The sequence below is a fragment of the Scardinius erythrophthalmus genome (genome assembly GCF_964197995.2).
Source record: "Scardinius erythrophthalmus genome assembly, chromosome: 25".
NCBI lineage: Eukaryota > Metazoa > Chordata > Actinopteri > Cypriniformes > Leuciscidae > Scardinius > Scardinius erythrophthalmus.
Window position 1 is genome coordinate 29,331,120 of NC_138245.1, and position 102,150 is coordinate 29,433,269.

At 37.3% G+C, this 102,150-nt stretch overlaps 3 protein-coding genes across 6 annotated transcripts; 1 reads left to right on the forward strand and 2 right to left on the reverse strand.

Moving 5' to 3' along the window:
- Positions 1–15,688: 15,688 nt before the first annotated feature.
- On the reverse strand, positions 15,689–26,087 carry odad1 (outer dynein arm docking complex subunit 1; the record flags this gene model as incomplete). Its single annotated transcript, XM_081357699.1, has 14 exons — positions 15,689–15,793; positions 15,889–15,982; positions 16,111–16,214; positions 18,372–18,535; positions 18,687–18,855; positions 19,477–19,559; positions 19,640–19,768; positions 22,831–23,018; positions 23,483–23,550; positions 23,634–23,747; positions 25,164–25,289; positions 25,367–25,543; positions 25,841–25,944; positions 26,021–26,087. 14 exons carry the CDS (start codon positions 26,085–26,087, stop codon positions 15,689–15,691), a joined length of 1,692 nt encoding a protein of 563 aa, XP_081213825.1.
- A 10,391-nt stretch (positions 26,088–36,478) lies between these two features.
- On the forward strand, positions 36,479–99,224 carry errfi1a (ERBB receptor feedback inhibitor 1a). Of its 4 annotated transcripts, none has more exons than XM_081357507.1 (5): positions 36,479–36,514; positions 82,350–82,521; positions 95,180–95,378; positions 95,560–95,642; positions 96,342–99,224. In XM_081357507.1, exons 3-5 carry the CDS (start codon positions 95,230–95,232, stop codon positions 97,463–97,465), a joined length of 1,356 nt encoding a protein of 451 aa, XP_081213633.1. In that variant the 5' UTR covers positions 36,479–36,514; positions 82,350–82,521; positions 95,180–95,229; the 3' UTR covers positions 97,466–99,224. The 4 variants fall into 4 exon arrangements, with proteins under 4 accessions (XP_081213633.1, XP_081213635.1, XP_081213634.1 ...); XM_081357509.1 differs by having other exon boundaries at positions 36,482–36,514; positions 95,587–95,642; XM_081357508.1 differs by lacking the exons at positions 36,479–36,514; positions 82,350–82,521 and adding an exon at positions 90,883–91,039 and having other exon boundaries at positions 95,587–95,642.
- tas1r3 (taste receptor, type 1, member 3) lies at positions 40,981–48,011 on the reverse strand (the record flags this gene model as incomplete). The annotated part of the gene is made up of 8 exons (XM_081357700.1): positions 40,981–41,547; positions 41,772–42,142; positions 43,813–43,933; positions 44,238–44,441; positions 44,538–44,954; positions 46,452–46,808; positions 47,400–47,700; positions 47,788–48,011. Coding segments are annotated over 8 exons (2,562 nt in total), but the record flags the coding sequence as incomplete, so codon positions are not given.
- Positions 99,225–102,150: the final 2,926 nt, after the last annotated feature.

Genomic DNA, 102,150 nt, shown 5'->3' on the forward strand with positions numbered 1-102,150 from the left:
GAATTCAAGCTTCTTTGGGGGCTTTGTTTACAGCCACAGTTTCATTAGCATGTTGTATTCAAAGGCCATTGTGTCCCAGATGGAGACGCACCAGGCAGCTGTTTCATTCATAATGAGAAGTCACACTAAGATGCTAACATGACTATTCCACATCATCAAACATCTGATAACCAACTGATATTGCTTAACAGATAAGCCACACAGTCATCTTGCTTCTCCGTTACAGGAAAAGTACCTGTTGCACAAGGAACAGATTTCGGTTGTGGTTAATAACGTTCCCCTTTCAAGGGGTCAGACGAGTCAAACCCTGCCTCACATCTGTAATTCCTCAAAAGGAGTAAGTGTACTGAACTAGAAATCATATTTTTCTCTTTCTTCAGACAGTTTAAAGTTGAAAATGTCCATAGAGGCAGAACTTTTATCAGGGTTTTCTTTTGAACACAGAGATAAAGACCCCCTCCCCATTTGAATCTCATCAGATCTGCCGTACCGTAGTAACAAAGCCCACTTGGTGGTTACAGATGGTGTGGGCCTATGGTGTGCTGTGTGAGGGGTCAGCATGTAGTCTTTGTTTTATCAGATGGAGACCACTGATTTAAACCTCAGCTTTGGCTCCAATGTAAATGAGAAGCTGAAAACAGTCATTTAATCGGAGACTGCTTCATTCAGAGTAGGTTTCCATAAGGAGTTGAGGTTTTGCAGAAAGTAAACTTTGTGATTTTACTATATCAAAACATGTCATTTTTAATTTTATTTTTACACACAAAAATTACACAAAGTATACTGCTTTTCTTCAGTGAAAACTAACCTATAATATTTTGCTGATATAACTTTTTCAAAATACTTCTCATTGATTTTGACCTTTGTTGAATACTTATTTTCATGTTGTGTGGAAATCTTCTAAAAAAGAAAAACTCTAAAATAACAGTCTGTAGTGATGGGGACGAGACCGCCTATGCCGAGTCCGAGTCAAGACCGAGTCTTTGAAGGGTCGAGTCCGAGTCGAGACCGAGTCTTTGAAGGGTCGAGTCCGAGTCAAGACCGAGTCTTTGAAGGGTCGAGTCCGAGTCGAGACCGAGTCTTTGAAGGGTCGAGTCCGAGTCGAGAACGAGTCTTTGAAGGGTCGAGTCCGAGTCGAGACCGAGTCTTTGAAGGGTCGAGTCCGAGTCGAGACCGAGTCTTTGAAGGGTCGAGTCCGAGTCGAGACCGAGTCTTTGAAGGGTCGAGTCCGAGTCGAGACAGAGTCTTTGAAGGGTCGAGTCCGAGTCAAGACCGAGTCTTTGAAGGGTCGAGTCCGAGTCGAGACCGAGTCTTTGAAGGGTCGAGTCCGAGTCGAGACAGAGTCTTTGAAGGGTCGAGTCCGAGTCAAGACCGAGTCTTTGAAGGGTCGAGTCCGAGTCGAGAACGAGTCTTTGAAGGGTCGAGTCCGAGTCGAGACAGAGTCTTTGAAGGGTCGAGTCCGAGTCGAGACAGAGTCTTTGAAGGGTCGAGTCCGAGTCGAGACCGAGTCTTTGAAGGGTCGAGTCCGAGTCGAGACAGAGTCTTTGAAGGGTCGAGTCCGAGTCAAGACCGAGTCTTTGAAGGGTCGAGTCCGAGTCGAGAACGAGTCTTTGAAGGGTCGAGTCCGAGTCGAGACAGAGTCTTTGAAGGGTCGAGTCCGAGTCGAGACAGAGTCTTTGAAGGGTCGAGTCCGAGTCGAGAACGAGTCTTTGAAGGGTCGAGTCCGAGTCGAGACAGAGTCTTTGAAGGGTCGAGTCCGAGTCGAGACAGAGTCTTTGAAGGGTAGAGTCCGAGTCGAGACCGAGTCTTTGAAGGGTCGAGTCCGAGTCGAGACAGAGTCTTTGAAGGGTCGAGTCCGAGTCGAGACCGAGTCTTTGAAGGGTCGAGTCCGAGTCGAGACAGAGTCTTTGAAGGGTCGAGTCCGAGTCGAGACCGAGTCTTTGAAGGGTCGAGTCCGAGTCGAGACAGAGTCTTTGAAGGGTCGAGTCCGAGTCGAGACAGAGTCTTTGAAGGGTCGAGTCCGAGTCGAGACCGATTCTTTGAAGGGTCGAGTCCGAGTCGAGACAGAGTCTTTGAAGGGTCGAGTCCGAGTCGAGACCGAGTCTTTGAAGGGTCGAGTCCGAGTCGAGACCGAGTCTTTGAAGGGTCGAGTCCGAGTCGAGACAGAGTCTTTGAAGGGTCGAGTCCGAGTCGAGACAGAGTCTTTGAAGGGTCGAGTCCGAGTCAAGACCGAGTCTTTGAAGGGTCGAGTCCGAGTCGAGACAGAGTCTTTGAAGGGTCGAGTCCGAGTCGAGACAGAGTCTTTGAAGGGTAGAGTCCGAGTCGAGACCGAGTCTTTGAAGGGTCGAGTCCGAGTCGAGACAGAGTCTTTGAAGGGTCGAGTCCGAGTCGAGACCGAGTCTTTGAAGGGTCGAGTCCGAGTCGAGACAGAGTCTTTGAAGGGTCGAGTCCGAGTCGAGACAGAGTCTTTGAAGGGTCGAGTCCGAGTCGAGACCGAGTCTTTGAAGGGTCGAGTCCGAGTCGAGACAGAGTCTTTGAAGGGTCGAGTCCGAGTCGAGACCGAGTCTTTGAAGGGTCGAGTCCGAGTCGAGACAGAGTCTTTGAAGGGTCGAGTCCGAGTCGAGACAGAGTCTTTGAAGGGTCGAGTCCGAGTCGAGACCGAGTCTTTGAAGGGTCGTGTCCGAGTCGAGACAGAGTCTTTGAAGGGTCGAGTCCGAGTCAAGACCGAGTCTTTGAAGGGTCGAGTCCGAGTCGAGACAGAGTCTTTGAAGGGTCGAGTCCGAGTCGAGACAGAGTCTTTGAAGGGTCGAGTCCGAGTCGAGACCGAGTCTTTGAAGGGTCGAGTCCGAGTCAAGACCGAGTCTTTGAAGGGTCGAGTCCGAGTCGAGACAGAGTCTTTGAAGGGTCGAGTCCGAGTCGAGACAGAGTCTTTGAAGGGTCGAGTCCGAGTCGAGACAGAGTCTTTGAAGGGTCGAGTCCGAGTCGAGACAGAGTCTTTGAAGGGTCGAGTCCGAGTCGAGACCGAGTCTTTGAAGGGTCGAGTCCGAGTCGAGACAGAGTCTTTGAAGGGTCGAGTCCGAGTCAAGACCGAGTCTTTGAAGGGTCGAGTCCGAGTCGAGACCGAGTTCGTTGGTTTTCAAATTCAGTCGAGTCCGAGTCAAGACCGAGTCTTTGAGGAAGCAAGTCCGATTCGAGACCGAGTCTTTACGAGTCAAGACCGAGACCATAAAAACATGTCAGTTTTCATATTCATGATTTAATATCACCCCAGTTAATAATCAACAGTTAGGCCTACAGACTAAGCTAAATTGGGAATTGTTTAGAGGAGCAGTCTTAACGTCTTAATATGGACTATGCTTTTACTATCATTAAAAAAATCCCTACCACATGCATCATCTTCTGCCTATTTTTCTAAACTGCTTCAACAGTGCTGCTCTGTCATCAACATGTTAAGCCCACCCTGACTTTTGTTTATCATTGTTAGGACATGCAGAGCATATTCAAATTTTCTAGTGGTATGTATTCTAGTGGACTAGTGATGGGGACGAGACCGCCTATGCCGAGTCAGAGTCAAGACCGAGTCTTTGAAGGGTCGAGTCCGAGTCTTTAAAGGAACAGGTCCGAGTCGAGTCTGAGAAAGCAGAAATCGGTCTCGAGACTGGACTCGACATCACTAACAGTCTGTAACTGTTATCCTATCCAAAGTAAATTGAAAATATCAATAATTTCATTTGATGCACCGCTCTCCATGCCATTGGTCAGAAATAATGATAGTACTGCCACAAACTCACAAGCCATTGGTTGAGCAGATCTTGGTGCAAGCAAAGCAAAGTTCAGTAAGACATGATCCTGAATCACCAAATTAGTCCCTTTCCTTTCCCCTAAATCTAACCCTATAACTTATCTCTAAAATCAGAGAGAAATGATGGTGAATAACACTGATGTAGAAGCACAAAACCCTGTTGTATAAGCCTAAAATTGACATAAACTTGTCCCTCAAATCTGATTGGTTGATTGGAATGTTGTTCCGGGATCAACAATTATGTTGATCCATGTTGCACTCAACAAGTTGAAAAAATAATATGAAATAAATGTCCATCTGCATCCAAGCACTAATCCCAGATCATAATCCCATCTGCATGCATTTATGAAATAAACATTTTTATAATAACGGCAATGCCTCTCAGAACATTAATCCTGTCAAAATAGAGCTGTAAAGTCTTGACATTGAGAGGTAGATGTAATTAGCCCCAGAGATGAAAGTGTTACATGCATTTTTAATCTGAGGAGGTTTTAAGGGCTTGTGTTTGGATTGATTTGGATTTTGGCAGTTTGTCAGAGTGGGTGGAGACTCTTAAGATGGACAGAAAATTAATTCAATCTCATAAAGGCCTCGTTTGCGCTTGGACGTAAACTCAGTGGAACACATGCACAGAGAGGCTCTTTCATTGGGGAAATGAAGACCATATGTATAGCACACACCGAAACAGCCGTCTGCTGCTGGAAGCCCACGGTGTGTCTGCCGTACAAATCCAGACAAGTAACAGACGATTTTCCTCTTTTTTTTTTTTAAGAAAACACTTCTTGTCCAAGCATTACTCATTCCCTAACTGGAAAATGGGAGCAATCGGAGAGGAGAGAGTCTTTGTTAGGTCATTTCCTGTAGTTTTTTTCCCTCCTTCTAGAATACCCACAGCCTGCCCACGAGCTAGATTTGTTTCCATGGATACTGGAACAATTCCAATGATTGCCTGCTGGTTTTTAGTGCGCGCTTTGATGAAGGAAAGCCTCGGAATAACCAGAGATGGGAAGAAGAAGAAAAGAGCCAACATGTTCCTCTAATCCTCAAATTTTCTTTCATGCAGTGTGAATGGTTACTTTGGTAACTTTCTTATTTTCTTTCTTTCTTTCTTTCTTTCTTTCTTTCTTTCTTTCTTTCTTTCTTTCTTTCTTTCTTTCTTTCTTTCTTTCTTTCTTTCTTTCTTTCTTTCTTTCTTTCTTTCTTATGTAGTTCTTTCTTGGTTTTTAGTCAAATCCATGTTGAAATCAAAATCAGGATCTGTTTAGTATCTTAAAGGAGAACTCCGGTCAATTTTAACATTGAGCTCATTTTTTTGTACATTTGGAGTGCTGTCAATACAGAGAACAACGACAAAAATTGGTGTTGCCTACACTGAGTTATTCTATTTTTAAAATTTGCACCCTGTTGACTTCAATGGGGCAAGTTTTAAACCTGCTTTTAGCCTCTTAACATCCTTGATGTGTCATTACAAGTGCACAGAAAATGTGAGTGATTCCTTCAGAGTGAACACGAGTGGATCTGACTGCAGTAGATGTGAAAGATATGTATACAAATGATGTTATTTCAGCCAGCGCAAATACCTGTGTTTACATCCTGTTTTCGGTGGAAGTCCAAAGTAGTCGATTGCCCAGTTCACGCGCATAGGTTTAGTTACCTATGATCATGCGCGTGAACTCGGCAATCGACTACTTTGGACTTCAACCGAAAACAGGATGTAAACACAGGTCAACACCGATTTTTGTAGTTGTTCTCTGTATTGACAGCACTCCAAATGTACAAAAAAATGAGCTCAATGTTAAAATTGACCGGAGTTCTCCTTTAAAGCATGTTTTTGATCTTATTGCACATTTACTCAGTGCATGTCATTTAAAAATAAATAAATAAATGCTCCGCCTCTGAAACGACTTTCCTTTAGATGACATCACAAACCTCTCTTACGTCTCAACCGCTCTTAAACCTTCAGGCATTGCCCACTTTTCACAATACAATTGATTCCAGATGAATAAAATCAAGTCCTGCCTCCATTTTATTTATTTGAATATCCATTTTCACTATGTTATATAATGGGTTGCGAATGGCATTTTATTATCTGATGCACTACTATTACTAAGTGATCCTTTTGGGTATAGGGCCGTGTTTGTTTTGATGATTTTAAATATTCGCAGAAATCGCTTACTGCACTTTTAAGTACTGTTTTTAAAGCGATTAGTTGCAAATTATCCGGTTTTATTGAGTCAGAAATGCCAGTTGCACATGATCAAACTCCAGGTTCCACAGTAACCTCAGAAAACCCCATTTGTCTTTGGTTCCTGTCTCTAAACGCTGAGTTCATGACTTCCCCTTTAGGTCAGTGAGGGAAGTAATTTGCAGATGCACCTGAATTTTCGAGACAAAAGGCTGCAACCTGACCCTTGGAATTTCAGGGCTTTGGGGATGTTTGAGGAGGGGTTTGTCAAAGATCAGGGGTCAGGATTAGGGAAGAAAAGGTCACCGTAATTGGAAGAATCCAAGGGAGGGCTCGGCGCTCCAACTGTGCGCTTTTGTCTTGAACAGCGGTAACCCTTTACACTCTGAAATGCTTTCTCATGCCTGTGCGAGTACCTGGTGAAAATCAGCAAACCCCAAAGGACCAAAAGAGCATTATGGTCAGTTTTGCATCTGCACGTGAACAATACAAACCAATGCATTTTTTCAGTATGCAGATATTTGAACATTGACAAGTTTGTTGGAAACGAAACGTTGTGAATTTCAGCACACACTATTAATGAATCAAATAATCTGAATAAATCAATTACAATAACTTTTGTCCAGCAAATGTTATTTGCGTGTCTCGCTCAGCCTCTGTGTGCACACAGTAAAACTCCAGGGTCAGTCCTTTGTGTCCTCTATCCAGGCACAGGCTTTAATAGGGCATGATGCTGTGGAATGTGGCCAATTTGCCCCCCGTCCTGAATAGTGACACTCAATGAGGCATGCTGGGTACTTCAGTAAGTGTGTCCACTGGTCTGGCAGTTAACATAACAAAGACTACAAGATGTAGATGAATGAATTACAGAGCAAGGGCAGTTAAGGTAATGTTTTTGTGTGTGTGTGTGTTTTATATATTTTAATAGCACACCTTTCTACAAGAACCTACATGGAATCATTTATGCAGTGCACAATATGAGTTGCATGATAAATGGGTTCGCTGCTGTTCAAATTACTTAACCGTTGGATTAATAAAGATTTTTTTTTTAATGTGTATGAAATTAGTCTCGTCTGCTCACCAAGGCTGAAAAATGTTTGAAACAGTAGCAGTAATACTATGAAATATAATTAGAATTTAATATAACTGTTTTCTATGTGAATCTATTTTAAAATGTAATTTATTCCTGTGATCAAAGCTGAATTTTCAGCATCATTACTCCAGTCTTCAGTGTCACATGATCCTTCAGAAAACATTGCTGATTTATTAAATTATTTATTAATATAATCAAAGTTGAAGTTTTTTCTGCTTAATATTTGTGTGTGAACTGTGATAAACTACAAGTTAGAACGGGAGTAAGAAAGATTATTTAACAAGATTATTTTTACTTTTATTCATCAAGGATGCATTGAATTGATCAAAAGTGAAAATACAGACACAAAAACATGAAACAGCAAAACTCTTTTCAACATTGATAATAACAATCAAAAATATTTCTTGAGCAGCAAATTAGCATATCAGAATGATTTCTGAAGGATCATATTGATGCTGAAAATTCAGCTTTGATCACAGGAATAAATTACATTTTAAAATATATTCAGACAGAAAAAAAAATTAAACAAAAAATATATATTTCAAAATATTACTACTTTTACTGTATTTTCAATTAAACTAATTCAGACTTGGTGAGGAGAAGATACTTTTTTCAAAAACATAAAAAAAATCCAAACTTTTGACCAATAGCTTTTAAGTAATTGATTTCAGTCTGAATGAAAGATGCCGTTTTACCAGTTCTGCTGCATAATAACCTGCGGTCAAGACTTGATTACTTGCTCTAGTGGAAATTTCCATTCTTTCAGCACAGGGAGGGTCTTCTAAGCAAATCCCTCCCATCTAATTCCTCCTTACCTGTGATGATCACTTAGATGAGGCTGAGCTTCACCCAGATTCAGGAGGATGATCTCATCAGCGAAGCCACTCCTCGGTGGACAGTTTCCAGCGATCTGCAGGTCTTAGCAGGTCGTCGTCAAAATGAAGGCGGTCTGGAACCAAGTCGTCATGTTCCTACATGATGTGGATGCCTAATGTATGTTAAACGCTTATTAGTGTGGTAACAGTTATCCAGTTTCTGCATCCTTCAATGTCATTATTCGAGAAGTAACCAGTGAGGTTTCATCCTTGCAGATCTGCTTCTTTTGCAGCAGATGATCTTGCACAAGGGAATTAAACAAATGGCCAATAATCCAGATGGCAAATTAGCATTTCCTTCTTCAAGCTGCAGCTGACATTTTTCCCATTGGATTTGATTTGGGACGGATGCAAGTTCAAACACACAAAGAGACAACCGTACTTTACCAATTAAATTATCTGCAAACTGCAGGATTTGCTCACTGAAACATGTAGTTTTCCAGAGAAACACTGGCAGACGCAGTGTTGAGCTAATCCTAAATGCAACCCACAAGAGCTGCCATATACACATTCGTTTTTTGAGGACAAAGAAGTCTTTATACACAGTCAGAGCCGCTCAGAAGTTATTGCCTAGTGTGCAAACATCACATACTGTACATACAATATCAAATAATTTCATCTATCCATTCTACAGCACCCTTTGCTACAACGGATAAACTAGATGTTTACATTTTCTGAAGAAATATGTAAATGGTGTTTGTTTGCCTGTGCTAACCTCACTAGTCAGTTGTCCCTATTTTTGCATGGTAAAATGTTCACAGAAAATCCTCTTATTCATCCAGAAGTTTTTTTTTTTTTTTTTTTTTACCTTCCAGCAAACACTGTGTTTTTAAGAAAGCATATCAAGATATAAATAGCCCATCTTAAAAAAAAGCCCATCTCCATGACAATCTATCAATCTGAGTTTGACCGCAAGAAAAGTTTCAAGTCTTATATAAACAATATCTTTAAAATATCAGTTTCAATATCTTATACATAGTCTCTAAATGTATCTGATTGGGGTCAGATGAACATGCAACTATTTATGAAACAGGTCTTTTAACCTGACATATGAAATAATTTTTAAGCTTAAGAAAAAAATATTTTAAAAAGCTTGCCTGTGTTTTTTGCTAATCATATTTTTATGAATCAGGCTTTATTGCTCATATTCTATGATATAGGAGAATATGGAGCTCATACTCGAGGAGGAAAACACTCAAACTGAGCAAAAATATGGCAAAAGTAAGATGAAATTGAAAGCTTGTAATGTAAATCTTTATAACAGGCTAGATATTCACATAAAATTCATATAAATATTATTATATATTAGTCTTAGTAAGATGATATTTAAATGCTTAGTTTCATAATCAAAGCTTTTTATTGTGGGAGGCAAAACATAATGCAGTGAATACAATGCCTGATACATTAACAGGTTTTTTTTTTTTTTTTTTTTAAGTAGAAAAATAGCTTTATTGCATGATTTTTCTAAGTAGCTTCAGTCCGGTAAGTGTTCATCTTGAAATATTACTAATAAGATTAAAGCTATTCTAACGTTTACTAAAAATCAAAAAAGATTTCACAGCAAAAAGGCACGTGAACCACAAACTGAAGGTGGACGTTTTTACAGTTATACCAAAAGGCCTTTTACTTACTATAAACTATCAATCAGACGACAGTAGATTGTGTTCAACAGTTCTGATTCAGCAAAGTTTTTATCATGTTGATCCTTTTAGAGGCTTAAAGACTGATTATTCGACAAGCCTTCAATGTCAGTCCGGGCATTTTGAAAAGTAATAGCACATCTCCCCTTAACAAGACACATGTTTTGAGCACAAGCGCTGCAGAACGAGTTACACGTCAAAGTTTAGTTAGGGTCAAGAGTTTGCTTAAACCTTGAGTGATGCTAGCTTTAGCAAACATCAAAGTATCAATGGCAAATGCGAGCAGAGAGCCATGGAGCAGCTAAAGCTGATGTGATGGGGTTTATGCGTGTGTTTTAGGCCACACTGACCTCAGCCCCTTTGTGAGGCTTCAACAAAGAACCATCTGCATGAGACAAGAGACAGAAACATGGCGGACTGACTGGGGGAGGGACAGCAGATCGACAGAGATGTAGAAACAGGGACAGAGGAGAGAACAAAGACAGACGAGAAGGAACAGGATCTAAATATGCACTGAGGTGTTTCATGGTTTCGCAGAACGAAACCCTTCACATGCACGGTCAAGAAGGGCTCCTGTAATCTTTCGCAAACACACTTCCTTACAGGACTGGATGAGAGTAATTAGAGCTCTCGGGGGCTGGGTTCTGGTTAACCATTTCATGGGCAGTTTTAACATGGGATCCTCCACATCTGAGAAGCTTGTTACTGTACCTATAAAACATTTAACAACTGCAGAAGCAGAAGTGAAGATCGAGAAGTCAAGAGATGCATGGCACGGTTTTCTGTTTTAAAGGTCTAATCTACAAGAAGTTTTGAGAACATAAAGAGGTCAGAACTTGAGGCTGATGAGAATCTCAACTCAAGCTTTATATAAAGCAAATGAAGCCGATTTTTAGGACCATTAACATTTGAATGATATTTGCATGATAATTAATTTTCATTACTGTGTGCATTCCCATTATTTTCAATGGTGATTCTTACCATTACTCTTTTAAATCTGGATAAATGAATACTAAGTAAATACTGTACAGTTTAAACGGTATATAATTAGTAGAATATAATGAGAGAATGTCACAAAAATACCACAATGCTAAAAATCCAAAGAATGAAAAAGATCATAAAATAACCTTTATTTTTAATCTTTAACTTCATTATAAAAAAAAAATAAAAAAAAATAAAAAAAATTTATTCACTTGTTTCAACCCATATTTGGGCCAAATACGGACTAACCCAAACGTTGGTTTCAATTTTTTAATTACATTTTTAAACCAACAATTGGATTTGTTCATATTTGACCCAAACATGGGTTGAAACAAACATTATTTTAGAGTGCTTTAATAGTTTTCTTAATTTTGAGGTGCAATTATGATTCACACGTCCTTGTACTCGGGTTTACCTTATTCCTGATATATTTTCCAAACATATATTTTTATATTCCAAAAATATACTGCTCTACCATACCTCTATATTCAGTGGTATAAACTAGCAAATAAGCTCTTTCAGTACAAATATTACTGTAGAATAAAAGTGGTCATTTACTAGATTAACGCACACAAGCATTAGTGATGAACAGCCATGTAACATGACGAACAGATGCAGATGGATCACCTAGCAACAGCAGCTTTCGTTCTCGCCACACTCTTCGCCCATGACTGTTATTATCACCATCTAGTGGCATATGATTGATAGGAAACTGATGGCATATTCAAAATTAAACAAATGTAACCTGTTCGTTGAGAACTTATTAAACCGGCATCAATGCTTTTTTCTCCTCATAGGACCTTAAAACCAACATGATATCCCACATATGAATGAAATGGGATCATGCAAATAAAGCAAGCAACAGAGCTTTCATGTATGGTGACAGCTGGAACCCATTAAAATTAGGCTTTGTTCAAATCTTCATGTTTTCAAACCTGTGCATGAATGTAAAACGTCACATCCATGATTAGCGCATGTGTACTTTGGTCAGAGTGGGAAAAATCTGATTACTCCGTATCTTTGTGTGTAAAATGCGCACTCCACTGTGATTATGTTTACTCTAATTATGAGCATTACCACATTAACATAATCACAGTAGTTCTGCCTTAATCACGTTGTAAGAGGGCATTTAATGTTTCATCACAGTCCTAAAGGTTCTAAAAATAGGTGCAAAAGCAAACGTTTTTTAGAACTAGAATAAAATTTTTTGAAAAAACTCACATTTAAAAACAAACAAAGCTCCTGATTGGTCAGGTCAGCGCAAGATCTCAGGTTGCCTAACAACACAATCAGAATCGGGGGAGGGCCTCTGGGAATGCAATTTGTGGATTGAGAGAAGGAAGAAAATACTTGGAATTCTGCCAAGGAAAATAAACAGAGAGAGAGAGGGGGAGAGAGAGAGAGAGAGAGAGAGAGAGGAGGGAGGAGGGGGGGTGGTGGTGGTGGTGGTGGTGGAAACCTTATAAAGGTGTAAAGAGAGTACAGTACAATATCAGTCATAAGATCTGGCGGCAAAGAACGCAGCCTTCAGGAACATACTACAAGGAAGTAACCTATAATTGCACCCTCATAAAGTTTATAACTTTAGTGTATTCAGTAAATATGGTTTTAGTTTTAGAACTCAGTCAAAAACCTGGAGTCTCTCTGGTTCAAATCTTTTAAAATGTTAAACTTTGTTTATCCATCTTTTTGTACGTCCATAAAAGTGAACATAGTTTTGGAAACTTGCAGATTGATTTTTTCCCCTCTTTGGCTAGTAAGTCACTTTGCCTCTGCAAAACAACGCCTTAGCAACCACTCAAAACCCCCTAGCAACAGTATAGCAATGCACTAAAAAACAATTAGAAGAGCAACATCCTAGCAACCCCCTAGATTGGACCCAGACAGCAACATAGTGTCGGCCCAGATCCGGCCCACATCTGGTATGTGTGGGATCCATGTGTGCCAGATGTGTGCCGGATCTGGGCCGACACTATGTTGCTGTCTGGGGAAACTCCAAGCAACGGCATAGCAATCCAATAAAAACACTCAGAGTATCCTAACATATGCATAGCAACACCTTAGTAATGTCAGAGTAACAAACTAAAAACACCCAGAAGAGATTAGCATCAGCATAGAGACAACCTATAACAACCCAGAACCCCCTAGCAATGGCTTAGAACTAAAAACCACTCAGAAGAACATAGATTCTGCTTAGCAATATACTAGTAACCACTTAGAAACCAATGACATAGCAACGACTAAAAAACACCCAGAAGAGCTTAACATCTGCATAGAAACCACTTAGAACCCACTAGCAACGGAATAGCAACACACTAAAAACCATTTAGAAGAGCCTGGCATCTGCATAGCAACACCCTAGCAACGGCACAGCAATGCAAAGCAAAGCAACTAGTGACCACCATTTGAAAAAATGCAAAAATTCAGTTGTTTGGTAGATGTCACTTTAGAATAACACATGTGATATATCAAAAACCAGATGTAGCCAGACAAGAATGAAAAACCTTTTGATAAAAAGGAGTGTTTGAATGACTAACAGGATGTGTTTACGAGGGCTGGAGAGTCAAGATAGACAGAGAAAAATGAACAGGATATGGGCCAGTTTGGGTGGTGGAGATAACGGTGAATGAACGCGTCTGGTGTGTTTGAGTGCACCTTTTTGTATGTCCATAAAAGTGGACATAGTTTGAAAGCAATAAGCCAATAAGACAATTAATACATTCACTGTCAGCAAGAAATCACATATAAACATTAAAAACAAACAACATTTAGACTATGCTGCCATCTCCTAGTCTGATTACTTTGAAAACATTTCCTCAAAAAGCTTCACAATTTGAGAATTTATGTCTGTAAAACAAGCAGTGCAGGACAAGTTATGTACCAAAGTTTAATTGCATTTGCAAACACTACAAATGCATTAATACGTAAGATAGACAGGAAGGAACATAAATACATCCTGGGAAGAAAAAAGAGCAGAGGAAGGATGAGATAAGAAGTGATAGTAAATGGCTAAGATGTAGTAGTCAGGGTTGCCAGGTCTGCGTTACAAAAATATCCCAATTACCAAATTCCAAAATGATTAAAAAAAAATCTAATTATGCCATTCCCATAAATGAAATACTTATTTTACAGTCAATGTTATATAAAATGAAAACCACTATAGTAGTGGTCATAGACACAGCTCAAAGGCTATATCTACCAGTGGCCAAACTTCACAAAACTTAATATCTTACAGATTTATCATTGGTTAAATATAAAATATTTCAATACAAGCATTTTAGTCAAATATAATGTATGCAATATGTTAAAATTAACCCTGGGGGACAACAGTTTACAGAAGTGTCTCAATTTCGCGGGAAAACAGCGGACTTGGCAACCCTGGTAGTAGTCAGTGTTTCTCTTTGTGTCAGCGTGTACTCTGATTGGCTGCTTGTTTTGCAGTGTGGGCGAGAGAGAGCCGTTGCTAGCATAGATGGTTGCTAGTATGAGGAAGTGATGGGGAGGGGGTTACATGATTGCCATGGTTACATGGTGGGCCGTGTGCACAAAACATTTTGCAGCAAATGGAGGGGGTTAAAAAGGGGTCGAATTTCAAAGCATCTAAACTTCCATCTTGAGTTGCGTCTGATGCATTATCTGTGCGAGTTTGTTTTCACAGAATGAAGAAGAGAGCGTATTTAAAGCCACACTGGCATCAAAAGAGACACAAATACTTAAAGGGTCAAGATTTCTTTTTCTCCCCCATCGAATTAATAGTAAACAGAATATTTAGTAGAGAATAAGCACAAAAATATGTATAATAAAATAGTATGTGTGTGTGTGGTGGTGGCTGATGACATCTTCATACTCCCTGCTTCTAAAATTAACGATTAAAATGTGAAGTAAAAATTAAATAATTATAATATATAAATGTTAATTAAAGACTACAAATCACATATTTCCAGTCTTTGATGCCGATTGGCTTTCAAAGTACTTGAATGGCACTTATATGTAATTATGGTTTAAGGGTTAAAAACTCCTGGTTGTTGTGTCCAAAAATACCCTTTGACTATATTCATAATATAACATGACCTCAAGTTCCTTGTTGCTGAAATAATGCCCAATCTGTCACAATATAGTAATTGAGATAAAAAGTCTCAGAAATAGATTTGCTAAAATGATCTGATGTCTGATAAAAGTTTAAAACACAATACCTGGAAATTGCTGTTTTGCCAAACTTTTATTGCCGTCACTCTTAAATAGAAACATGGGAAGCACCAAAACATGTGACCACTTGATGCATTATTGAACAAAACAAAGAACTGAGTACAGGGGGAAAACATTTAATTATATTTATTCAAATATACTTTAAACATGACAGACATAAGGGCATTGTGGGAGTTCTATGATCTAACTGACTCACTAACTTTGGCTAAATTCTGCCCTCTTCTGTTTGTTGTTAGGAACTGTTCATCAAATGACAATTCTGTCATTATTTACTCACCCTCATGTTATTCCAAACTCTTAACATTTATTCCATAGAACAGCATACGGGTTAATGAGAAAATAATGACAGAAAAAACGATCTAGGTATAATCTAGCTAGATAGATAAGCATGTTTGAATGGAGCTGAAAAAGAATTACAGCCTATAGATCATTTTCAACTTTTTTATTAGAAGACCAGAGTGTGTCTTAAAGCTACACTGTGTAGGATTTTCTCCCATCTAGCGGTGAAATTGTTTATGACTATCAACTGAATATTACTTTCCAGCCCCTCCCAGTCCAAGGGCGTTTTAACTCCTACGGTGGCCGTATTATTTCAAATCTGCCGGCAGTCGTGAGTAATCTCCCCCTCGCATTCGTCACGGTGCCACTGAGTGACAAAACGCGAAAGGCGAAACTTGAATTTACAGGTATGTCCCTCTTTGGCTAATGTATTTTCAAGATGGAGGCGCAACATGGCTGCCGCCGTTCGAGCGACTCGCTCGTATGTATTTCTAAATGGCCGATTCTACGCTTACGAGAATACTTGATTAGTTGGTATAAGTAATTACACATTAATGAGCACATATAATTTTGAAAGAACAAAGTGTTTTTTGCTAAGAATAAACTTAAAAATGACACAGTGTAGCTTTAAGGCTCCAGCGAACGCTGTCTGCTGCTAGACATGGTGCTGCTCTTAGGGGTTTTCACATCTTTGCCTCTTACTGCACGCAGAGACTCGTCTTTACGCACGACCTACGACAGAAAACCCACAAACACCATGTAACTGTAATGCAAACCGTAGTTAATGAATACATCAGAATGGGAAAGAGCTATTCTGTGTGCCTTACACTGCTCATCATAACATGCTGATGGAGTTCTTTGTGGGTCAAAGGTCGATCCTCCTCATCTGTGAGAGAAGAGTCCTCGGCCTCATAATCATGCCTGAATCGTGCACAATAAGACCAGGAGCATATATTAACAACATTAAGTCCACATATTTTGTGTGCTTTTGTTTTATCTCCATAGACTGTGTCTATAGCTCAACATACCGTATGAGAAGCTTCTCTCACCTGGTAATGGGCGGCTGAACGATCTCTGCGTGTCTCAGCACATCTGGTTTCTGACCCAGCAGGAACTGAGCGACCTCTTTCAGGTCGTAACTCTTCTCCAGGTCCTATTTATTTACATCACAGTTACACCACTGGTCAGCAGCTCAGAATAAGTACGATTTTTTAACGAATAAGTCTCGTATACTTATCAAGGATGCATTTATTTGATTAAAAATACAGTAAAAACAGTGAAATATTATTACAATTTAAAAACACTGTTTTCTATTTTAATACATTTTTAAAATGTAATTTATTCCTGTGATCAAAGCTGAATTTTCAGCATCATTACTCCAGTCTTCAGTGTCACATGATCCTGCTCAAGAAACATTTCTGATTGTTCTCAATGTTGAAAACATTGCATAATATTATTGTAGAAACCGTGATACTACCATTCAAAAGTTTGGTCCTAAGTAAGATTAAAAAAAGAAGAAATTAATACTTTTATTGAGCAAGGATGCATTACATTTCTTTTTCAAATTAATGCTGTTCATTGATCCTTCTATTCATCAAAGAATCCTGAAAACAATGTATCATGGCTTCAGCAAAAATATTAATGCTGAAAAACAATTATTGATTTTTATAAAAAGAACCATTATTAATAATTAAGCACCAATCATAACTGATAATAATACTCTGACGTAAATACAAGTTAAGAGTACAATGGATGCCCTTTAGACAATTTTAAGAGTATTCTTTTTAAAAACTGAGGTACAAATCGAAATTATTTTCGGTGGTAATCTTAATCTAATTGTATTTTACCAGAAATGCGTTTTTTTTTTTTGTACCATCATAAAACCAATCTAGTGCATGGCTTTGTATTAATGTTGTTAAAGCAGCACAAAATTGCTTTAACGCTATGGCTGTGTCTAAAATCGCCCTCTATACCTTCATTCACTTCATCACTCCACTAATATAGTCTAGTTGAAGGAGTGAATGAACACGAGTGAGTGAATTCGGACACTGAGAGCGCCGGAGGGGCTGCCGTTTTGCATCGTTCGTGCTTGATGTTTAATAGTCATTTAAAACTTAGCAAACTGGCAGCTCTAGTAATAAGCAGGCTTGTGCAAAATTCAGAATTTCAGAATTGGCCTCCATTCAATTCATGAATTGGAATTTGAATCGAATTGACTCCGCCCCACAGGACGTTGAATTGAATTTGAATTGGAATGACAGGAAGTGGAATTAAATTCATGGCAATTCAAAGAAATTCCACACAGTCACACAACAGAAAGAATGTGTTGAGTCTTGCATGCATTCAGTGTTAGGAAGGTTACTTTGGAAATGTTATTGCTTACTGTTATTAGTTACCCATTATAAAGGTGGTTTGGATTACTTTATTTGGATAACTTTATCAATGCAAAGCAATTTTGTTTTAAGTTGATTAGTAACTAATTGAATTAAACATTTTACCTCAGTAATACAATTAAATACAATTACATTAATTTTATAATTTTATAACAGAAATTTCATTTCATGTAACTATTTACTCAACCCTGCATACATTTTGTTCTAAAATAGATATTGATCAAATTCTTGAAATAAATTACCCCCTCAATGTTGTTTAATTAGTTTTGTTTTTAACATTCATTGCTGGGGGAAAACATATCCTTTTAATGTAATCTGTACAAGTAGTTCAAACTAATACCATTTATAATGCAATCATATCTGACATATACTGTAAAGCTTCATTGTTAAACACTTCACTTAAAATATGTATATGAATTTCTTTGAATTTTTATTGAATTGCAATTCTGCTTCCTTTAATTCAAATTCGATCCTGTTTTTGACATCAATGCAAATTCAATTCAAATTCAAGAATTGAATTGGAATTAAGGAGTCATTCTCAATTCAATTCTGAATTGTGCACAAGCCTGGTAATAAGATGAAAAGATTTGTCATGTATAAACCTTTAATTTAATAATCATTTAAAAAGAAGAATTTAAACCTGTATGATATTACTCTGTATCCACATTGGACCAGCACTTTGGAAAATAGATTGATGGATGATTTAGTTGCTGCGCCATCTTCTGGTCAGACACGGGTATTCTGTTCTCTAGCCATGAGCATACATCTGCTGTACACTCGTTATCACAGTGCATTGTGGGATTGAATGAGTGCACTCTAAATGTCCACTCAAATAGTGCCCTATTTAAGGCTATAGGGGGTGATTTCGGACACTGCCAATGAAATAACCTGTTGGTGCATTCTGGTCTTTTCTGTACCTTAGAATTAATGAAGGCTTGAATGGTGAGCAGTTCACTGGTCCTCTGCTCCACCAGGCTGAGGTACGTCATGATGTTACTGTCTCTGATCCCAGAGGAAGAGCCCAGCATGTCAGCCACCAGTGTTCGGTCGCAGTCAATCTTATTGAACACACTGTCTGTCCCTAGAATGACATCAATATAAGCTTTTGTGAATAAAAACGTAAGTATCATTCTTCTTCTAAGATGATAACATGACAATGTTATCATTTTTGATTCTTCTAGGGTTTATCCACGCGGTTTTGTTAACGCATCTTTGGGTGATTTTACTAGTACCTGTTTTGATCTGATGAAGGATCTTGCTGATGTCATCGGCCTGGGCTTCATACTGTTGAGCTTGTGTCTCACACTCTTGCTTTAGACCCATCAACTCTTTTAACGCCACCTGATTTTCCTGTTCCTTTTGGACACCTTTCATGTGCAAGTGCTTCATCTCTTCTCCAATCTGGAACAGAATCAACACAAAAAATGGATTCTTACTGTTGTGTCTGTATTAAAATGTGAATTTGGCCCAGGTTGGCACAGGCGTTTGTTTGGTCTTTAAGTGTTTTCAGTGTTGTTCTTATTAACTAAAACTAAAACTATTAAAATTGTTTTCATTAAATAAAATAAAGTTTAAAATGAATTAATTAAAATAAATATTAGACGAAAAACTAAACCTTAAAAAACTTCAATGTTGCTTTGACAATTGTGCTAAATGAACAATGAAGTGGCTAAAATTACTATAACTAAGACTGAAATAAAAAGAAAATAAAGCTAAACAGAAAAAAACTAAATATAATAAGAAACTTCACTAAAACGTACAATATTAAAGTATAAATACCATACTATAATACAATAATAGCACATAAATAATACTAAAATGACAAAAGTAATTTTACAAAACTACTTTTTTTGCCTTAGCGAAACAAACCTAATGAAACTTAAATCATTATCTCACAAAAAGTGGAGGGGACTAAACTGTCCTTCCTCAATCATGTATTTATTTTAAATGATCAGTTCATCTTGCAAGCAATATGTATGTTTTGGGTCTTAATTTGACTAGTTCTGTGATTCACACACTGACCTGATGGATTTGCTCTCTCAGTCTCTCAGCTTCTATGTTCTGTTCATTCACAAAGTTGAAAAGAGCAAAGTTTTTGTCCTCAACTGTTAAAAAAAACATGAAGAGTTGTAGCATAACACATTGCAATCATTTGTTGGCACAAAACAGAAAACATAAAGCTCACCCTGAATGAAATTTGTAACCAACATCTTCAAATTATCTTCCCCAGTCAATCTCTTGATCCGCTGGAAAACCTCCTCCAGAGTGTCAAATGTCTCCTCTCCAGCGTCTGCCCTCCTCTGCTCCTTCATCTCTTCACATCAGCACACATGGGTTACTTTTTAGCCAATAAAATTGCTAGGTTTATAATCAGTTAATTATGGAAGCTTGTTTCCGCCACTGAATAATAAATAAATAATAATAATTGTGACTTTTTATCTCACAATTCTGACTTTTTTTTCTCACAATTCCAAAATATGAAGTCAGAATTGTGAGAAATAAAGTCGCAATTCTGAGAAATAAAGTCGCAATTGCGAGATATAAAGTCGCAATTCTGAGAAATAAAGTCGCAATTGCATGTTATAAAGTCAGAATTGTGAGATATAAACTATATAAACTAAAAGTCTGTCTTTTTTTTCCTTAGAATTGGACTTTATATCTCACAATTGTGAGTTTATATCTCACAATTTTGAGAAAAGATGTAAACTCGCAATTGTGTTATAAAGTCAGAATTGCGTGATATAAAGTCGCAATTGCGAGAAAAAAAGTCAGAATTCTGACTTTATAACACGCAATTGCGACTTTATTTCACGCAATTCTGACTTTATATCTCGCAATTGTGAGATAAAAAGTCGCAATTATCTTTTAAAATGTTTTATTTTGTGGCGGAAACGAGCTTCCATAGTTAATCAATCAGTCTGTTATAGAGTATACAAAAGTTTGGGATCAGCAAGATTTTTTAAAAAGTAAATTATAATTTTAATCAGCAAAGATGCATTAAATTAAAATATCTCATAACAAATATCAGAGTGTTTGGCATGGAAATGGATATGGATATGACAATGTTGTTATGTTTGGTCTTGGCAGAATAGATCTGCTACACTGCTGCTGCTGCAGAGCAAGTGCAGGACTTGCTACTGCCAATCCATACTTTAATTAGCCGTAGCTGATGTGTACAGGTGGAGCTGGGGAAGGTGGAGGGTTGAAAGCACGCTGCAACTGCTACAGCTGACCAAGTATTTGAAGGCTGAGCAGCGAGCTCATTGGCTACAGATACAGCAGGAACCAATCAGCTGTGCCCAATAGATAATGATGTGATTGCGAACAGTTAAAGGGATACTTCACCTCTGGAAAGATGAATGTGTATTTAAAATGGGTCATTTATGTAGAAGAAATGTGAAATTATTTTTGAATATGGAGCTTTCTAGACTGAGTCTAAAAAGACAACAACTCCGAGAATGCACTTGCTTCGCTGCCCTAGGAGGCCACTCCCAAGCCACGCATACTGGTAAGAGAGCGCAGTAGTTAAACAACAAGGTTAGGCTACTAGTGAGTCTCCGTGATGAGTTTGCCCGGGATTTCGAGATCGCACAAAATGTCCAGGATTCGGCTTTTGCGTTCTACAGTCACCACCATTCATTATGTTTACAGGACGAGGCTGACGGCCGCGGGAGAACGGCGCGAGGCCGGTCTGAGGCCTGAGACGCACCGGTCTCGTATCTCTCACGGAGGAGCGGGAGTTTTCTTAGCAATGTTAAAACGCACATCAACCGATCACTTGTTTAGCGTTCATGTAAACACTACATTCAGATTCACCAATCGGAATGATTTCAGTTAGATTGAAACAAAAAGTGTGCATGTAAACAATGAATGGCGACTGCAGAAAGCAAAAGCTGAATCCCGGACATTTTGGATGATCTCGACGGCCGGACATGTCCGGGAAAAAGAGGATGGTAACCCCTACTACTCAGCTTTCTCCACAGACCAAGAGCCTGCTAGCTTAGCTTCCAAAAAAAGATGGCTGACACTGTGTGTGCATTATGTGAATGAGATCCCACCCTCTATGGGCGGGTTGAACACATGCGGGACAGCCCCTACTACTGGCTGTAGTCTTTAGCCTCTGGCCAAAAAATCCTCTGATGACGCAAAATGACGATTTTTGCATCATCGGAGGATTTTTTCCAGAAAAAAATACATAAATCAATCCTCTCAGGGGGACATGAGGGAGGGAAGCACGGTAATTTGAAAATACTAAAGGTTTTCTACTAATACAAAGCTTAATGCTAAATCCTTAAGTATCCCTTTAAGGACCTATCAGCCGGTGCCATCTAGAGTTTCATGACAGAACTTTGTATTTATTTTTGATCTTACTGATCCCAAACTTCTGGGCCCGTATTCATAAAGATTCTAAGAATCCTCTCAGAAAACTCTTAATTTAGCTTAAAAACTTTTATGTAGGAGTCTTAGCTTAAGAGCAATTCGGGACTGATCTGAGAGCAACTCTGAGTAAGGAAAAGACAAAAACTTTTATCTTAGTAAGAAGGCGGGGTTGACCCCGTTGCTATGTATGACACAATCTTTTGAAGACTGTGATTGGTTGGTTGTCCAAGAAGGGGAAAAAAGTGATTTTAAGTATAGGGTCTATTCTAAGCCTTCACTTTGAAATTACATGCGTAATATTTCCTATTTGACCGTTCTCACACACACACATTATATATATAAATCCTTATTTTATTAACCATGCTGTTGATTTCCTATAAGGTATTTGCTTGGCTTAGAATGATAAAAATTGTTCCACTCTTTCTAATTACACTGATTGTTGGCATGTCTATTTAAATGGTGGTTTGAATGTTGGTTTTAATGTATCAAACATGGAATTTTCCCAGTTGCCAAATATCGTAATGTAGTGATTACTTTCATTTCGGGCGCTATGGCATTTCTGCGCTGTGTTGGAGATATTAGCGTGTCTCTAAAAAGATCTGTCACAAACATGATCCCTGCATGATCTAATTTAAAGCGTCTTATTAACTCACTGTCATCCATTGTCTGCAACACATTTCTTCTCCTTCTTCGTCTTTCTGCCATTTTCTCCTCTGCTAAAGAAACTCTTAAGCCTCTTAAAAGTCCTCGTCCGTGCTCCTAACAATTTTGACCTTAAGACCTCTTTTAAGGGTTAAGATGCTTTCTGAATTACTTTTTTCTTTACTAGGATTTTTTCTTTAAATTTAAGAGTAAACGCCCACATTTCTAAGAATTTTCTTAGAATTTTGTCACTAGGAGCTACTCTTTGCATTAAGATTCTTTATGAATACGGGCCCTGAACGGTAGTGCACACAATTTAACCAACAACAATGGTTACAAATATTGCTCTCTGACCTTGTCTGCGTCTCATTTCCTGTCCATCATCCATGGCGGTTCTCTCGTTACTCTTGGTGGTCATGAACTCTTTGAGTCGCCGTTCATGAGCGATGACTCTCTCCAGCTCCTTCATCTCAGCTGAATACTGCGCAAAATCCTTTATCGCCTTCTCCTTCATCATGGTAATTTTGGTCTGTGCCTCCTCTCTTAAATGCACACATATAAATAGAACCGGTTACAAATGTCCAAAACACGTATTGAGGGTGGAGCATTGTGTAATCCCATACAAAATAATCTTTATTACAATTGAGGTGTGCAAATTTTTTTAATTTGCAACATTTTGCAATTTTGCAAATTAAAAGTGGTTGGGAAACCTTTTTTCATGAAAAAGAGGGTAAGATTAATATTAACCGATAATATTTCATTTATGACTTATGTTTATATTGGAGGCAGGGTTATTATCGCTGATTAAAATCTAAAACAAAAACTATTAAAACAATTTTTAAAAGCTGAAATAATTAGAAATGTTGCATTATAAATTGAAATGGAAGCACAAAAATAACTGGATATAAATGAAAAACTAAAAAAATTTTTTTTTTAAGTTTTTCATGATTTTGGGAACTTTGTATGTAAGCGAAGCAACTTAAAAATCTCAAAGTATCTCTCTTACCTCACATCATAAGCTGTGGTTGACATGTCGATAACTTCACCAATATCCTTACGAACATCTTGCAATACCTGAAAGAAAGACAACAGCACTTGTTTGAACTGTGTTCAATCACTGCATCCCTCATACTCATTAAACACCCAGAATGCCTAACCTTCTCCAGTCTGCGATGCAGCTGCTGGAATTGGACGCGTCCCATGCGGAGTGTCTCGAGCTCTTCTCTGAGCTGGCTGTTCTTCGTCAGCTGTTCGTTAAAGCGAATAAGAGCCTGCGGAGACAACAAGGAAAACATTTTTTAGGAGAAGTTCATGCACACACTAGGGTCCAGATTTACTAACAGCTTTCGCCAGCACAAACCCTCTTTTGGCGTTAAGAAACTACTGTTAGGATATACTAAAGACACGCAGTGAAAAATTATCGCTGAAAAGGCGTGGACAGGGTTATATTTGCATATCCATTTATAGGAGTTAGCCTTTCAGACGCAGTATTTATGGGAGGAGAGTATTTAAATGAATCATGCAAGGTGATTTAATAAGGTTTGTGCATAAATTTACTGATATTTGAGCCATTATTTACCACCCAAAAAAAGCATGTCTTGAACCAGACGGTAATTTGCGCTGCCTCATTTTCATCCGTGTTAAATTCAATATGGTGTCCACCTGAGTAAGGTCTATGACTATGTTTATATATGTACCAATAATGTGATTATTTCCAATCATTAGAGTAAGGACTTAATTGCAGTAAGATTTTTACATGACACAAGCAAACCTCTTCCCTTTTCATTTGCAATTTTCATTATTCTGATTATTTGCTAAGAATTGTGGTTATTTTTACCGCCATTATTCACATACACCAATGCACAGCACAAATGATGAACTCACATATAGTAGGTGTATTTCTGGCCACTGTTTCAATCTACTTACTTCAAATGCAAAACATATTACTATGGACGTATTACTAAGGATTTATTTCCTAAAATTTCTTCATTTCTATGTTTTTGACTACCAATATTCTGCATTATATTCATGTTGTCAACATGAAAGATGCACCCCAAAAATTTGATCGTATTATTTCAGGTCTTTACCACCCCTTCCGATCCAATCGAAATTTTAAATGGATCGATTGAGGTGATTAAATTAAGGCTTTTCAGTCCGATCGAGTCATCAATCCTGTTACAGAGGCATTATTTGGATTCTTATAAACGTAGCTACTCACACCAGGTCAGCATTATCTAGGAACAAATTAACAGTTTTGTATGGCCAAATGTTTTGCCACAGTCCAGTCTGCACTTTATTTTGGCCGAAAAAACAGCCACTTAAAGGAACACTCCACCGTTTTTTGAAATAGGGCTTATTCACCGTCTTTCCTACATTTAGATAGGTGGGCAAACGCATTTTTGTCTCAGTTTAGAAGCGCCACCGCTAGCTTAGCTTAGCATAATGAATGGAATCCTTTGTTGCCAGCTAGCATGTCACGAGTAACGCTGCCAAACTAAAACAATGCATGCACTGAGACAAAAATGCGTTTGCCCACCTATCTAAATGTAGGAAAGACGGCTAATAAGCCCTATTTAAAAAAACGGCGGAGTGTTCCTTTAAATCTACACTGATTTACATGTGAAGTGCCCACAATTATGTGTGGTCAGTGAAACTGCATGCTGTGAAATGTTTGATTCTCTGTTTACCCGGTCCAGTTTGTTTTCCAGGGTGCGTGTGGCCTTCTGAGTCTGGCGGGCCTGAGACGTGTGACTCTGGGACGCCGTGACCTCTCCTCTTCTCACTTTCACCAGCCTTTTCTCCATATTCATGATCTGTAAACAGAATGCATGCAAATAAACATCTGTAGCACCAACAGTGAGCTATGTGACTAAGTTTAATAACTAGGCACCTCCTGTTCCATCTGTGTTTGGGTCTGTCTCTCATTCTCTAGTTGATCCTCCAGCGTGTTTCGTTGCTCCAGCAGAGTTTGGATACTCTCAGTGTCCCGATTGTCGTTCTTTCTATGCGATTGGCACTCGAGCACACGAAGCAACTCCTCCTGTTCCTCCCGCAGCTTAGAAATCTCCTGGCTGCGGACAAACACACACACAACAACAAACTAAATATGCTCAAACACACACATTCCATACAAGACACAATGCAATACATGTACATAATGCAACATTGCTGGGTAAAACATCATGAGCACATTAGATAGGCTTCTACTGACAAATCCTAACCCTACTCCTAAAAGAAAAACAATGCAGTTTTTTTTTTCGCACAATTTTTAGAATAAATATAATATTCACTTTATGTATGATAAGTTTTGTCATTGTCAGTTAACCGACTTAATAAACCAAAACCTGAAAGTGTTTTATGGCACTGACCGCTGTTTGCGAATTTTTTCCTGTGACTGGATGCTGTAGGCCTGCCGATCCCCCTCCGTTATACGAAACTGTCTCTGCAGTTTTTCAATCTCTGTCTCAGCTGGACACAAACAGCTGGTTGCATATTTATCTTAATGATTATCTTAATTATAAATAACAATGTTTCATGTGCATACCAATTCCATCAAATTCCAAGTCACTGCTGTCAGAGAGGGCACTGGTTGCTGATCTTCCACGAGGCATGATGATGATGATGATGATGATGATGATGACTATAGTCACAAAACACTGGGCTAACAACAGTGCATAACAAAACAATGCTTTAAATTATAAATAATAAAGACAAAACTTAAGTAACATTAAAACTCCAAGGTCACCAATTCCTTATATGATTTGTAAAAAAATATTATTATTATTATTTTTTGCCAGCAACTACCTCTCCAAAACCCTTTAAAATACTGGGTGTATATACCATTGTTTACATAGAAAATTATATGATGTGTATTATTATTTATTATACAGAGGATATAAAATAATATGGTGCATATTACGTTAAAAGTACATGTAAAACAATTATCATCATGTTTGAAACATTAAAGATTTGATTAACTGACATTGTAAAATGATTTAATTTGCACAAAAACGTGATAGCAACTGGTCATAATCCGGACATGCGCACAGCCTCTTTGACGCGAGTAGCAATCGATTCGTCAAATCCAGAGGCTTTTCAAGAAATTAAATATGGAAATATATATGTTTAAAAAACGAATGAAGAGTTTATGAATGAATACCTGAACTAAGATGACGAAGAGGACAACGAAAAAGACGAATATTCAACGATGAACGCGATTGACGTTTGATTTTCCCTCAATACTTACGTGAGTGATGCATCGTTTCGTTTCTAACACAACACAGTATAAATAGTGTATAAAAAGTATACACTATTTATACTGCTGTGCTGTTCACTAACTGAAATTACCCGTATCATTATGCTTTTGGGCTTGTAGTTTGGTAATACCTTTTTGGAGTAGCAGGTAAATACCATATCATATGAATAGAATAATCATTCAGTTCCAGAATGTATAACGTATTCATGTTCCATGTTATCTAAATTTACGTTCCATAGTAACGTTAGTAACTAGTAGTTAGTAACTATTTGTTAACTATAAATATTTATACACAGACAACCATAAACTGCCCCCCCCCCCATTAACATTTATATTTATGTATTAATTAAAATTATATTAATCTGACACAATGATGATGCTATGTAACGTTAATCAAGAAGAGAACGTAGTCAAGCTTTGATCAAAAATATATTATACATTTAAATAATGCTACTTACCCAGCTAACAATTTAAGGTTATAAGAACGTTTCCATAACGTTCCCATTAAGTTATAAAAACGTTATTTCTGAATGTTCTAGGAACGTTCAAAACGTCCAGTTTTTTAGACGTTGTATTAACGTTGTTTCTTGGTTATAGGAACGTTATTAGAACGTTCGATTCTCCCGTTATAAACGTTCTATTAATGTTTTTCTAAGATTGTGAAAAACGTTCTTAAACATTCCATTCACTTGTTTAAACATTTAAACATTCTCACTGTTTTGCATATAATGTATATAGGTTTGACATACAGCTTTATATTATTAGTGATCACTGCCTCTGATAACAGTAAAATATGTTGAGGCAAATAAAGGCTTATTTTACCTTGTGCTGTTATCACTCTTCAGGTGGATTTATTTGACACGTCTTCCTCCTTTTTGGATAAAGTTGTTAGCAACTGTCTCTAAGGAAAACGATCTACAGGGGGCGCTGTTTCTCACAAACAGGAGACCAATGAAAGGAAGAGACTTTTTTTGTTTTGGATTTATTTATTTATTTTTTGTTTTTAATTCAAAAGAAGCATTTGGAAGGACCAATAGTCATACAAGAAATAACAAATAATCTGAACTATTTGACTATAATTATTTTCCATTTATTTTATTAAAAGTCATTGTATTGCAAAATTTAATGTCCAGTATTATATATAATACTGGACATTAAATAGTCCTCATCCTCGTCCACCTTCAAACACCCAAAGCCCATTATATGAGCATCTTTCCCAACCTTTCCCTCCTGCTGTGGACTACTGGCCCTTTGGAGGGTTAAAGGTTTGCAGGAGCCCGGAAAGCAGGCATAAAATACCGTCAGGTCTCGCTGTAATTTATTATTCCTACATGAGCCTCACGTCCAGTAAAACATCCTTCCTCAGTGACAGCACACCTTTACGACACCATTATCTCTGCTTAGCAGCTAAACATACATTATCGCAATCAGCGTTGCTTAGCTAGTGCATTAAACAATTAAATTCAAATGACTTACTAGTCAGGCCTTGTTTGATAAGAGTACCAGATCACAAACTTTTTTTCTTTCTTTTTTTTTGAAAGAAAATATGAGTGGTGCTTGCAGTGGCAAAACTCGGCACTCGGTTGCTAGGGTGTTTCTAGTGGGTTGCTAAGGTGTTCTGGGTGGTTGCTAGGGTATTCTGGGTGGTTGGTATGGTGTTGCTAGGTGGTTGCTTGGGTATCTTGGGTGGTTGCTATGGTGTTCTGGGTGGTTGGTATGGTGTTGCTAGGTGGTTGCCTTGGTATCCTGGGTGGTTGCTATGGTGTTCTGGGTGGCTGGTAAGGTGTTTTGGGTGGTTGCTATGGTGTTGCTATAGGTTATACGTATAGTTTGTTTTTTTTCACATCAAAGCTGAAAAAGAATTGCCTAATCTGCATGGTTTGAGAGGCACACACGGTAATTTACCTTTATATATTTCATAATGTTTATAATGTTGTTTTATATTACTTTACGTGCACAATGTGATGTGCTATCCATGATGTTGATTGGATTTGTCGTATTTCTGTTGCAACATTCACTTGCATATCATCGGACATTGGCACGAGAGACTTGTAACTGAGAAATGCATAATTTGAATATATGTTTTTTATTTCTTGTAGTTTTCACGGTGTCTACTGAAAAGAGAGAGAGAGAGAGATACAAAAATAAACAACAAAAGACATCTGTATGAAGCATGGCCTTTATTTCGTCAGACCAGTGGAGCTATAACCAGGTCGCGCTTTATTTCCCGAAGGAAATCCAGGCGGTCGCGGCCCTCCCGACATAAACTGTTCCCACCCAGGTGGATGATCAGGAATCAAGAGATTGTTGCTAGACACGAATAACTTGAATTCTTGAAGTCATGGGTGTCTATACCAACAATTTTCAGAATATCTCCATCCGTGTTCAGCAGAACAAACAGTTCATACAGCTCAACAGGACAAACAGAACAAAGAGACTCATACACTTTGAAACAACTTGAGGGTGAGTAATGACTTTTAATGAGTTTGTTAATGAGTAATGAGTTTTATTTTTGGGTGAACCATCCCTAAAAAATGTTTTTTACTTGAATAATAAATTAAATGTTAACTGAAACAAAATACAATTTAAAAAAACTAACTTATTTAATTAAATTTTTATTTAGTTTATTTTGTATTACTAAGCAAAAATATATAAAAACTATATATATATATTTAATTTAAGTTGTGTATATCTATATATTCTAAATTAATAAAAAATGACAACACAACAAAATTACTAAAACGTTAATTCAATTTAAAATGAAAAATATAAATATAAATAAAACTATAACAGGATCTTAATGATACTAAAATAACACTAGCATCACGCAAACTGTCCATATTGACATCTGTCTAATCTGATGAGCTTCTACCATATGGCAGATGAATTTGCAGCAGGAAATCTCTATCCTCACTTTAATTAAAGGTGCATGTTTTGCCATACTATTCTCGCTTGATCGACAGGTTATTACTGTAATGTTCAGTTAAAATGAAGCGATTATCACACTTAATCTCCAGATTCACCAGCAAGAAGCACAAAACCAAAGAGATCACGAGTACAAGAGAAGAAATGTACAATCAAGGACCGACAATCGGGACAATAAATGAGCAGGATCCATCACAGACCAGGATGGGTCAGCCTTTGCCAGGCATGTCTATGTATCCACAAGGTCCAGTTCACACCGGGGTCACGGTTCAGCCCACTGTGACCTCCACACCAGCGCCTGTTAATTTGCCGGATTACTTGTGCTACTCCATCTTTACTATGCTGTGTTGTTGTTTCCCACTGGGAATCGCTGCCGTCATCTTCTCTATCTCTGTAAGTTTTCGCTCTCATTTCATATATAACTTGAGATATGACTGCAAAAATGTACCATAGAATTTACAGGAATTTACTAGCAAAAAAGTTGTTTTTTACTTTTTTTAACAGTAAACTGTAATATACCGGTAATGACTTAAATGATTAGGATGAACACTATCTGAATATATTTACAAATGAATAAAAACCATGTCAAGGGTGTTGCAAGTAAAAGGGATAGTTCACCCAAAAATTCTGCTATCATTTACTTACTCTCATGTTGTTCCAAACCTGTATAATTTCTTCAGTTGAACACAAAAGAAGATATTTTAATGTTGGGAATCATACAGTTGATGGACCCCATTGACTTCCATAGTATGGAAAAAAAAAACATTCTTTAAAATATCATATTTTGTGTTCAGCAGAAGAAAGAAACTCATACAGGTTTGGAACAACTTGAGTGAGTAAATGAAGACAGAATTTACTTTTTTGAGTGAACTAATCATTTAAAGACTTTCTTTGTCTGGTAGAATGTATAAAACATAAATATAGCTGGAGATAATGCACTTTTACACAATTTAACACTTTATAGAATGTGATGATAAAATGTTTTATTGAGTTGATCTTCTTTGTGAACATGTTGTGATGCAGTGATATTTGCATAAACTCTAAATAAATTTTTTGACTACCTACTAACCGAATGCCGGGAAACTAGTCATATTGCAGCTGAAGCTCAACTTTTCCTGCAATGATGTCATTAGGGATGGGTAACTAAACCCGGTCCCAGGGCTAAATTATGAAAGCATGCTGTAACGATAACGGCAGGTTTATATTTAGCTTTTCACTTCTCCCATAGTGTATGATTGCAGAAAAAATATATGTTTGTACTGAACATTGATGGAGCAACAGATTTTGTGTGAAAATAAATCACAAAAGTGAGCCCGATCTCACGGGAAAACGTACAAATTCTACGAGGTGGCTTATTCGTACGAATTCATACGACCTGGCTCGTACGAATTAGTACGATTTTTGCAAAATCGTACATATTTTACGAATTGGCCAATTCGTGTGAATTCATACGAATGACTTACCCCTGACCCCGACCCTAAACCTACCCATCACGTGGGTTTAGACAAATCGTACAAATTCGTACGAGCTAGGTCGTACGAATTAGTACGAATTAGCCAACTTTTTATCATTCGTACGAATTCGTACGAATTGGTCGTACACAAACGACAAAAAATACTTCAGCTAATATAATATGTTTTTAATAATGTCTAAATTAATACTTGTTCAAAATAATCACTTTAGCAAAGTTTGCACAATTTTCTGTTTATTTTGATTAATAAAATAATTATTTTTTGTTCACTAAATATACTATCATTAAAATATGGTAATATAAAAATATACTTTAAAAATACATAAACAAAATAATTTTAAAAAGTAAGGATTCTGTAAGCATTAAATGAGATCCCATAATAATTCAATATAGATTTACAGTTGTAACATGAAAATATGATGGTTTCATTATGAATATGGAGATTATCTCTAAGGTGGACACCCTACTTAATATTGCTATGATAATTCCCATCTGAATCTAACCATATCATGTCAATAAATGGAAAACTTAGTCAGCTGTTAAATATCTATCTATAAATTACAAAAATGTTTTGCTGTCTGTGTGTCTGTCTGTATGTCAGTTATTCGCATATCTCTTAAACCGTTTGTCCGATGGATTTCAAACTTAACAGGTGTCTTGCTACTGGCACGAGTAAGTGCAGTGCCAAGTTTGACGTTGTTTGGATTAGAAATGCAAAAGATATCATTAAATATATTGGTATAAGAAGCACACACTGGCTTTTGCCGCTCTAGCCGCTGGCCACTCCCCACTCATAGGCGTAATTTGCGGGTGGGACATGTTCCCACCACTTTTTGCTAAGGTCGATATTGTCCCCACCCAGTGGCGTAACTTTGTTTTAAAAAGTGGGTGGGACAGGTGGGGGGGGGGGGGGTAACTCAATGCTAAATCATAAAACAGATGTATGTACAGTAACATTACGATGTCCAGCAATCGATTTAAATAGTAGGCCTACAGGGATTGGGTTTAATTAGTCGTTTAATGAGGCCTATTATATGTTGATCCGACTATTTTAAGAGTGTATTTAAATGGTCCAGGGGCAGAACTTTCGCCCAGCGCGGGAGAGGTTTTCGGTTCTTGGTTCCAATCCGCACTCATGTAGGTTTTTTTTTTTTCTCTCGATTATGTTTTTCAGTGGTTGTATATCAGGCATGGACACGTTTGTGTGCATTTTGTTTTGTAATTTAACCGGAACGAATAGAAAGTCTCTCTCCACAACGGATTGAAGCGCGCGTCCGAGTGAAGACTGTGCGCGAGCCACAAACAGACACAGTATCCGACCGCGCGCCACTGATCGCAGCGGCAACGAGCACTTTGATCACTTGATTTCAAAAACAACACATTTCAGCGCTAGATCGCCTCTTATTTGACAAACGAACGAAATTAATGCTCTGGTAGTTAATTGGAGATGTTTTGTTTATTTGTATTGGTACATTCGTGCCGCGAGATGTTTCAAAAGTGGTGGGGACAATATCGACCTTAGCAAAAAGTGGTGGGGACATGTCCCACCCGTCCCACCCGCAAATTACGCCTATGTCCCCACCACTTTTGTAACATCTCACGGCACGAATGTACCAATACAAATAAATAAAACATCTCCAGTTAAATAGCAGAGCATTAATTTCGTTCGTTTGTTAAATAAGAGACGATCTAGCGCTGAAATGTGTTGCTTTTTAAATCAAGTGATCAAAGTGCTCGTTGCCGCTGCGATCAGTGGCGCGGATACTGTGTTCTCTTGTTGCTCACGCAGTCTTCACTCGGACGCGTACTTCAATTCGTTATGGAGACTCTCTATTCGTTCCGGTGAAATTACAAATCAAAATGCACACAAACGTGTCCCTGCCTGATATACAACCACTGATAAACATAATCGGTTTTGATATAATAATAATACAAAAAAAAAAAAAAAAAAAAACTATTCGAGTGCAGATTAGAACCCAGAACCTCTGACACGCTTGCCAAAAGTTCTGCCACTGGACCACTTAAATACACGCTTAAGGCGAGACACGGCAGGCAAAAACATAGTTTTTTTTTTACTGGTCAATTTTGAGATTTTTGGATATTTGTCTTCAATAACATGTCGTCTTTCAGACTGTGGTGAAAAAAAGTCCGAAATACACATTTAGGTCTTTATTTTATTACACTTTGTCTGTTTGCGTCTGTAGATTTCACGTAAATTCAACAAAAGTTGTTGTTGTAAATCCTCCCGCCGATCCGCGATCTCTGTCTGCTCTCTGTCTTCACAGGCACGGCTGGAAAGCTCTCTCTTCACTGTACAATGCTGTTGGATCCAAATATGGTCATTTCCTTTTTATCAGCAACCAATCGCGAAAGTAAAAGGGCTGAATGCGCAATCTCATTGGCTGATGATAAATCTTTAAAGCCCGTTTTCTCAAAATGACCTTTCTCTCATACTCCAAGTCTGAAATCTCCACTTCAGTAGCACCTATGTACACCAAACTTTCCAGTCTTGTACCTAGTTATATTATGAAGACATTTACAGAGGGATTTGTAAATATATTATTCCTAGCCTGATTTATATAACATTTTATTCCAAAAAACATGCCGAAAATAATTTTTTTAAGGCTATTGACAGTATATTCTGATTTACAGGATAACAGAAGTAGATATGCATAAATCCCTCTGTAATTTTTTTCCCATCTAATATGTGAACACAATGAAAAAAATATTTTTAACCTGGCTTTATCCAATTCTCAGATTTCATTTTTTAAAATATATGCAAAATAGCGCATATTTAATTAAAAATTGCCTAATTTGCATATTTAAACATTAAATTACAGAAAACTTGTAATACATTTTTTTCTCATCTTAATGTAGGTAATCAACTGGGAAAGTTTCATGGTGATATCTGCTAGTTAAAAATTTTACCCTATTCACCTGTAGTGTCTCGCCTTAAAATATGTGACAATTCTTGCCACTAACAACATATATTAGACCTCATTAAACGACAAATTAAACCCAATATACTATTTAAATCGATTGCTGGACATCGTAATGTTATTACATCTGATTTATGATTTAGCATTGTGTTAGCAATGTCACACCCACGTTTTAAAACAAAGTTACGCCACTACTCACACTGCACACTGAGTGAGCACAGCGCAGGACCAGAGGCCACTCCGTTTGCAGTGCGCATCTGATCAGCTGCTGCCCTACCACAGACACTACATTTATTCATTTTTGTCATTATCTCTAGATGTCATAGTCATCTCATTAGACAGCTGGATTCTCCTTTTACACCAGAGATTACAGGATTATTAGGGTTACAGCTCTGGATAACTTTGGATTTGCATTTGGAGGCATCAAAAGCAATGATCTATGAAATTACATGAGATTTTTAGTATGAAATAAAACATGCATTGACAGTTTGATTGTTTTTTGTAGACTCGAAATGCTAACATGGCTGGACAGCGAGATTTAGCGACCAGGTCCTCCAGAACGACATTGATCCTGAACCATGTCTCTCTCGGCATCGGCCTCGCTGCCCTCGCAATCTACATACTGATCATCCTCCTCTCACTGCATCAGTTACACTATTTTTAATGCTGTATTCTGCTTCAAATGCAGCTACTCATGATTTTGCAAAAGAAATGACAAATTACAAGTGGTGTAGGCCTATGTGAAATTATTTGCCTTCAAATATATTCAATGTATTCTTTTGATTGGTGTCTTTTATTGATTTAATTAATTAATTATTTAATAATTATTAATATCTTCTTTATGAATTCTCTAGTCATTGATAGTATTAATGTAATCATCATTCTTTATTTTGCATTATTCTTTTACATGTTATTGATTTTTTTAATAATTTATATATTTTCTACTATATGGTCTGATATGTTTGATTACGTGATGTACCTTTGTATCAAAATATTAGGTGTTGGAATCTTTCGGATTCGATTCAAATCAAATCTTGAGGTAAAAAATCCCACTGAATGAAATGTGAACCTTGAAATTTATTTAGTTTTTCTTTTAATTTTAGTCAACCTGTTATTATTATTAATCTGACTGCAATCATTGCACACATGACTGGCAGTCTTCTGAAGTAAAGCAAGGCAGGCAATTTTATTTAATTTTTATAATAAAAATTGGAACAAAAAAACAAATTAAAAACCAATAGGACAAATACAACAGAAAAAAATATATACAAATGAAGTCAACTTTAAGTTTTTCAGGTACAGTAGCCTAGGTTTATTTAACATGTACTAAGAAATACTAAATTGAATAATCAAATGTAAAACTGTATAATCTACACTGTATGATTTAAATATAAATTGATTCATATTAAAGATAAAAGCGATTCAGTCAAAAGCAGTGAGTGTTTTTTTTATTAACATTATATTACATGTTGTTACACATCCGATTTTCTCCTAACTGTTACGTTTTCGTAGGACATAACAACTGTGTTTGCATGAATACTCCACACAATGTGCATTTTGACATAGGCCTACGTAATTGTGTGTGTATTTGAGCTGTGAATGAGTCCTTTTTCACGGCTTAGCCGGCACATAACCGACCTTCAACGTTGAAATATGGTTGAAATAATGTCAGTTGTTGTTTCAATATTGAAACAACGTTGATATAACGTTTAATGCTAAATGGTTGAAAAAGGTTAACAAAAAAACTTCTAAATCAACGTTGAAATTTTTACAAGATCTGTACGTTGAAACAACGTAATATTTTCAACAACATACAACAGAAATATTTGCCTTTTAAAGTATTATGATCATTAATTAGCATTTAATGATATTTTGATCATAACAGCTCTTCAATGTATGGTAAAATATAATTATTATCATTATTAACAATTATAGTTTCACCCTCAAGAAAGTAGTGCAGCAGAAACTTTTTATTTATTTATTTATTTACAATTTTGTCTGCTTGCCTAATAGTTTACCATGCATCAATATATTTTTATTCATACACTGTCATGTCATTTGAACAATTAATTTAATAATACAGACTTCAAATAAAACTTAATACACTGTGCACATTTCGCTATGTTAACTCGCTGAAACTATTGTTATTGGTTATTTCGCCGTTTTACTTTGAGCATGATTGGTTAATCTGTCTGTCTTTCAGGAAACGTCCAATGACAATGTGCGCGGCTCTGCGCGCCTTTAATTTTGAAAATACATCCGTTACTGTCGGTCGTGTGTGAGCAGCTGCTGCTTGCATTGATTAATCGATCAGACCTGGATTATTTTATATCTGCTTGTTAAATTCTTATTTTGAGCGAATTTGAGTTGATGTCAATTAAGAATAAAAGCTGGAATGTGACAGAGGAAGGGGACGTACGTGATCTGTAAAAATACTGGTGATAACAGGTAAGAAAAAAATTTTCAGTCCTTTTAACAGTTTAACGTTTAAGGACCCGGGTAACGGTCATAGGCCTACTGCAACCTCATAAGATAAATAAGTTACTTATGTGTGTGTTTTTGTACTGCTTCACCATTAACGTAGCACGCTAGCGATATTCGCACCCAACAGAGAGAGACAAATCTACAATAAAGTTTTTTATTAGTCAATTTTACCCATTGTTTTGAAAACCTACACTGGGATTAATATTAAGTATGATTTAAATCTTCAAAGTAAGACATTTACTGCTAGAAAGTCTGAGTATCTTTCTGTCTTTTGTCTTTCTTCCGCTGAGGTGGCGCACTGAAAGGGGATTCATGTCACCTTCATCAGTCCTTTCTTTAATTCACTGGAAAACATTAAGTTACTCTTTATTTAATGTGTTTTATTAAGCCATTGCTGCCAGTCATTTGACAGTTAACAATTTTTAGTGTACATAGTTAATCACAAATTAAGTCAGCATTGTCATGACTCATGTTCCAACTGCAAACTAGGTTGTAATTGAATGTACAATTGTATTCTCCCATGATGAAAGGTAAGACAGTGAAACAACGTCACGATATCAACGTTGATTCAATTTGCAAAACCGAAGCATAATTCAACATTGGTTCAACGTCGACATAAAACCTTTATTCACCCATATTGATAGAAGAGACGGTGAAACAACGTCACGACATCAACAGTGAAACAACGTCACGATATCAACGTTGATTCGTTGAGCAAAATCAACATAATTCAACGTTGATTCAACCTTGTTCCCATCGTTTCTAACACAACACAGCAGTATAAATAGTGTATAAAAGTAGCCTATACACTATTTATACCTCTGTGTTGTTCACTAACTGAAATTACCAATATCACTACGCTTTTTCAGCTTGTAGTTTGGTAATACCATACTTTTTGGAGGACCTTGGAGTAGCAGGTAAATACCATATCATATGAATAGAATAATCATTCAGTTCCAGAATGTATAACGTATTCATGTTCGATGTTATCTCAATTTACGTTCTGTAACGTTAGTAACTTACCGCAGTATTTGTTAACAATAAATATTTCTACACAGACAACCATAAACTGCCCCCCCTTAACACCGTTTTAACATTTATATTTATGTATTAGCCTGACACAATGATGATGCCATGTAACGCTAATCAAGAAGAGAACGTTGCCTACAACTAGTCAAGCTTTGATCAAAAATATATTCTACAATTAAATAATGCTACTTACCCAGCTAACAATTTTAGGTAATAAGAACGTTTCCATAACGTTCCCATTAAGTTATAAAAACGTTATTTCTGAATGTTCTAGGAACGTTCAAAACGTCCAGTTTTTTAGACGTTGTATTAACGTTGTTTCTTGGTTATAGGAACGTTATTAGAACGTTCGATTCTCCCGTTATATAAACGTTCTATTAATGTTTTTCTAAGATTTTGAAAAACGTTCTTAAAACATTCCATTCACTTGTTTAAACATTTAAACATTCTCACTGTTTTGCATATAATGTATATAGGTTTGACATACAGCTTTATTTTAGGTGTGGACTCGAGTCAGACTCGAGTCATGAATTTGATGACTTCAGACTCGACTCGACAAAATGTACAAAGACTTGCAACTCGACTTGGACTTTAACATCAATGACTCGTGACTTCACTTGGACTTGCGCCTTTTGACTCGAGAAGACTTGCTACTTCTCATGAAAACTGGGGAAAAAACGTTCACACGCCGCTCTGTTTATTATGTGCACCACCTGTATGGATGCAGAGAGCACGCGCTGCCTGCACGACATCCAATCACTGTAGTCCCACGTTGTTTTGATTCGACAGCATCTAAGCAGGCACGAATGATAAGCACCTTATTGGATGTAGCCACACATACATTTTCTCACGCACAGAAAAATCGCGAAGCAAAGAGGACACGGAGATCGACAGACTAGACAGAGCAGGTTAGTTATGATATAAAAAAATCTCTGCTCTCAGATTCTGTCACTTTTATTACGAAATTCAGACAATAAATACCGTTTTGGCGCTTGTAAATGTGACACGACAGATCCCTAGCGGCACGTGAACCGATCATCTCTCTAGCTGATAGTAAATAACGTTAAACACGAATGAACACTGTTGAAAGATACAGTACAACTTACCGAAATGTATATTCCTCATACATAATATCGACCCATCAATCAAAGGGGTCAATAAAACAGTTGGAGAACAATTATGTCACATAACATTTACCTCAGGAAAGCCATTTAATGACCATAATATAGTTAGTTGGCTAGAAAAAAGAGCTATAGAGAGTATTTTGCTACATATGTGTACTATTGCATGTTTGTTATATTTTTACTTATATCATTAAATAAAGTTGTTGTTATTATAATAAAAAAACGCATTATATTTAATTTGTGTTATTTTTAACCTAATACTGCCAGCTGATAGGGCTCTCTGTATGTTTACAGCATTAGGTGAGTTGTTTTTTTCTTGAGAAAAATTAATGCCTATCTTGTGTAGCCTACCTAATATTTATCCAAATGAGTCAATATTAAATCAAATCATAATAATTGAATTTTTTTTACTGTATTTGATTAATGTCATTGTATAAAAAGAGGTTTAAATAAATACAAATCTTACAGACATACAGTACCAGTCAAAAGTTTGGAAACATTACTATTTTTAATGTTTTTGAAAGAAGTCTCTTATGCTCATCAAGCCTGCAGTTAAAAAAAAAAAAAAACAGTAATATTATGAAATATTATTACAATTTAAAATAATGGTTCTCTTTTTTAATATATTTTAAAATGTAATTTATTTTTGTGATGCAAAGCTGAATTTTCATCAGCGAGTACTCCAGTCTTTGGTGTCTTATGATCCTTCAGAAATCATTCTAATATGATGATTTGATACTCAGTTATTATCAATGATGGAAACAGTTGTGCTGTTTAATATATTTTTTGGAATACTTTTTTCAGGATTCATTGAGTAAAACGTTAACAGCATTTATTCATAAAAACAGCATTTATTCAAAATAAAAAAATTTCTAACAATATAAATCGTTACCATCACCTTTTATAAATTTAACGCATTCTTGTTGAATTAAAGTACGAATTTCTTAAAAAAAAAAAAATAGTTATTGTTCCCAAACTTTTGAACGGTAGTGTATATTGTTACAAAAGATTTCTATTCTAAATAAATAGTTATTTTCAACTTTTTATTCATCAAATAATCCTGAAAAAAGTATCTCAGGTTATAAAAAAATATTAAGCAGCACAACTGTTTCCAACATTGATCATAAATCATCATATTAGAATGATTTCTGAAGGATCATAAGACACCAAAGACTGGAGTACTTGCTGATGAAAATTCAGCTTTGCATCACAAAAATAAATTACATTTTAAAGTATATTAAAAAAGAGAACCATTATTTTAAATTGTAATAATATTTCATAATATTACGTTTTTTTGTTGTTGTTTTTTGTTGTTGTTGTTTTTTAACTGCAGGCTTGATGAGCATAAGAGACTTCTTTCAAAAACATTAAAAATAGTAATGTTTCCAAACTTTTGACTGGTACTGTACATGATTTGTATACATTTTATTTCTGTGGTAAGAGGACTTGAAATGACTCGAAACTAAAATGGTAGGACTTTGGACTCGACTTGAGACTTGTTGGCTTTGACTTTTGACTCGACTCAGGACTTGCCTCATCTTTGACTCGACTTGACTTGGGACTCGAGGGCAAAGACTTGAGACTTACTTGTGACTTGCATAACAATGACTTTGTCCCACCTCTGGTGATCACTGCCTCTGATAACAGTAAAATATGTTGAGGCAAATAAAGGCTTATTTTACCTTGTGCTGTTATCACTCTTCAGGTGGATTTATTTGACACGTCTTCCTCCTTTTTGGATAAAGTTGTTAGCAACTGTCTCTAAGGAAAAACGATCTACAGGGGGCGCTGTTTCTCACAAACAGGAGACCAATGAAAGGAAGAGACTTTTGTTTTGGATTTATTTATTTTTTGTTTTTAATTCAAAAGAAGCATTTGGAAGGATCAATAGTCATACAAGAAATAACAAATAATCTGAACTATTTGACAACAAATATTTTCCATTTATTTTATTAAAAGTTATTGTATTGCAAAATTTAATGTCCAATATATATATATATATATATATATATATATATATATATATACACACACACACACACACACACACACACAGGCATATATAAAAAAAAACATAATGCTATTATTATAGCAGATGACTGTGTACTGCTTACCAGATCAATTTAAATATTGATTGACGTATAAATTTCTTAAGTGAGAACTAAGAAAGGATCATTAAACAAAAATATTTGACCACAAACTACAGCGATTGACCAATCGTAATCAGGTATACCATAGAGCCCAATAATAATAATATTAATAATTTAGCAATTGTTTTTAGCTTTCTTCAGGTGGTGTTGGTGGGACCCCTTCTAAAAATGTACGAAAGTGATCATCTGTGTTGAGTTCTGGGTGTTTGACCAACAGGTGGCATTTAGGGAAGAAATAGGCCGCTACCAGCCCAATGATACTAAGTAAACTTACTCCTACTTGAGCAATAGACTTCTCTTTATCATTTAGACTTGTGTAGATGGGGATGAACATCACCCACATTACACAGTAAATCAAGGCGGAGATGGTGATATCTCTGGCCAGGTTATACTGTCCTGGCGGCTTTAGAGCCATGAAGGTGGACATAAATGACATCAGTGCCAGAAGAACATTGAAACCGAGCATCAATCCGAAGTTTAACATGGGCTCCACTGGACAACGCAGAAAAGTTTGCACGTAGTTCACCTCTAAACTGGCCATGTATTCGGTCAGGGAGGGACCTTCTCGGGCGTACCAACCGCACAGTCCCGCTTGGAGCCCGCAGCATCCCAGAATCACAAACCAGCTTACTTGTCCTCGTAGGTTCTCGAGGTGATCGGAAGATTTTTCAGGGAACTCTGTGACGCACACAATCTGGTAAGTAAAAGATGGCAGTAGATTGTTTTATTTATTTTTTTGTTGCATTTCTTGATTGTTTTATTTATTTTTTGTTGCATTTCTTGTTTTAATACAGTGGTTCTATTTGGTTTTATTTCAGGACTACATTTAAATTATATCAGTATTGCAATTACATAATTTTTTAATTTTTTATTTAATTGTAGTAAATGAAAATGGCTTTTAATTTTTTTAAAGATCACCTGAAGGGAAATGGTCAGAATGACAGAGAGGGCCACAGTGGGAAAAAAGGCGTTTAGTGGCTGCTGCAGACGGCACATGACGTCTCCCGGCTGACCCAGGAACAGCACCAGGCTTATACATTCTCCCACTAGGCTCAACAGAGCAAGGCCACTCAACGGTCCACCTGCAATTTTCACCAGTGGAGTTCCTCTGTGCTTGAAAAATACAGCCCCTACCAATACATGTATTGCCAGCACCAAAATTCCTCCCAGAATGAGTCCGATTGACTCATGGTTGCTCCAGTCCAGGTAAGTATAAATGGGATAGACACAGCTTGTGCTTCGTAGGGTGGACCACTGGCCATTGGGACATGATTTACACTGGATGTCATCTTCCAATCAAAAGAGAAGGCAGATTAAGGTCAGTCAGCATTTAATGACAAAGAGCTCATAAATGCATGCTTTTTCTATTTGCTACAGGCATGTTAGATAAAGCAAGTTAAGAGCAAATATTAACAGCCCTTTTCGGATTGTTTAGAATGACTTGAAAACTGGGTCTGAAATGAATGGGCTAGGGGCAAAAATGCATTTAGGGAATTTCATTTTGTATAATTTAAGTTGGATATTTAAAAATGCTCTAATTTCATAACATTATGTATGGAAGCTTGTTTCCGCCACTGAATAATAAATAAATAATAATAATTTCGACTTTTTATCTCACAATTCTGACTTTTTTTTCTCACAATTGCGATATATCAAGTCAGAATTGTGACTTTTTCTCAGAATTGCGAGATATGAAGTCAGAATTGTGAGAAATAAAGTCGCAATTCTGAGAAATAAAGTCGCAATTGGGAGATATAAAGTCAGAATTGCATGTTATAAAGTCAGAATTGTGAGATATAAACTATTCTGAGGTAAAAAAAAAGTCTGTCTTTTTTCCCTTAGAATTGGACTTTATATCTCACAATTCTGAGAAAAGATGTCAGAACGGCGAGATATAAACTCGCAATTATGTGTTATAAAGTCAGAATTGCTTGATATAAAGTCGCAATTGCGAGAAAAAAAGTCAGAATTCTGACTTTATAACACGCAATTGCGACTTTAGTACACGCAATTCTGACTTTATATCTCGCAATTCTGAGAAATAAAGTCAGTATTGCGAGATGTAAACTCGCAATTGTGAGATAAAAAGTCGCAATTATCTTTTAAAATGTTTTATTTTGTGGCGGAAACGAGCTTCCATAATTATGGGATTATTCCACATTTGAACAGAATAAAGCATTGTTAAACATACTTAAAAATGTTCTTGGAAATAAATTCCTGTGGACAAATATTGGCCCTTAAAGGAACACTCCACCGTTTTTTGAAATAGGACTTATTCACCTTCTTTCCTACTTTTAGAAAGGTGGGCAAATAGTTTGACAGGGTCGGCGCTAGCTTAGCTTAGCATAATGAATGGAATCCTTTGTTGCCAGTTAGCATGTCCTGAGTAAAAGTGATATATATATATAAAAAAAAAAAAAAACACCTAATTACTTCTTGTGGCCTGCGTATTCACAACAAGTACAAATAGTGATGCAGATTAACACTAGGCGATTTCCTAGGCAGATATTGACTTGGGACTATATTAGGGGGAAGCACAGGCGAAGCACTGCTACTTGGGCACAGAGATATCACGCCCAAGTAGCAGTGCTTTGCCTGTGCTTCCCCCTAATATAGTCCTTAATATATAAGTCAATATCTGCCTAGGAAATGGCTTAGTGTTAATCTGCATCACTATTTGTACTTGTTGTGAATATGCAGGCCAGCATAAGTAATTAGGTGTTTTTTTTTTATATCACTTTTACTCAGGACATGCTAGCTGGCAACAAAGGATTCCATTCATTATGCTAAGCTAAACTAGCGCCGACCCTGTCAAACTAAAACAATGCATGCACTGAGACAAAAATGCATTTGCCCACCTATCTAATTGTAGGAAAGAAGGTGAATAAGCCCTATTTACAAAAACGGTGGAGTGTTCCTTTAATGGAAAAGTTCATTTCAGACCCTAGTAGCCGCGCACCTGTGTTGTTTAGGAACGTTCCCTCCTTGCAGTCAATGCAGTCGAAACAGCAGGAGTGGAAGCCTTTAACTCTGCGCACTTGTCCTATCCCACAGTCTGAGGAGCAAGTGGACATTGGCACCTGTAACAGAGACCATTTGTCAAGAGGTGCAGGCTCTGTGATGTACACCAGAACCAGTCACAAGTTTGGACACACCTACTCATTCTCTATTATTACAATTTTACACATTTTAGAATAATAGTTCAAATAACAGTAAAATGTTTCAAAAACATTTGAAAGAAATTCATATATAAGCATTATATATTATTAGTCTATACAACTAATTGTAAGCATTTAAGATCATGAGAAAGTGTGTCAAAACTATTGACTGCATGGTAGTAAAACAAGTTATATGAAGCAATACAAATATTTGTCCCATCCGTACCTTTCTGTTTTGCGTGTGCCATTTTATGTCTTCTTCATCAATTGTGAGGTTCTGATAAAAGTATCCAATTACATCAAAGCGCACAGTGGTGTCATTAAAGATCCATTGCATAACATCGTAGCCAAAATTTGGATTACCCTCTTTATCAAACTCAAAATGGACTCCCTCTAGATCTACAGAAACTTTTTGTAGTTTCTTTAACAGCTGTAGGAAAGATCATGTATTGTTCTATTAGTATACTCTTAATCTTGTAGACTGAAACAAGCTGATTTACAGAAAGAGATGCTTGCGTGTGATTACCTGCCATGGATAGACTTTGTCAGTCTTGGGATCTAGAGCACAGCGGGTGGCATTACATCCAAGCAAGTCATGCAGTGCGTATGCAACACAGTAGATGGCAGTATACACACTGAAAGCTGACCGCTGCACAAGTTTTACCTCTACCATGCTCACGTTGGCTTGGCTTAGGGAGCTGCAGCCTGGGCAAGGGTTGTCCAGAGGGGAGATTTCTGTATCAGGCTCCTGGGGGATTTGTGTCTCCTCCATTTTTTTGAAGAGCTCACGGATATAGGGAGTGAATAGGTCAAGAGGTCTGGTGAGGTCTGCAAACGCCAGGACTGTGCCTATTCTGTTGATGCCGGGCAGGTTGGATACACCATCGTTCAGAGACCATCCAGTGCTTGCCACCCAAACGGCTGTTATGTTTCGTTTGATTACCTGGTCATGTAGTGACGACAAGAACATTTAGAATCACCAAAACCTGTATGCTTATTCAGAATATAACGACGTGAATAAAAAAGAGAACAAGAATATTACAGTAATATTTTTCCCTGAAGCCCACTTATAATATGTCCGGCACCTATATAGTTTTATAATTTAGTAAAGATGTGGAAAAGTCGATCAAAAGTGTGGCTACATTTCTCCAGGCTCGATGCCAACAGCGCGCGATGCAGTATGTGCGGTAAAATAATTGCTGCAAAGACCGGTACCACGACAGATATGATGAAGACCTTGACAGTGCACGAACATAATAGCAGAAAGTTGCTCCGTCTTCGACTGGTAAATGAAGAGATACCTTGTTGATCACTCTGATAGTGTTTATATTGCAATAATGACCAACTGAATGTACACTGCCGTTAAAAAATGTGTTGGTTAGTCAGATTTTTTTTTTCAGTAAGGATGCATTAAAGTGATCAAAAGTGACCTTAAAACATGTCACATGTGTAATGTTACAAAATATTTCGTTTTTAAATAAAACTAAATTACGCGGCTGAAAATAACCGTGCTTTCTGTTACTGAGCCTGTGTCTGTCACTCGTCCTCTTAAAAGTGGAAGCTTGTGCGTAGCTTTGTTGCATTATATTGAAACTTTGTTGATGTTGTTATTGTGTTCTGGTTATTTGTGCATGATTAAACATGAGTCTTTATATGGCGATAAAACAAAGCTTTGTTGCGTTATTTTTTTGAAGTGGGGATTGGGGGTGCGCCAACCCGGTTGGGACATAGTAGGGGGTCCGCAGGAAAAAAAGTTTGGGAACCACTGCCCTAGATGGATGTCCCGCGTCTCGTGACACAGCGTTCTAAAAACGGCAGTGCTCAATTTACTGTAGTTTAAACATGCCTCAAGAAAGACCTTGCATTTATTTTCCCATTCCACTGTCCTGCATCTTACACTCTTAAACAGAAAACATGTTGTTTGAACAACCCCTAAATGTTTGTGAACATCCTCTTAGCAGGCCCCACACTTTAATTTACATTTATTAATTTAGCAGATATTTTTATCCGAAAGGACTTAAAAATCACAAGCAATTTGATATAACAGTGAACAAAATTTGTTGTGCACAATGCGAGTTTTTATGGTTGTAGATTTGGTAAGCAGTGTTTTAGCTGTTTCTTGAAAGTTGTGATGTGAGGTTGGCAGCTTGTTTCACTAAAGAGGAAGAACAGCTTTGTGCTTCTTTTTAAAGGGATAGCATTAACAAAGCTTCTATTAAATTAGTTGTGCTTGGTGTAATGTTAATGTATTTGGGTATTTTAGGCTATTTTGCAACTTCTAATTGAACGGTCTTTTTTGGTTTGGCCAGAAAGTTTACAGTTCTGAATCTACAGTATAATTTTATAGCATTGCAAACTCCTGTACTTCAAAAGATCAATCATTTTTTGCACAACATGGCCCTTTTAAAGTTGCAAACAATTATTATTTTATTTTTTTTACCTCTATGAAGAAGTCTCTGGCTGGCTTGGGGAGAGAGAAAACAACCACCACCCCCACTTTGGCGTCCACAATACGATCGAGAATCTCTTTTATCATTGGCTCTGGATTAGTGTATATAGGAATCAAACCCTGATATGCCACACAGATGGACTCCTCATTGGCCATGCTGGAAAACTGCTGTTGACCCTGCTGTCCGTATTCATCGTCACTACCTACTACTGACACCCAGTTCCACCCAAACTGCTTCAGAAGCTGCACCATGGCCACAACCTGCCAGCGATCACTGGGAACTGTGCGCATGAAGGACGGGAAGGTCTCTTTGTCACTGAACATGTCGCTGGTGGCACCAAAGCTAATCTAAGATCAGGCAAATTAAAACAGGAATTAAAATAAAGAAAAAACAGAGAGAGCATCCCAGATTGAGTATGAAATTGCTAGTTAAGATTTTTGCTTACAAAAACAATTCCAACAAAATATCAGATAAAAGTACATGCATTATATTTGCTACAAATATATATATTTCCCCCCAAAAATTTATTATTTTTACCGTAACACCTTACAATAGCATAAACTAACAATGAGCAATATATTTTTAAAGCATTTATTCATCTTTGTTAATGTTAGTAAAAATATAATTGTTCATAGTTAGTTCACAGTGCATCAACAAATGTTAACAAATACAACTTTGGATTTTAAAAATGTATTAGTAAATATTGAAATTACAATTGACTTAAATGTGGTAAAAGTATTGCTTATTTTTATTTCATTTTAACAAATATATTTAACTAATGTTAACAAATGAAACCTTTTTGTAAAGTGTTACACTTTTTACAGTATTTTTGTTTTTTTATTGTATATGGTAAGGTCATTTTAGAACTAAAAAGTTAGAACCAAATTTTTTAATGAAATTTTATGTTTCATCCTCTAACGCTTTTCATGGCAACTCACCAATGGCATCAGAAAAAACCCAATCAGCTTGCCAATGACCGGCACCAACTCAGAGTTGCTTGGGCCTATGATAGCTATAACACGAGTCTTGTAGTCAGTGTAGTTACAGGAGATGTCCAGCTCCTCTGTTGATTCCTTTGTGAGAAGCTGGAGGACAGGCCTCATGACGACGGCTGGTTGCATGCATGTGTCGTAAATCTCAAATCCTAGTGTGATTCCTGGTAGAAGATCCTCTATAGAGTTGATCTCATCCACAGAGAACTTCATCACCAATGCGAGAGACAGACCAAATGTGGTTATTCTGCCAAAACAGAAGGATTAAAGGTGATTTCAAGGAGAAAAGCTTTTTAAAATTTTGTAGACTACGTGGCTTTCTCAAAGATTTTACCTGTTGCACTCAAGATCGTCAGGCTTCACCCGTTTGCTCAGTTCGCTCGTGAGTTCGTTAATGGGGAAAAGTCCTCCTATCAGAATATCTCCAGGGGATTTGAAAAGATTTGTTGAGATGTTCTCAAACCAGGATGGATTCTTGCTGAATCCAGACCCCAGAATGCCACAGAGCACCAGAAGTGTCCACTCCTTAGCCATTCTGGAGGGTAAACCATCCAGGAAACATGAAGATATGTATCATGGAAATTGATAAATGAAAGTGAAATAGCTGGACTGACCTCAGTGGAAGTATTGCTTAGGCTCCTCTTGTTTTGATGTGTTGTGATTCTCTCAGTGGCTCATCATCTCATCAGAGAGATGGTTAGATGGTCAACCGACAACACGTGAGTATGTGAGTAATATGCCCCACCCCACACTTCTGCGATCGGCTTGCAGGTGTTTTGCTTTGTAAATTAAGGGTCAACATCAAGTTTCAGTCCGTCTTCACTTGGAAATGTTCTGGTCTCACCTCAACGTTCAAGTACGTTTCAAATGACATTGGTAATTCGCAGAGTTATAAGGTGTTGTTCACTCTGTGCTATTTTGTTAAAAGCTGGTCCTTTCCAGTTGAATTTCATCTCATTGTTTTTTTTCAGCACTGTTTTTAAGACACTATCAAGTTAAACTTAAAAAGTCTAGCTTTTTGCTTTCTTGTTTTGCTGTCTTGCTGCTTTTTACTGCAAAGGTACTAAAGATCTGTTTGCAGCAAAGGTCGGAGGAGTCTCTTATGCATTGGGAAGAAAGTTATTGTTTGTGTACTTAAATAAAATATATGAGTCAAAGGAAATATGGGTGTTGTTTCCCAGTCACAGTACTTGTATGTTCAGAAACACTTTGTGCAGTGCAGTGAGAGAACACAAGCACAGAAAAGAGATCTGGTACAAAAAATATGTGTTGAATAAACAATTGAAATGTGGTGACTTGCACAATGCATTCATACAGACATTTCCATAGTATTTGTTTGTGGATTTGATAGAAAGTGCTTCATGATGGATTACAGCCCATGCATGAATGGCGAATTAAACATTGAAAGACAGCAAGAACTAAGGAAGTATTTATATTACTTTTTAAACGACTTAATGGCCAACCCATTTTAATCAAGATTTAATTTAAACATACCTATCAGTGATTTGATAGAATTGATTTTGTGACCTTAAACTCATATGGATATTATTGAATATTAAAATAAGGATTTCTATTGCAAGTTAAGTAGTCACATACAGTACATACTCTACTTAATACTGTGGGCGCTAAATGGGTTTGCATTAGTGTAACATCAGGCGTATAATGTCAAAACTAGCGGTCAGATATTTGCATGCAATTTTGACTGTTGTTAAGATGAACTTACATTGAATTCCCGTCCTAGCCACAAGTTTACAAGTGCTTTGCATACATCTGGAGTATAGGGTGCGTATCATTTTTCTCTTACATTTTCATTGGTGTTAGTTTTTGTTTATATCTTATTTTGCACATCTCAAACAGGATTATTGTACTTGAATGGATTGAATCCAGATGATGAATAGATTCATCTATATGATTGGCCTTGTGTAAATACATGAGCAGTTAATTATGAGTTAATCTGTCAATTATGAATGACATAAATAGTTAATTCACTGAAATGAGAAACATTTGAGAGATCTATTGGATAGAGACATAGAGACATATTTCTGTTACATAGAAATGGAACAAAAGCTCCCTTGCAACTTCATATGACATTTTAAAATCTCTCTCATGTCTGCCGACCTTAATCCATTATATCTCTTATGTCACTAACCAGCAGAGGTCTAAATGATGTTTTAATTGAGGATTAGTAAGCAAGGTCTTCTCTAAAATGAAAAAAGGGACAAAAACTTCTTTATCTCCCTGGAGATCTTGACATCAACCGGTAAAGGCACACAAACATCTATCCCGTTTTTAATCTGCCTCAAAGCTTTTTGCTACCTTTGATCATTTACTTTTGCTTTCTCTCTTCTTTAGTTTGTACGTATATTGCACATATATGCTTTCTTTTTTTAAAGATAAGAAGGTCACTGACAGGAACATGTTCAGTTTGTTTTGGGTTTGATGTTGAGATGTAGATGTCAGCATAGGGGTATTTGTATGTTGCCCTGTTGCAGAAGAAGCTGCATGTTTGGACGGCCTTCCTCGAGTGCACCGCATTGGGTGTGTTTTAAACATGTAGTACATAGGTGGATCTTCCACCTTCCCTCTTCCTGCATGCGTAGGTGTTGATGAGCAGGTGTGTGCGTAGGTGTGGGTTTGGATGAGTTACTATGAAGCTGCACATTTGCGGTTTGTTTTATGCTCTGAGGCTGCATTAAACATGGAGGTTTATAGTTGATTCATTAAAACTATGTTAAGCCCCCCCCCCCCACACACACACACACATACACACATTAACCTCCTTACATACTCAGTCAAACAGGTCTCTCTTGGACTCTGTGACTTGAAGAACACTGTAAATTGTAGTTTTATGACTTTTTTGGGTCATGTCCGCTTCACTGTCAAAAAAAAAGAAATTGGTAGCTTTAGTGGTACAACAGGTTGTTATTGTGTCAGTAATTTGAAAGGTACTTTTGTACCTTATATGCCACTAAAATGTGCATATTAGTATTAATTTGCATCATTTAGGGGGAGATAAAACATGTATCTGGCCTCAAAATTATTTTCAAAAGGAGGTTTGTCAGCATAGGAAAGTTAATTTAATTTGTCAAAACATTTTCTTGTGTGTCATACTTTTAAGTGCCTTTTTCAACAAAATAATGGTATAACCCTTTTCAGGGCTTGCACGTAAAATTTTAGTTATCAACCCAGGTCCTTAATATCTAGGCTGCCCCTCATACACCATATTTCTTAACACTTTTTGAAGTGAATACTCTTACACTTTCTGTAGTCAGACTTTTAATTCATCCATTGGCATTTAAAAAGTTTCCAACATTGTGAAAAAGAAAACTCATTTGTATGTTCTTTGAAAGATTATGTCTATTTTGCATACAAATCCTTTAACATGGTCATAAGCACTCGTATCATTTGGTATACAGCAAACTTGTTTCACCACAGGAAGCCACTAGGTGGCAGAACAGTGCAAACTGCATGCAGTGAACATGGGGTGAGTATGCATCTTAGCATGCGTCCTGATGTGCCCTGCTTGCACAATGTTCAAGAGTACTGCTCATTAAAGTGGTTAACAACCGCATGCTCTTACTGTTTGTTCCGATAAACAAACATATATACACAAGGTAAAGAAGGTTAATGCACATTTATCAGCTGAATATGTTCATTTAATCTGATTAAGGAAATGAGTGATCGAGGCATACGGATCTAGTGATATGCACAGAGAGGGCAAAAAAGACATGCGTGGGTGGACGCTGATGGCCCCGGGGCCGTACAAGGGTACTCTCTGTAGGCAGAGTGTGTTTGGACAGCTGATATCATGGGTTAAATGTACCTGCGTTCAGGGAACGGAGATGTGACCGGTTATGAGTCTGTTTGTCCTATCAGCAGATAATTACTCTGTCAACATCATGTGTGTTTGGTTTGTTCCCTGGTGTCTAGTTTAAGCCTGAGATTTTACAGCTTGCGTAAGAATGTTCTGCTGCCGCTATTGCTTAGGTTTACTGCTTGTTGTGGTGTGTAGGATTGTATTTTCAGTAAAGAACAAATGCATGAGGAAACTGTTCCAAAGAGCATCAGTTTACCAACGTCAGAGACGGTGCACATTGCATTGGGAAGCAGTATAGAGTGTGTGAGTGCTGAAAGCTAGTGCTGAGATCTCCCAGAATGCTGTTCTAGCCTGATTCCCTGTGGACCCACTGCCTTGTTCTGTTGAACTTCCATTTGTGTTGCATCCAAACCCCCCCTCTCTCACTAGACCCCCTCATGTTCGTCTTGCTCTCTCTTTCTCTCTCCCCCCGTGAATGGTTGGATGAGTCCAGCTCTAATCTCCATCAGCGCACCCAGAGAACACTGGGCTCGTTGTCAACACGCTGGCTAGATCCACCACAGTCGCTGACAAATTATTAACTAGACTCTCGTTCTCTGCCTCACTTGATCCTTACTCTGCTCTTTTTCCAACTTGCTCTGAAAATCCTTCTCCTTCAGCATGTTCTTTTGTCTTCATATATTTGTCTTATAGGACAAAAACAATGCTCTGCAATATGTTTGCATGTTTACATAAGTGCTTTGGCACATGCTTTTCTGAAGAATGAGTATGTCTTACATTTGATAATACCGGTCAAGGGTTTATACAGTAAAATACAGTAGTGAAATTGCACACAGCACCTTTAAGGAAAAGTACCGGTATGATTGCAACTGCAGCAATTGCATCACCTGCAGGGTTTGAGATAAGATTGCAAAGTGCAAATAAGAACACTGTGTTAACATGATTGTAGAGCTGTTTAGTTGGATGAGAAGAAATGCTATTTTATACAGATTGGAAATGATAAGGTTTATTTTGACAGTCCAAATTGTACTAGTCGGCCGGCTACTTTGTTTTATATAAAATTCTGTTTTTATGTGAGTCAGTTATTATTATTTAATCGGGTGTATGCATTAGGACATGTGGTATTATAACGCGTAATAAAAGAAAATGCGTGTTTTGTGTTAAGTGTTTTAGTGATGATTTTGTGTGTTGGCTAAGCCTGCCACCCGCAGTTAAACACATAAGACTCATCCTTGTTTCCTGTTGTCCCCCTTTATCTACAGTTGTCTGACCTGTTCTTCTGGTTCACATGGGCTGTGTGTTACTGTATGCACTTTGTGTGTGTGTGTGTCTATGTATGTGTGTGACTCATGCGCACATACACACACATGCATAGTCATGGGCAAAAACACAACTAAACATTAACACACTTAAACACGTATAGGATATATTGTAATGTACCAAAATGTTATACATGTAGCTAGATACTAACCCATGTCACTTATCAAATACAAACTCAGTAATTAAAATAAAACAGCTTGACAGAAGAGGGAGGAGGTAAAGAAAACAAAACAATCTGAATAAAAATATATGAGATATATAGAGACAGCAAATGTGACCCTGGATCACGTCACCAGTCTCGAGTCGCACGGGTATATTTGTGGCAATAGCCAACATAACATTGTATGGGTCAAAATTATAGATTTTTCTTTTATGCCAAAAATCATTAGGATATTAAGTAAAGATCATGTTCCATGAAGATATTTTGTAAATTTCCCACTTTAAATATATAAAACATTTATTTTTGTGAATGGATGCAGCACTATCGCCAATAGAAATGCACAACTTTAAAGGCGATTTTTTTCGATATTTCGATTTTTCTGTACCCTCAGATTCCAGATTTTCAAATAGTTGTATCTCGGCCAAATATTGTCCTATCCTAACAAACCATACATCAATGGAAAGATTATGTATTCAGCTTTCAGATGATGTATAAATCTCAATTAAAAAAAAAATACACATAAGACTTTTTTGTGGTTTTGTGGTCCAGGGTCACAAATCTGTTGCACATCATAAACTCAAAGTGAAAGAAAACAAAATTTGTTTGTATACTGCATTGAGTAACTTCCAGGTTGGCACAAAATGATTGGTCAATTCCGAGCTGCCCCGTCCACACCATGGTCAACACTTCTACCTCTTTGTGTTCAAGGTAAGACACAATTTCTACATCAGACCAAACAGGATTGCAAACAGAATGACTGATTACTGAGTCAAGCGCTGTCACAGATTTCTCAGGACACTATTTCAGTTCCAAAAAATATCTCTTGCAGCTGCTTTAGTTGGTTGGCATATTGCACATCGGTTTGTAAACTACAACAAAGCTGCATATAAACAGAACTGCCTCTTTCGGTAATAAAAAAACATATGACATCCAAGGTCATTATTAGGTTACATACAAATCGCATACACCTTAAATGCACTTTAAGTTGATTTAGATAAAAGGATGTTGGAAATGTGTTAAAGAGATAACACTGTCTAGTGTGCCATGTTGTCTGTTAGAGTAGTTGTATCTTTAATCTCTTCAAAAATAACAACAGTTTTTACTTATAATGTGTTTTTGAAGAGAGAGAGAGAGAGAGAGTGAGTGATTTATCTAGTGGACTAAACCTGGTTCCCGCTCTGTGTTATAATTATACAGCATTTCATCAGTTCTAGATGAGCCCAGAATTGAACACCCAATTGTCACCTACAAATATAGAAGCTGTGATGAGCAGTCTAACCCTGCAACAAGAATAGTTGCTTCTTACCGACACACATACATGTATAATCCGCTCTAAGCCTCCCACTTGGCATGCACACTTGAATGAATTCAGCACTGCTCATTTAATTTAATTTTTAGATGTAATGAAGCATAAATTATGAGCTGTCGTAATTTATTGCAGCTGCTCCCTATACTGTAAAATAGTAAATCATTAGGTTCCTCCATGACCATTAGGGACCTCCAGCAACCTCCATTATAGTTACAGACTGCCGTTTGTGAATCTTCTGCAGCTATTGTTCTTGAAATGCATTTGAATCTGTGATTCAAGCTATTTATATTGAAGAAACTGCCTTTAAACTTGTGCTTGTGGAACAAAAGTGTAAGGAAAGCTTTTATGAAAAGGACCAATTTTTGGCCATTCCTGTAGCTCCAACAGTAGACGTGGTGCAAGCATTGGCAAGGTCATGGGTCAATGTATACCTTGAATACAATGTCACTTTGGATAAAAGTGTCTACCAAATGCATAAATGTAAGTGTTTGGCTGCTAGTTACCGAGGCATCCTTCAAATAAGAAAGAGTAGATTGTAAAAATGTTATGTTTAGTTTCGTGATGATGGTTGATTGGTGGTTTCAGGGAATTTTTCACCTGTTTTATTGTGTGCCAGGCAAACATTATTATAGAAAGATTTGAGGTAGTTTGTTTCATGTCTGCAGCACAAACAGTGTTTGGGTTTAAGGGTTTATTTATTACAATAATAATAATAGTGATGCTTCCACAAAATCCACAGAAAGATTTCACACCACTTGTACAATCAAAGCACTAGTTCAAAGGAGTTCCCAAAACCCAGTTAAGACAAGCAATAAGAATGACCTCTGCGAGTTAGCGTTCAACATAATTGCATGGACCTCCACAGGTAGTTTTTCTTGGAAATGTGTAGCACAAAACCCTGTCATTTAAAGCACAGGTAAACTGGAGTAGCCTATGGGTAAACAGGGGTGAACACATTCTAGGTTAATCGAGAACTGTATGAACCCCTGTGTTGTAGCCAAAGGCTGAAGACAAAAGGATTGCGTGTGTGCATGTGTAAGTGCAATTATCAGGCTTATGTAAGAGTTTAAGCGGCCCAGGAGCGGTCAGGCATGCAAGTGTTTCTCTGTCCTTTTCTAGATCAGTGGTCCATACAGGACATTAATGGATAGATTTAAATTGGAGAGTGTTGGTGATCTTTCCAGTCTACAAAGTACTCATAATTTAAAATAATGCAATGTGATATTTAAAAATAGCTACATCAGTGCTGCTACTTTTAGTTACTTCACAGCACAGTTACAGGATATATAACATGTTTTTCATGTTTTTCCATCCCTTTTTTTTATCTTTCTACATGAATATTGAATAATAATACCCTGAAGAAGGCTGTTTGTGCCGCTACGCGTGGGTTGTTTTTCCCCCCATGTCTTTTAAAATTTCTATTATGAAATAGCCAGTTTAATAAAGGCTTTTAAATACATTTCTAAAGAAGAGTGCCTTGGATTTCCTTCAACTACATTTCATTGAATAATTCCAATTTCGGAAATCTCACCTGTTGAGACTCTTTCGCACCCTCTCTGACTCACGTAACCACTTTTCCCCGGCCGGATCCACACCTGCAGTCTGGAAACGGTAGGCTTTTTTTAGATGCTTTTTTCACCCCAGGCTTTTTTAGCATATTGGAACAGATCTGGATTTGATTTCGCCACTGTCCTGTTCATTCAAGGCAGGCTGATATTACTTAACTGGTCGTGAGTCACAAGCCCCTTTATGCCTCATACATTCTCAGAAGCCTTCAAAAGAATGGAGGGATTTTAATTATACTCCAGGTGAGCGGTTAGTCATCTGTTAGATGTGTAGGCGCATCCTGTATGACAGATAGGAGAATAATATTCTCGTTTAAAAAAATAAATAATTGTAGCATAAGAGTGGGCGTTTTGTGCTACCGTCTGACTTTATGAGACTCTAAATCTCCTGCAGTGAGATCACGCTATGCCAATTTGGAAACAGAACATTCATTAAACGTGTGAGTTTTATTACAGGGCTAATTTCAGTGCAAAGATAGCCTGGGGTGGAAATTATAATGGAGGAAGAATGTTACAAGGATGAACAATGTATAGTTGGTACCATTAAAGGATTAGTTCACCCAGAAATAAAAAATTGTCACCATTTGTCATAATTTACCCCATGTGGTTCCAAACCTGTATGACTTTCTTTGTTCTGTGGAACATAAAAGAAGATAATTTTAGAAATGTCTCACTGTTTCTGTTGTCCATACGATTGATATCTATGGGCTCCAATGTTATTTGGTTCCGAACATTCTTTAAAATATATTCTTTTCTGTTCCACAAAATAAAAAATGCAAACAGGTTTATGATGACAATATTTTTGCTTGGACTATCCCTTTAAATACAGGCAATTCTTCGATTCTACATGTACCCCCTATAACGAGTAAAGTCTCCAATTTGATGTATTTAATACCTCAGTTGTATCTCTTAGACAACAATGAGATTAAATGAAGTTCATTGTTTATAAGATTTTTCTCTTATGAAGTTTCGTAAGAGATCCTCACAAACTGTGATCAGATTTGTCAAGAAGATTTCAGTATATGAACTCATCATTATTATCATCAAATTCTTCCAGACCAAAATTGTCTGGGCTAATAATTCACCCAAAAATTAGCCCATGATTTACTTACCCTGAAGCCATCCTAGGTGTGAATATGGATATTTTTCTTACTCAAACGCAACACTTCACTTCCGAAGGCCTTTATTTATTCGAGCCGTGTCGAGGACTTTTATCATGGATGGATGCACTTTGATGGACTTGATGGAAAATATACCCGTTCACTCCCATTATAAAGCTTGGAAGAGCCGGGACATTTTTTAATATAACTCCGATTGTATTAGTCTGAAAGAAGAATGTTATATACACCTGTCATATACATACATGGCGTCAGGTTGAGTATATCATGGGCTAATTTTCATTTTTGGGTGAACTATCCCTTTAATTGTGTAGCTCTATAGTCTGACTGTGCATCAACAATAAGGGTTATGTGTGCAACTTAACTTTTGTATTCTGTAAAACAGATCGCAGTGCTTCCGGTTCAGGTCTTTTGTATGTGCTTCGTGAAAAAAATAGCTGTTTTACTCTACCTTAAATAGAGCGAGCAAAGATGAGCATAACCAATGTCCCTTTGCATATGCAGATTGATATCTAAGAGTTTTTTTCATTTTTCTTCTTCACTCTAACATTTAGATATTTAAATAGAATAAAACGCCAATAACAAAGTAAACTAGGTAGTTTAGCTGATTACCTTAAAAGTCCATAGATATAAGCATCAGTTCATACTGCTGTTAACACTTAATCTGACAAGCAGATGCGATGAGACCAGGGTTTCGGTTTTGTGATGCGACATTCGACATGTACCATATTGCCTCATTTGCTTTTTTTCTCCATAAGGTATTTTAGAAGAAACATCTGAAAAGAAGTCAATACCTCTTATCCCAATCACACTGTAATCAGACAAAGGTAAAGAACACCCAGTTCACTTTAATTCAGAGGCATCTCCCCTTATTTTCCAATCCAATCTGACTTCTGATCATAATCATACACTGTTGGATCGTTGGCCAGAGGAGATCTGGACCGCCGACTGACCCTGGTTTCTCCCAAGGAGTTTTGGTACCTTGCCAATGTCGCCTTTTTTGCCTTTGTTGCCATTGGCTTTTGGCTTGCTTAGTTGGGGACATTCAATTTAACATTTAATTTAATATTCAACAATAAATATTGATCTGCCTGCATTGACACCATTATATGAGAACTGAACTGAGCTGGACGATGAGATCACGGTTTTCTCCAGAGCGGCTATATATATAAATGAACTAAATTAAGAACTTTTTTACAACAAAAATTAAACATCTTCATCATTGAACTTACTTACAGTAAGCTGGACTGTGACACTATTTTCTTCTGGAAACAAACTTTGTTACATTATTTTCCTGTTATCTCTGTAAAGCTGCTTTGAAACAATCTGTATTGTAAAAAGCGCTATATAAAATAAATGTGACTTGACTTGACTTATTTTTTATTATTTTTAATGATGTGGTGCCAGGGCCAGCTGAGAGCTGTCAAGGAAAGGACACAGAAGGTGACAGAAGCATGCAAGTTTAGCTTTATAATGACATGAAAAACTGCTCCAAAATGGGTTTTGTAGCCTGGTGCCTTTTGGCAGTAAAACATGAAAATCTGTCATCTGAAAAGGTGGAGGAGGTGATAAGAATCTGATTTGCCTGCAGGCATGCAAGATCTTTATCTAATTGTAACTTGTCTGTTTTCCGGTATGGGAAATCTGTAGCATCCAAGTGCTTATATAAATAAAAAAATTGAATGAATTGTCAGGTTGATGTCAGATGAGGATGATATCATCCAACATTTCAAACAAACTAGCTGTGCACGCTTCTCAAACAATAGTCCATCTCCTTTAGTTTACCTCCCTTCACTTTGTAGTGCCTGATGACTCAATCAGTTCTTTTGACTCTCAAGGTGGTTTACGTCACAATGGTCATCTTACAGGAAATTCCACATGACTTGAGTGCTGATCACAATAGCACTCAATGTCACTTTGCAGATGGATTGTGCCAAAATGATACACGTGTCATTTGTCCTTCTAAGGCAAAGAATCAATGGCTGTAGCCTCAGTTTAAATTGTGAAACGAGCTGTTCGTAAGCTCCCAGAAGCTGTGCTTATGTTGATGAACAGTACCAGACCAGACGTGAATGTGTATTCGATCTGGCTGGTATTGTGTGAGTATATATATCATGTAAAGTTAGAAAAGAATCCACCAAAGTTTTGGTAAATTTAACCATTTATATGGCAATGGGCAGGGCTATTTCATGTTATTTACGCATGTATGACAAAGAAACATGAACTAATGCGAAAAAACAAAAGCGTAACGTCTCAAAATTTAACAAGGAAGAACTTTCACAACTTAATATACAACTTGTGCAGTTACAAGTCATAGGTATGTGTATATAAGTTGTGTGGCTCATTCAATCAAAATGTTCTATTAAGAGTGGCACTACCTGTTTTTTTCTTCAATATATTCATTTTGTGAGCCATTTGTTTTTAACTTGTGGTGCAAGTATATAACCTGATCTTTTGGTTTGCTTTTGTAAATATTAATATATAAACCATATTTTTTAGTTGGATTTCCAGCCAAACAACTATATTGTATTATTTATTGTTACCATAATGTAAAATTACTTATGTGTGCGTGTTTAGGTCATATCAGAGGTTTGCGTGTGAAGGAGTGAGCTGACTGTCAGTCTGAAACTAAAATAAGCAGGAGGATGTTACAGGTGCGTCCCTCTATTTTCAAAACACCTGTACCTGAGTCAGTCAGAGTTAATCACACCTCTGCCTAAGCCACGCCCACCGCTCGGAGCAACGTCAAGGCCCACAGGAGACAGACTTCAAACGCACACACATACATGCAAAACACACACAAAGAGGAAAATGAGTTATGTTTGTAGAAGACAGGAAATGTAATCCTTAAAATATGTAATCCTAAAGAGAAAGGGTTAACGAGAAATCGCAATAAGGTCATTTAAGGTTCAGCTCAGATCTAATTAAGATCCTGTTCGTGAGCTCTGAAATGTGAGTCAATATTCCTGCATGTGTTTGCGATTAAAGGTACAATATGTAAGAATTTTGTAAAAATATCCAAAAATCACTTGCACAGTGTGATATATTCCCTGCAGTTGTGTACTTACAATATCCCAAAAGTTCCCAAAGATTTTTAATCTCCAATTTGAAATAATGGCTCGTCCCTTGTCATTGTCGCCTTTCAATGACGTAATGTCCACGTTATCCCTGGTTTCCGCTCGTACTGCCATAGTAACCATGGCGACAGACGTGGACATTTGCGTTACATCTAGCGGCACGCTCACGCTGTTGTTGTTTCATTCAAACATTATGGGCCATGGCAAGCAGACTTTGGGTAAAAAGGAGAACTAAAAAAGGATCGATATCAGCGTGGCGTTTTCGAGATGCCGAGAGCTAGCGTCCGCGACTAACTTCGACTTGACAGAGACGCTACTCTTGCATGTACTTTATTAGACAGGTGAGCAAATGTACATAAAACTAATCAATGTTATATACTGTAGCTCAACATGATGAAATGTTAGAATATGATCTGTATGTTATTCTAATGTTGATCTAGCTTACTGCTAGTCTATACAGCCAACAAACTAACACATAGAATAACATAACTTTCAACACACTCAAATGCAGTGTGATAGTTTAGACCAAGTGAAACAGCGCTGCGTTACCTCACAAGATTCATTCGTCTTATAAACTGACCTGTATGAGTAGTAATACAGCACTTTCGGGTAGTTCGGTTGAATGAAACGTCCTTATTCCTCTATATCCGTGGTACTTGCGTGTTGTAGATGATATCTGTCTCTCATTAGCAATCGCGACCTGCGGTATGACCTGCTTCATACCACAGTCATATTAAAAACATCAATGTATTCACTCATCCATAAACATTATTAGATCAATCGGCATGATGACAAGTTCCATAATTCCGCTTAAGCGTCATCAACCTACGTCTTTGTTATTGTAAGAGGTTAGCGACCCCTAGCGGTGAAAAATATTACATATTGTAGCTTTAATAAACCCAAATTTTCAACTTTAAAATTAAGTTCTTTGGTAAACAAAAAACTGAACTCGACATAACAAAACTACTCTGGAGACGCTGTTCTAGGAAATGTTACATCTCAGAGTCAGGGAATAAACAGTTTGTGTCTTTGAAATGTGTTGCATAGGGACAGTCTGATTCATCGCATGCCAAGAAAGCTTGTCATCTATAAAATCTATAAATGATCCAGACTGCTATCCATTAGCTCTATACTCTTATTATTTATCAACTATCATCTAATTTGTTTCTTTATTTCTTATTTTACTTTTAGGAGAAACATTTGAATCAATGTTGATACTTCACTCAAACTGATAACTCCACCAGTCTCTTGATCTATGAAAGAGCGGCCTCTAAGCAATAAAACTTTCCTCTCCATCAGTTTGAAAGCAGATGTAATTTTAACAATGATGCTAAACAGAATTAAGTTGCCTTGGCAACATGTTTCTAGGCACATATGTTTAAAATTACGGCCCCTGGGATTCGGCCACCTTCTCTGTGTTGCCTGTTGATAATCATTGTGGAAAACTTACAGGAAACCACTTGTCCTGAAATGCACTTCAGAACTCTGTTCTGTTGCACATTAGCAATAGTATTCCTCCATTTTATACGTCACTTCTCACACATCCTGACTCTGGATATGACTCATGTGGATTCCATTGGCTTTAGTGTGCAACCATTGGCTCCCCCAAATGTGGACTTGAAGGTGGTTGGATGTGACTGTCCTGATGGTGGGCTTTCCCAGCAGGAATTACGATGTGCCGTGTTGGTTACGTACACTTCCTATGAGACAGTGGCAGTGATATGGATTTGTAATCTCCAGGATGTCTAGGATTAAAGGGATAGCCCCCTCCCCCCAAATAATATTCTGTAATTTGTCTGACACAATGTCATTTATATTTCAGTGTAATCAATTAAATTTAATACATTGTCAATTTGAACAATTTTGGCACTCACAAGTTTGAGTGCTTAGCAAAGTAATAGCATACTCTCCTAAAAAGGATTTATATACTGTAGTTTAATATGCAGAGGGGTTTTGTTCAGATTCTCAACCCCAAGTATGAGGGTTATAGGCCAATTCGCAAGAACAGTAATAGGGATGTTTGCTCTATCAAACAGCAGTAATTACAGCAGCAAGAGTGTATGTTTCAGGATAGTGGGCTAAATTGCTGCTTGACTCCAGTGGAATGTGACTGCTGGCTCAATGTGTCTGTCAATATGTGTAGATACACACACACACACACACACACACACACACACACACACACACACACACACACACTCTCCTCTCCTTAATGGGGGTCACTTGTTGTGATTAGGGGTCACTTATGTCAGATTTCTGGTAACTGTTTTGAGATTTCTACTATTTGAGGTTTTGACGTGCGTCTTCAAATGTTCCTGTTTAGTGCTGCCAAACACTAAATTAGAGTATCAGTCTAAACACTGAGTCATTGCGAGGAAGTAGTGTGTAAGGTCTAGCGCCCTCCCCATCATGGTTATGTTTATCTTAATATGAGCCTTCTTTTCTTGTCATTGTTTATTTTGTGTTCTAGGGTGGCAAAGGCTGGAAATGATGACATAAGCAGTGCCCAAGTGGCCCATTCAAAGAGAGCGTGTGAGAGACAAGTTGTACTAATGCACCGCACCCTTGTGTGTCTGAAGCAGGCATCCATAGCAGTGTACACTTGCAAGCGTGCTCATATCGGTGTGTACATCCATGTGTTTGTGTCTGGATTACCTGGACTAGCCAGGCCTCTTGTCTCTTAGCATGCTGTCAAAACAAAAGCCTGTGCTCAAAAGCACCAGCAGTCAGCGTTCACCTCCCTGGCTAGTCAAGGCTTTTGCACTCCACCTTTAAAAACTCAGGACTGGCTCATCTGCTGAGTTTTGGGGAAACCCTTTGTCAGGTCCTCTGCATCAGGTCCATTAGAGAGCTCCTCCTTCTCACATTGTAAATCAGGATTGCAATGCTGAAAAATATGATGGTGCCACCCCAGCATGGTTACACCTTAGTGACAAATGGCAAAGATATGACTACATGACATATGGATCTATACTTTGATTTGTGGACTTCGGAATGACAGAGCAAATACTTGAAATCGATACGTCAATGCTTAATCTGTGATGTCACAATGCTCATCCAAGATGTGATTTAATTGGGCGGATAAATCCTCCCTTTTTGTTTGTGACTATAAAAGACTTTTCATCACTGCAACCTCTTGGCATTTCTACTCAATTTGATGAGTTTTAAGAGTTCAAATTCACCTTCATCAGTAATTGAAATTCATGCAATCAAATTAATCAGTAATTGAAATTCAATGCGATTGGATAAAGTGCGATAAGGTTGTAACTTTGGCACCGCTTAAAATTCAGAAAGTAATTCAACTTTAAAGAGAATAGAAATCAAAAAGAAAATAATATATTTTAGAGGATGTCAGGGTCCACATTGCATTGAACCTCATTGATTTTTTTTATTATATGCAAAATAAAGTCGTCATGTGGAATGACAAATGAGTTAGTAAATGATGACAGAATTTACATTTATAGGTGAATTATCCTTTTAAGTTTTCAGTCTTAGTTGGTTGAGAAGTTTATGGTATGTGTGGGACCATAATAAATTATAATAAATAATGCAAATTAACTTGAGGTTGATTTGAGTTTACTTTAGTTGTATGTAGATTAGCTTAAAGCTGTTGGGAATCACATGCTTGGGAAAACGTCATACAATTTAGCATCATTATACAAAAATAATTGACCACATAATGCTGTAAGGGACCAATCAGAATAAGTACTCCGAACAGACGCATCATGTGCAAAGAAAAGTCGAACTGTAACACATAAATCATCTGCATGACAAGTGCATGTAGCAGACTTGATTTTGCTATTCAGCAGGAATGTTGTCCACAAAAATCTGCACTTTAATATACATGCAACACACATTGTCACACACCATGTGTAAAACTTTGCTGTACACACACAAAGAGCACATCCCCGTGGAAGAATGCTAAGAGGTTCCAGGAATGTGACCTCTTGACCTTTGAAGCCTGCCTGGAAGACGTCCACACTGAAGCCTGACTGTAGGGAGACGAGTTGTGTAATAGTAAATGGCATGGCAACAGGAAACTTTCAATAATAGTTATTCAATACACTGTTAACTTCTTTAAGAGTGGCACAGATTCTAGTTTTAGGTTGCAGGAAGGGTATGTCTTGTTCGTCTCTCATCAGATCCTGGCGTTCGCACATTTTTTTTCTTGCTTTCATAATTCCTGACTTTCCAGTTTGACCATTTCTTTTTGTTCTTTTTTTCCCTCTGTCTCTCTCTCTTTCTTTCTATCTATCTATCTATCCATCTATCTATCTCTCTCTCTATCTCTCTTTTAGCAACATTAAAACACAAGCTCATGACCTTGATTCTGACACATGGAGAGAAATTATCTGGATAAGATGGGCTTAGTCCATTCAATTAGGTGTGTATAATAGCAAACACACACACACACACACACATACACACATTTGCAGTCACAAACAGTGATACAAGCAGCCACTTAAACCGTAAACCTACAACAAACACATACAGCACAGAAGACATGCAAACACACCCACCCAAGGAGACACACATGTACACAAACACACACATGTTTAGAGGTTAACACACTTTACGGAATAAGAGTAAGCACTTGCAAGGTGTAGCTGGGTACACGCAAAGCTAAATATTAACTGCTCCACAAATATTACAGGAAGAAAACTCATTGAAGCACAGACTTAATCAGGAACATTAAGTTTTTACGCTAATAAACTTGGTGATAAATTAGCCACGAATCAGAGCATGATGATTTATGTATAATACAGACAGTTTTGCCATCTAAATGTATGTACGAGTACTGAATATCTCAGCTGCAAATGGAGACTCTTAAAGGGTCACAGAGATGCTATTGGTTGAGTTATGTAAAGCAACCCTGGTATACTTGGTGTGTTTTAATTGATGACTCTCCGGCTGTGAAAACCATTTTTGCAACAACAGCCAAGGTTCATTCAAACCTCACCCACAGCGACAGGGGAAAGGACACTGACATATCCGACAGAGCTGGTTCTGCAAGTGCACAAGGACAGGCCTCTAGGATTGCCCTTAGCTTCCGAGGCTCCTTCTTACTGTGCTGTCGAATTTCTATAGAACGCATGTTTTGCAGAAGTGCAAAGCTTGAATTGTTTTTAGTAATTTTGTCACCATGTTAGGACCGGTAGATAAAGGCAGAGCTAGTTAGAAAAATGTCTTTATTGCTTCTCATCTTGGTTTTCCCCTTGTCTCACATATAAATTTTTTTTTTTAGAAATATATATTTTAGAACTTTTCTCTAAAAGTTAGATTTGAAAGATAAAAGTGTCTGTACATATACATCATAGAGACATATTTTCGCCCTTGTATTGCATCTTGCTGTTTTTCCCTCCACCTTGCATATTCATTATTATGTTAAAGGCATCATGTTTTGTCATTATGTGAAAACTTGCTATCTAACTCAAAGCAAGAAATGCTCAGAAATCGCATACCATGATTATCTTAATAAGTGTGCCACTATTTTCAAATCACAGCTTGCTTGACTGGAGTTTAGCCTTTAGCGTTGTGTTCAATATTAAAAACTTAACGTTATGAAGTTTGAAATGTTGTATTTTGCTGCAAGGAAAAATACACTTGATCCATTTGAGGATTATCTCCTGTTGTGAGACTTGCAGATGTCTTGTTATTAAAGCTAATGGTGAAGATTGTATCTAGGACAATCAGGCAAGTGCCAATGAGCCATAAAACATCTTTCTGATCAGATAAAAGATTCACAATACTTTAGCTATGGGTTAGGTTATGGCCGAATAGTCCCACTTCTGATGTGCTAGATTTATATGGTAGCTCATCTTGGCAAATATATAGTAACAGCTACTTGTATTTATGGTTATACTTACTTATTATAGTCTGATGGATCTTATTCCACCAGACTATAATAAAACTTCTGAGGTTGACAAGTCAAGTACTTTCTATATGTACAAGAAAAACAATATTAGGATGTCTCTCCTAAGGCTATATTTGATTAAAAGCAGTTGAAAATAAGCAACATCTGCACATTGCATGGTTGTAGTTCCCTAACCAAGCTGGGTGAATTGGGCGGGAGGGGGGGTTAGGCAATCCATCTGAGTCATGCTGTTTCCTCTAATACACCGGAAAAGGGGTCAGTGAGTAACATTGGTCTCATCGAGTGGTTGAACAATGTAAACAATGTGAGGAATCCGACAGACACAAACACTTCCAGGACTATTATCTTAGCTCAGCCTGAGCTATTGAGTTCAGCTTCGAATGGATGACAACATCACTATGGAAACAAGTAAAACAAACAGTGCGTGGGTTTTGCATGTAGATGAAACAGTAGACCTACAATTGCCATTCACAGTTGGGTTGATCAAAATAGCAGCTTCCTTAAGAACGAATAGCACACGTCTAAACAAAACCAGTAATCTTTTTGGAAGTTTGCAGGTATGGTTGTTTGGAAATGGCTGTTCCAATTCCAAAGAAATTTCTTTTTGTTGTTGTAATGTTTACATAATGGATGTCAATAGATCATTTGCAGCTGAATAAATCAGTTGTTAGACATTAATATATAGGCAGACAGATGTATTCAGTGCCACACTATGACATTAAAGGGGACCTATTATGCAAAATTCACTTTTGCATGCTGTTTGGACATAAATGTGTGTTGGCAGTGTGTGTACACAACCACCCAATAGTGATAAAAATCCTTTTTTATTAATCCCCATAAATCATAAGCAGTGTCTCTCAACGACCTGTTTTCAGAATGTGGCTTTAGTGACGTCACTAAAGCCACAGGCCCCGCCCACAAGTGTTGACATACACTGCCGTTCTAACATAGACCCGCCCTGATCGAGTTCACAGCGAGTTGGACACATCCGCCATTGCTGCACTGACGAGAATGTCTCCCAAGCGTTGTAGGTGTTGTGTGGCTGGATGTATTAATCCACATAGATCTCTCTATTTACTCCCGAAATCTGAGGCAGCCGCTGAAGACGAGGTGGAATTATTTTGTTTTCAAAGAAAATGCTCCCTCAACTCTACCGAAATTCCTTTCTTATACTGTGTTTACTCAGCTCTTACGGTGATTTTCTGGAGTAAAACTGACGCTTCATCTTTTGTGTGATGTACAATAAACTTTATTTAACTCATCAGTATATTTTTGATCATCATTTGGACCTGGTCCGAAACAGCAAACTTGTAGGCTATTAATAGTGGATACATACAAGCAGATGACAAATACGTTATAACCGTAATTAAACTAAACTATACCTGTTCCATCTCCATACAGCACTCTGACTCTGTAGGCATTATTGACTACGTTTACATGCAGCCAATAACCCGTTCAAAACCGGGATATTAGCAATAACCCGGTCGCGCACAGCCATGTAAACACCGGCAAAAACCCGAATATGCTCATATCCCGGTTTTTAAAAACCCGGATATGATACCTGGGGTACCCCTTTTCTAACCCGAATATTTGGTCATGTAAACGCGTATCGGCATATCCCCATCAAAAGGAACATTGATTTGTGTTCTGCGCATGTTCTATTCGCAAGGAATCTTGGTCTTTTGAGTAGAGACAGCGCATACAAAAACCCGCGTGCAGTATACCGGAACTAAACAAGAAATAGAGGTAAACATGGCGAGACGCAGCACAGCACCACACTTTTGGAGCGAGGAGGAAAGCACAAGGCGATCGCTATCTGCCCCGAACTATTCATTATCCGCGTGCTGCTGCTGTTGTTGTTGTCTTTGGATACAGGAAGAAGAATCGGAAATGACGCATATTGCGTCTTAAGGTTGTCCGTACGTCAAGACGCTAACTGTGCGTCGCCGTTTACATCGGGATATTGCCAATTCCATGTATACAGGAATAACTCTCTCTACTCACGCATGTAAACGGGTTATTCCGAATGTTTCAGAAACCCAAATAGTGACCTTAACCCGACCATAACCCGAATATTGACAGCTTGTAAACGTAGTCATTGTCTGACTCCGGGTCGAAATGAACGCCGTTACTGAGAGTTTCTGATATTATCATCATTCCGTGAGATGAAATTGTCCTGAGAGACTGAGCGCGAGCTCGTGAGGCTCCGCCCCCTGTGCCGTGCAGCAGCAGCTCTTTTGCATTTAAAGGGCACACACTAAAACAGCACATTTTTCTGAGCACCAAAAAGTGACAATTTAAACATGCTGTAAAAAATGATCTGTTGGGTATTTTGAGCTGAAACTTCACATACACACTCTGGGGACATCAGAGACTTATTTTACATCTTGTGAAAAGGGGCATAATAGGTCCCCTTTAATGCTTTTTTTTTTTTCACAATTTAGTCACAAATGTCTCATTTGGCAAACCATTTTTCAATTAAATCAAATGTTTGGTTTTCTTAGAAGGACACCAGTCACTTTTTTTTGGCTGCAGGCTAGACCAACCGCAAAGTTTAACAAATTCCATATCTTACAACCCAACCAATTAGCAGTGGTTTTCTGGAGGAACCCCTCATCATCACAATAAGCAGTTCACCATCATTCATAGAAGTGCGCCTGTTATTTGTCTATTAGCTCGGTCAAGCAGTGCACTGCTGACCCTCCCTCCGGCAAACAGAAAAACAGACGTGTGTGTGTGTGTGTGTGTGCGAGCATTTGTATTAATGCAGCAGTGTTTGGGAAGTGACTTTACATTTATGCATTTGGCAGACTCTTTTATCCAAAGTGACTTACATTGCATTTGAGGTATACAATTGATCAGTTCATGCATTTCTGGGAATCAAATCCATGACCTTGGCATTACTAGCACCATGTTTGAGCTAGAGGAACGCTTTGGTTTCAAAGTTAATTTAATGTTATGATTAATTTATCCTAAATTTAAACTGAATGAATAAATGAATAGAATGAACACTGCTATTTTGTGAAATTAATTCAGGGATAGCATCATGTAAGGAGAGACATTAAATTTGGCATTTGTTGAAGATATACAACTTGGTTGAGACTGTAAACACAAAATGATTATATTTTATTATGTTATATTTTCATGTATTTAAGTATGTACTTTCACTTTGTGAGTGGTGCCCTTTACAATCCTAGTTACGGGACTGATTCCCATACAAAAGTCCAGAGTCTAGTCTCAAATTGTTTGATAATTTTTTTTTTTTTTTAATCTGTTCATTCAGATGAACCATCCAAATAAAATAATTCACAGGAATGAATTATTCTTTTATTTACACTGTTTTAAAACTGCTGTCACATTGCTGAAAAACACTTCTTAAAAAGTTAGTAGTGTCACTATTACTTTAGTTACTCTCGTATCCATTCCATTCCAAAACCAGATTTTATTTTGTAAAGATATGGAGAATGTTTTTGTCTAAAAGAGGATATTTTGGTATTGACTTAGTGAGCCTTATCTCAGTGTGCATAACACTGGGTTTTATCAGAACTGTAGGTAGATGGATGTCCTGGGAACACTCAGCACCAGGGAGAAAGGTAAACACAACCGGGATAGAAAGGAAAAACAGATTCTGTAAAAAAGTAAATGTTCATAAGACAGACGGATATAGGAGGAACTTGATATCTTGCAGTACTACTAGATTGGCTGCTGCAAAGATAACTCGTGTTGCACCAGTCAGGCTCTGCATACATGAAAACCCTGAAGAAGGCGCAATACTTTCCAAGTAGTGGTACTATTTAAAATTTTAACTGAATTACAATTGAGGAACGTTTATGTAAGTTCAATTTTTAATTTGTCCTGACAAAACGTTGAATGTTGGCTTGACAAAACCTTGAAAAAGGTTTTAAAAGCCTGACGTTTTCAGGTTTATAGGCCTGACGAACAGAAAATGATGAGCAAATATAACAGAAATTTGTTTTTAGTTATATATTTGAACATATTTAGTAAATTAATCTGTATTCCAGGATGAAAGAGCACATTTCGCTCAATGCATTTCCTGTGTTGAATTAGTTTGAAGTGCAATTCAATTAATTCAAATTCCAAATTAACTTCGGGTGTGGCCAATTCAAATTCACACACATGAATTGAAAGGGAGGCAATTTTACATTCAGAATTTTTGCTTTAAACCCATCACCAAATGTACCTGGTTAAAGAATGAAGATTTCAAGAAGATGCAAAGCACCCGCCAGAAATTACAAATCTTAAATATTCAGGGTACACATACTGTGTTTGCATCTTTCTGAGAACCGAACAGACTGTTATATAATATGAATGGTGTATGAGACGGAACCATCTTAACAAACGCACATTGTGTCAGATGCTGTTAGCCTGCCAGCATATAACCCAAGACACTGGCAATAATACGGCCATTGTTCAATTCCCACTCGCTCAGTTCAGTGTACAGCACTCTAGTTTATCAGCCAGTCCTGAACAGAGCTACTGTCCTGCTGCAAAACGGTGAAAAAGTTAACAACAGGACCTTTGCCATCAAGTTAAATGTCCATTGGATGTCTCTCTGATAAATTATACACTGCCAGTCAAAAGTCTGGATATGTGTGACTAAATTTATGTTGTAATAATCTTAAAAACCTTTTGATCTAAATGCTTTTGCTTAGATACTTGAAATTGCGTGTAATGACAAACTCCTTCAATATTGTTAAAAAACATCCCACGATGTTGGTTTGCATGATGAATGTCCAGAGTTAGCAGAGTTGTAATCTTGCCAAAGAAGATGTTTAAATTTAAGAGTTAGTTTTCATTTTTCAGTTATTCTAGGATGTTGAAAATATAATAATGAAGAATGTCCAAACATTGACATGATAAATTGAGAATATATTTCAATTAAATTGCCAATGTTGAAATTTCAAGTGTAAATGTTAAAGCTTTCCCATTTCCATTGACCAGTGGTTGACCATGCCTAAAAAAGTTGTGCATATCCAACCATATGTGCCAATTAGAGTTCTCCCAGGCCTAACATAAACAGAATTAGGTCATTTTCGGGGGTTGACAGCATGCCGTCAAAACGCCCTGTTGCACAGATTACATCATTGCATGAGTGACATTTGGATTATTGAAACTGACTTTATAAAAACATGTGTGTTACAGAAAATTTACTAAGCCCAGAATGTCAATTCCTCTTATTTCCCACCTAGAGACAACATGTCTAACGGTGTGCCTACTCCATTCATGTTGGCACAGCTGATTGACCCAAAGTGCTTAGCCCACAGGACTCGTGTGGGATGCGTTTCCTGTGAACTAGCCTCATTCTCATGACTCACAGACTGTGCCGTGGTCAGTGTAGGTGTCTCTTTACCCTCTGTCTCTACAGCAACCGTGGGTTCCCTTCACACTAGACTGTCCCATGTGAATCACCAATGTAGATGGCGCCACTTTGTCAAAAGAATAAACATGAGACTGTAAATACTGTCAACGACAGTTTGCCTCATAAAAATGGACTGATAGTGTACCTGTTTTTTTTTTTTTTTACTGGCACGTAATGATGTTTGTGCAAAAGTGCAAAAGTGACTGTCCAAGTATTTTTCTCATTTATTTTCTCCAAAGGGAAAATTAAGCATTGAAAATTATATAATTGAATAAGAAACATTGTTAAATAAAACTAATGACTTGTATTTTCAAATCTAAAAAACAATATATTTTAAGTGTATGTCAATTTTTTTTATATTTTGATAGTTTGATTGACACTCACAATGCTTTATAGTAATGGTGACTTCTCTGATAGGTTGAACTGTTCTCAAGATTATGGGTCGTGCAATTCTTTACTGGAAATTTGGCTATTAAACCTTTTTTTAATAGAGTTGAAATCACACAGACTTGTCTTGAATGTTTACACTATCTATTAAAATAATGTAATACATTTCTTCCAGAACCCGACATGGTTAACTTGATTGCTCACAAGGGTGAAACTGTGCACGATGGCTGATGAATTGGCGAAAAGTTCAAAACCTGTTCAACGTCACATGCTTGTAAGTCACTATAAAAACAATGCTGTTAGATTGACCGCCCATGTCCGTCAACACTCATGAGAACTCTGTATATTTCTTTCCATTCCTCCCTTTCTCACCACTCTCTCGTTTTCTCATGCACATTGACCTAACATAAACCAGAGGTCCTCTCTCTTCCATTTGACGCATTTGCTGTCACCAGATTTCCGGGCGTCCAGGGAACTGAAGGGTGGCCATCCTGTAGGGTTCTTCCTGTGCTGATACGGGAACTGGGACGATAGCCCTGTATGGATTGCTCTACACTGGGTGGGATAGTTTAGGTAATGGGCAGTTCTCACTGACTCCCAATCTTATCTGGCCAGTGTTTGGTATGTGTCCGCTGGGACACAGCAGAATGTGTGAAACGGAATTGGAAACCCCATGCTCTTCCCCACGGGAATGGAAAATCACAAATGAGATCTCTTTAAAGGCACACTATGCAAGATTTGTACCTTAACGCCGCTGGCAAAACCAGCAATGCAAGTTTGAGAGGTGGCACCCTGACAAATCTCGCGAGAATCACGATTTGCTTTACGGCACGACGTCACATACATCATTAACATATGAAGCAGCCTCTATGGAAGACACTAGCATGCATTTCAGACGTGAATCATGGCAGAGTCGATGAAGAAAACGAAGAAAGCGCGGTCGGAAGAGTGCAGAGACGGCTCTGCGTGAGTGGTATTTACAACAATAACGTTAAATACAAGTCCTCCACAGTGACTCTAGGGGTCGCTGTTTGAGAAAAACGGAAACTGCATAGTGTGCCTTTAATATCTCACTTGCTTTTGCTATTGCATTCATTTTTAGCTCTACCTTCGTGAATGTCTACCATTAAAGGGGTAGTTCACTTTTTTTAAATGATAGTTCTTCATTTACTCCCCCTCAAGTTCTGAAGCAGTTGGAGTTTCTTTGTTCTGTTGAACACAAAAGAAGATGTTTTGAAGAATGTGGGTAACAAAACAGTTGCTGGTCCCCACTGACTTGCATAGTATGGAAGTCAGTGGGGAACTGAAAATGTTTGGTTACCAATATTCTTTAAAATATCTTCTAGCGACGGCTCTCCCCAGGCCAGGTATCACAAACTAGCTGATGATATTGACAAAAGCCGCAATGCAAAGGTTACAATATAAATTGATTAAACAAAAGTTCTGACATAATAATTGAGTTCCCTCTCTCTGTATTTTAATTCCTTCTTTGCTGTTTGTATGAGCTTTTATTTTATAAATGTATGTAAAAATGTGTTTTTAATTGATGTGATACTCTATGCAAAGTGCAAAGACGTGACTAATCAATAATGAAATTCATTATTTTCATTATCTATTTACACACAAAAAAACTCAAGTGTGAAACTGCCCTTATTGTTATAGTTTTCTTAAATATTTCTGAAATATTTTGTTATTATATATCCTATTGTCACTATTATGTTCAGTTTGTTTTCATTTAGTAACATGTTTCCCTGTCTGGTCACTGTTATGTGAAGCTGTGTTTGCTATCGCCTGTCTGCCTACCTGGAGTATTAAACATTTACTCATTTGGCAGACGCTTTTGTCCTTTAATTACTAATTAAAGGATTATTTCACTTTAAAAAAATTTTTTTGCTGATAATTTACTCACCCGCGATGTCATCCAAGATATCCATGTCTTTCTTTCTTCAGTCGAAAAGAAATTAAGGTTTTTGAGGAAAACATTCCAGGATTTTTCTACACAGAATGGACTTCAATGGCAACCAACTATTCCGATGTTCAAAGAAGGTTCAAATGTCCTCTCAGTGCAGCTTCAAAGTCTCTACACGATCCCAGTTGAGAAATAAGGGTCTTATCTAGTGAAACGAAATTACATCATGACGTTGGAAAGGTCACATCACGTCATCTCTCTAATTTATTTGTCTGTGTACTCCGGTTCAAAAAGGTAGGGAAGAGTGAAAAATTCCATCTCATTTTCTCCTCCAACTTAAAAATCGTCCGACATCTTAGTTTTATTTTTATTTTTTTGTGACCTTTGCAACGTGATGATGTAATGTGTAAAATAAGAAAGAAAAATCCTGGAATGTTTTCCTCATAAACCTTAATTTCTTTTCGACTGAAGAAAGAAAGACATGGATATCTTGGATGACATTGGGGTGAACAAATTATCAGCAATTTTTTTTTGAAAGTAAATTAATCCTGTAAGATTAAACTTTGAGTGTACTGAACTTGATCTGTCTGTCTTCCTGCCTGAAATACAATGTGACACCTATAGCCTAGGATTCCTGAATCGCTTGTGCCATGCTCTACTATGACGATCTGTGCCCGCAAGGTAATTTAAGAACTCATTAAAACGCCACTGCACTGCTTTAAACAGTGATGGAGAGAGAATAGGAACAAAACAGTGGAAGCCAAAAGCGTTTGTAGGTCTAGGACAATTTAATTATTACTCGTGCGTATGTCTACTTTTAGAATCACTCTCCTCCCCCATAACGTCTAGACACTCGGCCTGAAATCGTCTCTTTTTATACTTTCATACATGGCTTCCCACTCATGTTGTTCTTGGCCACATAGTCACTCCTTTTGTGAACCATAGAATGAAATAACGAAAACAGAAACATACAGTCAGCCTGCTTTTTCCAAAGTTTATTGAGGAGAAGTATTAGTGCCCTCACAATTGCACGTTTTGTTTAAGAATTGTGACCGGGACATGTCAAATAATCAATGTTGTTTAAACGGACTTAAGTTATGCTGTTCTGCAGGTGTTGGCCAAATAATTGCATTAAAATAAAAATTGTCACTTTGATCGAAGACAAGCTTGTTTTCATTTGCAGTTTTACATTTGATATTTTAATTAAGATAAGTTTAGGAGCGTGATGTGTGTTGGTGAAAGACGTCTCTGGTGCGTGGGAAACTTTGGCTCCGTGTCTCAGAAAGACAGAAATGTAAACAGTGTCGGCCACTTCCTCTGTCAGTTCGGCCCTCCTGCTTATGTCTGATAAATAGGACTGCTCTTGTTCTTGTTAAGGGAGGTATAACACAGATGTTTTTATCATGATTTGCAGTCTTGCTATAAACAAAGTGTCATTTTGTATACGAATGGCACCAGAGACCTGAAGCCACATTAACCGCGCTCTTAATGGGGTGATATTGAAATGTGTCTTTGAAATCTTTTGTGAGTGTGTGTGTGTGTGTGTGTGTGTGTGTGTGTGTGTGGAGAACAAGCCTGTGGTCTTACACAGGGACTACTGACGCTTCTGCCACTTATAAAAAAGTATCATGATGTTGTTTATATGTAGGTATTAATACGTAACATTTACAGGTAAAAAAAAGTACATTTGGATAGATGCTGAAACGTACAATATGGATGTATTGACTACATTTTTAAACAAACTTTATTACGAATTTACAGCTAAAAAGCGTTAAATATTTACAAATCTTTTACATCATAAAGATAACTGTATAATTCGGATAATGCCTATTCTTGGTAATCCCATTAATCAAATATTTAAAAAAAATTAAAGATACAGTACATCAATTTTTATGTTTTTCTTGTATCGTTTGGAATTTGTTGGACGCAAACCAAAAGACCTGATTATTTATAACAAATGAATGTCTAGCATCAGTGTAAAAACTGATTCTTCACGTTATTCATCACTTGAATTAGAAACAACAAACAGACTCACCCAAAAATGAAAATTCCAAACCTGTATGAATGAACACATAAGAAGATATTTTGAAGAAAAGTTGATGAGTCCCATTAACATACTATGGAAGTCAATGGGACCCATCAACTCTTCTTCAAAATATCATCTTTTGTTCAGCAGAAGAAAGAAATTCATACAGGTTTAGAACTTGAGGGTGAGTAAATTATGACAGAATTTTCATTTTTAGGTGAACTATCTCTTTAAAATATAGCCTAAATATACTGTTATAAATGGTAAAGCAGAATCTTTCCTGATTTTGACCCCTGCACAGGTACAGTATATACATCATACCGGCCAGCTCAACGCCATCTTGTTTTCTGTCCCAAAATGAAGCGTGAGACAGATGCTTGATGTCCATGTGTGGGTCCAGGGAGGGTTTGCAAGGCTGTGACTCATGCACACATGTTCTGGTGCTCACCTCCGGTCTCCTGCTATTTGGATTGATGAGGTGTCAGTGTTTATGTTGAAATGTCAATGTCAAGGAGGCACACATGGCACTTTTAACTCGTGCATTGGGACTTTGCCTCATGAGCTCTCACAACCCACAATCCACCCACTCCGAGTGTCAAAGGCATTTATGTCTTGACGTGCGTGTACTCGCACATTTACACACATACGTTATTATAATGGAAAGAACACATATCCATGACCAGCGAATGTCCTCAGATGTTAAGCTGCTCGTCGTACGCGTTATCAGACATTGCCCTTTCCATAATTAGAAGGTTGGAGAGTTAATTAGCATGCTGTGTTTGTCTTGGAGTTCAGACAGCATTTGGAGCAAACGGAGGCTTTTGGGACAGTGTTTTTCCAGAGGCTGTTGCGTTTGATCTTAAAAAATACACCAGCCGAGAAGAGAAATAAGCAATATCAGAGGTGATGCAAAATTCCAATCGTACTGTAAATGCAGCCTTGAAAAAGTATATACTGACTTTTAACTTAAAATGAAATGTGCCTTGGATGGGGAAGTCATTATGCAGCTTATACAGTTCGCTTATATAATATCTTTAAGATATCCAGAGGATGGTGTGTGGGTTTTCTTATAAAGTTTGGGGAGAATTGTCGCTGTAAGCAAGCTAAATCTGAGGGGATGTCCTTAAAGGGATAGTTCACCATAAATGATAATTCAATAATTTATCCTTATGTCGTTACAAATGTCTGTTTTTTTCTCTATCACATTCAATAAAAGCTGAATTGAATTTGTTCTATAATTGACACATTTTGCAACATCGACACTGTTATTGAACTGAACTGAATCAACACTGAACAGACTTGAGCTGAATGACACTATTGTCTTCTGCAGGGCTGCTTACAGCTGAATTGAACTGGTTTCATGATTGATTAACTTTACACACTTATTTAACTGAACAGAATCAACACTGAACTGAATAATGACACTATTGTTATTTTAGAGCTGCTTTACAGCAGAATTAGAATTAGTCTCATTTGATTCTGTTATTGTACTGTATTTCTGTGAAGCTCGTTTATATCTGTATTGTATAAACCGCTATATAAATAAAGTATGTAGTATATATAAATAAATGATCATTTTGGGGTGAACTATCCCTTTAATTAGAAAAATGGTTCACAAATATAGAAAATAATGTTTTTAATAAGATGTTACTGGTTTACTCTCTAGTAATTATAATTAGCTTTGTATATAAACAATAGAAGTCTATGATATGCAGTCATTAGATAAATAAATGTGTGTGTGCGGTGGGGAATGTGAGTTAGAGGTCAGGGTGTGTGCTGCGTGTGGAGTGTGTACATGCACTAATGCCATCATCCCATGAAATCACTGTTGCATGCCCCTCATTTACTCTGCCAAAAACTGAGGTCAGAGCGGCCTCCTCCTGTTTAAGGTGGATGAACAGAACATCAGCTGGAGGCTTCTGGTATTAGAGCTTGACAATCTTACCATTATTTGTGTCGTTTCTCCACTTCGAGTATCTAAGGAGGCAGTATGTGAAATATGATAGTTTGGGGTCTGTAGATATTTTTTTTAAAGAAGTATTTAATGCTCACAAAGGTTGCATTTATTTGATCCAAATACAGTAAAAACATTGTGAAATATTTCAATTAAAAGCACTACTTACAATATATTCAAATAGAAAAATTTAATTCTGGGGCCACCATTTTCAACTAAAAACAGATAACTTTGTATGCGTTTTGGCCGTAATTTTACCCGACAACGGCCTGAAAACGCAAGCTTTTGAAATTGGGTTTCAACCCTACCGTTATCATCTCTGTGTAAACAACAAAAACTTAAAGGACAAGTTCGGTATTTTACATATATTTTACGATCTGTAAACAGGGCTTTAAGTGTAAAATACCGAACTTACCCTTTAAATTTGTGAAAACGGTGACGTTATTTGCATGTGTATTGTGTGTTCAGTCTATAGGCACATGTTTCTTTGCAAAGTGATGTTGCCAACTACTGGCCTGGCAGCAGAATATAACAATTTAGTTGTTTTTGAAGGAGATCATTTTGACAACGTTGTCGTCTGTAAGCGAAAAACGCATACCGTTTTTAGTATAGTTGTCGTGTAAACATCCTTATTCTGGTGATTCAAAGCTAAATTTTCTACATGATCCTTTAGAAATCATTCTAATGTGCTGATTTGCTGCTCATTTCTATTTCATTGCTGCTTAATTTTGTGGAAACCATGTTAGTGTTTCTTTAGTGGTGTTTGCTAAGGCATGCATGACTATTACTATTGCTCATGCTTGCCTAACATACCCCTAACCATATGTTTTTTAACCCATCATGCACCATGTGCGCTACAGACGTGAATGATTCTTCATGTTGTGTCTCTGGTTAAAGCATGCTGTTTCTTTTCTAATCCATCACCCAGGAAACATTAAAATTACATTGAATGAGGAACCCAAATCATATAGTCAGATACCAGAATATCATACAGATACAGTATCGATTTTTTTTAACTTGGTCTGTAAGCAACATCATAGCATTGTGACAGCAAGTTTTTTTAATCACTAATTTTATTCAGAAAATGTATAGAATTAGTTGTCTGCTAACCTGTGGATTAGGAAGACAAATGTACAGATAAATTAATTGTATGTATATAATAATATTATAATATATAAGCATTTTGCAGTTTGATAAATTCATGAAATGTTAAATAAAATGAACATGATACAAAAGCAGCTCCTAGTCATTTTGTGCCACGTGGCAAGGGGGCTGTAAAGAGTTTTTGTGTGTGTGTGTGTGCGTGCTTGCGTGCGTGCGTGTGTGTTGGAGATGAGCTCTAGCATGTGAGCATTTAAACACACCTTCAAACACCCAAAGCCCATTATATGAGCACCTTTCCCAACCTTTCCCTCCTGCTGTGGACTACTGGCCCTTTGGAGGGTTAAAGGTTTGCAGGAGCCCGGAAAGCAGGCATAAAATACCGTCAGGTCTCGCTGTAATTTATTATTCCTACAAGAGCCTCACGTCCAGTAAAACATCCTTCCTCAGTGACAGCACACCTTTACGACACCATTATCTCTGCTTAGCAGCTAAACATACATTATCGCAATCAGCGTTGCTTAGCTAGTGCATTAAACAATTAAATTCAAATGACTTACTAGTCAGGCCTTGTTTGATAAGAGTACCAGATCACAAATTTTTTTTTTTTTTTTTTTTGGAAGCAGGCATTTTGTACTTTCTGTATGCACTGCTCTTTCATTCATAAGAGTCTCATAGCTGTGCATAGCTGGTCTGGTTTTATAACACGTCTCATTAAGGTTAGTGTTACGTAATACCAGAATATGACCGATTTAGAACTATAGACTGTTTTCCCCTCTAACCCAGAATGCATTCGCTACATCATTTTCTTAATGAGTTGCTTTGATAGTTGCTACATTGCTTCAGTTTCTCTTTTGAGAACCGCATTGTATTTGTGCAAGACCATTCTCTCATGTTATTTAACTCTGAATGGCAACAGGCGTTAGCATGCATGCTTTCTTAGAAGGCTTCACCTCCTGAGTTTTTAAATATGCATTGCTGCTCAGTTTTACAAACATTTTCTTTTTTAATCTTTGTATTTTAGTGAAGCCAAGCTTAAACGTAACTTTGACGAATCTTTCGAAGGTGGGTGTGACGACTCTAGCATACTTTAAGCACAGTGTTCTGTTCAAAGGTGCATATCTGAATAAACACAAACTCTATTGTGGCTGCTTGTTTAGTAGTTCAGTAGGTTTAGGTCGACTTTTAGTTCGACTTGTCTCCATGATAAGGCTTCATTCGAGACTGTGCATTTAAACTCCTTATATGCATATCATTTATCCCAGATCAGATGCGTTCACATGGACACTTTGTGTTAGAAGCTGGAAAAAGTGAAGTCGGTGAGCCCTAGGGGCTGGTACAGGGCCTCATTAAGATGTTCTGTGTTCATGTGTGGGTGGCTGTGTTGTCAGGAATTAATGTATGTTGTTGGCAATGATTTTGAAAGAGATAGGTGGTAACCGCTTGGGTTTTAATGCCTATTAGGTTTAAGGAACAGTTAGGCAACCGCACTGCAAAAAAAGATTTTCTTCCTCAGTATTTTTGGTTTCTAATATTGATATAAGCATTCTTAAATCAATATGCATTTACTTGAAATGTCGAAACATTTTAAGTCTTGTTTTCTGAAAAATGTATCAAAATGTGTCAAAAATCCCAATCATGCTTAAAACAAGAACACTCTGCCAGTGGGGTCAGAAAAAAGAAACTTAATTCAAGGAGAAACCAAAATCATTTGGCACATTTTTTTTCTTGTTTTTAAGCACAAACTCACTTAAGTTTGATGCATTTTTTCAGAAAACAAAACTTAAGACGCAAGTCATTTTTCTTCAAACCTTTCTTGAGTTAATGGAAAACAAAACAAAAATGAAATGAGAAATGGTATCCATTCCTCATTAGTCAGCCAGTGGGTTTGATAAACTTAATTTGAACTCTTTTAAATGTTCACAATGATGCCATATCAATGTGTTTCACTTTTGTTAAAGACGATTGCATCACCAAGTCACACCTGTATTTTGTCTATTGGCTGAATTCCTTATAAGGTTACATTTCAGGAGACACATTTTCAAGAGCTGTCAATGGTACAATGGTGTTGTGATGTACACCCAGTGAATCACAGCCGTATATGTCCTTATTGTGAAAACTCACCTTGCATTTCATAGTAGTTAGTACACAACCAACCCCGGTCGTTTCCCTCCGGGCAGCACATCTGAAATCTTTATTAGCAGTATGTATGGGTCTTTATGTTTCTCCAGTGTGTCCCTGAGGCCCTCCGGAACAGGAAACCCGGAGAGCAAGAGTGACTCCCTCATCCGTCAGCTCTCACGTTACTCAAACTGATTGCTGAATTAATGAAGCGTGATCTCGACTTCTAAAGACGACTGCAGGAAACACAGCAAAAACCTGGAATCTTCATCGCCCCCATGCCAGGATGCTGGATGTTAACCGTTTCAACATAAACCTCTGGTTTGCCAATAAATGAAAGCAACATTTCTCCAGTATTCTGACTCATGTTCTGACACATTGATGCTGTGGTGCTCGCGTGGATGACATGGGTTTGAATCTGGCAAGCAAAATAATTGTCCTGTGCTCTTCTCTCTTCTCTTCCTGTATATATATACAGGAATATACAATTTATATACAGTATATATGATTTAAAATGTTGAGATCTATTGATTTTTTAAGAAATAGGATGCATTAAATTGATCAAAAGTGACAGTAAAGACATTTATAACGTTACAAAAGATTTATATTTCAAATAAATGCTGTTCTTTTGAATTTTCTGGTTGTCTGGGGAAAAAATGTATCACTGGTTGCTCAAAAATATGAAGCAGCAAAAACTTCAACATTGATAATAATCAGAAATGTTTCTTGAGCAGCAAATCATCATATTAGAGTGATTTCTGATGGATCATGTGACACTGAAGACAGAAGTAAAGATGCTGAAAATTCAGCTTTGATCACAGGAATAAATAAAAAATGTAAATGTATTCTCATAGAAAACTGCTATTTTAAATGGTAATAATATTTCACTGTTTTTCTGTATTTTTGATCAAATTAATGCAGCCTTTGTGAACAAAAGAGACTTCTTATAAAATAAACTAGATTTGTTTGCCTCTGTGTTGCAAATTTCTTCATCTGCCATGATCTCTTAGAAAAAAGTTCTACACACACACACACACACACACACACACACACACACACACACACACACACACACACAATGTTGGTTGTTATGTATGTTTTGTCGGCCTTGGTTTTTGTTGTATCTGTCACCTGTTACTAGTATTTGTTTGCATAATAAAAAAATAAAATAAAAAAAAGGTTATCAGAGTAATCATTTGTCTGTTCCAAAAATGTCCAAAGTATACATTTTGTGTTAATTGAATACACTTTAAAACTAGCCACAATGTGTAAAATATATTTAAACCTGAATTAAATATCTAAATATGTAACGATAGGATTTAAGCACTGAATCAATCATCCAAAAACTCCCACTGTTGGATTTCATTTTTGCCTTTTGCCACAAAACACTGTTGTCGTGCAAATGAACAGCCAGAACACATTAAAAGTTTTCTGTTTTCAGTTCAAACGGTCCCTAAGTTAATAACTAATGATCTTTGCAATGGAAGTGAATCAATCAAAACTAACGTTAGCTGGACAATAACTTTATTCTAGAGCTGCTGTAAGGCCAAAACAATCTCTGTTACTTTAATTTCCTATTATCACTGTAAAGCTGCTTTGAAACCATCTATATTGTTAAAAGCGCTGTATAAATGTTTTGTTTTGTGGCAAAAGGCAAAAATGAAATCCAACAGTGGGAGTTTTTGGATGATGACTTGATTTGACTTGACTTAGCAAGCACCACTAATTAAAAGCTTAATAGTGTTCCTTCTTTGTTTTTTATTTGGCCGTAAAACAGGGATAAAGGAGACTGACTTGTGTCGGGACATTCCTGATTAGACCGCAGTTGCTGGATTATAGTCTTCCTCTCTATGACTCTGTCTGATGTGGAGACACCGTCAACCGACAGGCATTTCCATCCTGCGAACCGTCTAAGAGAGACAGACAGAAGATGTGAGGAAACGTGGGAGGTGAGCCACATGTGAGACACTGTGTCATTATCATAAAGAACGTCCTTAGGTTTTTGATATTGTCAAGGGAGATTCACTAAAGATGCCTAGCATCCACCCTAGTCGAGTTTTGCACCACTCAAATGTTCTTCAACCAATGTAAAACTATCTGTAAGTTGCAAATATGATGCACTCTGTCATTAGAAGCATGTCAATGTGACAGAGCAAGAGCAAAGAAAGAAAAAGAGTAAGATAAATGAGACGGCTCACACTCTTTATGTCATAACACATGATGCTGCTGCCAGCAAGTCAGAAAGCAGCATTTTCTGAACCGACCAAACACACCCTCGCATGAACAAGCACAGCTCCGCCCCTTTACTATTGATTCCTGACCTTTGCTTGAACGAGCGCAGCACTCGTCTGAAATGAAAAAACAAACAGACAGAACGAAACAAAACCCCCACGCTTTATCACTGAGCTGGACATCGATGTGTCTTAAAGATCATTTCCAGGAAGTCGACCCTATTAATTGCTTGTGAGAAAATGATTAATTTTCGGCGTGGGTGGAAGAAAAGGTTGAGTAAGGTTTCTGTAATCATTGTCGGTGTTGTAATATGAAAATGTAGAGGCACTTGAGTGTGTGTCTGAGTTGTGCATAAGCATGTCTGCCAGGCTAACGTCCTTACAATATTGACTAAACAAATTTAAATCAGACCGCCTGGCGCTATCATCATCATCATCATCATCATCGTAATCAAACATTTGTTATAGTTTGACTGTGTAAACCAGGCCACATGTTAGAGGCAGAGCTTGTCCAACATGTAAAGTTTATATATCCATCTACGCATAATCAATCAGATGTTTGCTCTCACTCAAATAAAACAAAGTTTTCCAGCTTCATTAGTTCTTGCTTATGCTGCAATAGACAGTGTAAGGGAAAAGACTACATTTTTGTCATTTCTGGAGAAATGCTTTTACTAAATGGTGAATGCCTGTGCAAAACTCATTGTCACTATGCTAGACTGGTGTTTTTTGGTTGCCAGAGCAATGCTAATAATTAGATCCTATTAGATACGATTTTTACCGTATATGGGAACTTATACCCGTTTTTACCACAGCACTTTACAGTCTTTTACCATTAAAATTACAGTTATTTGTTTCAGTGTAGGGTGTTCTTGGTGGTTTCTATGTGTTGTTTTGCCAATAAACATCCAAAAGAAAATGTTTATTGCATTCTGGCTCAAGTCCCTCCTTCAGTGTAAGTATATTTTGTCCGTTTTATCACACACAAGATGAAAATCGTAAGATTACTTATCTCACCTCATCATGCCCACGTGATTTGAAGTATTTGAATTCATGTGTGTAGCACTAAAAAGTTGAATACTTAGGGTTACTAAGTATGACTTTTTTGGTATAATAAACTCTAAAACAGCTTGCATGATTTTTATCCATCTCACATGAGGAGCTCAATTCATTGGCTTCTCTCCTTATCTTCAGGTTGAACTTTGATCCTGTCTTTGGGAATGTGCACAGTAATATTACATCAACAGGTGAAGGCCTTAACCTGGTAACCTCATGAATGGTGATTCACCCCTTTCCCTCATGATGGCACACCCTTTCCAAGTGGAAATCCATGACAATATACCAGCATGTCACACATGTGGTTTTGTAAAGATAGGCCATCTCCACCAGATTTAATCAACAGGTGTAAGAATCTTCTGTACATATGGAGATGGTTTGAATTGGTGCTGTGTGTTGCTCTTTTAAATCTCAAGAGAATTGGATTCTCTTTAAATCATTTAATTTGTTGTATAGGTGTTTCATTGGGAGAAATAGAGGCAAACAATAAGAGGAAATAGATATGAAATGAATGCGATCTCAGATTGTTTCGTGAGAAAAAAAACGAGATCACTGATTTAAGACTTGAAAAATCTGAGACTTTGACACATTGATCTCTTTTGAAACTCTAGAGGAGACACTTGAGATAAGTAAGGGTCTTTTTCTCTGAAGAAAAATGTGAGAAATGCTCTCCATTTCAGCTCATTGCTGTCAAGAAGATTTGTGAGAGATCTAATTTTAATTTTTCTTTAACACGGGGATTTGAATCAGATTCAGATATCTGGAATAGAGTAGCTTCTTCAAACTAGTCAGCATGTCATCAAAGTCGACTCTTTATTTTCTCAACACACGGTTCTAGTCTTTTTGTGAGTCTTTGTCATTGCATATTATTCCAAAGAAAACCACGATTGGTATCTTTCACCAGAATGTAGTGTCTCTGCTGCTCCAGTTCCAACTTCCTGGCATATTTTTCGAAATCTATTTTTTTCTCATTGAATATTTTGTTCCGCTTAGCAATCTGTTGCATTATGAGATCAAAATTGTTGTCTTTAAGCTTAACCTTTTTTCACCTTGTTAAAAATACACAATGTAACTCTAGGTCCCTTTAGCGGTTAAAAAAAACAAAACTGCATGTGTTTTGTGGAAGAACAGTGTTTTAGTTGTGTTTCGGTTCTGTGTGACTATCGGGATGAATATGACCCTTCATAAAAGATAACGCTTTACAATGAAATTACAATGAACAATTTCCAGGCAATTTATCTGTTCAATAAAATACCTTACTCACCTGTTGAGTAATAAAAATGTTATCTCAGCGTCGCTTTTACAACATTTCAAATTAGGGCTGCACAATATGTCGGTTTAGCATCGACATCACAATTTGCTCATCAGCGTTACATCGCAGGATGTGCGATATCAAGTATAGCGGTCGTAGTTGATCCGTGATCCGTACGGACCAGGCCCCACGGTTCAAAATGTGATTCAGGGGTTAAATTGTATTTTTTTTGTATTCATTTATTTAATCAGGGACAGTACACATTAATAATACATAATATGTAAAATGTGCAAGATTTAGCCAACACTGGCTGATTTTCATCCTTTGTCCCTCGGCAGGTAAATGCAAAGTTTAACCATCATAGAGGGAAAGTTTATCATTTTTATATCACTATTCTTTTTAATCACGTTTTAGGTCCTGTAAGTTTAAACATTCAAGCGATTTTAAACCATTTGAGTGCAAGAAGACGCGAAAAAGTAGTCAATTTTGAACACATGCGCTGAATTCCGTTCTCTTTCGTGTGCTTGAACGGACACATGCATGCAAAATTATGTCAAAATGTCCGTTTATATTTTATTTTAATTATATGCGAATCGTTATATTGGATCTGTGCATTCAGTCTTAAAGTAAGAGCAGCCTAATATACCCGCTAATTTTAATCATGCAACAAAATACAAAGAGAAAATCAAATTGTAGCTTTAACAAAGATTACATTTATTTAATTTATACAGTGAAGACTATGTTATTTTACATTTGATTATTCAATTTCTGTACCTGAATACTGTTTAGAATTACCTGAAAACATGCATAAATCACTGTTTTTCTATATAAATAACTTTGTTCTATTGTGTTTATCTATGCTTGTAATTTGTTTATTATTTTTTATGCAGATTCACTCCCAACAAAATCACCACAATCATTCTAGAATGTTTTCTTTCTAAAATATATCTTTTCAAGTCCTCTTGGTGAAATCGTTTTCATATTGCAATATGTATCGCAGAAAAACGAAATATTGCAATGTCAGTTTTTCCAATATTATGCAGCCCTTTTTCAAATCCCTATTTCAAATTCTCCATCTCCAAAAACTAAAGCCGATGTTGATTCTTGTTTTATTACGAGCTCTTTTCTCCAGCAGACTTTCCTCTGTTCCCCGTATGTTTAAAACGGGTGATTCTCTGGTTGATTCAGAGGTTGGAGATTTCGCTGCTCGATGTCAACCTTTCTCGCTTGTTGTGACAACTGACCTCTCATACCAGATACATGGCAAACCAGCCAGAGTAACTATTTACTGATATAATGAGACACGCACAGGTGAGTGACGTTTGTATGCAATTTCCCGCCAAAACCATCCAGGCCGCTCTAAAATATAAACACTTTTATTAGGCTTACCATAGTGAACCAGGGTAAGACAAAAACATGTTTGGGGAGAAGGATTGATGATGTAGTGATTTTGTTAACTGAACAAAAAAAGTTACATAGTGTACCTTTAAGATGTAAACTAAAAATAAAAATAAATAAATCAGACTTTATCCATTTAGAGTTATTTTAAAGCCACGTTTGCCCTTTAAAAATGGCTTTGAATCCAGATCAGTATTCATTATGCGTCTGATAGCCAACCTTACTGTGATGTTATTGTTTAAACATTTCAAGTCGGTGTTCCTTCAAGCCTGGTTAAGTGACTCTTTCTGCTCCAAAGGTGCCTGACTTTATAAGGCACTTCCTATGTGTGCATACGATTACATCATATCAACAGTGGAGTGTGTGTTCGTGGTGTGTGTGTGTATGAGAAGCGGGAGTTGGGAGGGATCTGGCAACGGTTCATGGCCGTGTTTCTATCAACACAAGGCAATCTGAGCTCAGATCAGTTCAGTTCTGTCTACACACCTGATTGCAAAGCGAGGTGCATCGAGTGACACGGGAACAGTTGACTTTTATTCATGTGACAATGCATCCTGTAGGAAAGCAATTTCGGATGGACAAACTCTGACTTTGCTGGGTTAATGTATAGACAAATGCAAATAATACTTGAACAGCTTCTAATGTGTATAAATGCATACATGCAATGCTGTTACATGAACATTTGCATTGAATGCACAGATTCACAATTCAATACAAACCATGTTGTTACGGACCCGTCTGTACACTCACAAACTTAACAAGTGCACAGCTGATTCATGCATGCATGTTCACCATTCTGTGAATCACCACTAGCACAATGTCAAAAATCGACAGTTCATTCGCTCTCCTGCTGGCCACAACTGGTCCGCTGGAATGTGTGGAATGTTCTTGAAATTATAAGGGGATTAAAGCGAGTCGGCTCATCCACGGCCAAATATCGGATGATAAGCCTGTTGGGTTTGGGGGGCCAAGGCCAGACACGGAGATTTGCAACTGTGTAACAAGCACATTTTGTTCCTGCTGCATTCCTGCCTCTCGGCTCTGTTTGTTTAGCACTTTGAGGGTTTTTTTTTGTGCGGCATTGTGTTTGACCGTATGCAAAGCTTCACTCTTAGTATACAAGTTAAAGTAGTGAGCTGCCAGATTTTATTTAACACTTTTAAAATATTAGTTGTATTTAGTGGTGGGTTCATACAGACTAAACCAATGCAGCTTGTTATAAAAAAAAAAAAAAAACATGAAAACATAACCCATGTTTGTCCTAATTTTAGCTTGTATTTAATGTATTCTGGGTTGCATGTTCTCTTATCTCAAGAAGTTTTCATGGTTTTTGAGGATGAGGGAATGTCACTCATCTTGTCCAAGTTGGCCTGGATATTTGAACTGAATTTGTACCGGGGTTATTATCGTTATCTAAAACATGTCTGTTAATTAAAATAAAGCTAAAATAAAACTTAAATAAATATAAGTTGAAAACTTAAACTAAATGAAAATGAGAAACATTACCTTGCTAATAAGACTGAAATAAGTTGAAGCACTAAAATTATTAACTGTAAATAAACTACTATAATTGAGGGGCCATTTACACGACACTGTTTTCAACCAAAAATGGAAATTTTTTAGCCTGGTTAAAACCAGACCATTCTCAGTAGTAACTGAGTTATGGTCTGGCAAAGCTTCATTAATAACTAATTTCCAATGGACATCGCTCAAGTGCCTCTGGGCGCAATTGGATAGACCTAAAACCAATCAGAGCGATCGTCATCGTGTAAAGCCGTATGCTGCGTCCCAATTCGCCTAAGTTGCACTACGCCATAAAAGTATGTACTCTTTTTGTGAAGAAAAGGTATTTACTTTTGAATGTGTAGCAAAAAAGTAGGCAAGCTTTGGGACATACTACTTCGTCATCTTTATCGGACGGATCTGTCGCGTGCATCCTGTCATTTAAACTGTCTTGTCAATCATCTTGTCACAGTTAAAATCCTCTATTAAATCTAATTTAATGTCCTACCGTTTCGGAGAGAAATGTAGTAGCACGTTCATCTGCCAGTGGGTCTTTCATGGAGACTGTCCTCATGTGTTTGCAATTTGAATATAATAATGCATTTAAAAGTTGCTGCGCTTCACCAACGGACGTCGCTCTATGGGCGCAATTGGATAAACCTAAAACCAATCAGAGCGATCGTCATTGTGTAAAGCCCGCCCCAACATTTCTGATTGGTGCCGCGATTTCGACGGATTAGAAATGGGCTTGAATGGGGTCTTTGCCAGACTACTTGCAGAGCAAATCTAAATTTGCCGGAAGTTGTCTGGGTTTTCCCAGGCTAGAAATTTGTATGTGTTTTGGCTGCTTAATTATCAATAAAAATTATAATAAAATGACTTGAGCACATAGTTAAATTATGCAAAATAATGAAATACTAATGAACTAAAATTAACATGAAAACTAAATTTATAAAATGAAAGCTAAGAAATAAAACAAAAATAACACTAATTTGCACCCAACTGCAGTAGTTTTTTATTGGACACAGCTTTCGACTTCAACAACAAAAGGTATGAGAACTGTTTTTCCAAGTTGACAAGCCTGTAACATTTCATCTTACTATTCATCTCATGTACACATGGGCATCTGGATAAGACTCAATCAGATGTGTTATATATGATATACAACAGCTGTTATCTACACCACAGACCATAATGAAGAGACATCACCAATATCCATCTAGCCTGCAGACAATACGGGCTCCATCTCGACAGCCAGGTAAATATAATGCAGCAGTAAAACATCGCAGTGTTTGCTGTGTGTTCTTTCTTATCAGCAATGGAGCCAGCTTTATGTCTGTCCCAATGTCTGTGTGGATTCACCGGGCCGTGTTCCCTTCTTTTCTTCATTCAGTGCATTATATGCCTCTCTTTGCACGTCTCACTGAGGTTCTTTAGCCTTGTATGGTCTCTTCTGTCTGTTCAAATAAGTCTTCTTGACTCTGGACTGTCATGTCATGTTGGCAGTCTGTCTCTAATGTTTATTTACTGTGATGTCTGCCTCAAAGCCACATTTTTTATACTTTATGGTTATGTCATGTTTTAATATTTCTGATGCACAGGTTTTTGTTTAAACTCTGAAACAAACCCTAAATAATCTATTTTCTGACTCAGTTATTGTGTTTTTAATAATAGAGAGGAAAAGGGGATTTCAATTTTAATAGCGCTTTACTTTGGGGGAAAACAAAGACAAGTTTCTATTTAGGCAAAAATACAACATTTGTTAAGACTAATAGTCTAAACTCTAAAAAAAAGGTTTATCTTTTTGGAAATGCATTTTTGTTTACTGTTGTGGATTAGTGGATATGTGCTGAGATATATAAATATATATATATATATATATATATATAGAGAGAGAGAGAGAGAGAGAGAGAGAGAGAGAGAGAGAGAGAGAGAGAGAGAGAGAGAGAGAGAGAGAGAGAGAGAGAGAGATAGATAGATAGATAGATAGATAGAGTCTTTGGTGTCACATGATCCTTCAGAAATCATTCTAATATTTTTTTTCAGGACTCTTTGATGAATAGAAAGTTCAAAAGAACTGCTTTTATTCAAAATAGAAATCTTTTCTAACAAAATAAGTCTTTACTATCACTTTTTATCAATTTAACACATCCTTGCTGAATAAAAGTATTCAATAAATAAATTACTGATCCCAAACTTTTGAACAGGAGTGTATATTGTTACAAAATATTGATATTTTAAGTAAAAGCTGTTCTTTTAAAAGTTTTATTCATCAAAGAATCCTGAAAAACAGTATCACATGTTATAAAAAAAAAATTAGGCAGCACAACTGTTTCAAACATTGATAATAAATCATCGTATTAGAATGATTTCTGAAGGATCATGTGACACTGAAGACTGGAGTAATGATACTGAAAATTCAGCTTTGCATCACAGAAATGAATTATATTTTAAAGTATATTAAAATAGAAAAGCATTATTTTAAATTGTAATAATATTTCACAATATTGCTGGTTTTTTTCCACTATTTTGATCAAATAAATTCAGGCTTGATGAGCACAAGAGACTTCTTTCAAAAACAGTACTGTTTCCAAACTTTTGACCGGTACTGATGTATTTATATATATATATATATATATATATATATATATATATATATATATATATATATATATATATATATATATATATATATATATATATATATATATAAAACATATAGTCTAAACAAATACATAACACAGAAAGGGTAACACAATGATGCAGAGACATTCACACATAACACCATTGTGAGCACTGTGTCTTTAAATCCCGTCTGAAGGGGCGTGGCTTGCGCGTCCTCTGACTGCAGTGAGCATTTAAAGCACCGCGCACACTGAGACCCGTTTAACGAACCTCTCGACCGCTGTAATGAAAGTCCTCGCGCATCCATAGAGATACAGTACAGCTTTCAAACGGACCGAACGGGATCATTACGGCACTATGAACATTTAACACCGGACACCTAGAATCTAACCGGAGATTAAGGTGAATTTTAATGTGTTTGCTACAGTGTTTGTGGTCTGTCTGTCTGTCTGTCTGTCTCGCTATGTGTGTGTGTGCGTGCGTGAATGAGTGTTGATGACGACAGTGACGTGTGTAACGATATTATCTGATTCTGTGACAGGCCATCAGATAAAGAGTGTGTGTTCATTTAGGAGGGAAGCACAGGAACAGTTTGATTTATTTATTTATTAATTAATTATTTAATTTAGATTTTCATTTATTTTTTTTATTTTTAAGCGTTTGTTATCATAATAACAACAAAACTGATGATTATCAGCTGACAAAAATCCCATTGCAGTGTCATAACATGTGACGTTGAAATACATGTTGCTTCATCGCGTGGAACATCAGTCTTTTTTCTGAAAGAAATGCGTGAGGTGTGTTTCGTCAGGTGTGATAGAGTTTAAGTGACTCATCCCGCCAGTTTGCGGAAGCGGACAGGTAGATCGGGTATGGTTGCCTAGAAACCGCGGCGGGGTGTGAACGCACGAGACTGTCTCTCCTTCATACCGTCCTTACACTGTCATATTGGTAGTTTGTCGGGATGCAGATATTTCGTAATTTGTGTCCATGTACAATGACTTTACACTTTATTATTGGACCTCTTTTTTAAATATTTTTTGTTGTTGGTCAAAATAAGGGGACGTAATGGGTGTTTGTGTTCTGAATATGTACAGATTACAGTAGATGTGCATTAGAACCGCTTTTGAAGTGCTGTGTGTTCATAAGCAGTTTTTCAGGTATTTCCATCAGATCCATTGTATTCTACTCTGTCAAGAACATGTCCACATTTCACTGCAAAATTCAGACATTAGCCTATATATTGCATGAAGGAAATGAAGCCTATTTTGAGAACCACACTATTTTTGCTAACACTTTACATTAAGGTCCCATTAGTTAATGTTATAGAAACGAGTTAATAACAATACAGCCTATTATTGTTTGTTTGTGTTAGCTCTGGTTAATTTAATATTAATAATAGGCTAACAGATACAAATTTTCTTTTTAATAATGTGTTTGTGCATCTTGGAATGAACTACAATGAATAAATGCTTTAGAATTGTTCTTCATTGTTAGTTCATGTTAACAAATGGAACCTTACTGTAAAGTTAAAGTATTTTATTTTCACTCTGACATGATTTTCACAATAATCAAGTCATCCGAATGTAAAAATGTCTTGTTTTCTGTACTTTTATTTACTGTAATGCAAAAAAAAAAAAGAAAATGAATATTTATTGTATCATTGCAGTATATGTTGAATGTGGCCCTAATGCTGATTTAAATAAATAAATAAATGTGCTTAATTGTCATGACCATAATGTCACAATCTTAGTAATACTAAAATAAGCTTTGAGTGAAAAGTGATGCATTTCTTGCTCAATGCAACCAAATATTTCCATAATCAGATTTAAATGCAAAAGAGGGTATAGAATTAGTAAATGTGTGTCTAGAAGTGTTTTGAAGGAGGTTTTATGGGGCTTACGCCACAGCGAAAAACATTTGGCACGCTTTGTTTACTTAACGTCTGTGCAACACACTGGCATTGTCTTCCCTAAAGCATTGAGAAATGTCTGTGCCGGACACTAGGAAGTCTGTCCGTCTTGCACCTGTTGTGAGAGGAAGCGCTTGTCCCGTGGGTTTCTTTATCACAGATCAGGTTGCATTGTGTGCTCATAGTGACCGTATCCAAGGTCCAAAGCTTTCAGGAGGCAGAACTGCTTGCATTTATGCACCGGATCAGGGACGGTCAACAGAAATGCACGTCCCTGTTTAAGCACATATCCATTTATAAAGTGGCATTGCATTGCTTTCTCTGACTACTCTGTATTGGTTATTCTTGAAATGTGTAATATTGATTAAATTGCAAGATCCTGTTAATGCACTTGTTGCATATCACACTCCGCTCTGCAGAAATGCATTGCCTTGTGAAACAGCCCTGCAATAAATTGTTCTATAAAAATGCTAATTGCTCTGTAATAGGGGACATGAGTTGTTTTATCTCTGGAAGACTGTCGTAATGTTGGTGATTTGATAGCTTGTGAGCGTGATATGTGTTTGTAAGCTAAAACCAGGATGAACCTTGCCTCCAGGTCCATCACTCTTCAAGTTCTCAAGGGTGTAAAGCTGGTTTCTCAAAGAGTGAAAAGTGTTTTATTGGATTCTGCTCCAGAAGCAACTGCTGTAGACCATCTCTAGTGTTACACTAAATAGTAATAGTAGATGCAATTTCCTTTAAACATAAGATGTGTTCCCAAGGCTGGAAATTTGAGACTGATTTGCATATATAATTTGATATTAGACTTCCTCTGTGAGAATAGCATTTGCACAAGATTCTCAGAATGTCATTGTGCTTGCAGACAAAATTACAGTGCAATATTTCATCCAACACAGAAAACTGACAAATTGTGTACAACAGTATTTTTTGAGCAAGAGTCTTGCAGTGAAATGTGGCTGTTTTGTATGTGTGTGTGTGAGAGCATTGAGTTTGGCACTATCCTCAAGGCTTTTGGGGCATACATGTCGTTTAGTGCTGTCAAACTGAACGCTTGTCATACCACAGGCTGTGAAGCTCAGCAGAATGTTGCTCAATGTTCTCTGAAAGAGCGCGACTGGAGTCCCGTGCACATGGCTGACTGCATTGCAAAGCGAGGGGAAGCGAGGAGGAGGAGGAGGTGCATTGGATGGTGTGCTCCATAAACAACTAGACAAAATGTCTCGGTTTTTCCACAACAACAACAAAACCATTGCAATGATCTCAATTAGGTTTGAATGTTCGGTAACACTTTAGTTTAGGGTCCAGTTCTCATTGCTTATTAGCATGCATATTACTAGGATATTGGCTGGTTATTAGAAGGCCTACTTATAAAACACATATTAATGCTTGATTCTGCATTACCATATTCTACATCCCCTAATCCGTCCCAATACCTTAACTTAACAACTACCTTACTTACTATTAATAACCAGTAATTAGGAGTTTAGGAGAGGCAAAGGTTGTAGTTAATAGTGAGATTTCACTGGAAAATTTCACTGCTCAAAGGTTGCTCTCTCATAGGAGACTGAATGGAGCTCTTGGCTGTATTTTTTTCTAAAAAAGTATCTTCCTGTAGTTAAATCAGTAGAGCAAGGCACTAGCAACACTAAGGTCATGGGTTTGATTCCCAGGGAAAGCAAGAACTGATAAAAAATGTGTACCTTGAATGCAATACATGTCGGTTTGGATAAAAGCGTCTGCCGGATGCATAATTGTAAATCTTGGACGTTTCTCTTAAAGGCACACTATGCAGTTTCCGTTTTTCTCAAACAGCGACCCCTAGAGTCGCAGTGGAGTACTTGTGTATAACGTTACTGTCGTAAATACCACTCACGCAGAGAGTCGCGCTTTCTTCGTTTTCTTCGTCGACTCTGCCATGATTCATGTCTGAAATGCGTGCTAGTGTCTTCCATAGAGGCTGCTTCATATGTTGTTGATGTATGTGACGTCGTGCCGTAAAGCAAGTCGTGATTCTCGCGAGATTTGTCGGGACGCCACCTCTCAAACTTTGCTGGTTTTGCCAGCGGCTTCCCCCACCTGCTTTGCTATCGGGATGATTCGCCCTACTACGAGTTCGCTTACCATTGAAAATATTTCAAAGCTGTTTTATTACATAGTGTACCTTTTAAAATTCATTAACAGAAATGAAAATGGACACAAAAAGACGATAGCGGATGTACAGTAAGAGTAGAGAGTTAGGCTATATAATTGAAGTGGATCAGTTTGATTTTGAAATGTTTGAGTACATATTGAGATCTTTTGAGTTTAAACCATTGTGTCTCCTCTTGAGTTTCAGAAGAGACCTTAACGTGAGAGATTAGTAGGGCATTTTTCCTCAGAAAGTCTCAATTTGATCTCCATAAGAGCAAAAAATTAATGTTACAAAGATCTCCTTTGAGTTGTGTCCTATTTCAATCATAAGCTCAGTGTAAGAGCTCTTGTGAAACTCTAGATAAGAGGCATTACAATGTAGGTCCTTTTCTCTTTAAGAAAGAAAATCTGAGAAGCAGGAGACTACATTTAATCGTATTCCTCTGTAGGAGGTGTTACAGAGATTCATACTCTTGTCCTTTATGGCTGTGTTTCAGGTACAGGCCAGCAGCTGCCAGCTTGGCGGGAGGAACATTTCCTGGCCTGAATGCGAACCGACTGCAGCTGGAGCATGTCCACTGCAGGCTTGACTGCCCAGGAGATCTGTTTACCCGCGCAAAGCCTTTTCCTGCGGGGCAGCCATTGGCATAGCATGGCCGGAGCTAAGCCCTCTTGGAAATACCATGATCTACATAAGTGAGTGCAAATTTTTCACATGTTTTCAGAGTTGAAAATTGATTAGTTTTATAAAACCCTGGACATGCACTGCATGACTGAACAGAAAAACAGGAAATGCTCTGCAACATGTTTTTCATGATGTTAATGAACCTTGGATTTGTGCATCAATCTGATTAGCTTTCCTGTTCTTAATTTGCAGTTTATGCTTCACCATTGATTCTTCTAGGGATTTTAACCATCAATCCCAGCAACAGGTGCTGCCGTCATTTTCAGGAGCGGACAGTAAGTAACATAAGTCTCATCATTATTAAAAGTTCACTCAAAAATCACTCCCCCTTAAACTTTTATGGTCTATTTTTTTCCAACATTTTTGTTTTTAATACATAAAAAGAATTGATAGCAACCATGTCTGTCAGGCTCCAAGAAGAACAAAAGCACCAAAAAAAACCTTAAAATTAGTAGACTATACACCATGTAACATATTCGAGAAGACTAATTTAGTGAAATATAGTGTGTGATACTTTTATGCTGCTTTTATTGCAATTTTTTGTCCTTTTTGGAGATGGACAGAGGTGAATGGTCTGTGTATTGAAAGAGCTGCATGAGGGTCCAAAACTATCCTCTTGTATTTTAGTATATTGGTTTGCAACGACTTGAAGTAAACAATGATTGTATTTAAATATTTTGGTGAACTATTCCTTAAACTTGTGTACTAGAGTGTGCTAGCAACACCAAGGTCACGGGTTTGATTCCCAGGGAATGCAAAAGTGCCTGCCAAATGTAAAATAACTTAATGTAATACTGTTGGAGAAAATCATCAGCTTTAAGGGGAAGTGCAATTTTTGTTCCACTTGCGGCTACATCTTTAACACTCTGTTGACAGTGTGGTTATTTGTGTAGTTTGCATAAAAGAACAATTGATTAATTTCAGTCTTAAAAATGGCTGTATTCTCATTCTCTGCCATCTTTCCATTCAAACAGAAGAGCGGACTCATCTTCAATCAGCAAACAGCCCAGGAGGCCAGCCCTTGCCCCCCAAAAAGCCTAGACCTTCCCAGCTCACCTTGCACACGGACCTTTCTACGTCAAGCTCTGCCAAAAACGACCAAGTGGTTCCCTGCTTTCAACGTCTAACCGTATCTGACTGCATCAGTCCTCCCCAGACGCCCAGCCGAGTCACCAAACCCCTTCCCCCAATTCCCGGTTCAGCTGAGCTTTCCCCGGATCAGGCTGTGGACAGTGAAGTAGAGTTCTTCAACGGAGATGACAATCGCTGCCTGGTTTCCGAACCTTGCTCCAAACAGTCTCCTTTCCGGTACGGAATGCCTAGTAGGAGGAGTTTCAGGGGCTGTGGACAGATTAACTACGCCTACTTTGAAGGTCCAACATCCCAGCAGAAGCAACAGCCACAGCCACAGAAGTTGAGGCAGGAGCGGGAAACCCAGCAGAGGGAACAGGAGCTCCGCGACCACCACCAGCAACAGCAGCAGAACTGTCTCAGACAGCAGGAACGTACGCAAAGAAAGCTTCGGCGCTCCCATTCTGGCCCTGCCGGCTGCTTCAACAAACCCACCTCCTTCCGACTATCCAGTCACCACTGGAATACACAAGGCCTGGATAAACCAGAAGTTCCTCCGAGAGTTCCTATTCCCCCACGACCTATCAAAACGGGAGACTACCGGCGCTGGTCAGCTGAAGTCTCATCGGGAGCCAACAGTGACGATGACCGACCTCCCAAAGTTCCCCCTAGAGAACCTTTTTCCGCCAGTAGTTCCCGCACCCCGAGCCCAAAGAGCCTCCCAATGTACCTCAACGGGATCATGCCCCCTACGCAGAGCTTTGCCCCAGATCCCAAATACGTCAGTCGCGGTCTGCAACGACAGAATAGCGAAGGCTCCCCGTGCATTCTGCCCGTCATGGAGAACGGCAGGAAAGCCAGCAACACACACTACTTCCTTTTGCCACAACGCCCACCATACCTGGACAAACATGAGAAGTATTTAACGGACAGCACAGCGAGTCAAGGTACGGATGCCTCCGATTCGAGTTCGGACTGGGACTGTCAAAGCAAAAGGAAAATGACGCACCAAATAGACTTGGTATGAAATGAGCGAGCTATCACTTGGGACACGTTTGTCCGAAGACTTTGTCGCTGCTTTGTTGCAGTTTTGCTGTAGTGCTCGGAAATTCGAGCGAGTTACGTATGAATTGCAGTTACTGGGATTTCTCTTGTTTGGAAGCCGTTCTAACAGTTCTCTTAGAGCGAGCTCGGAAATGATGTTTTTTATTTCATTGTCATGTGAAATGTAAGTGTTGAAATGATGACATGGTGCAGTTGTTGGGTATTAGCTGGTCTGGTACCTCCATACTTCAGTGTTGTAAATTTTCGTAGTCTCATTTTATATTGCATTGATGATAATCTTTATGTCTTGGAACGTTCATCTGATCATTGGGACATAGGGTCAGTAATGCTTCTGTACGTTTATGTCGTCTACCATATATGAAGTATAAAAACAGCCTGGCTTTTTTTGCGGCCGGCATTTTAAGTGAAGGTTATTCCATCTTTTTGCATTGCATACTGCATGCAAGCATGAAATCTGACACATGCACACTATTTCGCAGCTCTTCTGTTTTATTTCTCTCATCCTTTGTCAGGACACTCTTTTGTGCGCTTTTATGTGGCCTGTCTGTATAACTTGTAGTCTTGAGTGTGTGTTACATAGGAGCAGGCTAAGTATTGCTTTTCTGTTCTGTTTTCTGAGTTGAGTGTGTGAGTGATACGAGAGCTGAATGTGTTACATTTGCCCAATTTTGGCACTGCTTTTATAAGCTGCTTAAAACGGCAGCTGAAATGTTGCCCTCTGAATGAACGGAGTATTTCCGATCCCTGGCTTCTCGCTAAGGTGTAGTGTGTTCTTTTGTTGCACAAAAAGCAATACTTATAAAACCTGTGAATGTTTTTATCTCCTCTTTTAAAGTGCTGTCTCCACGTGAAGCTGTGAGCCATTGTCTAGAATAGGATTTTCTCGAGTACTACCTCCCATTATAGTTCTCGCTCTTAAATACCCAACTGCGGATTACAAAGACTCAACGAATACGATCTCCCTTGATGCATGCAAGTCCGCACGAGGAGACAATTGCCCCTGATCTGTGTTTCTTTTTGTTTTGCCCATTCCCTACAGTCAGTCATTAACACTTCCTCAATGAAAACGCATCTTCGACCGATTTTTAAGAGCTATGTGGAGTTAAAGTCCATGCGTGTTGCGTTTGGCCAAGCTCACACATACTGATCTTCCTGTTACTGTACATGCATTCCTGTTAGACGTGATTACAATGGGTGTGGGCACCTGAGACTTTGGCTGCTGGCAGCTGGTGAATGAGATGTTTTATTGTTCTATATTGTTTCCAGAACCATCGTGATAACTCAGTAAATGTAGCAAGTTCCATGCAATTTGAAAAAAAAGAAAAGAAAAGAGGAGTAAGACTATAAAAACATCCAGTTTGGAAGCTCTGAGGTCAAATACAACTTTCCACCTCACAAAGGGATTTGAACTCATTTGATGCCATGCTTTTTTTGTTTTGTTTCAACCATTTATTTTACTAGTTTCTGTATCAAAAAAATGTTTACATTGTTTTTATTTTCCTTTTGCAGTCTTACCTAAAAATGAAGGCAAGTTCAAGAAGAAATAGACATCTCTGCTGTGTTGTGTGTATATATAAAAATATATATAAAGCAAAGTGCACTGATAAAACAGTATGTTGTGATGTGTAAAAGTATTTAACATTGTCCTCTTACCCAAACTGAATAGTTCTTAGTGGATTGTATCCTTTAAAGTAATAGAAATAAATACTTATTTATGAATCAAGTTGGTTTTTATCTGATATTCTGTTGTATTTCGTTCTGTGAAGTATGTCGTATCTCTGTGGAACATAGATATAGCTGTTTTGCCTGTTTTATCACACCCACGCCCCTGCGCTCTGCCTCATTACTACTGGCCTGGCTCCAGACAGGAGGAAGGTGAACTGGTCTTTTGCACTTTTAAAGCCGATCTTGGATCAGGTCTGTGGTTTGAAGGGATGTGCGTCTTTGGAGCTGCTTTACAGGGCACTATCTAGCAAACCTGGGAATTACTCACGTAGACTGGTATTTTCTGCCTTGGTGATTGGGGAAAATGCTGTTTCTCTGGTCTTTTTTTGGCGCTAAAGCCTTGGATGAAACGATAAGCAGGTGAAATGAGCGAACTATAATGTCCAAAAACCGATCCATTTAACACATTTGGCTCGGGTAACAGGAAATGAAGTCATGCTTTTCACCTTATGCTGCATTTACCTTTTTATATTTCAGTTTTCATTTTACTTTATTGTAAGTTTGTGTTTTTTTTATTAGCTTTAATTTGTAATTTTAGTCATCTTTAGTATTTTTAATGAACTTATTTGTTTCAGTTAGTTGCCATTGCAAGATTTCTATACGTTTTTTTTCTTTTCTTTTATTCCAGCTTTATTTCTAACAAAAGTAATTTTCAAAATGTTGTTTTTGTTTACAATAACAACACTTTTGAGGACTTCTAAGGAACATTGAACTGTGTGAAGTTGATGCCGTCTAAGTTTAAAAAAAATTCATAGCTAACAATGAACGGAATATTATTTTTTTATCTTATGGAATTTTTTTAATATGTACTAAAATACACAGTAATGACACAGAATAGTAATTTCAGTGATGTAAGTCGATTCACATCACATGTGAAATGGAAATGACTCTTTGCAAACCAGTAATTCAAGTCTTAAAGAAAGATAAGCTTCCTGATTAATCACAGCCTGATCAAAAGCAGACAAAAGGGAGGAACTGAAGATGGTTGAACCACATATATTAAGGTCTATAAAAAGCAAACAACTTGTTTAGATGGCCTTGACTCAAATCTATTATCTATCAACCCTATGAAAACATTCACTTACACACACACACACACACACACACACACACACACACACACACACACACACACACACACACACACACACACAGACACATGCATATCTTAACGAGGACATACCATAGACTTCTATTGTTTTATATACATCTAATTATGATGAGTACAGACTAACCCAAGCCCACACCCTTAACCTGTTCCTAAAAGAAATGGTTTACATATTTTGAATTTATAAACACATTTACTTGTCATATAAACCAATGCATTTCATTTCCAGGACGAAAAAAAAAAATATATATATATATAAATGAGTTCCTTCCTGCAGTCTAAAGAATTAAAGTGATGATCAGTACACCCATTTAACAGTGAACACCTTACAAATATATAGCTAGTGATCCAACGCTCACAGATTATAGTTTATATAAGTTGTGCTATTGAAATGATTGATTAGTGTAATCATCAAAAAGTTAATGTTAAGTTTTGCAAGAATGATTAACTTCCTAGGCAGTGCTGAGGAAAATCGACTAAATGTGAATTCTTTTTAATTCGGTATTCTCTGAACATGATGTACAGTACATAGACTTTCGGTCATGTCTCTGTTGTCTTCTGCAATCCTGCAGGTGTGGCCCAATGACAATGAATTGTCCATTTGCATGCAGCCATACAGCGGTGGAGTGGCCAAGTGGTTAAAGATCTGGGCTGGCAACTGAAAGGTTGTAGGTTCAAACAATACAATCTATGAACTACCACCACTGTGTCCCGGTCTGGAGCAACACAACTTACCAAGGGGACTTAGCAAAATGAGGGAAATGATTTGTTTAGGTTTAAGAGAATGGACTACAGTAATATTTACAAGAAAAAGACGCCTTTGATGAGAAGCAGCAGAAAAATTACAGGTGAAGATTAGCTGCCGTGTGATTAAGCCTGCAGCGCCTCCTAGTGACCTTAGAACGACATTGCAACAAACATTTTTTAAACCGAAAGTCAACATGATGGCCTACAATAGTCAATATATGCTTTATTTTAAGAATTTCAGTTGCAAACATGTATTCAACACAATTCTTTTTTTTATAAATATTAATTTAATGTGCTTCTCAATGTAAACACAAGCAATACCCTGCTATCATATCAAAAGGCATATAAATATATGTAAATGTACAACAAAAACAATCATTTACAACAACAATCAATATAACTAATTAATTACTAGCTACTAATTACACAATGTAATTAAATTACTATAGACCTACTAATTACTCTCTATAAATTGCATTATTACTTTCTAAGTCCCATATCAACATTGAGCAGTTGAACAAATACAAGGATAGATATGAAACTGCTATTTTAATTATTTCAAATAAATAATATAAATTTGCATGAATAATTCTTGAGCTTACCAAAGTATTTAAAGAGTTACATAAAAATATAGGCAACATTTTAACGTTAGACGTTAAATCCACTATTGTTTTATATAGGCCTAGAATTGTTCTAGTCTATACAGTATTTAATGCAATTACATCAGAACTGTAATTAGATTACAGAAAAGAGTAATCCCTTAAATTACTTTTTCAAGGGAAATAATTAAATTACAGTAATTAATTAGATGATAATGCATTACACCCAACACTGATTAGGATTATGTTTATTTATGATGATTATTATTAATAGTCTTTTTTTATTCCCAGAGTATCACCCTCTCATTCCAGGATTTTTTTTCTTTTTCTTCTTTTCTGCATTTCTCTTTAGCTCTCGTTTCCTAATCTAGGTTTTAATTTATCCTTTGGATAAAAGCGTCTGCTAAATGCATAAATATAATACAACGTCAATAGCATCAATAAGCGACGAGCAATATGGTTTATGTG

Excerpts from the sequence above, each read along its gene's own strand:
- errfi1a (XM_081357507.1), top strand. The coding sequence starts at position 95,230 with ATGCGAACCGACTGCAGCTGGAGCATGTCCACTGCAGGCTTGACTGCC. Across the intron at positions 95,379-95,559 it reads AAATACCATGATCTACATAA|TTTATGCTTCACCATTGATT; the intron begins GTGAGTGCAAAT and ends CTTAATTTGCAG. Across the intron at positions 95,643-96,341 it reads GTCATTTTCAGGAGCGGACA|AAGAGCGGACTCATCTTCAA; the intron begins GTAAGTAACATA and ends CCATTCAAACAG.